General features: G+C 37.6%; 1 protein-coding gene across 2 annotated transcripts; it reads left to right on the top strand.

Annotated features, from left to right (window-relative positions):
* Window positions 1-38,608: 38,608 nt before the first annotated feature.
* Window positions 38,609-101,313, top strand: Emcn (endomucin). Of its 2 annotated transcripts, XM_070022340.1 has the most exons (12): window positions 38,610-38,817; window positions 57,622-57,744; window positions 61,214-61,288; window positions 65,889-65,999; window positions 77,931-77,969; window positions 85,400-85,501; window positions 85,731-85,784; window positions 87,872-87,967; window positions 91,334-91,358; window positions 92,419-92,480; window positions 96,826-96,899; window positions 100,771-101,313. In XM_070022340.1, exons 1-11 carry the CDS (start codon window positions 38,748-38,750, stop codon window positions 96,858-96,860), a joined length of 792 nt encoding a protein of 263 aa, XP_069878441.1. In that variant the 5' UTR covers window positions 38,610-38,747; the 3' UTR covers window positions 96,861-96,899; window positions 100,771-101,313. The 2 variants fall into 2 exon arrangements, with proteins under 2 accessions (XP_069878440.1, XP_069878441.1); XM_070022339.1 differs by lacking the exon at window positions 96,826-96,899 and having other exon boundaries at window positions 38,609-38,817.
* The last annotated feature ends 42,866 nt before the right edge of the window (window positions 101,314-144,179 follow it).

Below are 144,179 nucleotides of genomic sequence, written 5' to 3'. Positions count from 1 at the left end.
CCTGTAATCCTAACTATTTAGGAGGCCGAGATCTGAGGATCACAGTTCAAAGCCAGTCTGGGCAGGAAAGTCCATGAGACTCTTATTTCTAATTAGCCTATAAAAAGCAGAAGTGGAACTGTGTCTCAAATGGAAGAGAACCAGCCTTAAGGGTTAAAGCTGAGGAACAGGTCCCAGTCCCTGAGTTCATGCTTCAGTGCTGGTGGCACACACATACACAAAATAAACTCTTAACTCAAATATACATGTACAGGTACATATGTAAGCGTATATGCATATACAAACATACGTACACGTGTATGTATAATGGATATGCTGGTGTTATGTGCGCATATGTGTATGCATGTATATGCATGTGTATTCATGTTCTTTTACATATATGTGTGCATGTGTTTCATTAAAAATGGTAGGGGTTGTATGAAGTGATAATACTTTTAAATAATGCTTTGAGTCATGTTTAATGGAAAAGAAATAAAGACCAAAGCTATTACTTTAGAGCAGTAAATTCCTCAAGCAGAAGACAACCACAATGACTCTTGGATGTGTCCAACTCTCCAGATATTTTGAACCCATCAAAGGCATTGTCTGGGTTTCTAAGCTGTTCTTACCTGAGTGTTTTAGTGTGTTCTTCGTCCATCTCCATAATAGTGAGATACGTTCTTTTTGAAAATCCTGGGGCAAATAATCTTCTGGGTCTCTTTAGGACATTGGCCATGAAATGCAGTGTCATTTCTGTGATTTATCCTGATGTTGTTAAAGGGAAAATGAATCCTCTGTGAATCAGAAGTGGTTGCAAAATCTTTGAATGTGAAATGATTCATGTCAGCCATTGAGACATGTAACCACAGTGGCAGGTCTCCAATGGCATGTCTTCCTCAGCTCAAAAATGGAAAGAAAGAAAAATAGATTTGTGATCAGTTAAACAATTTATTGGGAGGGTACATTTATGTGAATTCCAATTTTAACCCAAGTTGGAGAAATTAAAATGATCTCATTAATTCAGAATCTAAATAGAGTCAGGGTGGGTTTTACAATTGGTTTAGAGGTAGATAACCTACTGTTTTAAACTAAATTTTGTAGTGTGAATGAAATTTATATCATTATCAACATATTTCTTTGTCCTTTGTTTTCTCATTGCATGGAAAGTTGCTGAGATTTGGAACTACCGGCTGTGGATGAAGCTTCAATGAATGTAAGAAAATGTCAATGGCTAGTTTCTTTAAAAATAACTTTCCCCACTGGGCAGTGGTGGCTTACACCTTTCAACCTAGCTATTTGGGAGGCTGAGATCTAAGGAACCACATTTGAAGCCAGCTCAGGCAGACAAATCCCAGAGACTCTATCTCCAATTCACCAGCAAAAAGCAGGAAGTGGAGGTTATGTGGCTCAAGTGGCTTTTTCCTTGAGCAGAAAAAACTAAGTGAGAGCGTAAGGTCCTGGTACACACACACACACACACACACACACACAAACACACACACACACACACACACACACACACACACACACACACACACACACACACACACGCACTTCCTTCCTTGTAAGGAGTTTATCCTTGCTATCCCAAATCTGCAAGTCTGGGCCATGTACTCCTGAGACTCCTCAAACATTATTTGGATGAGTCTTTGTATCATTTTATGAATATTTATTGAATAGTCATCTAGTCACTCTTGGAAAATCATAGGATAAGTTGAATTAAAAACCAAACCAAACTGAATACTTCTCATATTTATAAAGCCCCTAAGAATTCTAACTTATAACTCAGAAAACGAGCAACTCAAATTTCATATTTTACCACCATGATTATTGCATAATAGCTCACAAATGGACTGAAAGGAAGTGTGTCTATGTTTTTGTGTTGCTCCTTACTCATCCTAAAGTCTTAGAGGGTCATCTGATTCAACCCTCACCGTTTCTCTTTGCCGCTGCCAGAAGGCGTGTTGAGTGCTTGACTCATTTGTGTGGATGATTTTAACTGCATCGTAGTTTCCATCTCGGACCCTTGTTTATTTTGGACCCCATGACAGATGAGCTCACCCAGACCTTAACATGCAGAATTTAAAGTTGTGTCAGACTATAATTTTATGCTAACTTTGTTTATTCCCCTCTTCAATTACTGAAGTTACCACCCTAATCTCTGGAAAATAACTGCAGACAATGTTTGTTGGGTAGCCAATTAGAAGCTGACGTCCTTCCTGACTCCCCCCAAGTGTGACTGTGTATATGCAATTTAATTATTTTGAGACTATGCATTATGGTGTCTAAACTGACTTTGCTTTATGCTCTGAGATTTGCTTCTTGTTTGGCAAAAGCCAGGGAACATGGTAACTATCTTCTAAAAGTGGAAAATTTCAAACCCTAAACTACCAAGAGATAGTGCACATTCATGATATTTACGTAACATCTAATTATTCCTCCTATTCTACCCGGAGAGAGCTGAGAGCAGGAAGAAAGGAAGGTTCAAGTTATTGCTTCTAATTGCATGACAGGAGTGAATGTTCTCAGGCCTGTATTTTTGGACAGTGCAGTAAACCATGATGATGATTGTGGCAGATGAAACATGGGAAGTGTGGAATAAGGTGAGACACACGAACGAAGATAACTCGTTTATGGACTCTGTGGGTTTTATTTTCAGCTTCTCCAAATCCATAGTCCTTTACCAACAGAACAAAGTAGTCAATTTTCACAAGGCCTGTGCTAGCACACTGGTACCAAGGGCTTAGTTTGGGAACAAAGTCATTAAAAATAACTACATACAAATAACTCTATCATAACTCCTCACAGAGGAGCCAAAGACTCCAAGGCTGTTACTTCAATATATTTAAAAAGAATCTTCTTCAGAGTGCCTGGCCTTAAGGATGGAATCTCTGTGCAATTCCTCCGGCTGTCTATTATGTAGCACTGTTTTTCCCCATGGTGCCTTCCTTCCATCTCCTTTCCCCTGCTCCACCGTACCAACCCCTTCCCCCTCCAATAACTTCAGGATTATCAGTCAGCCAGGCAACCAGCTTCAGAATGAGAGAAGGAAAACAAGCAAACAAAAGAATATTTTTTAAAAAAATTCTATGGCTCTTGTGGCTTTTCACAAGACTCTCACGTTAGGTTGTAAGTTTTCTCTGCCTTCTCTCTCATCATTGCTGTCTTTCGAAGTCAGCATTTACCAGATGTCATTAGGATAAGGATGTTTAAGAAATTGACATCACTTGGATTCTAGATGCATACGAGGCCGATAAAAGCCACTTAAAACTCATGTTTCTTCTTTCTCAAATTTTAATTCCGTATAGCCTTCTCTGACTCCTGTCTTTCTCTCATTGTGTCCAACGATGCAGAAAATTTTGTTGTCACATTTACGCCTCATGCTTGTGTATATAATGGCATCTTATCACTTCCACTGACCCAGCCTTTCCAAACTTTCTTGACAATGAACTTTGTGCTTTTTATGGAGAAATACCCTCGCCTTCTAGGAGACTTTCCTGGCATTCTGCCCTTCTCAAATGTAATGAACTCCTCCCTTCCTTAGGCCTCTCCTCCTTGGTCAGCATGGAAAATGCCATGTTTAATTAATTAAGCAGATACACCCACAACTGCCTGTCTTCTCATGCTAGAAGTTGAGAAAGTATTTCTCTTCTTTACTTTGTCTTCCAGTGTTTGGCACTTAAAAGATATTTAAAGGTACTTGAAGGATAGCAGATGCCTGTAGGTACCTGGTAGGTATTTGTAGGAACGTGTGTATTTTATACCAGGTACTTCAAATTGCTTTCATATAGGTCAGGCTACTTCATCCTTAGATAGGCTCCTTCTTTTAACTTACTTTTATAAAAGAAAAAAAGCAGAAGCTTGGAGAATTTAACAGGTCATGACAGGACTCAATCATCTTGAAAGAAGAGTTCTCTGTTGATGGTACTCCAATTTCTTTTCTTTTTTTCTTTTTTTTTTTCGTCAGTCATGGGGTCTGAACTCTGGGCCTGGGCTCTGTCCCTCAGCTCTTCAGCTCAAGGCTAGCGCTCTACCCCTTGAGCCACAGCACCACTTCTGGCTTTTTCTGCTTATGTGGTGCTGAGGAATTGAACCCAGGGCCTCATTCATGCAAGGCAAGCACTGTACCACGGAGCCACCTTCCCAGCCCCTGGTACTCCAATTTCTGTATGCATCAGAATCATCAGGATGTCTAGCTAACTAGAAATGTTAAGACCACGTCCCTTAAGAGGCTCTGATTCAGCAGATCTGGGAGTTAGGATCTCTAACATGATTCCAGATGATGCTGGTGATGGCTGGTCTTAGGAGGACCACAGCCATCCTGGGAGGACCACAACCTTGCAGCATCTATATATACTTATCTATGAATAGCATTATCTTGGGATACTAAGTAGATGCAATTTTAAACAAAGCTTAAAAGCTTATATATCAAGACTTTCAGTGAATTCAGTAGTTTCATCTGTCTGACTGTCGGTATGTCTGTCTAATCTATATGTATCTATATATCTATCCACCTTTCTTATCCATTCATCTAACTGCTTTTTCAAAAAAATTATAGATGCTATTTTGCCTACTCATCTACAAAATCTTTGGAGGTATCATTCAATTATGAAATATTTTTTATTATTATGAGTTTTCTTCTTCTGGCAATATTTGCAGTACAATCACAGTCAGGTAAGAAAAAATATTAACATCATAAAGGGAGCTAATCTGGGGTGACTTAAGGTAGTTTACCTGGTAGCATATGCCTAGTAAATGCAAGACCCAGAATTTAAACCCAGGTTCTACGCATTCTCCAGAAGAAAAGAAAACAGAGTTATTATCAGCTATTACAAACTATGGTTTGAATATCTTCTCCAAAACTCATGCTGAAATTCAATTGCCACTGTGACAATACTGGCAGATGAGAGCCTATGGGGTGAGTAGGTTATGAGCACTTCACGCTCATAAATGGAAACCTGTCATTATCATGGGAGTGGATTAATTATACTGGGAGTGGCTATTCTATCAAATTGAGTTCCCTCTTCCTCTCCTGATTATGTTGTGACACAGCCAGAAGGCTCTCACCCAATGAATTCCTTCTTCTATCTTAGTCTTCTCAGTATTCCTGTGAAAAATAAATTCTTTCCCACTGTACATTGCCCATTTTGTGATGCTTTGTTGTGCAGAAAATAGATTAAAATGTAAGATTGCCATAAAGTTATAGCTCTACAAAGGGGAGAGAAAGACCCAAGGGGGTGGTATGGTATTTATAACCTGACTTACGGAATTGTAACCCCTTTGTATGATTACTTAATGATAATGAAGTATAGCTATTCAGTAAAAAAAAAAAAAAGATGTAGATAAATGCATTTATGGTAACAAAAGGGTGTTTAGAACATCAGATGTTGGAGCAGAGTTGATTTTTTTTTAAATCTATACACATGTTTATAGAATTCCTAGAATTTTCTCAGAAAAGAATACACAAAATGATAGAACTCTGCCTGGGTGGTAGTTTAACTAGATGATGTCATTTTTTTCACTTCTTTGCCTTCTTTATGTCTATATTTAAATTTTTCTTTAATAATTATCTTTTACTTGTTGCTATGGTTTAAATATTTGTGTCCTCACTCCAAAATTGATGTTAAATTTACTCTTTGTTCTTCTGTTCTTCTGTAACAGAATGCCTGAGGCTGGATGATTTATAAAGAACGGGAATTTCCTTCTCAGACTTCTGAGGGCTGGGAAATCTAGGGTGCACGTGCTGTTGTCTGATGTGAGCCTTCTTGCTGTATCATCACATAACAGAAGAGTAAAAAAGAGAAAACTCATACTTGAAAAATAGCTTTTGTGACATGGTTAGTACATTTCTAGATAGCTCCCCAAAAGTTATATCTGACATAGAGATCAAGTTTCTAGCACATAAATTATGGAGGGTATGTTCAGACCATCACAGTCTCTTGTGCAATGGTATAAATGCCTTTTTAGTTGGGTGTGGTGGCTCAAGCCTGCAATTCTAGCTACTTGGGAGAAACAGAAAAGGGGATTGCAATTTGAAGCCAGCCTGGGAAGAAAAAGTTTGTGAAACTCCATTTCAGCCAACAGCAGGGCATGTTATCCTGCTACAGGAGAAGTGTACTGCAGAAAACCTGGTGTGCACCTGGTATTCTCAGTGACCCAAGGAAGCACAAGTAGGAAGATCACCACCAGGGCTGGCCCTGGCATAAAACAAGACCCTATCTTGAAAACAGTGTGAAAGGAGCTGGGGGAATGGCTCAAGCAAATGCCTGCCTGGTAAGTGGAAGACTTTAAATACCATTTTCAGTAACCCCCAGTTTAAAAAAATGCTTTATTAAAAAGCTGGAAGGAACCAATGAAGACTTTTTTTTTTTTGCTCTTGGACACATGCAACAAAGATTCATCTAAGAAGCCCCGAGAATTTTTTCTTGTTAATCCAAATGCTAATGATTTATGCTACATAACTTTAACCTAACCAGATTAGTTACTCAGACTGATTCTTTTCTATTTTATTATTTTTAGATTCTCACTTTGTCTGGTTTTAAAATCTTCTACTTTGACTGTTGTGCTGTCAAATAAACTCTTATCTCTACTCTTTGATTAGCTAAAGAAGAGATCGGAATATTTTTTCTAGTTTGCTTAATATTTCAATTAATATGATTATAGCTATTGCATTTGGATCTGAACTCATAATCTTAAAATGTTTCATTTTTTTGTTCTATGGTGAAATAGATGGAATAATCACTTTTTTTTTCTTCTGTGGCATTTCCAGTCTTGATTGGCCAAATTTTGCTCATTATCAAATTCCTAGGGACAGTAGGGAGAAAATGGGGGAGAAAGATGGAAGGGGGTGACATGGACCAAGAGGCATTATACTCATAACCTGATTTATAGAACTGTAACACCTCTTTATGACTACTTGTTAATAATAATAATTTGAAGAAACAACAGATACGAACAATTTTCTGAATCCTTACATTTGCCATTCCCTTTAAATATATAGATTTAAACATTGTTTTGTTACAAGGATGTCATGATAAATTACATTTCTAAATACTTGTTTTGTCCCCTTTTATTTCAACTGATTTTTCTATAAATTCTTAGTATCTTGTTTTGGTTTGTTTTCAGTGTCTAAAGATAGAGGAAGAGTCTTAGTTTTTGCTTATGTTTTCTTTCTTTATGAAGAATAGAAACTAAAGAGGAAAGTTCAACCATGTGGTGCAAATAAACTTCCTTCTGAGATTGTGGTTAGACATCAGCATGCAATATAACCCAGGGCCTTCATCAGGACTCCCTCGAGTTACAGCAATCCATGCCAGGTGGGTGGTCTGAGATTGCTGATGTGGTATAGGCCATATTTTTGTGGGAGCTTCAAGCAGCAGTTTTGTGCAGAGAATCAAGGCATGGGATAATTGGAAGGGAAACCTGAAGCCTCCCTTCTAAAATTGTGACATTCATCTACAACAGACTAATGCTTACTCTACAGGCTTTAAATTGTAAATGTAACATTACATTCATTCATGTAATTGATATTACATGAAATTGGTTTGCTCTCAAAAGGTATAGACCCTTAACCAGGAAAAGCATCTTGTTGGCCAAAAGTCCATAGTACTACTGGCTTACACCAAGGCCAAGGGCTGGCTCCTGCAAAAGCAACCAACTTGGTCCTGTGCTGGATCCCCATTCTTTGGGTCCTTTTACCATTTGACTTTCAGTTCTAACTATGAGGAGCATTGCTAGTGGTGTATTTGTAACTTACAGACACAGGGACAGGAAAAGGTCTCAGATCCAAGTTCTGCGTGCATGGTAAATAGGAAAAGACTCCAACAGGAAGTGAGTGAAGCCTGTAGTTGACTTACTTCTTGCTGTTCAGTGAGTACATATCTACCATTCCTAACATAGCACACATATTTTCTTGCTTTTGGTGTTTCCTCTTTCCACTATCTGTCTCAGATAGGAGATAACCAAGTATTTCTTCCAGCACATTCTGCAGTCCATTTAACCACTAAGTGCAGATCTTAAAATGAAACAATCTTGACCCTCTCATAGTTGAAGGCATTTTCAATTGTCTGATCGCATTAAAGTGCTCATCGTTTTTCATCCTCACTCCTTTAGTAATTTGTCTTGTGTCTGGACATTTCATTATCTGCTATGTTTTACTATCTATCCATCTCTGCTCTTCGAAATGCCTGCATTAACATGGAGACAACAGACATTAATAGAGCATCCTGACTTGTGGTGGTTAAGAATAAATACTCTGATATCTGATGATTTGGTTCAGATGGATCATACACTTACTTCTCTCTAAGCTTTGAAATCAGGTGTCTTGCCAGCATCTCTACTGTAGAGATGTGATGAGAAGTAATCCATTTATAGGCTTAATGGTATTGTTGAATGCTCCTACAATAAGTGTTATGAAGACTGTAAAGTAAAAGGATAGCCAATGGCTTGGTACCACTTTAGATGAAAAGTGTGTGTGTGTGTGTGTGTGTGTGTATGTGTGTGCGCGCGCATGCGTGCGCGTGCCAGTACTGGAACTAAACTCAGGGCTTAAACACTGTCTCAGCTTTTTTTTTGTTGTTTTTTTGCTCAAGACTGGTGCTTTACTACTTGAGCCATAGCTCCTCTTTGGGCTTTTTGGTGGTAACTGTAGGTAAGTGTCACATGGATTTCTTGCCTAGATTGGCTTCAAACCTTAGTCCTCAGATCTCAGTATCCTGAATAGTTCCTGATTACAAGCGTGAGACACTAGTGCCCTACCTTGTAGATTAGGTTTTCATATATGAAGTTGAGGGGATCAGTAACAATTTGAGAACACAGAAAATTATGAAGCTTTTCTTTTGTTGAAAAGAAATATTATATAAAAGGCAGTCTCCAGAAGCATCTAGATTTTTTCTTTAGCTTCAGAGCTGTTTTAGGAATCATTCTGCGGTCCCATCCACTCACTCATCAAGCATAAAAGCAGCTCTGGAAGTAAACAGGATACCTAGGAGGCATGGAGACTATTCTGCTAATCCGGTTCTTTATGACGATCTCAGAGCCCAGTCCGGTGCATCTCTCACTCAACCCTGCCATACCATTTTGGATGACTCGTCCAACAGTACCATGCAAGACAGCTGGAAATGCTGGCAATCTTGTGGTACATATCAGATGTCCCTTTCTGTGGTTTTGAGCAGGTGGGAAAATTGAGTCTGGGTGGAGACTCTGGAATATCAATTAAAAAATGACTGCTGGGAATGGGCCATCTAGTCATCCTGGCTTCTGAAATTCCATTAAGCATGTTAAGTCAACTTATGGTGCTCCATGGCTACTTCTCATCTTACCAAACCTATGGAAAGAGAAATATCTTAATGTGGTTTCCAAATATCCCAGAAACTTCTCTTTGTACTAATTCCCTAGCTTTGTTTTTTCTTTTCTTTCCTTTTCATTCTCATACCATTTTTCTTTCTTCAAATTTCTTCTCTGTCTCAGCCAGGACAATTACTCTCTGTGATGAGTATTCCAGTCACCATTTTCTTGTCAAACCCAAGGGTCCAAAAAGGGAAACAAACTTATTCTAATTTTACAGATGCTACACAAGAGTAGTAACAGTCCTCAGGTAAAGGAAAAGTAAATGAAATAAGAAAGGAAGTCGTGTGTCACCCAATCCAGGGTATCAATGTTGACTTTTTGGGACCTACGAACATTAGAAAGAAAAGAATATCAGTTTCAATATATTTATAAAAGCATGATAACTGAATGCCAGAATCTGTGCCATAAAAGATTTCATTGGAATATAACAAGCCATTGAAAACTAGAATAGTCACCTGGTCTTCTCTTGTTCTTTCTTTTCCTAAAGGCTGAGATTGAATATTAACAATAATATTCAAAGGTTCTAGACTACAAGTTGTCAAACAAACCTTCCACAAGTTTTAGATCTACATAAATTTAGTGATTCCCTAAAATTAGTATTGTCCTCACACATATTTCTAAGGAGTTCCCCATCTGCCCGTTTGCACCTTTTCTCCAGCTTTCTCTGCACCAGTAGAACACAGCCATCTGCCTTCCACAAAGATACCCAGTTACCTTACAGACAGATTTCTATGAATTTCCAACAAAAAGAAGAGAAATGCAATAGACTTGCAATCTTTCCTAACACCCACCATCTAGTTTCTTCCCTAAGTGTTGTAGGCAGACATTTATTAGTTGCTATATTTCCATTGCAGTATTATTCCAACTAAAACCAGATTCCACGTAGGAATTTACCCCTCCCCTATTTCTCAAAATGTTTTCACAATGATGTCCATACAAATCTTGCTACGTTTATTGACAAGAGCTCACCCCCCCGACAATGGAAACAGTCTAAACGTCTGCTAATACATGAATAGATAACCAAAATGCAGTACATGCATTCAGTAGGAAATGTTTAGGAATGAAAAGAACAAACCAGGGCTGGGAAGGTGGCTCAGTGGTAGAGCGCTTGCCTTGCATGCCTGAGGCCCTGGGTTCGAATCCTCAGCACCACATAAGCAAAAAGAAAAAAGCCAGAAGTGGCGCTGTGGCTCAAGTGGTAGAGCGCTAGCCTTGAGCTGAAGAGCTGAAGGACAGCGCCCAGGCCCAGAGTTCAGGCCCCACGACCAGACCCAAAAAAGAAAAAAGAAAAGAACAAACCAGTCAAAAATGTTACACAGAGAGACTCAAAAAATTGTTTAATAAAAGTTACCAATGAAAAAAATGCATGTGATTATTTTCCTTTTTGTGAAAAGTTCTATGTTTTTATTTTTAACATTTATTATTATTATCTTTAAGTAGTTATACAAAGAAGTTCCCATTCTACAAAACAGTATATGAATACAAAGTATCTGACAACAATGTCACCCATCACTCCTAACCCATCCCTTCTCTTATGTTTGTTTTCTTTAAAAAAAAATGAGATTAGGTGATTACATAAATTTCACATATTTCACAGTATCACAGAATAGTGATACTTAAAGTCACAGACACATTTTAACCTTCACAAAGCAAATTGTCATTATCATGGTCTATCAAGTTTGTGAATTCTCTGAGCTTTGACAATACAATTATTTCTTCCACATCAGGTGATGTTTACATTTCTTTCCTTTTGCCTAGTGTAAGCTGATCCCTCTTTCCCTCGCCTATGATTCTTTTCACTTAAAATTATTTTCTTTTTTCCACTCCTAGGGCTTGAACTCAGAGCCTGGGCAGTGTACCTGAGCTTCTTTTGCTCAAGGCTAGCACCCTACCATGTAAGCCACAGTGCCACTTCTGGCCTTTTCTATTTATGTGGTACTGAGGAATCAAACCCAGGGCTACACACATGCTAGGCAAGCACTCTACCACTAAGCCATTTAAAATTCTATAAAATGCAAGTTCATCGGTGGATAAAGATCATATAAGTCATCTAGGGCTGGGGTTATGGGAGCTACCTGCTTCAGAGGGGCAAGAAGAATCTATGGAAGACTGCAAGAATGTGTGTTTGTTAATGATGTTGGTAGATTCTTTGTGTACAACTCTTTATGTTCATTACATCATGAGCACACTCAAATAAACTGTACTTCAATTAACTAGCTCTCAAAAATAAAAGTAATAAAAATGAATTTGATATTAATCTGGTTTTTATTGTCACACTGAGACAATAATTCTATAGGATTTGTATCGAAGTTCTAAACAAATTCTCCAATTATGTTCTATGTGAAAGTTAGTTCTAAGAATCTCATGTCATGAGATTCTGTTTGTCTCCTGATTCTGTGTGGTTGACAGATGATTTTCTTGAAAGTCACATCTCCACTGAAAAGCGAGACAGGCTGGAACAGGCGGGGTTCACTTTGAGGATTGTTTGTTGTGTGATGTACTGGTAACTGTCCAACAATTGGCTCCTTGAAGGGGGACTTTGATTTCTTGCCCTTACTGACTTACTTGACATTGCTACACCTTTTAGCCTATTCTGAAGTTACTAAGATGATGCCACCGAGCAAGGACTGGGAAGAGGTTGATGCAATAAGCACTTGTGAGCCACATTGCATCAACAAACTACACTGGTCATTTGGGCCCTCTGCTACTTGATTTCTACTTCTTTGTCAGCATCTGCATTTGAATAGGCAGAATCACAGCCAGTAGAAAGTTGAGAAAACAAAACTTTAACCACTTCAATTCATCAATTCTATTTGCAAGTTATTATCTGAAGTTCAAAGAGTTTGATCTTTAGAAACATTCATTTAGAAACATTTCTATTTCTTAAACTATATCAATACAATTAGAATCACTAGTCCTTTTTTATATCTTTTCTATATCTTCTTTAGTCAATTTGTTTCTATTTGGATCTTTATGTCTTCAAGATCAATAAGGGAACATGTTTGCATCTATGTTTCTTTTTTTGAGCTATTATTTATTTAATTTCATATCACTAGAAATTGTTTCATTTTTGTAGTACAGGGATATTAAAAATAATTCACTCCGGGTGCCCAGTATGCTAAAATAAACAAAAAAAAGCCAGGAAATAGGTTCCTTATGCAAGTATGGAACTGCTAGATATAAACCAACACATTATTTTAAAATGAATATGTCAAATGCAAAGTTTACTGTAAGATCAAAAATTGAAAACCAGACTTAGTGCTAGAAATAATTTTTCTGATTTATGCACAGCTTTTTCTACAAAAGCATAAACTGGAAAGAAAGATGTTATTGGCTTCTTATTCACATTGCTATGTGAACTGCTTCAAATTTGTTGTTCAGTTTTTTTTTAATGACTGGATTTAGCTGGGCACTGGGAGCTCACACTTATAATCCAACCCACTCAGCAGGCTGAGATCTGAGGATTATGGTTTAAATCTAGCCAGAGCAGGAAAGTCTGTGAGAATCTCATCTCCAATTAACCACCAAAAAGCTGGTAGTGGAGCCGTGTCTCAAGAGTATAAGCTTTGAGCAGAAAAAGGTCAAGGACAGTACCCAGGCCCTAAGTTCAAGCCTCAGACTGTCATTGAGGAGAAAAAAAAAAGATTGTAGTAGACAATGCCTTTAAGTCTTTTCTAGATTCAACCTTCTAAACTAGAAATGGACATGATCATTTTCTTCATGGCACTGGCAAACTTGTCATCATAAAAGCAAAAGGACTGAGAAGACAGTGTAAAAAAGACAAAATCAGGTTTTATACTTTGGTCTCTATGGAAGCACTAATATTAAACTGACAAAGTCATCTGACCCTTCCAACATTTTCCCCTGAAGTTAAAATGAAACACCCCATGTTTTCAAAACCTTTTTTTTTTCTTCTTGGAATCCAATAACAATAAAGAATGCCCTTTAAGAAGTCAACATGTTAATCACTTTGCTAACAACTTCAGAGATATCACACCATCCATTTTATTTCATTCACAAAGGTCTCCATTTTGCAGATAAGAAAACAGGAGCAGAGAAATCTTAAGTAAAGACATTTGTGGTCACAAGGTTGATAAGTGGAAGTAGAAAAGTAAAACTTGGATCTCTTATTTTAAAGATCATGCTAACACTCATGTTATAATGATGACTAATATAAAACATTGAATGTTAAAGTGCAGAGATAACTTCCATTTCAATTTTGTTTCTGTTTATAAATTCAAAGGCTTCCTGGTAAGAAATTCAAAGGCTTAGAAGTAGAAATTATAATATGAAAAGAGCTTTTGATCTTTGCTATAGTTCCAGTCAAAATTTCTATCCTCCCCCACAAATAGGCCTCTGAACTCAGAACTAAGTGGGTTTATAACTATTGTTACTGTTCCATTTATCTCTCTCCAGGCAATCAGTATGTGGCCATAACTTACCTGAAAATGTCATTACTTTTTAGTGCAACAAACACATCCTTCATAGCCATCAATTCTGAATGCAACACTGCTAAACAGAATCCCAAGTATTTATCAACTCAGTCCAAGAAAGAAAGAAAAGAAACAAAGAAAGAAACGAAAGAAAGAAAGAAAGACAGAAAGACAGAAAGAAGAAAGAGGAAAAAAGAAAGAGAAAAGAAAGAGAGAAAGAAAAAAGAGAAGAAAGAGAAAGAAAAAAGGGAATGAGAGGAAGGAAGGAAGGAATGAACGAACAAACGAACGAAGGGAGGGAGGGAGGGAGGGAGGGAGGGAGGGAGGGAGGGAGACAGGGAAGGAAGGGAGAGAGAGAGAGAGAGAGAGAGAGAGAGAGAGAGAGAGAGAGAGAGAGAGAGAGAGAGAGAGAGAGAGAGAGATTGCAGATAGAATTTTTGACTAGTGCTAGCAGGGACCTTCAAAGTTGAACTGTGTTCCTAATGTTTCACAGGTAGATAATGGAAGGGATGGGGCCGACAGAGAACTGTGCTTCTGTATTGAATTAAATTATGCAAAACTTATGGCTCACACATAATATTTTTATGCATCAAGTCCTTGGACTCAATATGACTTTAGAAAAGAGAAATATGTACAAGGAACATTCCTCTCATTGTATGACAACCCTTCACACAACGAGTGAAATGCTGAGCACCAGTTTTGGTGTTACAGTTTCCCAGCTCGGAGATCCAGGCTCCTCCCTTCACCTCTCTTAGCTTCAGAGTATCATTTAGAAAATGGTGATACTACAGAGCTTTCAGCTTAGTGGTTGGCAAAGCACTGTGCAAACACCAGACATGATCATAGCTCTTATTTGTCTGTTTGCTCCATTCTACGCTCACCTGCCCTTGTTCCCAGGAGGGTGTGCATCTATGCTTAGAGCTGTGTCTTGGTGAGTTCCCTCTGCTCCTCTCCCCTTCAAATGTTGTTTCAATTGATTAGTTCCTTCCGTATGCATTTATTGCATGTCATGTTCTGTTTCTTCATTAAGATACATCTCCTAAGTGCACTTTCTTCCCATTCCATTACTATGGTGGGATCGTTACTGATTGACACATTTGTCTCTTCCACTGTACTTCGGTGGGACTCTGTCCTCTCCATTTTGAGCCTCATTTCTTTAGTGCATTATCTTGTGAATTGATTGTTGAATTGGAGATTCTGCAACAAGGTATGGTTTTAGTTCAAGACTAAACATTGTTAAACATTGTGCGTTAAAGCACTCTGTTAAAGGCTATAGACCGTGTGCTTAGTCGTCAGTGGTCTCAGCACTATGGAGCTGACGGTCTGCCTAGGAAGATGAGTCAGATGGAAAAGTTGCGGGAACCCATGGTTTCCCTCATTTGTGGGGGCTAGAATATGCCTACAAATGTGCAAGTAAACACACTGGATGGGAAGCAAGGGGATACAAATGAATCAGTTGAAGTATAATAGACTCTATGGAGAATACAAATCATATAATTCTTTTAAAAGACTAAGTTAGAGCCCAACAAGGAAAAGTCACAGGAAATGGGTACTTGCTAGGGGATCAGGAGTAGATGAGCAGAGGAAGATGGAGAATGCAGGAAAGAATTCATTTTATATACCACAAAATTAGGAAATAGAAAGGACAGGGTGGGTTGAAGCAGAGGCGAAGGCGTGGAAGGGATGACACAGATCAGGATGCACTGGACACACAAACTGCTTTGTTAAATGGCCCAAAAGTTCCATAGGTAACCTAAAGCAATGAAAGTGAGAGAAGGGGTGGGGTGAAGAGGTGGGGGAGAATATTGAAAGGGGTGACAGTGACCCGGATGCTCTGTCTTCATAAACTGCTTTTGTGAATGGAAACTCTTTTGTACACCTACTTAAAGATAATAACAAATATTCCAAGAAAATACTGTTTATTGAAACGAACATCAGAAAATGGAAACATGACTTTTGTTGTTATTGTTACCGTTGCTGTTGGTGATAGTGTTCATTTTTGGCTCTGGCAGGGGTGCAGAAATGGAGGGAGAAAAGGTGAGCAAATGAAATCATGCCATTCAGTATACATTAGGTGGGAAATGACCCACGTTACCTGTGACAGGGAGGAGAGGGAGAAACTGGTAGGAAGAAAAGGAAGGGGTGACATTGTTCAAAAGAAGCAAATGGATTGATTACCTGACTTCTGACATGGTAACCCCTCTGTACACCATCTCAATAATCACAATAAAAATGGTTTTTTTAATGTTACATGAGATGAGGGCTCATTCACAGGAGGGAGGGGGGAGGGGCCAAGGCAGCCTGCTCTCTCCCAGCTCAGCAACCATCATGGTTCACTGATGATTCAATGTTCTCAACGCTGGCATTCTACTGCTTGTGACTTCCATTTCCACTCTCATCTTTCCTTAGCTCTGAATCTCTTCCCTGAAATTGAAGGCTATTTTCGTTCTCATTTATTTCAGTCATCATCATCCACTGAAAAAGTAGCCTTAAAAAAGAAAAAGTAAGATGGTCTTAAACACTCAACCCAATGTTCTTTAGAAGGGACATTTTAGAGTTAATCATGGAACTCTTCTAAGACTAGTGAACTGAGAAAATAAGAAATTTCACAAGACATTAAAGAAAAAAGAGTCAACCACATTTCTTTTCTATAGAACCAGAAATTTTCCATGAGAAAATTTCAAAGTAGATACCTGTTCAGAATCTCTCTTAAATTGTATAATCTTTTATCATGTTAACACATACAAAAATTGGGACTGAATGCTTGGAAAACTATTATTCCATTTTTAGATACTTCTAAATCTTTTAAAAATTACCTTCAACTACAGAGAACAATTCACATTAACTTCCTCTGGAACTACTAGAAACATCATACCCACCTTTTAATGAATAAGCTTTCTTTTCTATAAAGGCTGTTTCCATTGCCCTGTGAAGTCTTTCGACAAACTTTTCAGCTCTTTAAGCGTATCTCCTGAAATATCTTGTTCATTACTTACTTATTAATTTAACAAATATTTCCTGAGTGTCAGTTTTGTACCTGATCCACAGTTAGATGCTGGTGATATAAGAGTAGTTAAAATATTCCTGATTCTTTAAGTCTTTTGGATGAACATTTAAGCTATTTTTGTGTGTTCACATCAGTGAATAGAAATGAAGCTGCATGAACAGAATTTTATTGTTGTTGCCTGAAATTTGATTTGTACTCACTAAACCTCTCTGTGACTCTTTTACATGAAGAAATGTTAAGACACAAATCCTCCATTTTTTAACATTTCTATTCAGAAATACAAAGTATTAGTTGTTTTTTCTATTGTCTCTGCACTTAAATATTTTTTTCTGTTTAGATTTCTACAGCTTCATTCATGATGTAGTTTAAAATACATGAAAAGAAAGCTATCAGCGAGGTCCTGCAGTATATCAATAAAAAACTTATTCCAATAAACCTTGGGAAATTTTGCAATGAACTGCAACACAGAAGCCCACTTGTATGAGTCACCATTAAATCATTAAAAAGCACTTGTATGAGAATGTGTGTAGTAGGTGATCAAATACATTTTGAATCAGAATTGAAGTTTTTCAAGTTAAAATGGCATGGATTTCTAGAAATTTCATAATCTGCTAACAACTGTACAACCATTACTTATTGGAAGTAGTCTTATATAACAGGCAAAAACTTATGAGTAAATATATATATAGACATATATATATTTCATTTGCTTTATGTAATGGGTATACACACATATCTATTCATCTTTGAATGAAGATGAATGAATGAAAATTCCACAAATCCACTTTCAAAAATGTTCATAGATTTTTAATATACCTGAACTTCTTTTCCTATGAACAACTTCTTTCTGACTTACAGAGAATCCCACATGATAGAAAACAGAAATGCACACTTTTACTCCTAAGCTGGTTTAGGCCACCATCCCAGAGTCAACACTAAATATGCTTTGTGTCCTTGGGCAACTTAATGTCCTTCTTTGAGCCTTAATTTCCTTTTCTGTAAAAGTAGTGCTATTTTCACATTCCTAAGAATATATAATATCTGCATTAAAATTTCACTGGATATAAAAGTTCCTTGAACATAGAGTCTTGTTTCACATTTTTATGGCTATCTACCCAGAGCTTATAAAGCTGCATATAGAAAATGTCCAAAAAGTAATTATTGACTAAATGCACAGAACATATTAAATGCCAGTAAACATTGTTTTGATTGCTCCCTATGGCCTCCTTAATGCTTATTTTTTTTCTTGGCAGTTTTATGCCACACTCTGAAGATCTTGTCTTTCATATGGAAAGTAGAAGTAAAATAAATGTTGACTTATTCTCTTTCTCCCTTTTAGCATCACAGCATCTGGTTTAAGACCAATTCTTCCTTGAAGTCCTTCCATACATATAATAGGAAAAAGAGAGGTTGTTTTTTTTTTCTTTAATCGCCTTAAGAATATTTCAAGCCCCTGTTCATTCTGAGTTTTAGGGTTTTTATCATGAATTCTCTAGGTAAAATATTTCTTTATATTCCTCACATGGATGATGCCTCTTTTTCCTTCATTTCCTGCATTTCAGAAACCTCTGTTGCTAGCTATATGGATTTCTTTAGGTCACCTTCTTTTTCTCCTGTTACAGGATTTTGTTTTATAATTCAATTGTCAGAACTTGTATTCTTAAGGATTCATATCCTCTTCTATTCCAATTGGTTTTTGAATTACCCTCTTAAGTTCCTGAATTTAGGTTATCTATGAATATTCTAACACCGTTTTCCTAAAAACCAGTGACCACATGAGTCTATATCCTGTGTACATCCTTCCTTTGATTTTTATGCCAAGGTTAATACATAGAAAATAAGTTTTTATTTTTGTTCAGTGATGTTCAAAGTAGCAATTCTTATAGTTGCTTTCTAGAAAATGAAGTTTATTAGTGAAGAAAGTTGAACATGGGCTACTTTAAGGGGAATAAGACTTCCAGAAACCATTTTTATATATGAGGACTTCAGTATACTCTTGTGTATTTTATATATTAGTAACACTCTTTACCCCTTTATTTTATTTACATTATCCATATGCACCATGTGATCTATTGTGTGAGCACCTTTGGTCCTTTGGTAGTAACTGCAATTAGTATTCCTCTTTTCTCCCCTTTATTTCCACTCAAATGCCTTCCAAATGAATACTACCACAACAACCTCATGACTTCTCTTGCAGATAAATACTTTGATCACGTAGGTATCTAAATTAACTTACAACTAACCTCACTCCTAGGTTGTAAGCTAACTTATCCAAAATGGCCAAGTGGTCAAATGATGGCTAGGCTATTTGACTGAAGCCATATTGTTATATTAGCATTGATTTGACGAGGTTTTTGACTACATCTTGAGTTTATTCTGGTTTCCCATGTATATATTTCCTGATTTATATTTAAGACATGTTTTTATATTTTGGTTGTTTGATTATTTTTACCAACTAATTTTATAAAAGAGAAAAATATACTGGACAAATTAACACAATAACCTCCATCATAAATTAAAGCTAATGCTAAGAAGAAAGAGTAACTGTGGAGTAAATGCTGAGATTCTCTTGAGATAGCACTTTCCTCACTTTCTGTTGTTATTATCCAGGCTCAAAGCATAAGCTCCCTCCGAACAGAGGGGGGTAAAATGAGATTTGTGCCTGGAAAGGAACAACTGAATTTTTTAGGTTTCTGGAAAATTAAAGACCAACCCAAACACACACTTCTGTTTTGTTTCCTTTGAGACACCCAGGAGTATGAGATAATAATTCCAAGCATCTCAACTATCAGGAGATGCCAAAACTGATGCATTGTTCCCCATTTCGTGAGCTCACAACAGGATGCTCAACCCATAAACCCGTGTAGGGATCTTTATTGGACACAAAATCACTTACACAGCACTGGGAGTCTCCAGTTTTTAATTCCCTTCCAAATTAATTTTTATGACTTCTCAAGGAGCTTTTTCAATTCCCTACACAGATCATGAAATTTTGATTAAACATTTAATGAGGTTCTTTGCACAGATCTGTCTTATTTCCCAGGTCCCTTCAAGCCACCATAGTCTACACAGTAACCCATCTCTAAAATAAACTAAGGAAAGTAACTCATAATCCTTTTATAAAAGTTGGATAACATGTGGAATTTTCATAGCAAGTTTTAAATCTTCATAAATTTAATATGCAGAGCTCACTGTTCACTGTCTCCGATGATAAAGCATAGATAAATAAAAATGTGACAATTCCTTCGAAGAATTTTAGTTTAGTTGGAGACACAAAATATTATTTATAGTGTTTAAGTACATTTGCCATGTTTAAGTGAATTGCTTCTCTATCTTTTGGCTAAGATCAAGTGTGCTTAGTTCAAGGGACACAAAAACAAGTTCCTGTGGAATACTTATTAAAGTGGTCTTTCTTTCACATCATTTTTGTCAGAATGATAAAGTTGTAGATTCCAACACAACTAATAGAAGTATTTTCCTTTAGTGCAAACAATAAAATTAGTGTTATCTGACCTACTATATGCACCTACCAGTATGTATATACTATTTGCAAGTTGCAATAGTTATCATTTAAAAAAACTATAAGGAAGATTCAATGCCAACATTTTTTAGGAAGTAGAACTGGCAATGTATCAACTTTTGCCTATCACTTTGACCTGGATGTAAGAGCTCTGCGAATATCCTTGGATTATTCTTGACAATTTTATAAGATTTGAACTTGCTCATGAACCCCCATCTCTGAACTCTGAACCCCCAACATTTCAACACTGAATTACCTCCCTTGACATTGCAACCCCAGCCTTACCAATATTTGTACTTTTCCAACTTTAATATGTCAGGGTTCTGACTCAGGAGTTCTGGGGTGAGATGTGAGACTCTGCACCTCTAACAAGCTCCTGGGTAAAGCCATAGCTGCTGGTCCATAGGCTGTGATTTGGCTTCGGTGCACACTGATGCCATTTTCCTCTCAAACTCTTATTGTCCTGGGACTCAGGATGGACTCTCTCTTCATTTCCTATGACTCCAGTACAAACTATAGGACACCCCCACCCCAAACCACTTGCTGGGAGGGGTCCATGTTAAATTCAACAGAAGAGCACTGGTTACCACTGTCTAAACCAAAACTATCTTTCTCAATTGACTGTGGAATTAGCTTGTCCACTTTCATTAATTTTCCAAATAAATGGAATTACACTTAAAAATATTCTTGTGCATCTAAAAGTTTATAAAACCCACTGTACTTCCCTGAGATCCTAAACAGAGAATACTAAAAATGATCGAATCTTTCATTATTAACTCAGGAACTTTATTAGTCTGTCACGCAGTACTATCCGATGGAGCTACTGAGATCTGTTTATCCAAACTGAAAGAGGTCCTAGGTTGTAATTTTCCATGCTTTTGTGTGCTTTTGGAAATAGTTTTTGTGTTCTTAATTCCCTGACAGACTCTCGGCTGCTAAGTTCTTATGATTAGAGCTGGCCTCGCTGTCACAGGCATTATTTTCTCTTCTAATTGCAGTGTCAATTCAATTATAAAAATGTTAAATGAGTAACCAAACAAATGTGTCATGCAAATAAAAACTAAAACACTCTGAACAAGCACCTAAATGAACATGCAGGGGTCTTAACACTCCACTTTTACCCATTTGGCAACTTAAGAGGCCCTTGTCACATTCTCTTTTATGACATTGATGTTTGAAGATGTGCTAGTCCATGTTGGATGCATGAACCGTTTACAGCTGTGGTGTTTATTTATTGAGGCTGCTAGGACTGAAGCCCCAGAAATGCAGGTTCATTACACCGGTGGGATTCTGCCTTACAGCCAGTACCTCAGGGACTTTCTGTGCCCGGTATATTTGAAAAGGCATCATTACCATGTAGTACCATTGAGCAGCTGACAATGGATCTGCTCTCTTCAAATTCTCATTGGAATGTGTCTTTCATCTACTGGCTTCAGGAGTATAGCTAAGCCTCACTTTCCACGCTGGACCAGAAGATTTGTTTGTCTCCACAAGGAAACTTCTTATCACTGGATGACTCAATCATTCCCATTTCTTGGGAGTGGAAAATTAGATGGAAATATACAAACTTCCATAGCAGGATTCCCAGTCTGGTGTGTGACCCTCCACACATAAAAAAGCATCTACACTGCAAATTCATCTGTCTGCCAATATAGACAAAGTTTTCCCAAATGAAACTACGTATGTGTGAATGATGTCTCAACTTAAGCTCTCCTTGTTAATATAAGACCAAATCTTTTATCGAAATGATAGATCATAATGTAATTATGAGCAGTTAGTGACTCTAACACTCAATTAGTGACTCCGACCAGAATTTTTACAGGCCCTCTAAGAGTGAAATATCCTTAGCTTTTCTCTGTCTAAAGATTCAGAAAACATAGAGAAGTCCAAAAAGTTATCTATGGTAGAACAAGAGAAAAAAAGGTCATCTTTGAGTCAAATTCCAATGTAAGTAGAAACTCATCCCTTGTTCTGCACCCCAACAATTCAGAACTAGAGCAGAAAAATCATGTGATCATAGCTACCATCCACAATTGGCTGTCATTATTGTCTAGATAAATTTTGGTCAGGTACACATATTTCTACTCATATTCTACAATTCTTCACTTAATAAGTATTTATGAAGTACCTAAAAGCCAAACACGATGCTAGCCTTTAGAAACAATTGTGTTGAAAAATAACAATAAGATGAAAAGATTAAAGTATACAATATGATGAGGAGTTATAAATGATGAGAAAAGAGTAAAGAAGGGAAAAAAGATAAGAATTATTTGTTCTTATGGGATCTTCATAGGGCCAAGACTATAAACTATAAATTATATGTCAGCTTTTTCAACAGATATGGCTGCTTGAAACTGGAAGAAGAAATATTCCCCAGTCATCTTGGGGAAGAAGATAGGTGAGAGACTTGAGTCATGTAATTCCCTCCTACCTCATGTTTTCTCCTGGGTAATGTCCAGTCCTCCAGCAGTTAAGTTTTCTGCTCTTTTGAGTTTTGTGGTGCATAACTTTTAGGGTATCAAATTCCATACTGTCAGGGTGGTGTGTGTTTATAATCCATAGCAGCTCAGAAAAGAAAAAGCTAAAAAGTCTAGTCCATAGGTTACAGCGGGTCACCTGAGCTGCATCAAAGTAGCCAAGAGAAAGACCCAGTGTTTCCAGGGCCAGTTGAGCCCAGACGGTGAACCTGTGTTGACCCAACATGCTTGATTTGTCTCCATTGGAGGCAAGGGTCTGTGAAACAGGGGATGCTTTCTGGGATAGTCACATGGGATAAATGGCTTCAACAACAACACAAAGCTCTCTCAAATTTGCTCCGATCTTCAACTCTTTACAAAGTGTTACCTCTTAAAAACTTGATTTTGTACTCCATTTCCTTCTATTAACTCTTTTTTATTTTGTTTTCACTACTGAGAATTGAACTTAGAGACCCACAAGAGCTAAGCAAGTGTTCTACCATTTGAACTACAGCACTAGTCATTTTAAAATTTTATTTTAATGTAAGACCTCAAAAATTTTCAAGGTCCCCCGCCTCTTCCTCCAGATCAGCTGGCATTACAGACATGTGCCACTACTTAACCCACCTTTCTTCAATATTGGGATTTGGATTTAGGACTTCATACTTATTGGGCAGGTACTCTACATCTTGAGCCATACCCTACCTAGACTTCTTTTGTCTTAGTTGTTTGTATTTCAGGTAGCATATCCTGATTATTTGGTCTAACTGGCCTCAGACTAGGATCCTCTTGACCCATGCTTCCTATTAAACTGGGATTCTAGACAGGCTACATTGCCTGGCCTCCTATTCACTTTACTTAATAAAACCTAGGAAAACATTTCTATTATTATTTCAATCCCTATGTCCATTGATTAGTTCTCAACCTTTGAGTCATACCTCAACCCATTCTACCATTGTTTTTTTCCCACTGGAAGCAGTAGATCTCCATATCTCTAAATTCAGAAAGAATTCTAGGGACTTTGTCTTACTTAGCCCAATTGTTCTTGACACACTCTTCTATGTAAACAGATTTGAGTCTTATCTTCCTGCAAGTTCTGTCTCCATCCACACTCCTTATCATTCACTCAGCAATTGAATGCTGATGTTGTCTTCCAGTCTTTTCTTCCCTAGGCAAGTTCATCCTTGCCTATTACTTTAAAAGACACTGAATACACAAAGGTACATCAATCAAGTTCATGTTTCTTGCTCATGTTTTTCTTTTATTTTCAGATTAAAAAATATGTACATTCCTACTGGCATCTCCACTTAACTATCTCAAGAGAATCAAAAAGTTAACATCGGCAGAATCAGACTTAAGAGCTCCCTCCTGAACCCTTGTGTATTCTTGATGGTTTTCATGTACTCTTGTGTACTCTTTGTTCTTTGAATTTTGTGGGTCAGAAACTTGACAGCATCTCTCGCTCCCTCAATTTTTAATTCCATCCTGCATCAAATGCTCTCAGTATTGACTGCCTGCAAGAATCTCTCTCATTCACTGATTTTTCTCCCTTGGCTATAGTTTCAGTTTTCTATCATCTTAGATCTGGGCATTTTTCATTAATCTCTTTATTACACTATCAGATTTACTCTTGCCTATGACAACTCCATCCTCAGTGTAGCACATAGGTGTTGTTATCCAAATGTAAACCTGTACCGATACTCTTAGGATAAAGGCAAGAGTTTCAAACATAACTGAAAACCCTGACATCACCTATCCCAACTTCTTTTCAGCCCTTTGTTGTTTTACTTACTTTGAATAAGCTCACACACGTTTTGCTTGGCCTGGTCTGATTGTGATCCTTCTATCTGTGTCCAATATAGCTGTAGTTACAGCATGTAACACCTTGCTCCTGTTTGTTGACATACAGACTCACTAACTTTGTGCTCAGGTTGACCTTGAACCAGAGTACCCCTGACCTTACCTCCTTACTAGCTAGGAATATAGATGTGAACCACCTTTCCTCACCCTTATTTAACTCTTAAATGTACTTCAAATTGAAAAATAATTCTAATTTTGCCAGTGAATCCTTGATGTATTTTCTTAACTGGATCACTGCTATGAGAATTTTACTCAACCAAATCCCCAAATGTTTTCTCATAACCTGTCATATAAATAAATGTTAATTTTGACATTTTTGGTACATTTGTGATTAATTCCTAGCTACTACCCTCCCCACAAAATTGTTAGCTTCATGAGAAGAGTGATGCTCACACTCATCATTTTCTCCCTCATACCTATAACAGTATTAAGAGTAGAAAATAGACAATTAATCTGATGATAAATGAAATGAATGCACAGGGCCTATTGCTTAGGACAGTCTCTCCTTTTGAAGATTTATATATGAATGAAAACTTTAAAATATGAGCATCTCTAACGTGCTCCTCACAAATCTTCATGAATGTATCACATTTGTTAAAAGCTGAGCGCCAAAGACATGTCTCCTGGGATTCAGGTTCAGTTTTACTATCAAAGACATGTCAATCCTTGTGTAGGATATTTAACTCTCTAAGCCTCACTTTCTGATAAATGGGGAAATTAGTTGTGCTACTACATCCAGTTCCCATGAGAACTGAAAGGAGAAATGTGTGCAAGTGAGTTAGTCATCACCTGTCACCTACAAAGGTCACTAAACTGAAGCTCTTTTGATTACTGCCTTTATTTCCTCTTTTTCTACCCATGTGTCTTTTCAAGTTACTTAAATTTCCATCTCTTCGGTGAGGTTGATGAAAAATACAGCCTCCAAGCAGCTTTTATTAAAAAAGAAAAATCAGCTAGCACCAAGTTTATTCCAATTCCAGAGGTTTTAGCAAAGATAAGCATTTGTAGACTTACCCACGACCCAAAATAGCTCTTCCTTTGCTCTTAGCCTCATAGTCTCCCTTCTTTGGCTATCAATCTACACTTGATTGTTTTCCCTAGCTCTATGTAACCCACAATCTACCCTCACACAGAAGTCCTTAGAGTTTTCATTCCAATTTTCTTCCAGCAGCATCTATATAGCCTGGTAGTCTTGCCTGGCTTGACTCCTGAAGAGTTAACATTTATGAAAATGCTCTATTTCATATCAGTAATTCCCTCCCTTGCTCAAGATCCTGCTCTATGGTCTCCTGAACCTTACAGTAAAGTCAAAGCAAGTTTTGGCATGAGCTGGCTCCTACTCACTTTTCTATTCTATCTCTCCCTTGCTCAGTTTTTTGTGAATACAAGAGAGTTTTTGTTGTGGTGGTTGGATCTAGATTTAATAGTTCGTACAGTAGAAAATGCTCAATTACTAGAATTAACTTCTCCTGTTCTGTATTTTTATTCTTAATATGTATCTCCTGTGTGACTCTCCTCACAGCTGTACGAAATCATTTGCTAATTAAATCCTTATAATTATATTTTCTATAATTGGCATAAACAGGATTAATTATGTAATAAAAATCAAGGTTTGTTTTCACATCATAAATGCCATCCATGAGGGTAGGTATTATGTCTGTCCTATTCATTGCTTTATATTTAGTCCCCAGACTAGGGATGAATCTATCCTGGGTATTCAGTAAGTATTTTCTGAGTGAATGATCATTGAATCTGTACAGTGTACTATTGCGGGTTTTTTTTTTTCTATGCTACTTTTATATTATTAGAACTCCCAAATCATTCACCAGTCTCACCTCCATGGAGGTCTTAAATCCTGAGTTGACTCTGTGATGTTGAACCTGAATCTATTGCTATTATAATCCCGCTGGCTCTCACTAGGATTGCAGGGGGCACAAGAGTATAATCACAGAAACGCTGGGCTGCAGGCAGCAAGGCTGGTTCAGAGCCTGGTGGTGCCCTTTGTAGTTTCTGAGACTTCAGGATGAGTGTTGAATTAAATGAGGACTTCAGAGGTTTCCTTGAAGGTAAAGTTGTTCCACTGAGTGATCTTGTCTTTGTTTTCACAACTGCATGCAAAAATCCTAGTCACTCAGTCATTGGTTTTATACATTTAATCATATAATCTCTTCATCTGATTAAGGAATCTGTTGTGGTTTCTTGTTTTCACAGAGAGAGAACTGAACATATTTTTCTGTGTGGTTTTGAGTTATTTTTCTAGTTAGCATCTGCAGCATAATCATGGAGAACGGCTCAGGAATATAAAAGAACTTTAGAGATCGCTGTAAGAGACACGACATTAGAGATACCAAAGGTTGAAAAAAAAAATGATGCTCCAAAGTTGATTTGGAATCAAACAGGGGAAGAATTATCTGAACTTTTGTAGAAACAAGAAAACGAAGGCCACTCTAGAATTGTCTTGCTGAAAGTGATAGATCTCATGAAGATTACAAGAATATGGAAAATATCTGTATTACAAAGTATAGAAAATTCCAGAAGGCCTGTGGTGTGTTTGTGTTTGTGTATATGTGGTATGTGTGTGTGTGTGTGTGTGAGAGAGAGAGAGAGAGAGAGCTAGAGAGAGAGAGACAGAGACAGAGAGAGAGAGAGGGAAGAGAGAGAAAGAGAGAGGCAAAAGGGAAAGAGAAAGGGAGAGACAGACTTCAAGAATGAGATACTCTGAAGTGGTTCTGTGGCTCAAGTGGTAGAGTGTTTGCCTTGAACTGAAGAGCTCAGGGACAGCGCCCAGGCCCAGAGTTCAAGCCCCATGACCAACCAAAAAACAAAAACAAAAACAAAAAAACAGAAACAAAAACAAAAGAGTAAGAGTCTTGAAAACTACAGATTCAATTAGTTTCATTCAATTAGTTTCATTAGTTTCATTTCATTATACAGTTTTGAAAAAATTATTTTTAGAACTACATTTTTCAGTTGGTTTTGTTGAAATTTTAGATGTTTTAATACCCCCATTTATTTCTCCCGGGAAGGAGAAAAATAAGATTTTATGGGTCTTGAAGCTTATAAAATTTGATGGTCACTTTTTAAAAAAAAGTTATAGGAATACTATTCATCCAAAATGAGAAAGAGAAGCACAACAAAACACTTTTTGAAAGCCCATAAACATCACAAATATCATAAGAAAGATTCAGTAGTACTTATTTCTGTGTGCTTTGATTTTGTAATATCTCATCACTGCTTCATCTGATAAAACTTTTGTAAAACATCATGTCCTGCAGAGTTAAAAAATAATCAGCTTTCTCAAGCTAAGATTGAACAAAATTTGTGAAAGGTTACGTGTAATTAGGATGTCTAAACGTGTGGCTGAACACACATATGTACTCGCTTTTATGATACTAATTCAAGAAATTCAAGCATAGCAATAAATTCTATTGCCTATGATTTACATCCAGACAGAAACAATTGCACTGTGTTACCTACTTGAATGTCTGGCATTTATTAAGTGCTTCTATGGCAAGGGAGCCACACACTCTGCTTTTAACTCGATATATCTGATGATTAGAAGAGTTCCCCACAAAATAGCTGCTCTCTCCCTACATTTCAACCATTTTCGTTACTTCCACAATCCACAAAATTCCAGTACCAAAAGCCACTAAACACACTCATAGTATGCACATCAATAGTATAACCAATGCAATGAGCAGTAGCTGCTTTAAAAAGCACTGAGCCACTCGAATGACATAAGTATACACCATTCAAATACTAAATTCTCCAGCTCAAATTTTCCTTCCCCACATTCTGAAAATCGATTTCCAAATCTACTCAGCAGGAGAAAGGAGACAATAAGCGAGAGAGAGAGAGAGAGAGAGAGAGAGAGAGAGAGAGAGAGAGAGAGTCAGTCATGTTCAGTGACTTCAGTCTGAATATCTTCTTTTACAAATATCACAGCAAAAACATAAGACTAAATGGATTGTTTGCTAGATTCCACTCAATAAACTTGGGGTAAGCATTTGTAAGTGAAAAACTGAAACTTAAATTTCAATTGCCTTGTTATAATTGGTTCCCAGCTCTGTATCTGGTGAAGTCTTATCCATTAGTCTATGGCAGTATTTTTTCTCCTTTTTGAAGGAAACTGGCAGAGGCCACCAAGGTGGAGGAAAAGTCTGTCCTCTGGCAGATTAGGACTCTCTATGGCTTCTTAAACAGCCTTCAGCCCTCAGCCCCAAATAGTCTTTTAGACATTTGTCTCCTGGAGAGTCAGGGGAAAAAATAAATTCATACCTGAGATATGTAAATTGTATGTAAATACTACTAGTTTACATTATGATCATCACCATGGAGAAAACCAACAAAAGGGACTGACAGACACCGGTCAGTGGCTCATACCTGTAATCCTAACTACTCTGAGGATCATGGTTCAAAGCCAACCTCGACAGGAAAGACTATGAGACTTTTATCTCCAATTAACCACTGAAAAACTGGAAGTAGAAGTATGGCTCATGTGATAGAATGTTAGCCTTGAGCAAGAAAGCTCTGGGACAATGCCCTGCCTTTTAGTTCAAGCACCAGTACCAGCATTTTTTTTTAAAGGGATGATGGGGTAGACTGTAATCTCCCTTTAGGGCCCTGGTTGTACACATTAATAAAATTTAAAAACAAGTTTTCATAGGCTGTGAGTTCTTCTCAGATCCCCAATGAGAGCATATTTCTAATGTTTGTTTCTACTTTATATGTAGTCTTCATCCTACAAAATGTCCCCCAGCATTGTAAGTTCACTCTTTAAGCCAACTGCTCATCTCAGTCATGGGCTTAGCCCGAATCAACTTCCCAGAGCTTATGTTTTACTGCACTGCAGCTCTTCGCTTAACAAAAGAGCAGAGACTGTGGTTTTAGTATACATAAGAACACATTTAGTATTTTAGTACAAATTTAGAACACATTTTAGTATACATAAGAACCATCTAGATGAACCTCTTAAAAATAAATTTTGGGTCCTACTTAGAGAACTTTTGACTTCAAGCTATCATTTTTTATTTTTTTAGCAAATTCCTGATACTGATACACTTAATAGGACACTGATTATATTTTCAAGCTCAAGTTTGACAAACCTGGAGTCTTGGTTAACTCAAATTGAGTTAAAGCTAATCAGTAGTCTTAATATACAAACATTGAATACTGTTTCATGTCTTTCCACCTCTATAAATACATGGTAGGTTTTGTTTCTTTATTTATGATGCAACAACCTACTTTAACACTTCAAAATGTTTACCTAATATTTATTTTTGCATTTTTCATTTTAAAATTCATTCTTTATAGTCTTCCTTTTTTGTTGACTTCTCCTCAGGACAATATAAATTGTCCTTCAAAGACAACACTCAAGAGAAATCAAGCAATCCAGTAAAAACAAAAGCCTCTAGAATCAATTGTGTCTAGCCAACTGTGGAAATTTGGCAGCAATTACAAAAAAAATTTAAATCAATTTTTTTTTAGAGTAAGAGCTGCTTAGTTCAAAATCAATATCAGCAGTGAAGCTTCTGGAATCAGGAATCTGATTCTGGAAATGCAGAAGGAATATGTTGCAAAGATAGATTTCTGGAAGAAATCATGTAAAAAATAGGGTACTGTGTAGGGCCATGGAAACTTTGGGAATGCCATGCTTGTCTTCTGACCTTCCTTACAATGTGTAAACTTCTACAAAGACGTAGTTGTTGATGTTCAAAACAGAATAGGTCAAGTTTTGTTAAACTTCAATACACATCAACATCACCATCACCGTTCATAAAACGATGTGGAAGAACTGTAACAGCTCGCTGAGATCCTTTGTCTCTTTGGTCTTAAAGAATGGTTCAAGGACAAAGACGAAGAAGAAAAATGGCAAAGATTTACTGATTACAAAGTCACGTCGAGGGTACAGAGCAAGGGTACTACCTGGGGTATATTATACAGCAGAGAGATACAAGGTTCTCAAGATCATTCATTGAACAGCCAGTTGGGGCATCCCAGAGCCAATCAGAGGCTCCACACAGCCTGCATGTGCTCTTTCTCCCCTCTGACTGGATGTCTGTCCAGGCACACACCTCTAGGGAGCCGGGGTAGGGGTGTCCAATCAGCTTGTTATTCACATTCAAGTCTCCAGGGTTGATGAACCATGCTGTGATATCCAGAGGCCTGCGTTGCTCAAGGCTATGGTAGGTGCGGTCTGGGAGCCTGCATGAAGGACTGTTCAAGGCCATGGGGAGGGATGCTGAAGGTCTATGGGAGGGTGTCTTTGTCCTGATTACCCAGACAGGCTCCTTTTCTCTTTTCAAAAATAAGAAAACCACATTAGAGAGAAATGTGAACTATTTCTCAACATTCAAGATTCAAGGCTTAGAGAGCCAGCTTTGACATTTAAAATAGTTGTGGGGATGGGGAACAAAGAAGAGAGAGCAAAAGACTCTTTATAGTATAGGCAATAATAAAACTCAGGAAATTCTTATTGTAACAGGAGCAATAACAACACAAACAGGGCTGTGATCCTGTGACAATCAGTCTGGGCTTTCATCAAGTCATAACTTGATTGGGGCTCAATGGACCAAGGGCTGGCATTCACTTGAACAGAAATTCAAACTTATCAAATGTGGAGAATTAAACCAACTTGCTTATGCTCAAAAGAAACTGGCTGAACAGAAACACAAGTGTTAGTTCACTTGTTTAAACTTAAGTCTGCTTGTTCAGGTGTCTCAACACATGCTTTATGAATCAGCACATTATTTTTCCAAGAGGAGAACTGCATTTGGGTGCAAACTTGTAATTAGAAAACTTTAGAAAGCATGAAATAAAACATGGCATAATTAAACACGAGTAGAATGCTATTCTAATGGAAGTGCATTTTATTTCCTATGCCTCAAACATGAATGTTCACAATAACGTCTTAGCCAAACAGAAAGGAAAAGTTTCTAAAACTTTTCTAGAATGGGGGACATTTTATTCTTACTCTAGAAAACAGGATGCAAATAGAATGAAATTTCCATGAACCAGTTTTGTGACCACTGGAAAGAATCAGCACAGGCTTAATTAGCTGTGCATCTGACCATTTAATAATTGGAATTTATATTTTACTTGGAAGTGCTAAAATTTTTGTAAATGTGACTTCTTAAAACGTTTCTGTGTTTACATGAAGAAATGCTCAACCTCTCTGGCCATAAAATAAATGCAAATCAAAACAACATTGAGATACCACCTCACCCCAGTTAGAAAGGCTATAATCAAGAACTCCAATAACAACAGATGCTGGAGGGGATGTGGACAGAAGAGAACCTTACTGCATTGTTGGTAGGAGTGTAAACTTGTTCAACCACTTTGGAAAGCAGTATGGAGGTTCCTCAAAAGACTCCACATAGAGCTCCCCAATGACCCAGCAATCCCACTTTTGGACATTTACCCAAATGATCACAAACAAGACTACACTAAAGCCACCAGCACAACTATATTTATTGCAGCATTATTTACCATAGCTAAGATATGGAACCAACCCAGATGCCCCTCAGTAGATGAATAGATTGAGAAAATGTGGTATATATACACAATGGAATTCTATGCCTCCATCAGAAAGAATGACATTGCCCCATTTGTTAGGAAATGGAAAGACTTGGAAAAAATTATATTAAGTGAAGTAAGCCAGGCCCAAAGAAACATAGGCCCCATGGTTTCCCTTATTTGCCATAACTAGTATATGTCTGAGTCAAGCAGAACAGGTCAGATAAGTTGATGGTAGGGAAATGAACCCCAAGATAAGTATTCAAAGGTTTTTTCTTTCATGAGATTGTTTCTAACATATTTATAAGATGATTACTTTGTTGCTTTGTATGTCCCTCCATCATGGTGTAACCCCTGCTTTCACTGCATTTGATGTTGGTATAATTTGTGAAGGGGAAGGGAAAAAACAAATCATTTAAATAAAGATACAGGTGGACCCATTGCAACAATGAGATGTACAAGTTGTTATGTTGAAAAACGAACTTACAACTTTGGGGGGGAGGGGGGAGGGGGTATGGGAAGGGATAGGAAGGGGAAACAAAGGAGGAGGCAACAATGCTTGATAAGAAATGTACTCATTATCTTGCCCCTGTAATTGTCACCCCTCTGTACAGTATTTTCACAATAAAAAAAGGAAAGAGAGAAAAAAACGTTTGTGTTTAGAATTACAAATATGTTCCTGTTAAGAAGACTTGAGAACTGGATGTGGTATCACATGCCTGTAATACCAGGTGCTTGGGTGATGGAGGTATGAAGATAAAGCAGATGCAAGGGAAAAAATGGAAGGTTCATAGATGAGCATGTTGAAGGGTGACAATGATCAAGATGTCTTGTATTCATAAATTGCTTTGTTAAGTAGCAATTCCTTTGTGCAACTATCAGAGACAATAAAATGAAATAAAAATGCAAGCTGCCAGGCATCAATGACTCACACCTATAAATCTTAGCTACTCAGGAGGCTGAGATCTGAGGATCATAGTTTGAAGCCAACCTGGGCAGGAAAGTCTGTGAGAGTCTTATCTCTAATTAGCTACCAAAACACTGGAAGTGGACATGTAGCTCAAGGGAATTGAAAAGAACAAGAAGAAAAGTCTATCTAAAAATATTTTAAGGCCTAAAGGGATGTGGGTGTGGATTAAGGCTTTAACTGACACTTCAGTAACAAAATAAAATTCAATGAAAGCACATTGTCATTGTCAGAGAACATTTATTCAATCATAACATGAAAGCTTTCTGGGTGCATGCCGGCATAGAAAACCAGGAAATGCAGCTGCTTCCTTTAAAAAGCAGCAAGAACACATTCCAGATATGTTGTAGCATAAACTGCCTTGCTCCATGGCAACTCCTTTGTACTACTACTTAAAGATAATAAAATAATTTTGATCAACTACATAATAATCCAAGTCATTCCTGAGAATAACCATCAGAATTACCAGGGGCCCTGTCTCCACACATATTCCTGGCCTCTGCCTTGTACTTCCTAAATCTCATGGACAAGACTTACATATCAATGTTTGTGAAAGACTCCCTGTGGTGATTGTGGTGTAATAGTTGAGGAGAAGCAGAGGCAAACTTTCTAATGTGATAGCATGAGGCTAGTCCAACACCTCCCAACTCAAAATATTTACATTTTATAGATGTAGCACTGCTCTGCTTGTGAAAGTCATTGTGGTTGTTTCCTCTGACAAAGGCTGGATTGGAAGGATGAGTCTAGTTGGGTTCCAGCTTTGTTGTTCATCCAAGATATTTTTATGTTTAGTTACATATACAGGGTGGGAAAATATTAAACCAGTGCTTGTTTAATGAAGTTGAAAGCATTTGTAAACAATTCTATTTGCTGATGTAATGGAAATGATTTATTTCAAGAGTCTTGGTACAAAAGCTATTTGGAGTTTGCTAAAAGTATTTTCATTCTGGCTCAACAGGGAATTTGATAATGATCATGTTATTAATTATTAACACCTTGGTCCTAAAACTATTTGTATTGCTTTACAACTCATTTCCTTAATTTTTTGAAAGCCTAAACCATATCCTGGGTCTTTTTTACATAGGAAGGCATAGATTTTGAAATGTTGTCACTCAAATCATCTTCAATTTCAAAAATGATACTATGAACTGGATAGTTCTAGAACTAACAATTGTCACTTTACAGATGGGTAAACTGGCATGTAGAGATAAATGTTGTTTTGTTATTTTTATGACAATTAACAGCAAAAGAATGTAAGTTATGATGATGACTTCAAGTAACTAACATATGAATCTCCTGTTTTATTACAGTAGCAGCCAACTATGGTCCAGGAGGTAGTGGTGTTGAGAAACTGTTGTGGAACCTTTAGCCTAAGAAGAGTCTCATGTGTGTTTGACGTCATAAGGTACAAATCTTGGTGGTTCTCCTGTGACCCCTTAGGTTCTCAGAAGAGGAGTGTTATGAGAAACAGCAAGCATGGACCTGCCTCTTCTCTCACTCTCTGTCCTGGCACGTGTTCTGGTTGTTGTCTGCTATAATGTGGCACAGCAGAGAACCACAGCTGATCCCAGCACCAGGCTATGGAACCTCCAAAACTGTGAACTAAGTAACTCTTAGCCTCGGTCAAGTATTCCATTATAGTAATGCAAAACCAATCCAAGTACCATGACAAGAAAAAACCAAGAGAATCCGTTTAACGACTTGTTTCATTACCTATAAAGTCGCAGAGAGAATTATTTGCTCTCAGTCTAATGAGTGCATCTGTGTGAATCATGGAGACCACCTGGAACCGCTCTGCTTTCTCCCCATCTCCTTGATCACAGCAAGTCTATGTTGAGGACCAGAACCCAGCTGAGGTCCTGGGATTCCACGTCAGCGCAGAAACTGAGACCATGCTGGCAGACTCTGAATGTGTGGGTAACCTAAGGCTTCAAGCAAAAGAATAACCATTGAACCTTCATTTGGATTCCTGGGGTTTCAATTGGATTCTGTTGCTGAAGGCCAAATGGGAAAGATGAAGGGAAGGGGAAAAGTCTAATTTTAAAATCTTCCCCCAAAAGTCAATTTAGTTGACAAAAACAATTATTCTGTGGCAGATACTGTGGGGATACATGAAAACACTTTTTCAGTCTAGTACAGGAGGTAAATTATATGCAACCAAATCAATCCTAATTCCATCAAATTAGGATTTTCAAGCAAAAGTAAGAGGATCCTCTACCAGCCAGGGTCGGGTACATTAGGGTTCAGTTACAAAATAAACTTGAAATGTTGCTGGTTTAATGCAACAAATTTTTGTGCCATGCTTGTGCAAACTTAAAGCAGATCCATGCTGCTGTGGTTACATACATACTCATGCAGAGACCCAAACCATACTGTTGGGAATAGATATTTTTAAAGACCACATAGAAGCAAAATATAAAGCAACTGACAGGGCTGGGAAGGTGTCTCCGTGGTAGAGCGCTTGCCTTGCATGCATGAGACCCTGGGTTCCATTCCTCAGAACCACATAGCAGAAAAAGCCAGAAGTGGCGCTGTGGCTCAAATGGTAGAATGCTAATATTGAGCTGAAGAGCTGAGGGACAGCACCCAGGCCCAGAGTTCAGGCCCCATGACCGACCAAAAAAAAAAAAAAAGGTAACTGACTAGCAAGGCTTTGAGTGCAAAGTGATAGTATTACGAAAGAGAGACAGACAGAGACAGAAAGGTTTATGTAGGTTTAGAATCACTATGAGGTGATCTCTATGTTTGAGTATAATTTAAATGGATATTAGGGGATGTGAAAGAAAAGGCCCTTGGAAAACCAAGAACCAGTTTGCCATTTGACCAAAAAAGGACTTTTTGTACAAATTAGCCTAGAATTTCAATACTCTTGATCTCAACCCCCTCATTAGACAATACTATGGGTGTGAGCCTCCAAGTCTGGCTTGGCTTACTTTTTATATTTAAATCTAACATATAAGAAATTAATATTTGTATTTGGGGCAATATAGAGACATTAAATATTTTACATAATTAATATGTCAAATAAAACAGTTATTAAATATACACTGTATTTACCACATTTACTGTATGTAAAATTCACTTATGTCTAGTCTCTCTATATACACATGCACACACATAACCCTGCATGTGTGTGCAAACATTTCTATATGTATATATAAACTGTGTTTGGACTTTCTATTCTATTTTGTGACATTGATTTCTCCGCCTTCTCTAGCTATCATCACATTTTAATTTACTAACCTAAAAACAACTTCCTGATCCAGTACAGAAAAGCTGCCCATCCTTTATCACTCCTGGTTTTTGTTGGTTATTTAGCTACTTCCTTTATTTATTTTTTATCTTTATTTTATTTTTTTGTCGGTCATGGGGCTTGAACTCTTGGCCTGGGCGCTGCCCCTTAGCTCTTCAGCTCAAGGCTAGTGCTCTACCACTTGAACCACAGCACTACTTCTGGCTTTTTCAATCTTATGTGGTGCTGAGGAACCGAACCCAGGGCCTCATGCATGCAAGGCAAGCACTCTACCACTGAGCCACCTTCCCAGCCCCCTTCCTTTATTTTCATGTTTCTGCTTTCTTTTTCATCTATGGGTCCTCTGTTATTTGTTTGTTTGTTTGCGTGCAACAGGCCTTGAACTCAGGGCCTGACATTTAGTCAGTGTTCTTGTACATCAGTGACACTTTACCTTTAATTTTTTGCCCAGGCTGGCTTTGAAATGAGATCTTCCCACTCTCTGCTTCCAAAATATGTAGAAGTGCAGGCCTAGCTAATGATTTCTTTTGGTGGAGGAGGGAAGGGGTCCAATGCAGTGACTGAATGTCTGCTTGTGTACACTTGGTTTTTAGTTCATGGCTGGCATTCTACCATTTGAGCCACACTTCTAGCCCTTCTGTCTTTTAAATAGCCTAAGCGTCTATGATTAAGCAATCTTAGGACAGATATTTTGTATACTGCATGAAAATGTGGAAGAATTAGGACTGAGGTACCCAAAAGCTGAGTCCCCATAGAATTTGTTGTGTTCAGCCTTAGTGGGCAGCCTGTGTGTCCAGTGCTCCAGGGTCAAGTATGGTAAGAAGCAGGAAGTGAGGCATTGTGCTTTCTTGAAAGTGCCTATGACATCTATTTGCATATGTTGCTATTTCTGTATTTTCCAGGATATGACAAGTAAATCAATTAGAAATGAAGGTTAAAATTAATCTTGCTATGCCTAAAACATAGTTCCTCTAAGCTTCAGCAGAACTTCAGAATGAAGCAAGCTATATTTTTAGGTGTTTCAAGACCTTGACTCACCCTGGCCCTTCATGAAAGGAATCTTGTTCTGAATGGTGGACAGAGATGTGTGCCATCCTGATTCATAGGTCATGGGATAATAATTTTAGGAGTTTTGTGGTAGGAAACATATGCATCAACACTCCTGTCCAGTACACATCATGCCTAATGGTACAGGAAGAGTCATTGGCTAAGTTTCAATGTGAAGTCTATGTCTGGGAATTTGTAGAGTTCCTTGTCACACACAGGGATTGTATCCAAGACTGAGCAATGTTCCCAGCATGATTTCTTCAGTTATCACTAATTACAGCGAGACCATGATACACAGACTAACCTGTCTGGTTGACATTTTGGTCCAGCAGAATTTATCTGTCTCTATCTTACGGTTTCACTCTCATCACATTCCACTCAAGACCATTCCAATTCTATTCACATGGAACATTATGAGAAAATATGTCCTTGGTCTTCATCAAAAGCCATCAATTCAAACCAAGAACTGGGGATGGAGGTCAGTGGAAAGAGTTCTTGCCTAGCAGGCACAAGACCCTGGGATCCCCAGTACTACAAGAATAGCAACAGACACACACACACACACACACACACACACACACACACACACACACACACACATGTATGTGAATATATATATATATATATATATATATATATATATAGACACAGACACACACACGCCCTTAAAAGTCAGGAATATATAATGGATATCTACATACCTTTGCTTAGTTATCTAAGCAATATCTTTCAAAATCTCCCTAGATATTCTTCACAAGGCTTTGCTTTCTCAAGAGCAGATGGTGATCTATTTAATAAGATTTTTTTTCTCTCTCTCTAGAAGCTGTCTACACTAGCCTGGCTTTAAAATTGAGAAGAGAGGAGAAAAGTTGTTGTCTGTGGCTTTGTTGTAAAGACGTAGCCCTTGGGAAGTGGAAGGCTTTTTTATCCCAACCAAGTCATGCCTAAGGAGGTCCATTTATGACTACTTCCAAAATGTGCTTTCAAAACAAAAGGAGAAAGCCTGCTAGTCCATTCTGTAGATGGATCTGATTCTGTTCAAAACTCATCCTGACCTTTTTGTGGAAGAAGAACAAAATAATGTAGCAACAAAAACACAAGTGGCTGCCAAAGGAAGAGAGAGGAAAAAAAAGAGTTCCTGTAGGGACTGAAACAATAAATCTCCTCTCTGCTGAACTCCCCAAGGGAGTGTGTGTATTTCCTCCTGTTCTTTATCAGAGCCCCCAAAATAAGTAGGAATGGGCAGTGGCAGCTTACACTCGACATACCTTTCCCTTGGCTAATAAGACCCTACCAGTCTGGGAAGAAGGTTTCCCAGCCTTATTCTGGAGAAAGAAGCCACTGAAACAATCCATAGGCACCATGCGATTTCTTCAGGTGACTACCACTTTTCTTCTGCTGTCCAGTCTTTGCAGCAGCCAAGTCAGTGCAGGTACTGTTTTCTCTTATTCTTCTGTTGGTCTATGTATTAGGGATGACTGCTAGAGGGCTCAGCTTTAGTTTACTAGGAAGAAGCTTTCCCCTGAAACATGAATGCAGCAGTCTCTTTGCTCAGTGGAGTGTTTGGACATGGACTTGCAGCTCAAGGAATCTGGTTCACAACAGGGAAAATATTTGCTTTCACTAAAGAGAAATGCTTGCTGGTGCAATAGCCGATGTGTATTGAGTGAAATCACAGAGGTTAATATATAAAAATCTGGTAGAAGCGAGTAAAACTGAAATAGTAGCTAAAAATATTGATATTTCTTTAAATATGTATTCCTTTCAGAGATAAGTCCAGAAATAATAAAACTTGTCACATATGGGCAATGAAAGGTTACACTTGGCAATGCCAACCTGAACTATTCTCAAACACTTTTCAGCTCAACTAGAACAAAGATGCTTAGGGAATGAACCTTAATTCACTATTAAGTGAATCGTAGTTATTTTTAAGTGAATGAGGGAGATGAAAGTTCAGAGACTTTTGTTACAAAACTATTCACCTATCTAAACATACCTGAAAAACATTTCATGTAACATTTCAGGAATTTATACACATAAAAACACTCAAATGGAGGATGTATGCTGACTACATTAATGACTGGTTTTTAAAATGTTGGACACTTAACCCTTCCTGAGTAATTCAAGATAAAAAGTTAAGTTTAATCAGTATTTATTAGGATTCTACCTGTCTTGGGCAGTGCAAACAATATAAAAATGAGAAAAATGACCTTGCATAGTGGCAAAGGCACTCTTGGGAAAAACAAACAAGTAGTTCTAATATAAGAAAGATTTAGTAATTTGTGAAAGGTGAAATGCAAACTATCATTAAAAAAAAACAAGAGAGATTGATTTTGATCCTCAGAAGACTTGGGTGAATTTCTTTGAAAGGTCAGTTATAATTTTATTTTGCTTGTGCTCTTTTCAAAAGTTTTCGGCCTATAAAATTCTAATTTTATAGTATACTTCTTGAGCAACGTTTTTATCAGTAATTTTTCAAAATATCTGCATATTTAGAACAAATTTCAAAGCACTTCAAAATCATCTATTTGCTTACTTTGCATCTTGGAAGTTCCAGTTAAGTTGCAGCAAATATCAAAGCCAGGAAATTTAACTTCCAAGGGTTACTAAGACTTTTACTTTTTAAAATAAAGAATATTTGTGAGGTGTCACAGAAATCAATGCATTAACTTATAAGGAACTGTTTGTTATGCATGAGAAAAATTGATACGAATTCCAACTCCTTGAAACACATTGCTCATAAATATATACCTGGTTAATATAAATTCAGAAAGTCTAGGTTAGGCTGTTAGGTTTCCAGGTCTATAATCTTTAGTTAGGACACTACTCTGCTTGCATTGTTCAACACAGAACGGATTCTATGTCTTTCTGAAAACAATATGGAAAATTATCAATAGAATAAGCTCCGATCCATGTCCATATAGAAAACTCAAAGGCAGAGAATGGCTTGGCAGATTTTTCTATGGTCCATATTGAGAAAACACCAACCTCTTTTAGCAAATTAGCAATGAACTCACCTTTTCTTTAACCCATGTAAAATCAGATCTCATTTGAAACATGATACCAGTTACCTAGTAACTTCAACTATCGACTTCAACTTCAAAAACAAGCTCAGATCGACCATTTGAGTTGACTTTGAAGGAAGTGGACTACATTTTCGTATCTCTGTGTATGACTTTGTTCCATTTGACTCTGCCTGGTTTATGTTTTCTCAGCAGATCAAGCACCGGAAATGAAGCATTGCCTAAGCAAATCCAGTAGCTTCTTTCCTAACTCCCTGTATCAAAAACACAAGGATTTAAGAACTTTCCTTGTCAACCAAACTTAGAATAATTAACACATTTTATCAGCAGAGTTGATGGTTTCAGGAAAGAGGCATTTCATCTGCCTGAAATTCACAAATTGTCAAGCAGATGCCGACTTTTTACATAGTAATTTACTTCTGAATAATAATTGTTTAGCAAAATTGACTGTTTTTCTTTTCCTTTCTGATTTTTTTAAGTCTCAGCTTTAAGTAAATACAAGCTTTTGTAGTTTTTTTTTGTCAAAAATCAAGGGAATCTTTTTACAGGGCATTGAGTGGCTTTTCTTACTTGGTTGGTGGTATAATATTTTACAATGTCCAATTTGGAAGGCTGTTCTTGTGAAATATGTATGGGAGGTTCCGGGAAGGAAACAGCCATTCTTTCTTAAGTTTTCTAAATTGTATTTAAAACAGAACAGACCCCTGCAGTGGCTTTTAAACTCCTTTGACTTTTAGGTCTTGATCGATGAGCTTTTTGACTGTTGGAACTCAGAAATTAAAAGAAAGATTTCAAGAAAAGGGAGACCTTGGGAACAAGATGTACTTCCTTCTCAAATGTCATATACTGTTAAAACTTTATATGAACTTAGGAGAGATTACCATGTTTTATAAATTTATAGCAAAGAAGAAATGCCACTTTATTTGAATCTAAAGGACTTAACTCCTAAAAGAAATTGGGGGGCAGGGGTGTGGGAGATGGGAAGGGATGGGAAGGGGAAACAGAGGAGGCAGCAATGCTTGATAAGAAATGTACTCATTATCTTGCCCATGTAATTGTAACCCCTCTGTATGGTATTTTCACAATAAAAAAAGGAAAGAAATTCATCTGTTAGTGACATAATGTTTCAGAAAACAAAAATTGGTTAAAAGCATTGTAAGCAGATACTATACTAAGCACTGAAGGCTTACGGAGATCAATATCACACATCTAGGACTGGAAAGGGAGAAGAGTCTCCCCAGAAATTTTAAGTTTGATTGATTTAAGATGTAAGTTTGGTTTAACTGTAAGTTTGATTATTTAAGAGATAAATAAAGAATGGAAAATAGAAAAGTGATAAACTCACAAAATTGGCCTGAGGTGTAGAGACATCACATAAGTTCATATATAAATTTGTAGATTATGAGAAGCTTTGAAAGCTTGAAGATCAGGAGGGTTCAGATGAATAAAATTTCTTGAGTAGGAACATTGAATCATATTCTGGTCTAAAAATGAAAGGAAATCACCTGTTGGCCATAGTTAAAGATTAGAAAATAAGGTTGAAACTATGGTATCAGTAAATACTAAATATCAGGACAGGAAGTACTGACATACATTACTAGCAGCCCAGTGGTAGAGTACAGGCTGAAGAAAAGGAAGGACTTGAGTTCAACTTCTAGTGACACCAGAAAAACAAATAACATACTGACTCCCATGGTTAATTACTTTAAAGCCTATAACTGTGTTTTAGAATAGGAGGTACATGATTAGAGCTCTTAACTTGCGAAAATTAATCTGAATTAACTTGCAGACTATTGATCAGATGTTATTAGAATCCGGAGAAATAAAGGTTAAATTAGTTCAAATCTAATTGTCTTTCAATTAATTGAAAAGATGAGTCATACTTTAAGGAAGTTGAAAGTTTGTGATTTTACACACTATACTGGCAATGCAATGGACGGTTGAAGCATGTAAGAGGTTATTTGAATTCTAAATGTGGGCAAATGGTTTGGCAGCCAAGATGATGAAAGAGAAAAGGGGATAATTCAGAGATAAAAATGGTTTCTGATTTCAGACAGGGTAATTTTGAAACCCTGATAAGATATTCAAGTTTATCTGTCCAAAGGCAAATTAAAGTTGCTTCTTGGGTAGTATGAATACAGTTAGACCTAGAGATGATGGGAGGGGCCAAGAATTCTGCATGCAAAGATGTCTTACTCTAGCCCATTGCAACATTAATAACATCTCTATATTACCAATTTACCTCCCTCCTAGATGCCCAATGTTTTAACTCTTTTATGAAACTTACTTTCTAATTCTACAATTTTCAGGTATTTATTCTGCTAAAACCACTGCAGAAGAAAGAGCTAGATTTAGTACAGTTTATCTATAAGCAAGAGTACTAAACATATAATATTGAGGTAGTTGTATGAATGAATGCATACATAAAATCATGCCCTCTTTATTATTGTCATCTTTAGTTTCTTTCTATGCCAATCATTTACCAGCCTACCACCTTGTCTCTGAAGGAGATTGTGAGCTGATGTGAGTGGTATAACACAACAAAGATAGGAGTGGATTATAGCCATCAGGGAAAAAGGATAAACAGAATTGGTTTAATTCCTCCTTTTTTGGTTATCAGATATTTATAGTTTCTTAGTATTAGAAATGTTTAAGCAGATACCCTATGAGCAACCAGCTTCCCAGAAATACAAAACAATTTTAAAAATAAAGAGAATTTGGGGGCTGGGAAGGTGGCTCAGTGGTAGAGTGTTTGCCTGGCATGCATGAGGTCCTGGGTTTGATTCCTTAGTACCACATAAGCAGAAAAAGCCGGAAGTGGTGCTGTGACTCAAATGGTAGAGGGCTAGCCTTGTGCTGAAGAGCTGAGGGTCATCACCCAGAGTTCAAGCTCCACAACTGACAAAAAACAAACAAAAAGAGAGAGAATTTGGAATAAAAGTTAATATTCCAAATTTTTACCTTATCTTTCATTTTAAGTAAACCAAGTTACTTCAAAGTAGATCATTTAAGCTAATACTTTGTATTTACTTAATAGTTTAATTTGCATTTAGCTGATATGGGTGATCTGTTACAGGAGTAGTAACCTAGTGTGGAAAAAATCCAATGGGAAAGCCATTCCCAAAACAATTTCAAGAGAATTCCTCACTAACGCCTTTAAAAATAGTCCCCACCCAAAAATAGAAATGATCATTGTAGAATTTCTATTTTCAGAAGATTCATAATGGTTGCCAGAAACAAATTCCCTGGCAATTTTTATCTTAAGGATTGTAATTACTCAGAAGACTGAGGAAAATACTCATGTTTGAAGGTTTCAGAATGCTTTTCATTGGCTAGGTAACTGACCTTTTCCTCTTCATTGGTGAGGACACATTCTAAACTCAGATAAAGATTTGAACTTAGAATGATCTAATCCCTGTTACATAGATTCTTTTTTTTAGTAACTCTTTGCCAATTTCCTCTTCATCATTAAGAACATTTGAGATGCACTTTTTTTATTAATAAGTTTTTTTATTGTGAAAATACCATACAGAGTGGTTACAATTACATGAGCAAGGTAATGAGTACATTTCTTATCAAACATTGCTACCTCCTCCTTTCTTTCCCCTTCCTATCCCTTCCCATCTCCTTTCCCCCTTCCTCGCCCCCCACTCCCTGCCAAAGTTGTAAAGTTCGTTTTTCGACATAAAGTCTTGTACATCTCTGTTGCAATGGGTCTACCTGTATGCACATTTCTTACCATTGAATTTCCAAAGAGAAATTTACCATAAAAGATATTCATTCCTGTGCTGTCTACTTCCATGCATCTGAGTCTCCTGGGTCATTATAGTGCTCTTGGTTTAAGACTAAGAAAGCCTGTTGAGGGTTACAAGTTCTCTCAGGAGAGAGGTATTTGTAAAATCAGTTACATTGACAAAGTTACATCTATAGGACTCCTAAGTGTTGGGCAACCAGATGAAAAGTGTTTTGCTAAACTTGAATAGAGGTTTCAGGTCTTGAAGAATGATCTATCAGTAGAGTTATTCCTAACTGTTCTCTAAATAGAAGCAGTTACCATATGGTGTCACAGACACCTGCTGTGTCTTTCCCTACATCTTTTCTGGTCATGGATATTCCAGCCATTGCTGTGACAACTCTCTATGCACAGGTGTACCAGCCAGCACCTGCCTTCACTTCAATGCATAGATTCTGCTTTCTTGTTAGTGCTATTCTGATACCAACATATGTTCCCCAGTCCCACCTGGCACTGTTAGATCCTTGAGCTAGAAGCTCAAGGAATGTTAGCATTCCTAGGATAGCTCTTGACCAAGGTGGGAGATGAATAAATGCTGTCCTCACTGACCCACTCTGTCTCCTTCCCCTGGTATGACATCCTTTCATAAGCTAAACTGTGAATGCATCCATCCTTCACTCATGCTTTGCTTTCTGAGGAACTCTGGGATTTATTTTTCTAGATGGAAATCTTTGAGTTTGGAGGAGAGTGTACACCCAGATATAGATTCCAATTTCTCTGACATGTTTAATTAATAGGTGCTAGCATTCTTCCTCTTTACTTAAACCAACTAAAATGTGTTAATCAATCTTTGGTTAAAGAAGCTAAGCAATATTCTCAGTGGGACCTGTTCTAATGCAATCATTCTTCAGTTTGCAGAGTCTCGGTAATGAATTATACTGTGAGGTTAGTAGTCAAGAAAAGGCCAATGTGGTTGCTTTTTACTGAAATTAGAAAGGGTTTTCGATCTGTTTCATCAGTCATTCTGGCTGAAACCTGAATTAATTATAGCAAAGACTGGAGAACGGTGATCACAATTGGATGTGGACCAAGTTAACCTGAAGATATATGGTGCCATCTGCAAACATCTCCCAACTATGCCAGGCACTTTACATGCACTGCTTTCCTCACCACATTTCACGTCCATCTGGATTAATCCTGTTTAAGAAATGGAGGCTTAGCTGGGCGCTGATGGCTCACGCCTATAATCATAGCTACTAAGGAGGCTGAGATCTGTGGATCTCAGTTTGAAGCCAGTCTGGATGGAAAAGTCCCTGTGAGACTCTTATCTCCAATTAACCACTCAAAACCCAGTAGTGAAGCTGTGGCTCAAAGTGGTAGAGTGCTAGCCTTGAGCTCAGGACAAGGGTCCAAGTTCTGAGTTCAAGTCCCATGACTGACAAAAAGGAAAGAAAATCAAAGAAAAGGAAAAGAAAAGAAAAGAAATGAGGCTTAGGAACAGTACAAAGTTAAGCTATACTAGGATTGTATGGCTTACAACCAAAAGCAAGGGTGATTGATGCTCTTCAAACTTTTCCCAGAGTGAGGGAACACAAAACATTGTATGAAAGGAAATGTACTCATTACCTGACTCATGTAATTGTAATCCCTCTATACATCACCTCTAATAACAGTAAATTATAACAAATCAAAAACAAAGATGCATTCATTTGCAAAACAAAAACAAACAAACAATAACAACAACAACAAAAACCCTTCCTGTGGCTGGCTACATTGAGCTCTTTCGTTAAAAAGAATTGGGTTAGCTGGGGCAGAAGAAACCCTGTGATTCTTATCTCCAATTAACTAGCAAGAAGTCTGAAGTAGAGGTGTTGTCTAATTGTAGAGTACCAGCTTTAAGTGAAAAAGCTAAGTAAGATTACAAGCTTCTGAGTTCATGCCCAAGTACTAACACACACACACACACACACACACACACACACACACACACACACACACACATACACACACATACACACACACACACACAGGGTTAGAGACCTACCAGTTGCACAATTTGGAAAGAAACTAAAAAGAAATACTCATTACTGAACTAATCAGTGTCACATTTACAATATCCTAGAGTCTCACTGTCTGGGCTCAAATTCCAGCTTTGGCACTTACCAGATGTGTGAACTTGAGCAAGTTACTTAACTTTCACTGTTATAAGCTGTGGGTATGCATAGTCCTCACAGGTATTTGAATAATTGCACTAGGTAATATGCATAAAACACCTAGAACAGAGTAGGCATGCGGCAAACACACATCTTGCTGAATTTTGAAAGTCAGAGTCGGATCATTTATTATATTCCATCCTTAAATAAATTCCAAGTCAATTTCAATTAGAATCAGCAAATATTTAAGTAAGAATAATGTTAATTTTGACAGGCTAAAATATATGCACGTGCAAAATGTTCACAAGAGAATTAATATAGGATTCTAGAAAGATGTTTTCCAAGAATATATTTAATCACAATATATGCAGGTATAATCTGATAGATGCAAATTTATGGGCTGGCTAGAATGGCTTACAGATTTGCAAGTCATATAACGTACTCTGTGACTTAAGTATTCAAATTATTGAGCAAAATAGTGTTAATGTTTGATGAGAACTGTAGTTTTTTAGTCTGAAAAAGTCAAGATCCTCAAATACTTTTTCCTCTCACAAAATATTGAGCATTGTTTAATCTGAGAGGTGGAAGATATTAATGTAAGAAAATATAATCTTGATGTGAAAACTAAGTTTATATTTAACTTATTTTATGTCAATCCTCTTTTGCTTCATTTTCTAGATCTAAAAGTGAGAAGAAATGTGTTGATATAACATTGGTTCTGCACAACAAAGAGAAAATCATTCTCTTTTTAAATTTTTATTTATTTTTTATTGTGAAAATACTGTACAGAGGGGTTACAATTACATGGGCAAGATAATGAGTACATGAGAAAATCATTCTTAAAACACCTTTAAGTCATAAATTCCTATTAAAACATTAATCATTATCATATTAATGAATCCTTACATCTCAGAATCAACTGATAAAAGGAAAGGCATGAGCATTCTCCTGGGAAAGCTTGACCTCTGGGTATCTTTATATACACTGCCTCTCTTTTAGTCACAATCCCTTTCCATATTTTTCCTAGCCCTTTCACATCTAAATGGCCATGTGTTGAAATAATGCTTGAGTTACTTAAACACACACATGCACATACACATGCACACAAAGCACAGAAAAACATTTGATCACACACTGAATTCATTTTTAACTGTAGAGAAAAAGAAATGGCTTTTTGTGGTACAGACTGTGAAGTTGCCATTTGAGGGTGTTGGCCAAGTATAAGGTCACAGACACAATGCTCTTAGACAAGGCCCCTCCTGCCATTCATCATCTCAGAGCCACCAGTGTCACCCTGGCCAACCACAAGAACTCTCCACTGGGAGAGTCTCTCTACAAACCTAGTTTTAAAGATGAGACTCACCATAAAGCACAGAATTAACAGATTTCAATATTTATGAATAGCAATGGCGCTATTGAGATAATACTATTGCGAACAGAATACTTAGTATAAATCAATGAGTTTTTTATTCTTCTTATATTCTCCTTCCCCTATCATTTTTCTGACAACTTCGTGTATGTGGTCCAAGTTTTGAATCAATTAAGGTTTTTAAATTGTATAAGTAAACAAAATGACGCCAAAGTGACCATACTGACATCCATTTGCCAAACCAAGTTGCCATCTGGCTTTGTGTAAGTAGCCAGGGAGCAAGAACCAAACCCAAATGATCTTTTCCAAGGAGAAGAAAAAACATGGAGGATGGGCACATGACAGAGGTTTAGTCATTAATCTTTGTGTTAATGTGTAAAACTGTATTTCTTCAAATGTCACCAGAGTTGAAAAACACCTAAGGTATTTCTGGATATGAGGGCAATGTTTATTTTCATTTTTAGCCTAGGTCGCGGGGAGGCTGTGAGAGCCATTTAGGAATACATGCGCATTGGTTGAGCTTATTTGACTAGCTCTATGAAGATGACCTGCCATCTTGTTTTGTATAAATAGTAGGAAGACCTACCTCTGGATTATAATGTTTGTCCCCATTACACCATAATACCCTGGCTATCTGAATGCAAGTGTTGAATCACTGTCACTAGAAGAAAAAGTTGTCATCTTCTAGTTCTATTTCTTGTAATCATTTACCAGTTCATTCCAAACCATTTTGACACAATTAGTCCCAACTTCACTAGAACAGAATGTAAGTTTTTTAATTCAATGGGAAATACACACATATTTTACAATTTGCACCTCTAATGCTAACCTGTATTGCTACATTATATTTAGTCCTGTATGAAAGTAAAAGTATCAGATACTACAGTTGTTCTCATGTTTTACAATGTTCATTGACCAGCAAAAAAGAAAAAAATATTATTTATTCTACTGATATAAAAGTAACCAGTTTGTTCTTTGCAACAATATACTATTTATTTGAATATTGCATTAAATAGGAACTTTACCTTTAAAAATTATGTATTTGGTGATATAATAATATCCTTAAACTTTTTCTCACTAGGCCGTGGCTTATATCGGAGCCAGCATCATACAGTGTGTGTGTGTGTGTGTGTGTGTGTGTGTGTGTGTGTGTGTGTGTGTGTGTGTGTGTGTGTGTGTGTCTGTGTGTCTGTGTGTCTGTGTGTCTGTGTGTCTGTGTGTCTGGGGGGGGTCTGTGTGTTTGTACATGTGTGTCTGCATATGTGCATGTGTATGCATGCCAGGAGCTCTTAATCCTCATTACCAGAGGCCACGAGTTTGCTGTGTGACTGATGTAACAGAGTTCTTATTCTCTCCAGATTTTATCTTCCACATCTGTAAAGCAAGTATGGTTTGATTATATCAAGGTTTCTTCCAGACTAACAACTTTATGTTCTTAGTATACCAAACTGTTTCTATACATTTTGCCCTGAGTTATTTTGCCTAAGTTATCATCCTCATTCTGGAGCGCAATGTTATCGGCCAAAGGCCAATTCTCATCCATCAGACACAGTGTATGTGAACAGTCTTTCTTCCATTTTCTCTGATGATACTATATGGACGCAATTTGGAGAGATGTATAGGATGGGGGCTACCAAAAAATAAATAAAAGACTTGGAGAGAAAGGAGGAAATGACTGAGGTAAGAGAGAGAAACAGAGAGAGACACACAGACAGAATTTTTTTAATTATTCAAAACAAATCCAGAGGACAAATGAGGTTACAAAAGTGACAAGACTGACAGAAGGAGCTTGTCAGAGAGGCCTGGGAGGGAGAGATGGGAAGATCCTCTCATTGCTCTGATGGCTTGAAAAGATCCTGTGTACTGGTCTCTGGCCTCCCTTATATTGACCGTGGGATTGCTTCTCACCATTACAGCTCTTTCCAGTCCTTCTCTGCATCCACTCCCTCCTTGCCCATTCTCACAAGATGAGATAAGCAGAGGTGTTTGCTTTGCAAGGAAATGATTAGTCTCCTTCATTCAGGGAAATTTTTGACAGGAATTCAATGTAATCTCAATTATTTTTGCTTGTACTAGTTGAAGATAATAGGAAACTAGATTTGGCCAAGACAAATATTATTTGGACTACTGAAATCTCCCTAGGCCAAAGCTTACATTCCAGTTTTGTTTGGCAGCTCCTCTACCCCCTCTTCCTTATAAAAGCTTGTTGATGGCTTTTATTTCTACCATTAATCTCTCTCTTGCTTCCATTTACACTGACAGACCCTGGGCCTTGAGAAAATTAACCACATTTAATAACAATTGGATTAAGAAAATAGCTATAATATTCCCTTCAAAGTTTCAGGTGGGGTCAGCATATGTTAGCTAACCCATATAGAAAAATGTCTTGTTCTCAAGGAATAGTTAGAAGTTAGAAGAGTTTGAGAAGATGTAAGGCATTTGATGACTAGCATTAATACCTTGTAAGCCCAAAAAGAAATTGAGAACCTGAGATTATTGTTGGATGTGCATAAAAATGTCCAGTATTTGAAAATTGAACATTGAAGTTTGTCAGCTGGCTCATTACTCTGCCATTACTTCATAAATAGGGATAAGATAGAGATAGAGCTTGATTTTCTCACTTCTAGAATACAAAATCTAGCCACCTGTATGTGTAACTGCCAGATGTGTGTTCTTTGGTCACACAGTATTATAACTATAGGAGAATTTTTGTTTTAAAATCCATCTAACAACATTAACCACAAAGCAAGCAAGCAAGAAGAAAAGAAGGAAGGAAGAAAGAGAGAGGAAAAGGAAGGAAGAAAGAAAGAGAGGAAGGAAGGAAGAGAGAAAGGAAGGAAGGAAGGTAGGAAAGAAGGAAGGAAGGAAGGAAGGAAGGAAGGAAGGAGGGAAGGAAGGAAGGACGGAAGAAAGAAAGAAAGGGAGAGAGGGAGGGAGGGAGGGAGAGAAGGAGGGAGGGAGGAAAGGGTCTGAGTGGTGATGCAATCATCTTTAAATGGGAGAATGGCCTTTCTCCTACAAACACACAATGCACCATGCCCTACCTGATCCAACCCTCTCACTTGATCTCTACCAAATATACACCTTGTAAAGATGTCAGTTTCATCCCTAAACAATGACTTCTTTAGATAAGTCAACATTTTTATTGTGGAAAGGAGCATGAAGGAAATCAAGAGTGAAAGGAATTTTTTCCCCAGTCAATTCCAGTAGCTGTCAAACCTTACAGCAATCACCATGAGCAATGGGGAAATGTGTTCCCTTGAGACCGGAAACAACACAGTCTTGCCCCAATTGTTACCTTCATAAACCATTGTACTAAATATCTTAACTAGTGCTAAAAGAAGAAAAAATGTACTACAAGAACCATAAAGGGAAAAATACAACTGGTATTATTTGTAGATGGTATGATAGGATCATATAAGTAGAAAATATGTAAGATGTTGCCGACAAATTATGAGACTTAAAGAGTCCATCCAGAATTCTAGATATTTAAAAAATCATACAAAACCAACTTTATTTTACAGATGCAACAGATAGCAAAAAGAAAATTGAATAACATTTAAACAACACCAACAGTCAGATAATAATAAATAATTCTAGTAAAAGATATGCATAGTTCCTATGAGAAGAATCATATAACTTTATTAAGCAACATCTATCCAAATTTTTTTTAATTCCATGTTCATTGATTAGAAAACCCAGTGTGTGGAATAAAAAATGTCGTATTTCTACTAGCAATGCTTGAAAGTAAAAAAATTAAAACAACCAAATCAAACAAAAGCTGGTAGACATTGAGATTTCACTTTTGCACAAGAATAAAAATACAAATACATACAAAGAAATTTTTAGACTAGTAAAAAATAGAACAATTTTAGACAAATAAAACACTATTATCCTCACTCCTACATTATTTGTGGCTTTTGTATTTCCCCACATCTAGAATGAAATCCCAATGCATACAGAATAGACACTGTATACTCTTCAACTTTCAATCAGCCACTATTGATTTTCTTTCAATCCCTTTCTGTTATTCTTGTTAAATGTTACTCATTGAGGGTCAGAAACCTTCCACGTAAGCCTTACCTCTGCTCAGGTTTGCTGCCATTTAGTGGATGGCTTTCTATAAGGTGTCACTGCCTCCCATTCTATTTAATGAGTCAGAGAGCAGCTAGTATGTCTAGTTTCTCCCTAGACTGAAGGCTGATTCTGATTTGTGCCCTTCAGATCCCTAGTCTCCAGGGACGCCTAGGAGATGTTGATGAAGTGCAAATTCAAACTTTCTACTGATGCTTTCTGGTGCTGAAGGCAGAATATTATTAGCTGGAACAATGTTTAAATTCTTCAGAGAACTATTTAATTCGATTTAAAAGTTTCCCCAACCCTTTCCTAAGAACTCATAAAGCAGTTATTTAAAGCACTTCTAGGCAAAGCCATATGTTTTATTTTCTAGTGAATCATTTCAATATAGAAGCATAGTATATAAGTATTCAATATGGAAGTATTCTACATTCAATATAGAAGCATAATATATAAATGTAGACATGTATTAATTTATAATTAATAACAGCACTTCTATAGTTGTTCATCAGTTTGAGAATTTATCATCTTTTCTTCTTTATCTCTACAACCTCTCAAAGGCCAATGTGTTATGTGTTAACTGTTTTCAATGTATAATAAAATTTTAAGTATTTAAAAATTCAGTAAATATATAAATGAGACTAAATGTTAAAGGGTGCTGAAAGTGACTGCTAGTTTTTATTAACAAATTAAACTCTACATCGCATCTATATAAGAGGTTGGACTTGCAAGGAAGGTAAATGAAAATGAATATTCTTGAAGCAGATTGAATATATGAAAACAATGAAACTTGTTGAAAGTGTTTTAGAAAGGAGAGAGAGAGAAGGAAGGGAGAGTGATAAGTTAAGTTTATTGGAATAATCCCCCCATATAACTAATATATGTTAATAAAAATTAAATTAAACAAACAGACGAAAATTGAACTTGCAGGGTTAGAGAAATAACTCTTTTATTCTGTCACTTAAAAATTGAATATTGATTTCCAAAGTCTAATTAACAGTTGGAAAAAAATACTCTTCACCAAAATGTACTCTGAAAGACATAAGGAAACTCCTAGAGAATACACTTACAAAATGTAGTCATAAATTAGCAATAAGTAATGCATCTATTTACATTATTTTAACTAGTAGTAAATAATGTAGTAGATATTATCAGCACAATTGTAAGATATCTAGTCAAAATATATTCACAGGAGAAATGAGTAGTGGATGCTTCTGTCCAGTACCAAATGCAGTAGGATTTCAATACTGAATTCAGGAAAACGACTACCCAGCATGCAATTGTACAAGGTGGGAACTACACAGATTGAGCCAGAAGAGGTTCAGGATGGAACTTGTAAGGGACGCCTCCTACAGGCTGCAAAATTTGAGTTTTAAGGAAAGAAATTATTCTTCCTATTCTCTTACATTTTTCTTGCATAAGAAGAGGAACAACACTAGAGGAGCAACAGAAATAAAAATGCCACAGTCAAGAAAGAGCAATGAAGAAAAAAACCACTTATGTCCCTATCTTTCTAACGTATTTATAAGGAACCATGTGATTTTTTGTTGTTGTTGTTGTTGCTTTGTATGTTCCTCTCCATGGTATAATGCCTGTTTTCACTGTATTTGGGGAGGGGAAGGGAAAAAACAAAATGTGTTAAGTAGGGATACAGGAGGATCCATTGTAACAATGAGGTGCACACTATGTTGAAAAATGAACTTATAATTTAGATGTTGGGGGAGTGTAGTTATGGAAGTGGGAGGGAAGGGTTGGTAGGGGAAAAACAAAGGAGGAGGCAACAATGCTTGATAAGACATGTACTCATTACCTTGCTCATGTAACTGTAACCCCTCTGCACAGTATTTTCACAATAAGAAACATATTAAGAAAAAAAGAAAGAAAGAGCAAGGAAAGCAGCCTGTCTGTGGGAAAGTAATGATAAATTAAAGGGAATAGATTTCAAGTCATAAATAAAACGTATTTCTAGGATCGAAGGATTTGTTTGTAGTGGTCGTTTCTCTCCTTGGGTGAGCCTTGAGATTGCATGTGGCAGTGATTAACTCCTATGTCCATGTAAAAAAGCAATGGCCATTAAAATAGCATGATAATGTCATAAAAATAGACTTAGCAATGGATAGAGCAGGATATAGAGTGTATGTGTAGTGTTTACACATATGCAATGTTGGATGGTTAAACATAGAACATGAATCAAGCTAAGAGATTACACAGGAGAAAGAGAGGGAAGAATGGAAAAATAAAGAAGATGAAAAATTGACACATCTCAAGTCTATGAGAGCAGCATAGAGAAACTCAACAAAAGAGGATGACCAATAACAGAGTGCTAGAGAAGAGAGACTCTTGGGTAGGTGGGTGGGGACTAGGAAAAGGGGGCTGTGTCTGGGAGGGCAGGATAAAGAAGACTGAAGAGTGTTGAAATCAATTGCTTACAACTAGAAAATTGAACAAGGAAGCCTGTTAAGGGATGCTATTTCTTAGAGGGAAGGGCGCAAGGCCTGTGATAGAGATAGTGAAATCAGAGCCAACTCTCCATCTTCCCAACCCAAACACCTTCCAAGACCGCAGGTCCATTTGCAGATACTGCTGTGTTCTGTTTAACAAACTCAGCAAGGTAATGCTGCCTTCCTGTCCTCCCTCCCCTACTCCCTGGTGGGGCCAGGTGGCTGAGACACCTGTCCACGCTCGGAGCCTGCCAGGCTTGGCACCCCCACCCACCTCACAGATGGCCGGAAACTTGAAGAGATTCCTCTTTCCACTTATCTGAATCAAGATTTTCCTGTTACTTAATCCACTGAAATCAGTCCACATGAGAAATGAAAGCTTTCTCCCAACTTTTGTCTTTCCTGTAGTATTTTATATATGATTGGAAATGCACTTTTAAATTCCTCCTTTGTAAGAATTACACTTACTTGGCTATTTTATTTAAAATGGGATTTTTTCCCCCTGTCTCCTTCCCCTAAAAGGCTATGTGTGTGGCTTAAGACCTTCAGGCCTCCTGTTATCTGGACCCTATTTAGGCTACAGATTGTATTACTTTTGTTTGATTTAGAACTAAGAAATCTCCCCTTCAGTTTGAATATGAAATGCATTTTCCTTATGATGTTTCCATATATGATTGCTCTTGAAGTCTCTCCCTCCAAGAAAATTATTCTGATGATATGAACCTGCTTTGGTTTCTTTTAACATTAGGTAGAGTCAATTGTGCATAGTAATTATTACTTTTGTACCTGTGTGTGTGTCAGTACTGAAGCTTGAAATTAAGGCCTGGGCACTGTCCCTTAGCGTTTTCACTTAAGGATGGCACTCTACCACTTGAGCCTCAGCTTCACTTCTGGTTTCTGGTGGCTAATTCTCCAATTAAGAGTCTCATGGATTTTCCTGCCCAGGATGGCTTTGAACCATGATCCTCAGATCTCAGGCCCCTAAATAGCTGGGATTACAGTGGTGCAATTATAAGCCTAGGATTACGGCTGCTTTTGATATGTCTAATCGTATCAGCATAAACTCTAAGTTTCTTTTAAAATAACCCACATATTTTTTTACTTGGTTTAGCATCTGCTTGAATAGTGCTTAATAAATGTTGATCAAGGTAAATAATTTATAAAGTTGTAACAAGACGTCATTAGATGTTGGAGTCAATGCAAAATGAAAAAAACTTTTGGCTGTGTCATCTCATGATCATTGTTTTCTTTTGATCAGAAAATCAGCAGCATAGAATTTAGTTGGCAGTGAACCAAAATGACTGAACTTATATCAGAAAGAAACACCACTAGGGTAAAAATGTGTGCATATGGAACTAATGATCAGGAGGTCAAGTGGCATGTCTTTCATGAAGGTTCTGTTTGATGGGAATACAGAAAATGATACCTTATTTCATTTGCATGTATTCAATATATTTATATATTAATGTCAGTTTTTTACATTATATATGTTTTATATATAGTATATATAAATATTTATATGTCAGAGAAAGTTGAAGTCCTCAGCTTGTACTTCACTGATGGTAATTTACTAAGGTGTACAATATTTATCAGCTAAACAGCAAGAATTATGGTAGCAAATACTGACAAATTACTATAAAGACCAACTGTCTCATCAGTTATATGAGAATTTACATAATGCCATTACATGCAAATATAGGAGTTGGATCTATGATAAAGCTGTTAGGGCTGGGAATGGGTATCAAGTGGTAGTGTCTGGCCTGTGTTGTTCAAGCCCTAATTACACACACACACACACACACACACACACACACACACACACACACACACATACACACAGAGTATTGAATCTGTGTACATTGTATATCATAATCAATAAGGGACAAGCACCTGCAAAATCATAATTAAAAATTGATTGGAAATTACTTTATTTCAAGACTAAATTATTTGTGAGCATTTAAAGGGCTGAGGAGTCAGGAATGTGTAGAAGGTAATACTGCATAATACAATATGAATTTGTAAAAATAATTCCTGTGAAGATATTTGGAATTATTATTGTCTGACCATCAATTCTATAGACCAGTTGCTCTAGGTTATGAAGTTCTTACCAATAATGGTACATTGGAGAATTTATAAGACTGTATGGTGCCTAGCATTTTCTATGTTCCATAATTAAGTATTTTGAAGAACTCTTTGCTTTCTTCCAAAGTTTGAGCCCTCTTTTGAAATTCTGATTTTTGTTTTTGTTTTTGTTTTTGTTTTTTGTCGGTTGTGGGGCCTGAACTCTGGGTCTGGGCACTGTTCCTCAGCTCTTCAGCTCAAGACTAGCACTCTACCACTTGAGCCACAGCACCACTTTTTCTGCATATGTGGTGCTGTGGAATCAAACCTAGGGCCTCATGCATGCAAGGCAAGTACTCTACCACTGAGCCACTTTCCCAGCCCCTGAAATGCTGTTTTTATGTAAGCTAGCAAAGGAAGTATTTTCTCAGAGAGACTACAGAGGATAAATACATTTCATATGTCCAAATAGTAGTGCTAGAAACAAAGGCAAAATTCCCCTAAATCATATAATCAAGATTAATAAAGTAGAAGGTAAACAGACTTTGCTACAAATTGATGCTATGATCTTTTGAAATTACCTCCAACTCATTTTGTGTGTGAGAGAGAGGGGTGAGAGAGAGAAAGAGAGAGAGAATACTAATGCTTGAGTCTTAGGCCTGCAGCTTGAAACTTAGGTCTCAAACTCTCTCTTGACTTTTACATTTTCAGCTAGAGCTCTACCACTTGAGCCACACCTCTACTTCTGGCTTTTTTACTGGATTATTGGACTTGAGTCTCAAGGATTTATCTGACCAAGATGACTTCAAACTGGGAATTTCCAGTTGCAGCCTACTGAGTAGCTAAGATTATAGATATGAAACACTAGTGCCTGTCTTAAATTCATTTTTTAAGCAAGAAAAGTTCAAGATTTTGTAATGGTAGAATATCTGAAAATTTATTTTTGAGCTTCTAAAAGGATTGCTGTCTGAGGCCAGTAAAAGCCATGAGATGCTATCTGAAAAATAACTAAAGCAAAAAAAAGCTATAGCCATGGCTCCGTGACAAAAAGCCCTGCCTAACAAAGGCTCTGGGTTCAAAACCTGGATGCAAAAACACACATATACATCTGTTGAGTTAAATTTGAATTTACACATTTATTCATCACAAGCTTTCTTAGAGACTATGTAGTTCCAACAGAACAGACTTTCCTTGTCTATCATCCTTAAAACTTCACATCAGTATGAGACACATATGGCACTAGTGAGTGAAAGTTTGTTACAACCAGAAAGTCAGCTCCAAATCCATGCTCTACTCTCTGGGCTATTAGCATCATACATGCAGTTTCATGGCAAAATAATGTAAAGGCAACAATATTAACATAATTTAATTTTTTTCAGATGTTGACAACGTATCTCCAACCTCATCCTCACCAACAAATTCTGCAACAAAAGAATCTTCACTAACACCAGACACAAAGCCAACAACAGAGTCTATCCATCCAACACCTGAAATATCTATAGGTATGATGACTTCTCAGTAAAAGAAAAAAATACTATATATATAGTTTGAAGAGCAAAATTAGTAAAGCCTATACATTAACATACATAAAAATGACCTGCTCTTTTGCATTCAAGTATTATAAAAATCTGTGCTCATTCACTATTTTGAAATCTTTGTGTGTATGTGTGTGTGTGTGTGTGTGTGTGTGCACGCATGTGAGAGAGATAGAGAGAGAGAGTTGATTTGCATACTGAAACCTGACTTCTCAGTTGGCTTTTCTGTTGATCGTGTCTTGTTTGATCATGAACCTATTGTGAGTGTTACATACACACAGTTTTCTTTCAGAGAAAATACCAATTACCTTGCCTAAGTCACAAAGTGATCTTCCCAAATTCTGGAGAATTCCAGTTCTCCACTTAGGTAGCCCAGTCCCCAAGGTGAAGCTATGTGAATTACAGGCTGATTTTGTTGATTGGGCCATGCTGAGAACAGATTTAATTGTAACTTTCAATACTAGTGTCATTGGTTTTTGTTGCTGCATTCAGTGGCAGCAACTATATCACTATTTGAGGGACAGTTAGTAAAGGGAATCTACCCACCCCTCCATCTTCCCTAAAAATATTAAAAGCCATTGAGCATCAATTGAAAAGTCAATGTGAGCAACAGAAGTGCTACGATGGGGGGAGGCTGACAGAGTTCTCCAACAGCTGGATGACAGGAGAGAAACATGGATGAAGAGCGCTGGAGAAGGAAGCCAGAAAGGAGCTGGCAGGGGTTCTGTTGCCTAGTTACGCCCTTGTGTATTAAGGCATAGTCGAGTTGAGCTATGTATAGAATACATAGTAGTATCTAGATACATAGATAGGTAGATAGGTAGGTAGATAGATAGATAGATAGATAGATAGATAGATAGATAGATAGATAGATAGATAGATAGATAGATAGATAGATAGATGAATGGATGAAGGTGACTATGTTACCTTCCCCTAAAGATAATACAATTAATTAATTATGATGAAGATGATAGATGATTGTCTTCAGAAATCACACTCTTGGTTGTAAACTAGTATATCTAGCTTCTTCATCTCAGGACTGTGGAGAGCTTAAATTTGAGTACATTTGATAAAAACTCTCTCACTTTCCAAAAAATAATCCAATGTTAACTTCTACAACCATAGAAAAAGTATCCTTGCAGTGAAACCCTTTTTTTTTTTTCTCCTTTACTTGTGGCCAATATCTTCTTAGCTACACAAGAGTTTTTCCTCCCCAAAATAGGACCTAGAGAAGCTTATTTATTTTCATTTCAAGGCTTCCCAATAGGATTTTCTTTGTTTAAAGGTCAGAAGACAGTTGGTTTCATAGTACTTATGTCTATCTGAAGCACATAAATGTGTTTTCACTTGCCCGTGGCAGAAATTCTATCATCTGAAAAGTTTTTTTTAAAAAAAGAAGTGCAACAGAGATGAGAATTTTCACAGTAACACAGTGACAGAATGATGGGGGGAAAGGACGTTGGGTCTAAGCAGTGCTGGCCTTGAGCAGAGATTTGCCACTTACAGAGATGGGGTTAGGCTCTTCTTAGCTGGGCATCCAGCAATGACAAACTTTGTGGAAAGGTCAAGTAGACGGAATTTTAAAAAACAACATTTGGTAGACACTGCATCTTACCACTCTAAAATGAACTTCTAGGATTATGAAATTTGACTTGCAATTTTGTTTTTCAGCTTTGTTATTCAGCTGGACCATAGGAAAGTCACATATGCTTAATGAGTGGAATTACACTGAAGGAATAAGAATTTCTGAGCATGGTTCTTAAGTTTTGTGGTACTAAATAGGTATCCAGTTTCTTCTGAGATTAGTAGAAGAGCCAGGTATTTGGGGCCATCTGCTTCACAGAAAGTGTTAGATTTGGCAGTTATTAAATTGCATGTCTGATATGGAGAAAAAGGGAAAGATGAACCTATAAAGAACAGACTTTTGAAGAACATGCTTGGAAATGTTTTGTATGACTAGTGGCCATGAAGGTGGGATTTTTCTCCATTGTCTTTCTCTCCTACTCATTACCTTTCCATCGGGAAGCCTGAATGGGAAAATGAACAACTGGGAAAATGAACAACTGGAAATATCTCTTGTAGATGATTCTTTCATTTGTCCTTTGCACAGAATTTTGATGCGGTGAAATTGACATTTTTAAGTTTAATCCTCACAAAATATGTTTACCAATTATTTTCTTGAAAACTTTATGACCTAAATGGGATTCAACACAGCCTGTAAAGTTGACAAAGCAATTTCATAGAACAGAATTATGATAGTCTAATGACTTAGCTTAGCCTTTGTTGACTTAAAATTAAATACTAGCCTTTACAGTGCATAGCTATAGTTTTCCCTTATTTGTGCTGACTTCAGTCCATTTGTCTGATCAACTTCTTAAAAGTTCTTCGTCATTACTCATACACTGAAAATGAACAGTATCACAGTTATTGGTTACTGAGATACTCATGATGGTGATACACAAATATGTTCCAGAACTGCAGCATATATGCCGAATATGAAAAATGAACTACAACTTATATGAAACTGCTTACTAGTGTTTGAAGTGACTATTCATCAATACATGATAAATCTGAAATAGTATTACTCTTACTCCAAAAATTAACTAAGGGGTGGGGGATTAGCTCAAGTGGTAAAATGCCTGCTTAGCAAATAAAAGGCTTCTAGTTCAAATCCACCTAAAAGAAATTGCACTGAAAGAAGAGATGATGAGCTGTTGACAAGGAGAAATTTTGTGCTTTGTTGTTTCTCTTCTCTCAGGGCCATTTATTTGAATTATTTCCTTATTCTTACTATTACTCAGATTTAAAAGGTACTAAGAGTCCAGGACTCTGGAAGAGGAACAAAGCAGAATTCAAAGAATATTTCATGAAATTTTCATGAAGTTTTCAAGCTCCTTTATGACTTATATTTAACTTAGAATTTTCTTCACTCCAAGTTAACAAAGTAAAATGTAATTCTGAAAAATAAATTGTGATATTCCTAGATCCCACTGGTCCAGTCATAGTTTGGAGGAGATATTTTTTTGTGGTGGGAGGAGTAGAGGGAAGACAGGAAGAAAATAAAATCATTTTAAATTTCTGCAATTTAGATGTTTTGCAATACTTTTCGCATACTTAATGATATTCATCTAACAATCTGCAGTAGAAATTTGCTACTTGGATCTTCATATAAAACCACATGTGTTTTTGTGTATACCTCTATGTGTCTCTCAAGCATACACAACTATATTCCTCTTGAGACCCAAGGAGTTAGAAAATGGAAAAAATAGAGATAAAAAAGATAAAGTTAGTGGGAAATACAAAAATTACAAGGAAAAAATTAAAGGTTTATCCAGCACATCTTCAAAGGGCTTCCATTTCACTTCCAAATTCAGCTTTTATTTATTCTGGTGGGATAAGATTCTGAATAATAATGTCATCTGTCTTATCAAACTAGGAACAACCAGCAAAGACTCATCAAAAACATCACTTACGCCAGAAATTACTTCACTAACAACTGCTAAAACTACAGGTAAGTATTAATTTATTTTGCCAGCTTTAAATACACACACACACACACACACACACACACACACACACACACACACACACACACACACACACACACACACACACACACACACACAATTCTTCCTACTCAGGAGGCTGAGATTTGAAGATCACAGTTTTGAAGCCAACCTGAGCAGGAAAGTCTGTGAAACTCTTATCTATAATTAATCAGCAAAAGTCAAGAAGTGGAGGTGTAGCTCAAGTGGTGGTATACTAACCTTGAGCAAAAAAGCTCAGGGACAGTCTTGAGTTCAAGCCTCAGAAACAGCACTAAAAAACAAAAAACAAAAGCAAGCAAACAAACAAACAAACAAAAAACCCTGTAATTGTTACCCTTATAAAATGTACATCAGTGACTTTTAGTACATTCATAGGTGTGCTATCTTCCCATCTCTGACCATGATATTCCTTAATTTCACTGATATTCAGAACTTTCAGTGTGGAAAGATTGTACTTTTTGTTCAACTTATTACTTATGGTATCCAAGTTTTTGCTTTTGTAACTTGTTTTTCTATCAATGTTGCATTGTTCAGATTCTACTATATAGAAATACAATTTACTTTCACATATTATTATATCCTGATACTTTGTTGAATTCATTTATTAGTTTTGATCTCTGTGTATCTTCATATGTATTCTTGTGTGTTTATTAGAATTTTCTAGATTCACTATAATTTCATCTGAAAATATAACTTCCTTTCCAATGTACATACCTTTTGAATTTTTACTTATTTTTATTGCCTAATTATCTTGGCCATACCACCCAATACAATGTTAAACAAATAGTAACAAGGGATATCTATATTGTTTCTAATTATAAGAGAATGTTGCCCGTATTTTGCCACTAAGTATTATAATATGACATTCTCTTGTTTTCTTGTTTTTTGGTCTTTTGGTTGGTTGTGGGGCTTGAACTCTGGGCTTGGGTGCTGTCTCTCAGCTCTTCAGCTCAATGCAAGCACTCTACCGCCTGAGCCACAACACCACTTCCAGTTTTTTTTTTCTAGTGGTTTATTGAAGAGTCTCACGGACTTTCCTGCCCGGGCTGGCTTTGAACTGTGATCCTTAGATGTCAGCCTCCTGAGTAGCTAAGATTACAGGCTTGGGCCACTGGTTCCTGGCCCTCTTGTTTTCTTAATATGATATATAGTACTGATTTTTATGTAGAATCATCCATGCCTGTAATAAATTTAACTAAGCCATGATGTATAATTATTTTTAAAGGAAACGTGTTTGGTTTATTTTGCTATTTTCCTGTCTATATTCATAAAAGATAAAGGGTTGTAGCTTTCTTTCCTTGTCATGTTTTTGTCTGGTTTTAGAAGTAGGTAATAATTAGGTAATAACCTCTAGAATGATATGGAATGTATTTCTTCCTCTACTAATTTTGGGGTGGGGGGAAAATGATGCTCTTCTTACTCTGAGAGAGGACTGGTAAGATGAACATGGTAGAAAACCCACTAGCAATTTAGACCACTCCTCTGTTCTTTTGAATCAATGAAAATAATTCTACATTTTAAAAAAATCTTAGGAAAAAGACCCAAATGCCAATAACTTAACCAGACAGGAGTTAAACGGCAGAATCGCTGCATGTCAGGAGCAAGGTAGACATACACATTTTTCTTTTACAACCAAATAGAGGTCTGGAGGATTTCCTGACAAGCTTGGTATAAACAGGACTTCATGGATACAGTTAAAAGGACTGGAATAAAGTACTTTTTAACCTCATTCATAGTAAGACAAGAAATTAATGTACATTTTTAAACCAGAACAACCAACAAAGCACTCTTTTTTAGCCACCACCTGGCCCAGGAGTGACCTCATGAGAATGTTTGTGTACTGAAGTGTTCAAAAGGGACAGCTCAAATGTTCTAGAAGACGTAAGCCCTCCATAAACACTGCTACTATTGATTCACTGATTTGTAAGACCACATGAGTAAATAGGGTCACTCTATCTGAAAAAATATAGAAGAAATCTTACATTTACTCCAACTCCAAGAAATATTGTTGAAAATAGACTTTAGGGAAGACAGGGACCAATATCTACATATTACATTAAGTGTCTAATTAAGATCAGATAGATTCTTCTTTTTTAAGTTTTACTACCGTTTTAATAACATCATGGTGGGCTCTTCATCCTGCTGGCAGATAGAAACCTAGCTGCAAAAGTCATGCATAAGAATACAAAATTCAATTACTAATGTATCAAATGAAGGAAATAGAGCATAAGATTAGAACTATATATATATACCCTTTAGAAGTAGAAAAATTATGTGTTCTTAAAAAATTATCTTTATATAGTTGTACACAGCTTGCATATAGTCAAAAAGTCAGCTTCTAAGTTCAAGGTATCTTCCATCATTCTCCTCCATCTTTCCCAACCTCATCATCTCCTGAAGGTACCTCATTCCACTTTTACATATGTGTATCAAGGAGGATGACTATCTCCAAGCACTGCTCCTCTCTCCATTCTTGACCCTCTCCTTCTTAACTCCCATCCCTCTCAGACAAAATGTCTTAGCTTCCTAAATTTTATTTTCTTAAACTGTTCATTGTTCAAAAGGGATAAACCATCAAAATCCATCCCTTCATATGCCCTTGAGTCAGTTGGATGGTGCAATTACACTGATGGCCATGTATGGGGTTTACCTATATGTTTCTATTTTAGATCTAATATATAAAGAAAACAGGAGCCCTTTGCCTCTCTGATACTGATTTACTTCACACAAAATAATTTTTCCAGGTCCATCTATTTCCCTGCAGATGAGATGATGTAATATTATTCTTTCTGATGGCTGAATTAAATTCATACACACACACACACACACACACACACACACACACACACACACACACATCCATGCCACAATTTCTGGATCCATTTGTTGGTATCTAGGCTGTTTCTACAACTTGGCTAAACCATATGCTGCTAAAACACAGATTCACACCACTGCCAGAGGGATTATTGTTAAATCCCAAATTCTGGATCCTTCTGATACCATGAAATTATCCCAATTTATTTGATCTCTGAACTTTGTATACAAGAGGCCATTCTAAATATAAGCATAATGATAGTCCTAGCCTGGGGTTAGTACCAAATCCCTGTAGGGAGCTACCTGGCAAATAGGTTGAGGAAAAGAATACATCAGGAGGTAGCCAATTGCTCACTTAGCCAAGGTCTAAACAAGAGAGGACTCAGAGATGTCTGTTCTTTGGGTTTAAACTAGGTCCTTTCAAGTCTTGCAACAGCAAGAACATTGCTACACATGTAATTCCATAGGGGTCTTCCTGCCTACCTTAGCCAACATGTAAATGCTACAAAAAAAAAAGCTTTTTTAAAAGTTTAATACTCACATAGAAATACAGCTTTCTCTCTCTTTTGTTCCACCACTAAAACTTCAGATCCCACTCATCTTCATTTTCCCAACACTGTTCTTTCATTCTCTCAGTGTTCCTTGAGCCTCCCTGGTGCCTGACTCTCTGGTTCCATCATCTGAGCTTCTCCTCCCTAGGTGTAAGTACTGGAGGAGATGAAGTCAGTTTGGAATGCATGCCTTCACATCTATTTCCCCTTCTTGGACTCAACACATATTTATTTACAACCTGGGCTACTTATTTTCACCCTAAGCAGAGACACCAAAAGAATCTGAGGAAAATCTTTGCCAATTTCCTGCCACACTCTTTGCTAATGCTTAGAAATATTTCGCTAAGACCAATAGTACAGACATTGAGGCAAGTAACAGTCTTACCAGAAGAAACTCTTATCCTTTAAGTTATTGCAATGAATCAAGACATTAATTAAGTTTCTGCCAAACCACCTACCTCCCTATCACAGGGACAGAGTTTCTATGAAGCACTTACTCACAATAGTCCTTGAAAATGGAGGTCCTTTGGCAAGTGCTTTTAAAAAAATGTTAACCTCCTAGGATTTCACAATAACACATTTAAAAAAAAATTATCAGTCCTAATATAAAGAAATCTATGAAAGTTTTAAAAGCTGTGAAGTTCTAACTTAGTTTGGCAATTAGAAAACAACTTTAATAAAAAAAAAACAATAAATGTTATTTTGTGTAGTTAAGGAATACAATGTGGTGCTTTGAGATTTAGAGAGAGCTGAATGGTTATTCTCAGAGCAAAACAAATCCACATATCCAGCCTTTCACAGTTACCCAACTTTTGTGGCAAAAAAAAGCTACAACCTATTTTCTAGTGGAAATCCCTGATAGAGCACAATGCTGACTGTGAGTCTCACGCTGTATTTGTCTTTCCTACACAGCTGCTACTTCTCTCTCCCCCCACCTCTGAGTCACAGGTTGTTTCCTTTATAAATCTATGATAACAATGTAATAAAAATACTAATACAATGTCCTTAGTACAACCCTGTATCCTCTGAGCTCTTCAGGTCCTCCATCACCCCAAAATATAAAACTTAAAATATTGATTTCTGTAAGACTTTCACCAATGAATCCTCAAGTTGTAATTAGATGTTAATGTGAATATTAATAAGACTAGCTAGTGATTTGTGGTATGCCTAATGGATGCTCCTTTTCCCACATGATTAGACAGCACAACCCTTGGTGTCACCACAAAAGAGCTCATCGCTACAAACAAAACAGGAACAACTCTCCCACTCTCAGATGCTGCTTCAACATTCCAAAGTTTCCAGCACACATGTGAGTAAGAAGATTTGAACTGATATGTTCAACTAGTGTATTGCATGGGACTAACCTAAGAATGTGTTCTACCTCATCCTACCTACATCCTCTTCTAGTCCCCAGCAACCAAGATAATAATTTGGTGTTTTTTTTTTTTTAACAATAATGTATTATCCCAGAGCTACAAATGGTGGGTACCAAGGCAGAAGAATATAAAGCTGGGCATTAATACATGATAAATCATCTGGCAACAAGAGACAGTTTGGCCAACAAAGTAGGCAATTTTGATAAAATGAGAAAATTATCCTGTAGTTACCAGTAATTGTATTATTGTGAAATACAGCAGAACTTTGTTTTCTTATTGGTAACTGCATGCACTTTGGTCAGCCTCTCTCCTTCTCTTCCTTACTTCTGTCCTTCCCAGCACCTAGTAAGCACCATTTTTAGGTTTTATGATATCCATACCTTTGTATTCCACATATGTGCATGCTCATGATACATCTCTTTTTAGGGGACTGGCCTAATTGACATAGGATCCCTAATTCCATCCATGTTATAACAAATGACAGGATTTCACTGTTTTATAACTCAATACTATTCCACTGTGTATATATGCCACATTTTCTTCAGTCATTCATCAATTAATAAGCAGGGAGGCTGTTTTCCAAATTTTTACTATTGTCAAGTAGGCTGCAATGAACATGCAGGTGTTTCTTGACCTGCTAATTTTACTTCCTTTGTATATGTACCCAGAAGTAAAATGGCTGGATCAGATGGTCCTTCTATTTTTAATTATTTGAGGAATCTCTGTGAGACTTTCTATAATAAGTATATTCATTTACAACAAAGTAATAAGGGTGCCTTTTTCCATAGCCTCAGCAACACTTTTAATCTTCTGTCATTTGGTAAACCATTCTTATAGAAGTGAGACTATCACTCACTGGGATTTTTATTTATATTACTCTGATATTAGTGATGTTGAACAGCTCTTTTGAAAAAGAACAAAAGGATATGACTTTTAAGAAAGGTTGTCTTTGGTCTATTGCCCATTTTTAAGTCTAATTATTTATAGAAACATTCTTTTAGAAGAACAAAAGCAAGTGATATATGCAGCTAGAAATTGAATGAAATCAACGAAAAAATTCAAGGAAGTTTTTCATGTTGATGAAAATGTTCTACAACTGGATTAGAGTGCTTCATAACACTGTAATCTTACAAAAATTATTTGTTCCATAGTTAAAGTGATACATTTAGATATTATTCAGTAAGTAAACAATGTATTTTAAAGCTTTATTCAAAAAAAATTGTTGACCATGACCAATTACATTTCCTTCTTACATAATCCGAACCAAAAAATCCAAGCAAACAAACAAAAAGAATTCACCATCGGAAATACATTGGCAAAATATCAGTATTAAAATGAGTCTGAGAACATCTTGGTGACTCACGGGCATATTTGTGATATAAAGAGGCAAATGTCATAAATAACTGAAATTGGCAAGAGGATGGGCAGAATGTGGTGGTGGTGTAGAAAGACTCCATGAACTCGCTTAAATTCCTCATGAGACAAAGAGAATGCTAGTTAATTTCTGATTTCTGGTTTCAGTCCACATGTATCCTTACAATAAGCATTTCTGGCCTATGTATTCCATGTAATCTATACATATAATCCGAATATCCTCACCAGCATAATTAGCAACCTATCAAAATAGCTTTACTTAAAACCTTGTAATTCATGCATGTGTTTTGGGCATAGTCACAACATAAGAACCAATTAAAGGCGTCTCATCATGTCTAAGTCTCTGGTTAGAGATCTCTAAGGTTAGAGGAAATGGTCAGTAGGCATGATGGATGAGCAAAAACACACCAGGAGGATACCATAATTGTCAACTACTAATTATATTTAAGGGTAATACTATCCCTTAGAAAATGGGAAGAGTAGTACCTTTTCTTATATGCACCACATTTTTCTATCATACTGTCTCGGCTGTGATAAACAGCATCTATTTTGTAGGAAAATGTGTGTATGAAATGAATCTTCTGCAACTTATTCACAACTTATCTACATATAATACATTGATCCTTAATACAAACAAAAACAAAGCTATATTTGAGTCATCAAAGGTCATAGCATGTTCTGGAGATTAACTGCTTTATACTCTGAACTGAATATTCACCCATTCGTGACTGATGACCAACAAAGTAATATCCAGAGACTATGGCTTCTTGAAATTATGACCCACACAGAAGTACATCATGAGTCACCAAAGACACTTAATTTTACTTTGATTCACAAAATAATATTCCCTGTGCATCTAAGTTCTGGGTACCATTGTACTTCTTAGTTTCTAGACACAGTAGGGAATGGCTTTTTCCAAGTTGTCTTTTTCCAAGTTGTTAAAAATACATAAAAGCCATTTCTTGAAAAATGAAACATATGGAAAGCAAGATAATGAAAGAAGGGCACTTACTGTTGCTCTTTGTTACGTAACCATATATATATATGTATATGTATATGTATATGTATATGCATATGTATATATATATATATATATAAATATGCACTTGAGGCATTTGTTATAAATACCTAACAAATTCCTGGGACATCCATTATTCCATGGATCTCCCTATTCTGAATGCTAAGCTGTCCTGAAGCGTCCTCTACCACATTAATTACTAAATTACTTTTCCGTGAAGCCTCACTCCAAAGGAGTAGTACATGGATGAAACACAGACAGATTCTTTGACAGCTTGTGTCTCTAAACTTTTCCTATTTCTCCCACAAACCACTTGTAAAAGAACAAAAGCCACAGTCAAGTTTAATCACTGCAATGATCCTATTCCTCTCTCTACATTTTAGTATTTGTTACTTTTGCATGGTATTGACCAAAATACTTAGAAAAAAAACTTAAAGAGAGAGAAAGATTGATTTTGGCACGTGGTTTTAGAGATTTCAAACTGTAAGCCTGATTACGGGTCTGAATATCATGGCAATGAGGGTTTATGGAGGAGAAAGCAGTTCATCTCATGGTGGACAGGAAGCAGAGGGGAGGGGAGGAGCAAGAGACAAGATATACCCAAGGCATGTTCTCAGTGACCCACTTTCTCCAATTAGGTTATATGGATTTCACTACAAAATGAACAATTTCATAGTAACACAGAAACCAACGCAGTTTACTTAAAATATTCTGTTGTATGACAGGGTCTATAATCTAGTTCATGCAATATTAGAGAGAAACAAATACTGGTTCAAGGTTATTGGTACAACCATCTCAAGAAGTTAGGAGAAAAATAATAAACCCAGAGAAAGGAAAAAGAAGAAAATAATAAAAATAAGAGGGGATATTAATAAATGACAATCACACATATTTCAAAGTAGGCCAACAAAATTAAAGTTTTGTGGTTTAGGACATGAAGACATAGAAATAGAAATTATTTTACAAATGTAAGTCTATAAGAAGAAAAGCTGAAAAAAATAACACTCAACAAGGTATTAGCACAAAGGGTTCAAATATACATGGTTGAAGTTCCAGGAAAAAGAGTAAGAGGGGGGCTTAAAAGTAGTTTTTAAAATATTTACCAACTTGATTTTTTTAATAAAAGCTATCAACCCATAGATGCAGCAAATTCAATAAGCCCAAACTAGAGAAACAGAAAGGAAATCACATCAAAGCGCAACATCATCAAATCCTAGAAAAATCAGAGGTAAAGTCAAAAAAAAATTGTAAAAATGACAACAGAGTTTCATCAGGAGCAATACATGACAGAAAACAATGAAGTGACATCTTTCTACTGGAAGGGAATAAAAGTATCACCCTATTTATATTCTATAAATATTTTTTGGACATAAAACATCAATAAAAATCTGGCAAGAAGGGGAAAATATCACCAGATGGAACTTTGGATCTAAATAAATGCAGGAAGAGATTTGACCTTAGTAAATATATGAGGAGATATAAAAGTTTTTTTTACCTATTTTAGTCTTATCCAAAGATTGTTGAAAGATTGTTGTGATTGTTGAAAGAAAAGGTAACAACAGTGTATCAAATGTTTAAGATATCTATATCTTACAATCACAGAAGAATAAATGCCAAGATTGAAATATAATTGCTGGAATACAATCATTAAATATACTCAAGTCAACTTGGATCCCAGTGGTTCACTGGGCACCAGTAGTTCTAATCCTATCTGGGAGATGAGGATCCAACCCAGCCTGCTCAGGAAAGTCCCTGAGATTGTTATCTCCAATTAGCCACCAAAAAGCCCAAAGTAGAGCTATGACTGACAGAGAACCAGCCTTGCGAGGGAAAAAAAAAAGGCTTCCTGACAATGCCCAAGCCCTGTGTTCAAGCCCCTAGGATCGCCACCAAAATAAAATCGAAATATTCAGTCCAAAAAAGGACAATAAATAGAGAGAAAAAGAAACTAAAAACAGATAAAAACTTAAAATCAAATAAAGATCAGGATAATATGATTATATCCAAAACACAAAAAACCAGGATAGTTTGAACTCCATTACAAAGATGAGACTGTGAGACTGGAACAAATATATGGCCCAAATGCAGTACTAAAAAAATCATTTAAAATATAAACTGATTTGAAGCAAAAGATGGGAAAAGTATGTTTTGCTAAAAATAAAACTGCAATGGCTATAATAATATTAGCCAAAAAAGTTTCAGAGTAAGGAATTCACCAGGGATAGTAAAGTTGCCTTAATCCATTGTGAAATAATGTAAGACTTTGAATCTTTAAATACTATGTTATAGAAGGAACTAAATCTTGACATCTTTGATGATGCTATCACTCTAAATACATTCTGTAAAACAGAGACAGAGAGAGAGAGAGGAAAAGAGAGAAGGGGGAAGGTGAGGAGGGAGGGAGAGATTAGGGAAAGAATACAATGACTTCTATATTTGAGACCAATCAGAATAGAAATCACACCGAATCTCAATGATATATATCAGTCGGATCACTTAGCAATACTAAGAAGCAAGGATCACCTACTGTGGATCACTTATCAATACCACAAAATCTTGACATTATTTTTATGATTACTCCATTTTTAGATGATCATCCCTCAAAGAGTTTGTGTTGTGTGAAATAAACCCTAAAGCTCTTCTCAGTTTAAACATTCCATTTGCAAATCCAAGATGTATATTGGAACAAGGTACAGTTTGAGTAGATTTTATTGTATACAGAGTCCCCAACTTTCAACATCTAAGTTCCTTACCTGCAGAAGCCCACAAGCTTATTAAGAAATGCCAGATGGCCGGGCTCACACCTGTAGTCCCAGCAACTCAGGAGGCTGAGATCTGAGGATCACAGTTCAAAGCCATCCAGAACAACAAACCTCATAAGACTCTTATCTCCAATTAACCAGAAAACTGGAAATGGAACAATGCCTCTAGGTGGTACAGTGCTAGCCTTGAGCAAGCTCAGGGACTGAGCCCAGGGTCTGAGCTCAAGCCCCACAACCACAAGCAAGTAAGCAAGCCAGCAATCGAGCAAGTGAGCAAGGAAAGAGAAGGAAGGAAGGAAGGAAGGAAGGAAGGAAGGAAGGAAGGAAGGAAGGAAGGAAGGAAGGAAGGAAGGAAGGAAGGAAGGAAGGAAGAAAGGAAGAAGGGAGGGAGGGAGGGAGGGAGGGAAGGAAGGGAGGGAGGGAGGGAGGGAAGGAAGGAAGGAAGGGAGGAAGGGAGGAAGGGAGGAAGGGAGGAAGGAAGGAAGGGAGGAAGGGAGGAAGGGAGGAAGGGAGGAAGGGAGGGAGAGAGGGAGGGGGGAAAGGGGGAGGGAGGAAGGCAGGCAGGCAGGCAGGGAGGGAGGGAAAGAAAAAAAGAAATGCCAAACATCCACAAACAATATCAAAATTGCAATATTGCCTACAAAAGATCCATGAGTATGCAAAACAGAAAAACATGAATAAATATGCCAAGTTGGAAAAATGACTGTAAATGAATTTGTGTTCAGAGAGACTTAAAAAGTGAACAGTGAGACTAATGCACTATATTACACAAATGAAAAGCTACTCAGCTTTTGATAGCTAGTGACAATGAATCCACATGATGTCACAAATACTTTGTAACATCCAAATCAATAAAAGTATTTGTTGGGTACAAATTAGACTTACTGTACTGCTTTCAAAAATAAAACCATTCATTGTAAACTATGCCTATAAACAATACGTTTCCCTGCTTTCTTCATTCATTAGGCTGAGGAAACATGTTGATTCTTCCTACCCATGAAGAAAATGTGTGTTCTCAGCTCTAGTAAAATAGTTCAAAACTCTTAGCTCTGTGAGAAAAGAGGTTCACAGCATGCCACAGATGATGAACCTGTATTAGTTTTCTGGAGCTACGATAGTAAAGTACCCACAATCAAATAGTTTAAACCACAAAACTTTAGTCTCATAGTTCTAATGGCGGTAGTCTGAAATCGAGGTATTTGCAGTATAGTTTCTGCATGCAATCCAAAGAACCCATCCTAAGCCTTTCTTCTAGCGTCCAGAGAGGGCTGCCCATCCTCGGTGTTCCTTGGCATTTCAAATGATGCATGTATCACTTTAAATTCAGTCTTAATGAATGGAGAGAGAGGAAGTGGAGCTAAATACAAGTCATAATATTCAAAATAGCTATGTGAAAATGGAATAAGGTATCTTGAGAGGATAGGTGAGCCATCTCAAAAAGTTGAGCTTAATCATCTGTACAAAGACCTTTTTTAAATTTTTTCATAAATCTTGGGGAGGTGGCCGTAATGAAACGCACTATCGGCCATCCACATGAATTAAGCCTCACTACACCTATGTTTGTTCTTCATGCATTTGTTATGGTGTATATGCAGATCTAAATTTCTGGGCCTTTATGGGGGATTCCAAAGAAATGTCAATCACAAGATTGACATTTACGGACAAGATGGGTCTAAAACTATTCATCTTCTCTTCTTGAGTTTCTAATTTGGGGCCAGTGTCTTGAAAACATAACCTCTTTTGTGCCTCATTTTTTATTTCCTGTGCTATTGTGGTTTGGATTTTATATGTACTCCCAAAATTCATGATCCCTAAGGAAGCAGTGTTTACAGGTAGGAACTTCAGGAGGGAATGGATCCTTAGAGATCTGACCTCATGAACGGATTAATGGACTCAGGGATTCATAGCTCAGTGTGTTTGGAGAGAGGGTCTTCAATATAAAAGCTACTCTGAGGGAGCAGTTGTTCCATTAAGCCCCACCAGTATGTCTGCTTTTACTCTAGACATCATGTGACCACAGACTAAAATACTCTGAAATCATGAGCTAAAATAAACCATGATCCTTTTTAAGTTGATTTACCTTAGGTATCTTGTTACTGTAACAGAAAGATGACTAACACGTTCTGCTGGGTTTTTTTTTTTTATTGTGATTAAGTGATTACATAATTTCCCAAATTTCACAGTATTGTGGATAGTGATGCTCAGTTAAAGTCACAAACACATTCTAACTTTCCTGGAGCAAATTGTCTATCACAATCTATCACATTTACAAGTTCTATGAGCTTTGCGATACAGTTATTTCTTCCGCATTGGGTGGGTTCTGCTGGTTTTGTAGAAGGAAAGAGGAAGCTATGGAAGGGAGAGAGGTACACAGTATAGGATACATCAAGTGTCTATAGCCATTAGAAAGGAGGCATCTTGTTAGAAAATTAACAGAAAAGGAGAAACTGTTGCTCCCTTTCTCCCTCCCTCTAGTAAATTCTGAGTTGCCTTAGGAAAGAATGCACAATAACATTATAGACCAATAACAAGTTGAGATGGGGCAGAACTTACTACCGAACTATGGGATGGCAAATAGGTACATACCTCTAAGAGTTTTGGCAGGACACAGCTTCTCTGGTAGCATAATACAATATTACAGACCTGAAATATGAAGAGAAAAGTCTGACTTTTGTTAAGTAGAAAGAAAAGTATTTATAAGTAGACTGTAGGTTATCAAATAGTTCATAACATTTATATGTAATAAATAGGTTATGAAATACATTTCCTTCTGGCATAGTTGACACTAGTTTAAGGTGCAGTTTGCTTTCTCTCTCCCACACACACAGATATAATTTCATAATAACTGTGCAGACAGTTTTAGATATACTATTGGCTGGATTAGAGAATGGCCTACACCCAAGTCTTTCCTCCTCAACATGCCACAACCCTCTTAAAATAAATATCAGTATCTGTGGTCATGCCAAGGGGAAGTTGGCTCATGAGTTATATATAATGATTCTCAATTTAGATTGTCAAGGTTCAAAAAATGTAGCACAGTAATTTGTTACTTCCATGTCCAACAGCTCAACATCTTAACATCAGTTTGTCCATCTGTAAAATAACCGTAATAAGATTACAGCTCCAGGAAGGAGGAAGGGTAAGCAGATAGAGTCATTATATTCAACGTATATTGCATAAAAGTTGAACTCCATAACTTGACCGTATAGATGGGATGAGAAAGATGGCAGAGAAAAAATGGAAAGAGTAACATTGACCAAGAAGCATTGTACTCATAACTGGACTTGGGGAATCAAAACCCCTTTGTACAATACTTAGTAAGAATAAGTTTGTCAATGTCACTTACTTGAGGACATGACCCAACTTTTTCTTATATGCTATTTGATTATTTGTATATCCTTTCCCATGGGTAGATATGAAAATTTTCCTTTGCAGTATAAAGTCAGTTACATATTCTGTCTTAATCACATGAGAAATAATCTTATGTCCCATGACCTAGTCAATGTTACATGAGAGAATAATAAAAACAAATAAATAACTGAGTTGTTCATAATATATTACTTTACAAGTGAACAATAAGAGAATTATGCATAGGCATGTTGTACATAGGTCTGTATCATTCCTCCTGCATTTTATGATAATGTTATTCTATTCTATTTGCAGTTGCAGTTTACTAGCTGGAAACGCAACATACTTTGTCAGATAAGAGGATTTAACCAAGTCCATTGTATTGCAATTAAAGTTTCTGAGTTAAAAGATAACTTTGAGGACAATTTTGCTTTGGATTAGTATGAGCAACATTTTGAAATTTACTTGTACTTTGTAAGAAAATCAAATTCTACACACACATCTTAAGTTGCCAACCACCCTGACTAGATAGACATTTTGATCTTTACTGAACATCTAACTTGGAGAATGATCTATCCATTTGCTATTTAGGTTTCCTTATTTCCTCTATTGATCAGAGACTGGTCTTTTCTCACAACACGTATGTATCATGAACAAAAACAAGGGATAATTACAAGTATCTTCACTTTTTCCTCCAATATCACATTACATTACATCTCTCATCTCAGTACAGCATGCATCTGTACTATACTTTCATAGTTTTCAAACTAAGCTTACATTTGAAACTTGTATTCATATGAAAACACTTATTCAATTTTTATATGGAGATATTTTGTATTTTCTTCCCTTCTTTTCTTCCTTCCTTCCTTTCTTTCCTCCCATCTTTCTCTGTGCCTCTTTGCTTTTTTTTATGTGGCCTGGATTAAGCCCGAAGTTCAGTGTATGCTAGGTGAATGCTCAACCATGGAGCTTACATCCTCAACCCTTGTTTGTTTTGTTTTTGTTTAGCTAAAATTTTTTGAGACAGGGTCTCAATATGTAGCTGAAAGCTGGTCTCAAGCTGATGCTTCTCTTGTCTCTGCCTTCAGAAGTTGCTGGGATTTCATATACCCTATGCCCAACTACATTCCACTATATTCCATTCATATGTTTAACGTTCATGTAACCTTAAATTACATTTATATTTCTTGGGTATTTTATGTTCCTTTATAAAATTACCCATTTTGAAGGCTACACCAATTTCAGATAAAGTATATTTAAAAGGTTTTTGTTTGATACAAGTGTAAATTTTCATTCCTGTCTTTCAGAAAGAAAGGTTGTGACCCGATATTAATAAGAACAAAGGATTTTGATTTTCTTTCTATTCTAATCCTCTAAATGCTAATAAATATTTTAACTGCATCTCCCAAATGCAGCATTATACCACGTTCAAAAGCATTTTAATTAGTTATCAAAGTAGGAATTAATTTTATAAACTTTTATTTGCAAAAGTTTAGTGGAAGGAAAAGCCAACTATTTTCATGAAAGAAGATGGATTTGGAATGAAAAGACCTGAATTATAATCCCGTCTCCACCTACAATGAAGTAATTTCATGTCTTTCAGCAACTATTTATAGATTTGCCAAATGAGAATAATCGGTCTCTTATAGACATCATCAAATAATACGTGGAACCAATCACAAAAAGATGTTTCAAATGGTAGTTATCATTATCCAAGTAGCAATTTTAAATAAAGTATCAATTTTCTTTTAAAATTTGAATTCAGGTAGGTAGATAGGATTACTCTTATTATCATATGGAAACAATATGAAAATATAGGATAATATAATAACATAACAATATAATAACATTTTATTATATATAATATAAAAACATTTTATTATGTATAATATAATATAAAGTGTCATTATATTATCCTATATTTTCATATTATTTCCAATCTACCAGGGACCTGCTCTGCAACATCCTGGTGGTTGGCACTATAATCACAGCTCTAAGGAAAACAGGAAATCTATCACCATAGAGTTCTCTTGTAGGAAACAACAAACACTTCTGTGAAGAAGAAAAACAAATGCCCTAGGGTAAGGAAGGTGCTTTGGGACCAATGAAGGGGGATAAATGGGCTCCTTTGAAAGGGAGGGGCAGCTAATTTAGGTATGGTAGTAGAATCGACCTCTCTGAACACACATTTGAGTAGAAATTGAAAGCAAGGCATCAGGGCATGCATAAGAGAACACTGAGATCCAGAGATGAGAGCTGGGCTCAGGGAGAGCACTGTGCCTTTTATCTATGGTGAGTAGCTTGGATTACAGGCAAGAGCCACCAGTGCCTGGCTGATCTATGGTTATAAAGACACAACCTAGAGGGAGGTCAAACAAGAAGCTGAATGGTTGGAGTAGAATTCAGGAGCAAGGGAAAACTCACATTCTGTTAAGACTGCCCAGCCACAAGAAGGAACAGAGAGCCACTGAAGCAGGCAAGTTTTTACTTGAAGAGCTTTGTACGGAGCTTTGCAAGTAGTAAACGGAGATATTTGAGTATGGTGTGAATAGTAACAGAGCCAATGATCAGACATGATGGAATCTAGAGTGCATTTTGAAGCTAAAGCTCATAGAAATCGGCAGTCAAGTGACCACACAAAGGAAGCAAATCGCTATTTCTAAGTAACATTTTAAAGGTTCTATTTATTTTCCTTTTTTTAATTTTTCACACAGCAAATCCTAACATTTTATATATTCAAGGTTGGTACAGGGATCTTTGATTATGATTCCCTAAAGTTACTCTCTTGGCAGAAAGCTCTCCTAGACTCAATGTTTCATAGATGCATCACCCTGTGTTTCCCAAATGACCTTTCTGTCCCTTCCCCACTCACTGAGTTACATCCTGTCTTAGCAAAAATTCCACACAGGGCAGACAGCGCTGTGCAGGAAGCAGCTGTTAAAGTATCTTCCATTCACTGTGCTCCACATGTGGGGTTATGCTAAATGCCCTAAAGCAGGATGGAGCAAATGGTGTCCCACAAAACCAATCTAGCCTCTTATTTTTCTCAATAAAGTTTTTTTGAAACACAGCATGCCCATTTTGCAGATATATAGGGCTGCACTCATCCTTAAAGGTAGGATTGAGCAATTACAACAGACCTTCTGTCCCCGAAAGCCTAAAATACTTGTCCCTTCAAGAAAAAAAAAATTGATTGACTCCTGTTCTCAAGTGTCCTCTAACCACGAAGTCTCATGGTTCTATGAGCTGAGGAAAAAAGAGTCTGAAACCGTCTAAGACCTATATCCACTTTAAAATAAGTGTAAAATCTGTTCTTTTAGGAACACTTCAATGTTTAGTAATTTTCTTTTCTTTCTTTAAAGCTGAGAATCAGAGTTCAATCAAAATGACCACAGTGACAGGTAAGTTTACTATTTTCTGAGTATCTTCATGAGTAAAATCCCAAGAATGAGACAAAGCAGTACCAAAGGGTATGGAGGAAAACAATATGCAGCATCAGAAAGGTTAGGCAACCTTCAATTTAAAAAACAATGCAGTCCAGGAGAACTTCCAGGGAGGGCTGGAGTGCTTTGTGGCCAAGGACAGTAGCTAAACAAAGCCTGCTGAACTGTCCTCTGATTGAGTCTAATTGTTCTTGGTCTATAGAAAGTACACCCTCTCCCCAAAGTACAGTATCTTATTACATGTTGGGGGCAAATTCTGATCCTTCCAAAAATCAACAACACCTGGCAGATCCCATCACAATCATGCTTGGCTACATTTCTGGGTGTACTGTGATCTAGTCCAGTGGCTACATAAAGTCAACCATCATCGCAACATTCCCAGTGTCCAGGACACTTTTGAAATATCTCATTGCCCCTCTCCTTTCTTTCATATGTCTTGGCTAAGTTTTAGAGCCTTAACTATTTGGCAGACAGCAACTTCAGTAGAAAAATAGAAGCAAGACCAGTCATGGCATGTCTTGCCATGTCTCACCTCTAGCCAAATTCCAAAGGAGAATGGACCATCCTGTCTGAGCTCATTCATTGTGCCCACACTTTCTTGCAGTTGGTGGCCAACCTTTCGAGCAAGGTATATAACGTGCAGCATGATTGCAGCATGATTTATTCCCTGCAGGAACTTGTCAATCTTGTTTTTCTACCTTTTTTGTTGTTGTTTTGGTGATACTGGAAAACATTTTCTCTCTTTTTTTAATACGTTTTTTATTGTAAAAATACCATATAGAGGGGTTACAGTTACATGAGCAGGGCAATGAGTACATTTCCTATTAAGCATTGTTACCTCCTCCTTTGTTTTTCCCCTGCCATCCCTTCCCTCCCACCTCTATAACTATACTCCTATATTCTCCCCTTTCCCCCCTCCACCTTAATTGTAAAGTTCCTTTTTCAACATAGTGTCTTGTGTATCTCATTGTTACAATGGGTCAACCTGTATCCCTATTGAAGTATTTTGTTTTCTCCCTTCCCCTCCCCAAGTTATAGAAGGGTATATACAAGATGCAGGGCATTGTCAATTGAACTCAGAACCTTGTGCTTGCTGGGCAAATGCTCTTCCACTTGAGCCATGCTCCGGCCCTTTTGTATTTGGTTTGCATTCAGTTGAGTCTTGATCACTTTTGCCACTGCTGACTTGAAACTGTGATCCTCCTATTTTTACCTTGGAAGTGGCTAGATTACAGGTGTGTGTCACCATGCCAGACAGTTCTTTCAGTGGCACAATCTTGGTATTATTGTTCACATTGGATTTTATAAGCTAGACATATGACTAAATCAAACTAAAATCTAGAGCCTTTTAAGATTTTCAAGATCTTTTTGATGCTTAAACTATTAACTTTCTCTGAAAAAATGAATCACCTGGTTTTAGTTAACTGATCAAAAGTTTACAAGAAAGAATTGACTCTACAGCGTACATTAAAATGCTGCCTCTGCCAGCTCCTTGCTGTGTGATCTTGGACCAGTCACTTACTCTTCCTTGGCTTCAGTTGCCAATTGGTAAAAATGCACATTGTAATGCAATAACTGAATTAATATGTGTAAACAATTAGAATGATACCTGCTATCTATTGTCCCATTGGGTTTCAAAATAAAGTCCTTCTTTAATATTTATGTTCATATTTTCATTGGGGGAGAAAGAGCATGCTAAACCTTTCAGCACATTAAGAACAATTTCACTGATCTCACTGATAATTATAAGCAATTAGATTATTATAAAATCTATTGCCTATGGAAAGGCAATGGAAAGGATTTTGAGTCACATTGACTTATTCTTTAAGCCCTTCCATTTACTGTCGACAGGTTACAGTATCTCCCTGGCCCATGGTATCATAATCTTTAAACAAAAGATTAAGGCAGGTACAGTGGCTCATGCCTATAATCCTAGCTACTTCAGAGGTAAAGATTGGGAGGATCATGGTCCAAGGGCAACCTAGGAAATTTGTGAGATCCCTTTTTCTAAAATGATTTTTTTTTAAAGAAAGAAAAAGCTAAGTGTGGTGGTGAATGCCTGTCATCCTAGCTACTCAGAAAGTGTATCTGGCCCAGTATGGCCAGAGTAAAATCTGATAACCTATTTTTTTAAATAATAAAAACAAAAAGAGTTAGAGGCATGACTCAAGTGGTAGAGCACCTTCCTAGAAATCTCAGAGCCCTAAGTTCAAATTCTAGTACTGCAAATATATATATACATATATGTGTGTATATATATATGTATATTGAAAATGGTCTATTAACTTGTAAAGGCAGAAAATTCAATTCTATCTGGAAAAAAATATGTTTGGTTGTTTCAGAGATGTGTTTTATTTGCTTCTTTGCCTTCTTCTTTTCTTCTGTGTATTTTTATGTTAGAAATTTTGCAAAAGTTACATAACCTAACATTGACTGGATGTTTCCACTTTCTAGGGGCTTAATCATAATATAATTTTATTTAATTTCATGTAATAAATAATCATATAGTATATATGTATTACCATCAATCTTATCACCATTTCTTTTGTAGGTAATTTATATTACTTTTATTCATTTAATCTTTCCAACAATAATATGATGTATAATTCTAGGACTCCCATTTACATATGTGAAAAGTCAGCTCCAAAGAGTTTAAACATCTTACCAAAAAAACCATAGGAAATAAGTTCCGCAATCAGATTCAACTCCAGTACTTTATCTTCAGAATTTCCCTTAAGTGCTGCTCTATACTTTTGTATACCTTCCCTGACAATTATCTTGATAGTAATGTAGGATATTACAATCTCACCAAACACATAGAAATCATCAGACCACACCATAAATCCCTCAATCACAGAAAGAATAACAGTGGTCTCATAAATTGTGAATCCAGCCCAGTATTATAATCTCAACCATAAATCATAACTTATACTGTTTAAGTAGAATAGGAAAGAAAATGCCAGACGGCATTTACACACATGGAGATAAATTTTGTGTAAGTTTTGGGTTCCGTTTTTTAAAAATTTTAGAAATTTCTGTCCCAAGAGTCATTAAATTCTACCTATACAAGATGCTCAGCAGTGTCACTAGCCCTGGACAGCCCACATGCTATGACTAGAAAAGCTTCGGTTTTCATCTGTATTCAACAAATTAGATTAGCCTCAGCCTGAGGCTGCCACATAGCCTGCCCTTAGCAACCTAAGATACGTAGTCTTAGAGATAAACCATTGGGGAAGTGATGCTGTGACTCAAAGTAAAAGAGCACTGGCCTTGAGCAGAAGAGCTCAGGGACTGTTCCCAGGCCCTGAGTTCAAGCCCTGTGACAGACAAAAAAGAAAGAAAAATAAACCATTAGGAAATCATAGGAAGATGGAGACTGCTGGTTATTTAACCAGCCCTTATCCTCTAACACAACTGAAAGAGTAGTTCATCATCATAAACAGCATTAGAAAAGCACCTCAAAAATACCAAGGTTTCAGATAGTTCCCAGTCTTCACTTTACTATCCCCTTTTCTGCCTGCTTGGTGCACTGGTCTGACATTTTGCTTTGTTTTAGGAGTATATATCTAGCTTCCTCCCACAGATCTTGTACATGGCAAGAACAGTACACACTCTGAAGCTTGTTCTTATCCACAGATGTCAGAAAAGCATGAGCCCATAGTACATGCTGGGCTGTGGGTGGCAAAGAAGGAAAGCCAAGATGGTTTCTTTGATGCAGTTAGACAGGGCCTCAATCCTTCTAAGGGGTCCCAATCCTAAGATGCCTCTTAGTGTAATCAACAAGTCAGCTGCTTGCAATATCATGCCTGCAGTAGCAAGAGTGCCCCATGGGGTTTGGTGAGAATTTCTACCTTTTGTCCTCCACAGACTTGCTGTTCTGTGGGCAGACAAGGCCAATAGGCATCATTCAAGGAGAATATTTCACACCACAGTGGAGGAAGAACTGATTTTCAAAACATTCTCTTTAAGAACTAATTTTTATTTCTAATTCGCAGTAATATCAGCTTATCACACAGCTATTTGTATTTCCTTTAACGTTATTGGGATATTACTTTGTACATGCAAAGAATTATAAGTTATTCTTAAAAATAATGAAATAATTCTTATAAATAATTCTTTGTTTCTGTTTTGAGGCTGGTGCTGGGGTTTCAACTCAGGGACTTGGCATTATCCTTTAGCTTTTTTGCTCAAAGCTGGTGCTCTATCATTTGAGTAATAGTTCCACTTCTAGCTTTTTGCTGGTTAATTAGAGATAAGAATCTCACAGACTTTCATGACTGGGCTGTCTTTGAACCAGGATCCTCAGGTCTCAGTATGCTTCCGAGTTAGGATTACAGGAGCCAATGCTACTTAGCCATAAATAATTCTTATGGATACTTTCTATTTGTTTCTTCAGATTGAAGGTAACCAGTGATAATTAAGTAAACTAATAAAGATTAAATTTTAATAAGATGGTCCTTGGATAAAAGGGCAGAGACTAAATCGGAAACAAAAACAGAGTGCTTTTAAAAAGGTTAGGGTTGCAATACTGCCAAAGGTTATCTACAAATTCAGTGTGATACCTATCAATATCCTAACCTCATTCTTCAATGAAATAGAAGAAGCAATCCAAAAATTCATATGGAACAATAAAAGACCCCGAATAGCAAAAACAATCCTTAGCAGAAGGAACAATGCTGGAGGAATATCAATACCAAATTTCAAACTCTACTACAAAGCCATAGTAATCAAAATAGCTTGGTACTGGCACAAAAACAGACCTCAGGATCAGTGGAATAGAACTGAAGACCCAGAAATGAACCCACAGACCTATAGCCACCTAATCTTCAACAAGGGAGCTAAAAAAAATAGAATGGAAGAAAGACAGCATCTTCAGTAAATGGTGCTAACAAAATTGGTTAAACACCTGTAGAAAACTAAAGTTAGATCCTTATATATCACCCTCAAAGTAAAAGCAGACACCCTGAGAACATTACAGGAAGGAATAAGAGAAACTATAAGGCTCATTGGCACAGGCCAAAATTTTCTTAATAGAGACGCAGAAACACAACAAATCAAAGAAAGGTTGGACAAATGGGATTACATGAAGCTGCAAAACTTCTGCATGGCAAAAGACGTAGCTAGCAAGATCAATAGAAAGCCCACAGATTGGGAGAAGATCTTTTTTTTTTTTTAAATTTTATTTTATTTTATTTGAGAACATACTGTACAGAGGGGCTACAATTACATGGGCAGGATAATGCATACATTTCTTACCAAGCATTGCAGCCTCCTCCTTTGTTTACCCTTCACCTCCCTTCCCAGCCTCCCCCCTCCACCCACCCAATTATACCCCCCTCCCCCCCCACACCGACATTGTAAAGCTGGTTTTGATTTGACATTTTGTACTTCTCATTGTTGCAACAGGTCCACCTGAATCCTTAAACGACTTGTTTGTTCCCATATCCTCCACATGTTATACTGACATCAAATATAGTGAAAGCAGGGGTTACACTGTGGGGGAGGGACATACAAAGCAACAAAGAAATAATCTTATAAATGCGTTAGAAACACATGCATGAAAGAAACGAAAACATTAAAATACATATTTAAGGGTTCATTTTCCTAACATCACATTATCTGACCTTTTCCACTTGACTCATACCTATACTAGATATTATGGGAGAAGATCTTCACTAACCATATAACAGAAAAGGGTCTCATATCTAAAATATACTTGGAACTCAAAAAGTTAAATCCCCCAACAACAAATCCTCAAAGACACAACTGCCCAATAAATAAGTGGGCTAAAGACTTAAAGAGAAACTTCTCTGAAGAGGAAATAAGAATGGCCAATAGGCACATGAAGAAATGCTCATCTTCTCTGGCCTTCAAACAAATGCAAATCAAAACAACATTGAGATTCCACCTCACCCCAGTTAGAATGGCTATAATCAAGAACTCTAATAACAACAGATGCTGGAGGGGATGTGGACAGAAGGGAACCCTACTGCATTGTTGGTGAGAGTGTAAACTTGTTCAACCACTTTGGAAAGTAGTATGGAGGTTCCTCAAAAGACTCCACATAGAGCTCCCCTATGACCCAGCAATCCCACTTTTGGGCATTTACCCAAATGATCACAAACAAGACTACACTAAAGCCACTAGCACAACTATATTTATTGCAGCATTATTTACCATAGCTAAGATATGGAACCAACCTAGATGCCCCTCAGTAGATGAATGGATCAAGAAAACATGGTATATATACATAATGGAATTCTATGTCTCCATCAGAAAGAATGACACTGCCCCTTTGTTAGGAAAACTGCAAGACTTGGAAAAAATTATACTAAGTGAAGTAAGCCAGGCCCAAAGAAACATATGTCCCATGGTTTCCCTTATTTGCAATAACTAGTATATGTCTAGGTTGATCTTACCAGACAAGTAGAAAAGATCAAAAGCTATAAACATATGACCATATAAACTGATGCTAAGTGAAATGCACCCCAAGATAGGGACACAAAAGATTTTACCTTTCTTGCTATCCTTTTTAATGTACTTATAATGTACTATGTGATTTTTTTTCTTTTTATGGTCTTCCCCCATGGTATAACCTCTATTGTCAGAAAGGGAGATAACAAAATGCTGAACCAGAGATACAGGTTGCCCCATTGTAACAATGAGATGTACAAAACACTATGTTGAAAATGAACTTTACAACTTGGGGAGGGGGAGGAGTTGGGGAGGTGTGGAGGGAAGGGATGGTAGGAGAAAATAGAGGAGGAGGTAACAATGCTCAATAGGAAATGTACTCATTACCTTACCCCTCTGTACAATATCTTTACAATAAATATATATATATTTAAAAACTTATGGTTAAAACCACTGAAATAAGGAATGAAAATGAAGGTGCCTTTGATTTCCTCCCAGGTCTTCTCACTCAAGTCTTAACCACTATCTTTTCTTTACAACTACTGAGGAATACTATGAGATTAATGTCCTGTGTATTCATACCCATTCTAAGTATGTGTGATGGAGAAAATCATTTTCTTTTAAAGTTGTAATATCTGAAATTTAAATAATGCTTCGGTATAGATTTGAATCTCACAAAAATCTCATCTAGTATTGGCTCTACAGCCTTTTGCTGAGGGTAAAGAGACTTAATTCGTGAAGCCAATTCATGAAGATAGAATATTGATACTTAGGTTGTGTGGTTTCAAGTTTGAACTTCTTTCCAAGAAAATAGATGAATGTATGGTCTAAAGTTACCATGGTATATATCTTATTATTCAGCAATAAATGATTTTCCCAGATCTCCAGAATTTCAAACTGATAGAATCTGCAAAGAAACCCAATCAGAAGATTCAATACTATTGTCTGACTGTGGATTTGTGATTTACCTGCAGCTAATACTCAACAATCAGGTGCATCACCTTCTAAACCCACTGTGCTCTCCTTCCTGCCCTCGACATCAGTGACACCTCCAAGAAATATCTCACAGTTCCAAGGTAGGATGTGTGTCCTGCTGTGTTCAATCCCTCCTCACCAAGTAGACCCCACCAGTCTTCTCTCTTTCCTCAAAACAAAGCTTTTTCAAAATGTCAAAAATGCTGCCTGGCAAAACAACGCCCACAGATCATAGATATTTCCTTAAATGAGTATGATGAGCGGGATATTTGGATTGACACACACTAATCAAAGATCACTCACATGCTCTTTTTTCTTGCTTAATGATAGGTACTGAAGATGTAGAAAATGCAACCTCTCCACCAACCATCCCATCTTATTCCAGTGAGTAACACATACCTCTGTGTATGGCAGTAAGATGTGCAGAATGCGACATTAGAGTGTAAGCAATTAGGGAGATGACTTTGCAGGGAGACATCCTAGGGAACAAATGGCTGCTCTGCAAATGTCCTGATTAACTAGCACCCTTGGCAAGTGTTTCTTATTGTTATACCAAGCAGTTATCACCAAGGCCCAAAGATGACTCAATGAGACTAGTTCCTGATAAGCCAAAGGACACAGCTTGAAGTCTCAAATCATCATGCTTTATGCCTTGACTATAGTCTAGATTTATTCATCAATTCATAAATTAAACAATTTAAGTAAATTACAAAAATGATTTTTGACAGAACTTTAAAGTTTAATATGGCATTTAAGATACATTCCATGTTAACTAAAATGTATATTTGCCTTATAACATATTGTATGTATGATAAGACAGAATGCAGAATATTCAATAGTTTCTTTAAAGTAAGAATCAAGCCAGGCACTGATACCTCCATGCTGTAATCCTAGCTACTAAGGAGGCTGAGATCTAGGATTGTGGTTTGAAGCCAGCCTGAGCAGGAAAGACTATGACACTCTTATCTCTAATTAACCACCAAAAGTGCCAGAAGTAGCGCTGTGGCTCAAGTGGTAGAGTTGTGCTAGCCTTGAACAAAAGAGTTCAGGTACAGAGCCCAGCCCCTAAACCAAACCTCCAAGACTGGGAAAGAAAGAAAGAGAGAAAGAGAAAAAAGAGAAAGAAAGAAAGAAAGAAAGAAAGAAAGAAAGAAAGAAAGAAAGAAAGAAAGAAAGAAAGAAAGAAAGAAAGAAAGAAAGAAAGAAGGAAGGAAGGAAGGAAGGAAGGAAGGAAGGAAGGAAGGAAGGAAGGAAGGAAGGAAGGAAGGAAGGGAGGGAGGGAAAGAAAAAAGAGGAAGGAAGGAATGAAAAATGAACAAAATAAAGAAGGAAAGAAACAAAGAAAGGAAAGAAGGGAGAATGAAAGAGAAAGTGAAAGAAAAAAGGGGAAGGAAGAAAGAAACCGAGAAAAGAAAAATGAGGAAGGAAGCAAGGAACGAATGAACAAAAGAAAGAAGGAAAGGAAGGAAGGAAGGGAAACATAAAAAGAAAGGAAGGAAGGAAATCAGCAGCATAGTACACTTAAAAGTATTTCCTCCTAACAGTAGAAGGGTAGCTCACTCTGTTCTTGGATTGAAGAACTACCCTCACCCCTGGGAGGGGCCCGAGTAGCACACATGTTCCCGGGTGGGATGCAGGGGTGGGGTTCCTGACTAACCAAGCACATCTCATTTGACTTCCAGACTAGCCACTAGCTCCATGCATACAGCAGCTTGCTGGCCTTCTGCTCTGTATTCTTAACCAAATAAACAACTATCTGCAGGGGAACAAAAGGCAAAAACTCTAAAACCTTCCTAATAATTAAAAAATAAATAAACTCACCCTAAGTTAGCACAACAGACACCCAACAGACACCCAATTATGTGCACACAGATACACAATTTTCTTGAACCATAGTGCACAGGTTTTAAAAACATATATATATATATATATATATATATATATATATATATATATATATATATATATATATATATTATAGCCATTATGACATGCCATTTGTACATTTTCAAATTTTAAGACAATATGGTAGAATATTTATGAGGGATTTTTAAGTCAACATTAGGACTTCAGTACTCCCAAATGGGCTATATTTTTGTCAAGTAACTTCATTATAAAGCACTAAGAAATATTAATGAGTGAATGATTTTTGCTAGGCTCTAGAATCAATCTTTCTGGTCTTCCATTTTCCCCACTTCCCAGTCTCCAGGAAGAAGGGGAAAAGAGCTGTCTGGTGATTTGAAGTGTTTCAGCAAGGCTACAAGACTGACATCCAGTGGATTTGTTAGAAACGACAAGGAGAGCAAAAGCCTAATCAGATAAATCTTATCAGCCTGAAATATATTCATTGTTATAGACTTAAAGATTACAGCAGAAATAAAGCATGCATGTGTTTAATCAGCTACTGGCCTATCTATATGAAATTCAGTAGCCACTCTAGTTGACAACGTCCCCTGTATTTTGTTTTTTAGGTATCATTTTGCCAGTGGTTATTACTTTGATTGTCATAACACTCTCAGTATTTGTTCTGGTGGGTTTGTATCGGATGTGCTGGAAGAAAGATCCGGGTAGGTAATGTGCTTTATCTTTGTTTAGTTTTCCTGAAAAGGAGAATAAATATTTTCTCAGTGGATAGAAAAGGTACACACAGAGAAAAGAAGTAGACATAAAGAAAATACCATATTGCATGGTCACAAAAACTGAAGGGGGAGAAATACAGGAACGTGTTGAATGCTAGTGACTATACAGAGTGACAGTTGACTACTATTGGCAAGTATTAAATATGGATAAATCCTCATTAATAAACTAGCCCCAACTTTGTAGGTGGCCGAGGGGTGATGTCAGAAAGAAAAACATGAAATATGCCATTGATCTCCAGTCAAAATTTTCCCCTTTACACGTACAGAATAAAAACACTCCAGAATAAAATGATACAGTGATGTAACAGAATAAGAGGAACAACATTTTGCATGTATACTGGTACTACAGCTTGAATTCAAAGCCTCACATTCTTGCTTAGCTTTTTTTTTTCTCATGGCTTGTGCTATTCCATTTGAGCCAAGCCATCACTTTTAGCTTTTTTTTTCCTGATTAGTTGGAGATAAGAATTTCTTGGATGTATCTGCCTGGACTGGCTCTGAACTAGGATCCTCAGATGTTGGCCTTCTGGAGTAGCTAGGATTACAGGTGTGAGCCACCAGTGCCCGGCCAGAAGTCTATAATATTGAGAGTAGTGTTCCTTCCTTTCCAGTGAAGGTTTCTTCTATGACTGTTACATTTTCTGTTGCTGGTTTCAATAAAGTTTGTCTCTTAGAATCCATTGAATGCACAGATAATTTATCAAAATAAACATTAGCATATATCTACATCTGGTTTTCCTTTTTAATAAGTGCTATGTTAGTATAGTATATGTGCCACAATTGCTGCACCAATCTTGAAAATGATTATTAAACTCTCTACTGTACTGATACTTCCATTGTTTTTATTTCATTTTTCTGCTCTACGGCTGAGCTCTCTTCACCTCCATGACTAAGCTCTCCTCTGTGCTACTGTACTCTAATCTATTGTCTGTTCCAGATCCTGGTTGTATTCCGTAGCATCACATACCTGTGCTTGTGTCCCAAATATACAATAGACCCTTACTCCCTGAATGTAGAGTTTCATTTTTAATATCCAGTTAAAATAGAATCCTCTCTTTCCCCATTTTGATTCTAAATATTTCACTAACAAAATCCTACCAAAGTCTTATAAACCGTAGAAAGGTAAAGGCAGTTATTTTTCTGGGGTGTATAAGCTTCCCTATTCCTTGCTTGCTCCATGGACTGTGTGTCCCCAGGACACTAGTGAATGTTGGTCAGTTCAATGACTGATCAGGCATCCCACAGACAGTAGGGGTGTGATCTGGAGAGTGTAAGGAAAAGTTAGGAGACCCAGGCAGCAGAGTTCATTTTATCTCTGAGTGGGAAAGAGCAAAACAAATCAAATGTCTTTTCCTTCAGGAGCAAAGTGGATGAACTTTCTAATCACATCTGAAGCATTGTCCTGTGTCATTTTTAGAACCAAAGCAGCATTTTTATAAATCAGTTTTATTTTCTGTAAGTTTTTATGCCACCCACATTGTTTGGTAGGAAGTGAGCCATCCGGGTATACAGTATAAAGGAGAGGTAAAACTTAGTATGCTATATCTATTTGTGAAAAAAGACTGTGGTGAACAACTGCTTACATAAGAAGATCTGACAATATATTTTTTGAAAAGATGGCATTTTTCTATTCTTATGGGTGTACACAATTCCTAGCACAATGGAGAGTTTCTCTGACGACACATAGGACTGTCTGAAACTGTATTTGGCAATTATGGAATTAGTCCATCTGTTTGGTTATGGTTTAACTTTGTTTTCCAAACAGAATTTAGAGCATTGTGTTATCACTAAATTAGCACCATTAGACACCACAGTTAATCCCTCTTCAAGTATGTGGGTGGGATTTCATTAAGTTCAGAAAATTAGGAAACCCACTGTGTTCTCTGGAAGATCTGTGAGTCAGAGATTTGACATGAGGCTTCTCTGGCTAATAATATTGACAAGTAGGCTAAGCTTCAACTCATGTAAGAAGGTGTATACTCAAGTTATCTCTTAACAGGTGTCTGTGGGCTCACTAACCTCTATCAAAAGTATTCTGACCATCATACAAAAATTGTTGATTCATTTTGATTAGCACTGTGTGCATTGTGAACGATACTCCATATGACACAGGATTTTTTTGATGCCATTAAAACCCTACTTAAGAGGAAAGAGGAAATCAGACCTCATGAATAATCAGCGCAAGATGTTATGGATCAAACCCCAGGGATTAAGAATTGTGATTAAATGACTCAGCTATGAACCCAGCTACTTTAAGAGGCAGAGAGTAAGTGGATCACAGTTCAAGGTCAGCCTGGGAAAAAAATCAGCAAGACTCCTTCTCAACTAATAAGCCAAGTATTCTAGAGTGCTCCTTTGAGCCCATGATATAAGAAGCCATAAGTAAGAAGATCACAATTGGAGGCTGGCCCAGATTCTACCTGAAAAATAACTGGATCAAAAATATGACAGAAAGTATGGCTCAAGTAATAGAATGCCTTCCTAGAAACTTCAAGGCCCTGAGTTCAAACCCACGAACAACAAAATTTAAAAAAGTAAACAGAAGCAGCTAGGCAGAGTATTAATTTCAATTAGCACCCTCAGTGAGAATTTACAGGGCACTTTTAAGAGGCTAAATAAGTAGATTTAAGATGCAATTAGAAACAATATCTACACTGTAGCTCACCACAAAATGTAGGAATTTCTGTCCCCCAAAAAGAGCAATGTAGAAAGGAAATTAGAAAATTCAATTTTCTGGGATGAAAAGGTAATTACTTTGAGGAGAAGTTTCTTTGAGATATTATTAAATAAATGGAGATTTTCTAGTGTATCTGGGATGTGATAGAGTATAGGACTTTCTCAAAGTCATATAAATTATAAGATCAAAACTAACCCAAAACCAGACATTGATGGCTTATGCCTCTAATCCTAACTACTCAGAAAGCTGAGATATAAAGATCAATGATCAAAGCCAGCTGGAACAGAGAAGTCCATGAGAATCTTATCTCCAATTAAACATCTAAAAGATAAAAGTGGAACTGTGGCTCAGGTAGTAGAGTGCTAACCTTGAGCATAAAATCTTAGAGACAGTGCCTATGCCCTGAGTTCAAGCCCTAGGACCAGCACACACAAACAAAATTTAACCCAGAGCTACATTCAATAAAGCTGATCTAATTGGGACTATCTTATAAACATCAAGATGAGTGCTAACCATACTTTAGCAAATACTTCTGGAGGGATAACATTTCTTTAGAAAAAAGTTTTAGAAGAGCAGCAAAGGGTCTCAAATTTAATAACAACTGTCTCCTCTCCTAGGTACACCAGAAAATGGAAATGATCAGTAAGTAAGACCATGTCACAGTTTTGCCTTAGAACTTATCACCATATCATTTATAGGGGTGAACAAGTCTATATTACACTTTCTGGGATTGTTTTCATTAGAAGAAAACAATGTAGAAAGTACCACATATGGGATTTTTTGGAAATAGCCAGAGCTATTTCCCAACTTTCTGTCTTCAACACAGATAAAATGATAAAGTAGAAAATGGCTAAGTAGAAGATCAAGAAGAAATACCCCAGGAATTGCAGCTACAGTTTTAACATCATTTAGCCAGTACATTTTTCAGTGTATTTATCAGCTATGGAGAATTATACCTCTGATCTGAGCAGTGTCTGATGGGCTTTTCTTTAACAGCAGATGCTCATCTACTTTGACTTCATCCAGACAAAGCAGCTGTTGGCAGTCCAATCAATTGTTGTCACCAAGGTGCTGCAAGTAGACATGACAAGTTGTTTTCTGGTCAAGAAATAATTCGGTTGCCTTTGTTGGCCTGAATTTGTAGCCTGCATTTCATTTTGTATTTCATTAGGTTATAGACATTGGAAATAATGTCTCTAGGTCACATACCTGTCTGGATTAAAAATAGAAGGATGAGGGTTTGAATCTATTTGAGATCTGGAAAGGAATGAGTGAGAATGTTTGATGGAAGTGGACAGTGCCATATGAGTACTATAGTGTCTCAGGCCCCCATGAGAAAGGGTATCCTCAGAGTCCAGCAGCTGCTCATAAGTTTGGAAACACTTCTGGTTGGTCTGTCCTGTAGTCCAGAAACATATTGTAGACCTTGTGAGATGTCCCCACACATCCAATGGACAGGTACTTCAGCTGGTGATCTCGACTATAACATAGTAATGAGGATTTGCTGGCTTGATTCCAGGAGAACTAGGAAGTGATAGATAGAAAGACACCAAGTCTTTATGAAAACACACAAGTATAGCCCTAGAAGTACATAAAACACATCTGTGCACGTGTTTCTTCATTCTGTGTGCGTGGCATATGTGTCCTTTCATAGTCACTTTGTGATCACTGAGGTGCTGACAGTCTTCTCTGTTTCCAATAGACCTCAGTCTGATAAAGAAAGTGTGAAGCTGCTCACGGTTAAGACAATTTCTCACGAGTCTGGTAAGTTCCCAATTGGCAGATGAAAACGGGCAAGGTTGAAATCTAACTATATCCTTGGATGTGGTTCATCTGGGACATAACCAAACAAGCAACAACAACAACAATAAAACACAGATTTTCTAGATGTCACCAAGTAGTAACTCTCAATAAATCTGACTTTCCTAGAAACTTTATTTTTATAAGATTATTGGACTTTGAGACTTTAAGGTTTGGTTTCTGCGTGTGCTCTAATGGCCATGTGATGAAGGCTAGCCACACTGCTTACTCTACAAGGGTGCCAGAGATGACATTAACTTTGTTGACAGGGCTTTTAAATAATTATTGCTGTTGTTTTGTGTCACTTTTGGCAATGACTATATGTAGTCATTGGAACCAATTAAAATGACATTAATGTTCCATATCATGTTAAATGGTTTTAATTGAATTTCTCAATAAAGATAAATTTCTGGTTAGTAAAATCTACTTTATTTCTAATTTCTTAGTTATGTTTATTTGATTTAGGATGTAAGTCTTTCAGAATACCATGTGACTGGTACAAGTGACATTTGTATCAAGAACAATAGAAAATGAGATGCTAGATAGCTTTTAAAAACAAAAGGCACAGGCATTTTTTCATTTTTTTTTCTTGTTTTGAGTAGACCAGACATTTAAAACAGCTATCACAAAACAGATAAGTTAAAAACCAATTATAAGTTTCTCAAAACGATTCTTGTAACTCTAATGTAAATATACATTAAGATGTTTGCAATAGACAGTCCCCCAAATTTTACTTTGACAGCATGGTCTGGAAATATGTGGATTATTATACCATGAAAGCTTAAGAATGATAAACTATATTATAAATATAGAAAGTATTCAACAACAGTTTTGTAATACGAGATGCTATAAATATGGTCTCAAATCAATAACAAGCTATCCTAAACTGAACGTGAATCCAAATTCATACTGGCCATTACAACTAGAAGAGAGGATAGCAGAGAGAATAAAAGTTCCCAACACTGGTATAAATAGGTTCTACCCCTTGTGTGACCCATTTTCTCCTGAGAAAGATCCCTTGAGCTGTTGTATCTCTTACATTCTTTGAGGCAAACATTTCCTTCACACCCACCCTATTTGTTACATTAGGAATAGTGCGTGCGCACACACGCACACACGCACACACACACACACACACACACACACACACACACACACACGGCAAAGGAGCAAAATCACATTCAAAGAATAGTTAGAATCCACTCCTACATATTCTCTGGCTATTCACCAGACTTGACTTAAGCACCAGCCACTAGTTGAGAGAGAAAGGAAGGGAATTAGTGAAATCGTTTAGATGTGATGACTCTTGAGCCAGCTTGATCATGATGTCATTGCTCAGGAAAGGTTACCACACCCAGCGTGTGGTTTATAAGTGAGCATCACAAGATTTCCATTTGCTATGTCACTCTTCTTAGGAATTCAACCAAATGCTCTGCCATCTCCTGAGCTCTTAGAGCTGTGATCTGGCACTCTCTGTTTCTCTGTCTCTTGTGTGTGTGTGTGTGTGTGTGTGTGTGTGTGTGTGTGTGTGTGTGTGTGTGTGTGTGTGTGTGTGTGTGTGTGTGTGTGTAGGAGTCAGGATCAGGATAACATACAGCTTTCAACCACCCATTCTAGAGAAATGGTACCTAACAGCAAAATCATGGTTTTCTGGTAGGAAAATCCAAAGAACATTTCCTGTTTTATAATGCACACAGACAGCAGGCTCTTCTTTAACACCCAAAGAAAAGTCCACCTCTGCTCACTCCCACAGTGGCAGTGTCTGTAGCAGTGAGTGGAACAGACCTTGCAGATAATCAAGAAGACCTTTCACTCTACACGCTTCCTGTATTTCCTAAAAGACTTGCATTGTCACAGCTCTTATGAGGAAATATTACTATAAAAATAATAAGGTATTATCTAGTTGGGTTTTTGTTTTTTTGTTGTTATTTTTAGCTGTCAGTCATGGGGCTTGAACTCAGGACCTGGGCATTGTCCCAGGTTTGCTCTAGGTTAGCACTCTATCACTTTCAACCACAGCTACACTTCTGGTTTTCTGGTGGTTGATTGGAGATAAGAGTCTCATGGACTTGTCTGCCCTGGGTTGGTTTCAAACCATGATCTTCAGATCTCAGGACCCTGAGCACCTAGGATTGAAGGCATGAGCCACTGGCACCCAGCTATCTGGCACTTTTAATTCTGTCTAGTTCTATTTAGGAATTAACAAAATAATTTCCCAAAGGTCAACCCAGCTCATTGCTATGCAAAATAGATAGTGGTAGGGCAAGACATCTTCAAGATTTTAAATACAAAAACTAGTTGGACAGGATAGTCATCTGACCACTCACCAATCAGAACTGATGACTATTACAATGTCTCCTATTTGGTTCAAGGTCTAAGAAATCTTAGTATCAATGGATGTTATAAGTGGGTTTTGCAATAAAATCTGTGCCTCAATGCCCTTTGGACTTTTATCTCAAAATGAATATGTCATTGTAGAGGCCAGTAAGCAATGTTTCCAAGGAAACAGACCTTTGCCGCAGTCTGTCTGCCAGTAGATGCTAAATATTCCAGGTTTCTACAATCTTTGATGAGCCATGGTTAGACTTCTAACCCTTTCTCTGAGGAAGAAATTTCCTTACCTCAAATCCTCCTCCTCACATTAAGTGCTAGTGTTCATCCATCTGTACTTCCTGATTCCACTAAATAGGTCCTCTCCCAAGCAAGGTTTTCTGCTGGAAGAGTTTAAATGTGGAGCATCCTTTCATATAAAGGAGATAGTCTACTTTGAAGCAACTAAGGTTGACTACAGAAATACACACACGACACTACACATTTTAAACATGATTCTCACAATTGGTCTCAGTTAAAATAACACTGCTCCACTTTGGTATGTGTAACTGTAAGAATTATAACAAAAACTGCCTGAACTAGTTAAACAATACCTAGCTACACAAAAGAAAAGAAAACGTTAAATCATTGAACCTAGTTCCAGAACATTGGTTTTGAACCACTAGAAGTGATGCAACAGCAATCTGAATTCACATAATATTCCTCTGCTTAGAGCATGCTAATCAGTTCTCACTAAGATTACACTTAAAGCCCTTAACACATCGACAAGGCCGTCTATAACGTGTCAGCCTCTTTCACTTAATTAAACCACTTGATACATATTCTCCAGTTTTCCATCTCCTTCTTTCCCAACTAGACCTAGACCTCTCTGTCTTGGAAAGAAGGAAAAGTATAATCTTTCACTCTCCTTTCTTCTTCTCATTTCCCCCTCCTGAATATTGTGGTAATTACTCAGTATTAATGCATCAGTAATATATTGGTACTGATTAGCATACCATGAAAATTGCTCATTTCTATGCATAGTCACATTTTTCCATTTTCACATATTTATTGTCACTAGTTGAGGAATAAACAATAGTGAACCAAGGATTAAGGGAGATAAAGGCTGGAAGGGCACATGAAGAGAGGTTCCCCACTCTACTCTCCCCCGCCCCAGGCCTCTGGCACTGTTTATTATAGCCATGATCACACAAGTAACTAAAACCATCTACAGAGAACACTGAAGGCAGCTTGGCTGTTTTCACCATAGCAGAGAAAAGCTGGAGCAAAACCATGACATTTACTCTAAAAGCTGGAGAGTCTCCTATGTCACTCCTATACAGTTTGACTGATGATATTTTATTCTACCTGAAGGATGCGGGTAATGTGAAATAGATTGGCCAGGAACTCAGTTTCATGTAAAAAGTGCTTAGGATCTCTCAGCTTCCCATCATCCTAGGCTAAGACATTTGTCTTTATATTGGATGGTGGAGAGTCCATTGGATTTTTGATGAATGTCATCTGTACTGTCCTGAATGCCAACAATGTATTCGTGTTGGCTGATAAATTCAGATCCCCAAAACTCTCACTGAATTATTTAAACAGAAGGACTAAAGTACACCTGCCTTATAAAATGGCACTTGAAACATATGATATGGGTTTGTGGAGGCAGACCTAGCTCATGAAGCAAGCAGGAATCAATAATTCAGTCCCCGGGGTGTCTCTGTTGTTTATGGCTCAGCTTCCTCCCTCCCTTTCAGCCCCATCTCCAGCAAGTTAACTCCTTTAGGGTGACATGGAGGATGGCTGAAGAAAGCTCATAAATCTTAATGCATAATTTCCAGGCAATACCAAGAGGCAAATATGACTTTAATGACAAATTTTGCAGGAAAATTGAGCTTCCCTTGGAGAAAAAAATAAAAGGTCAATACAAGAAACTTTATTTTCATCCTTAGTGGCTCTCTGAGCTTGTAGATCAAAACCTATCTTCTGTTCTCAGGTGAGCACTCTGCACAAGGTAAAACCAAGAACTGACAGCTTGATGAATTCTCCCCACACCTGGGCAATGACTGTGTAAGTTTCCTAATTCCATTCACTGAGATACTCATTAATACCTGGTTTCCATCACCTGCTGCCTCTTAGATGATTTTAAATCTTGAAAAGTTAATGACTGGTGTCCATGAAACCATGATTGTTGGTTTGTCTAAAAACAAACTGTAAGAAAAGCTGCCAGAGAAATGAATGTGGTTGATGGATACAGAAGATTTCTTCCCAGATTGCCCTGCCTATCTAAGGAATGGCACAATTCACTCTTCCTGCCTTATCAATGCACTCTGTCTTTTCCTGGGTCAGTAAACACCCACTAGCAGTGACAATTAGACAAGACTCGGCAATCTTGATGACAGAGTCTTGGCTCTCAAGACCTACGTGACAACGCTGGCAAATCTGCAGCTTATTGTTCTCAGCCTCCCAAACAGCAATGTAGCTACCATTCCGGGCATGAACTTGATGTTAATTGAATTGTTATGAGAAGCACCAATCAAGTGCTCTTACAATCGATGGGATGCTTTGTAGAACCTACAGAATAATCTGTCCCCTTTAGATCAAACAATAAAAAGCAAAAGAACCAATAAATATTACCTGTGCAGAACTGGTGTGACCACAATGTTCCTCACTCTGGGTAGTGTCTCCAGTAAGGAATATCATTATTCTGTTCACTGTCTTTGTCTACTGCCCTGCTACTAATCCAGTGCTGCCATATACATTCAGAATGTGCTTGTTGACTAAATGGTGTTCATCATGTTTATCTGGCAATTCGCAGAAGGTAGAGGTAGAGACACAGAGAGAGACATCCAGCAATGTGTGTCAATATCAGAATTTCATCTCTCTCTCTAGCCAAAAATTCAGGGGCAATTACAATAGAAAGCAGCTGAGAATTTGTTCTTCCCCTCTTAATGGACATTTTCAAGTATTGAATTTGAGAAGCTGGGTGAGGAGATATGTGGACCAGCCTTAGCTAATAGATGTAGAATTTCTTTACCAACTGGCTATGGTTTCTTCACAACTCAGCTGTAGAAGAAGAGTGCTTTCTACAGGACCAAAATGCTCCAAGGGAGGACCCACTAAGCCAATGAAAGCACTTTCATCTGTTCATTTGGGAAAAAAAGAAATGGTAGGGAACACTGTGCTGGAAGGAAACAGCGATTCCTTCTCATTCCTGTATACTGTAAAAATATATATATTTCTAGCCTCTGGTTTGTGCACTGCAGAGATACCATTCTTTTGGTGTTTTTCTGTGTAATTTTTTAGATCCATACTATGTTCTAAAAGGAAAAGATCAGAAAGTAATAGAAAGATACAAGCTTGACATTCGTTAATTCTATAGCCAATCTTCCTAGCTTTTTTTCTTTTCACTTACATATTTCTGTCGTTGTCCTGGGAATTACTCACTATACCAGTGAGTAATTGCTTTCTTGGTTGCCAAATAAATTCAGGTATCAATTCAGACACTCTAGCCCAATAACAATATTTTTGTCAGATCTCGAAGATTTAAGGAGAGAAGTTAAGACGTTTTTGAATCTCTGTACAACAGCAAGCTATAACATAGAAATAATCACTTGCATTTAGAATCTCCAGGCTGAGGTTGTAGCTGGGTGGTAGAGCACCTGCCTAATATCCAGGTTTTATCTCCAACACTGAAATAAATAAATAGATAGATAAATCCTACCTCAAAATTCGATTCTAGATGTATTAATGCTTTTTGTTTAACACATTGACCTATTTTGAGCAGATAATTATATTTAATGTGATTTGACAGAGCAGATAGAAATTCCAAAATGCTTATGAGCTATGATTCTTGTCTTCTGCCAAGTTGTCTACTGAGAGCATAACATTATGCACAAAATAATAAAACAATGTGAGAGAAAAAACAAACAGCTAAGAAAGCATGATTGATGCAAACTCATGAATTCAAATGCATCCTAAACATCTCTGCAGTTTTTAGATCAACAATAGGAAAGCTGAGGGAGGTTTCAAAAAACACTACCCTGGCACTGAACGTTTATTGCTGCATTTAGGTACCATAATGTTTTTAGAATAAGAAAAGGATTGTTTTAGCTTAAATTTTCTCTGTGCAATTTTCTTTGATACCAGCTATACAAACAAAAGTGCTTCATCCCTCAAAATATTTGCTACTACCTTGAGTTATACTATACGTGTAGCATACAAAACGATTTTCTTTGTCAGTATAACTTTTGAAAAAATTAAAAGAAAATCTCAACTAAGTGAATAGGTTATATTTATTTTGGAGAGTCTTAATTCACAACTTTTTATCAGGAGTAGTGAGGAAATTCTAGAGTTTTATGTTACCTTTCCTGTTTCTTTATCTCCAAATTCTTATTCACAGCCTTGCTCATTTACTGCTATCTCCCTCTTTGTATAAACTTCTTTGTATATCGAAGACCTTAATGTGATCTTACGTTTACATGTGTATCTTCTCACAAACTTACTTGAGAAGTAGCACAGGGCACTAGATCACGGAAAGACTTACATCCCAGCATAAGCCATAATGATTTGATAGGCTAGAATGAAGTGCTAACTTTCCTTGTTTGTTAATATCACTAACGAGTCATTTAGTCACTTTGAAGGCTGGCCCTTACAACCTAGCATACAAAACATACCCAGAATTTCCACCTACTATTTGAGCAGCCTGGTCTGAAACCATCCCTGTAATCACAGTTCTCCTTGCACCACACTGTGCTCCTATACGCTGGACCATCTTCCAGCCACACTTGCTGTGGGAGGATGCCAAAGTTATCCTGCCCTTGCACTGTGGTCCCTTCCCCCAGGCTATGACTGCCTCGCTCAGGACATGGAAGTCAGTACCCAGCATTCCCTCAGCACCTAGGCAACAGTGTAACCACCCCGATCAAAGGACCTGCCAACCAAGCCATGGAAAAGCAGGATACAGGTCTCCACCACTGGTGCCACTGCATCTCAAATGCACAGCATAAGCTACAGCTCTGTCTCTTCACAGACTCCAACAAACCATTAACAACACCCAGCTCAGACTCCTGTTCCTTTCTCACTTAGGATAGAGAAGTCTCCAGACATTGCTTTTGGGGTTTTTTGTGATTTTTTTTTGTTACCAACACAAATGTTTCTTTACTGAAAACTCTGAAGAACACGCTCAAATACTAAACTTTCTTCGGAAGTGCCGAGTTGCCTGCTAATTCATCTCTCTGATGACTGTACACTCCCAAAGCATGCATTTCCTAATGAGTCACAGTGTTTCTTTATGCACCAGTCTTGAACCATACCCTCTTAATGATAGGGTACAGAAGGGACAGAAGGGTGATCAAGTACAGAAAGGGACTTTGGTTAGAAGAGGGATATATGAGCCCTGTGCCTGATCAACACCACTGTAAGCTTGATGTGGAAGAGGACCAAAGGTAGAAACAGCGAAATTGGAAGCTATTGCAATATCCCATTGGAAAATGATAAGGACCTAAATTCCCTAGTTGAAACTCCTTCAGCTATAAGAGGGATGTAGAAGAAGAAGGAAAACAGAGAACTGGGTAGAAGATAAAAAAAATTGAAACACAATGACTGATTGGACATGAGCAGTAGGAAATGAGGAAGAATGTGACTATACCCACACTTTCAACCTGAGTGCGAAGTTCAATCATGGAGGTAGGAACAAAGATTAGGATTGTAGGTTGGAAAGAGGTAGATCTGAGGCAATACATTTGGCTCAGAGAATGCTCAGTTCGGAATGTATGAGACATACAAGGGACTGCTGTGTGTGGAAAAATGCAGCTAGTCACTGAATTTTTGCTTTTTGTTTTTGTTTTTGTTTTTAACCAAGAGCTGGTCTGCTTCCACTTTCTCTGTGTCTTCTTCACCTTCTTGGAACCTGACCTTTTCTTGTTCTTATTGTTCACAGGTTTAAACTTCAGCAACTGCATTCCAGGAATGGAAATGGAGGAAGTATGGCCCAACCAGTCCTGAATCTCAAGCTTGAGCACCAGTCTGCATGAATTACCTTTCTGACTCAAGTAGCGATCTCCACACCACAAGGCATATAATTCGAAGCCCCAAAAAGAATTCTTGGCTTCCCCTTGTCCTTTGAGATACAGAAAGAAAAGCATATTACCACAGTTTGTAGAGACATTCTTAAGACAGCACAATTTAGGAAGGGAGTTTTGAGCAATGAACCTGAAACCCAAGCAGGTGGGTTGAGGATAGAATCGATCCATAGCTTTACAGTTTCCATGGCTGACAGTTTTGATCCAGGGAAACTTTCCTACTTTCTTGTTGTTATTATTGGGGTTGTATTTATTGTTTTCCACTATGTTAATGTAGAGAAAGTTTGCAAGTACGTTTTTAAATATTAAGTACAAATCATACCGTGCTTTGTACATAGATGTATTTTGTTCATGTTTGCATATGTTTAGTTTTAATAAATAATTGTGTTCCATGTGCTAAATCTTTTTTTTTTTTTTTTTGGTCAGTCGTGGGGCTTGATCTCTGGGCCTGTGCGCTGTTGCTCAGCTCTTCAGCTCAAGGCTACCACTTTGAGCCACAGTGCCACTTGCGGCTTTTTCTGTTTATGTGGTGCTGAGGAATTGAACCCAGGGCCTCATACATGCGAGGCAAGCACAATACCACAGAACCATCTTCCCAGACCCAAATGCTAAATCTTAAAACTTGGCTTAAAACTTGTTTTTCCATAGTTATGGGCATGTTTGAATGGAGTTTTAGAGTATGTAGTAAGCAAGAAAGACACAGCACCTTCATGCATCAGTGCAATGATGATTTGCCATTCCTTTGGTCTTTGTTTTTGTGATTCACACCTTGTGTAAAGGCAAGGCATTTCTGACACCCTGTGCTTTATTCCTTAAGAAGATAACAGGATTTGTTGGCGATATGCGGATTTATTGGAGATTTTTCATTAACTCATTTGGTTGATACCAGCTCTGTATTTTTTATTTATTTTAGAAATGTAATTATTTGTTCTATCAGTCATTGCTAAAACTCGAATTTCTAGAAAATTAGTATTTCATCAGTACATAATTGGGATATTATTTTCCAGAATCTTCCTAAACATTGCATAAGTATAGCTATGACAGGAGAATTCATCTGCTCAAACCTGACTGATCAACCTTGACCACTTCTCCACAGGGGAGGGGGGGTGCAACAAGGAGATCAAAATGAAGGCTGGTTGAGGTTGAGCAGAAAGCTCTGGAACCCGCAGCTCTTTACCTCCTATGATTTCATATATATATATATATATATATATATATATATATATATATATAATTTTTATTGTAAGAATACCATACAGAGGAGTTACAATTACATGGGCAAGATAACGAGTACATTTTTTATCAAGCATTGTTGCCTCCTCGTTGTTTCCCCTTCCCCTCCCTTCCCTCCTATGATTTCTTTTTTTTTTTTTGGGTCCGGTCGTGGGGCCTGAACTCTGGGCCTGGGCGCTGTCCCTCAGCTCTTCAGCTCAAGGCTAGCACTCTACCACTTGAGCCACAGCACCACTTCCGGCTTTTTTCTTTTTGCTTATGTGGTGCTGAGGAACCGAACCCAGGGCCTGATGCATGCAGGGCAAGCGCTCTACCACTGAGCCACCTTCCCAGCCCCCTCCTATGATTTCTTAAGCTGATTTTAATGCTCTATTATCTTCCCAATGTGAGTCAGTATGGTGGACATGCAATGATATTTACAACTGCCTTAACTATTTTTTTCTTTTATTGCAATGCATTTGAAAGCTTTCCACTTTCAGGGTTGAACTGTCATTTTGGTTTTATTTTCCTGTATACTGTTTCTAATCAAAGACACCAAGCAGCACGCCAGTCAGTAATTCTGATGTGTGTCTTTATGTTTCTCTGAGAAGGATGGGGAAATAGGAGAGAAAGAATGAGAGAGAGAGAGAGAGAGAGAGAGAGAGAGAGAGAGAGAGAGAGAGAGAGAGAGAGAGAGAGAGAGAGAGAGAGAGGAGAGAAAAGAAAGAGAGGAGGAGGGAAGAAAGGGGAAGGGAGGAAGGAAGGAAGGAAGGAAGGAAGGAAGGAAGGAAGGAAGGAAGGAAGGAAGGAAGGATGGATCTTTACCACATCTGCACTGGCATCAGAGCTGTTTCCCTCGTACTTAATGCTAGTTTAGAAGTCTCTAACTAGGTGAGGCAGGAGCTGGCGCAGAGGACTTGTTTTCAGAAAGCAAAGATCCCAGTACCCCAGTCTGCGCCAATGAGCTCCTCAGCCAAAGCTTGTTACACAGATGCATTGCAAAAAATACAATGAAATAAAGAAAGCAAACTCTTCTGTTTTCTAAATTACTGCAAGTACTCTATTTTCCAGGGGGAAAAAAATCCTCTGGCTTTCATAAGCATTGTTGGAAAAGAATTTACAGGAATCTGGAAGAGAGAAAGCTTTTTCAGAAGTTGTAAAAGATTGCAATGTATTCTAGTTCAAAAACTGGACATGATGAATATTTTATACTAACTGCAAAAGTATTAAATCTTTAAAAAGGTCAAAGTGCTAAAAGGATTGAGGAACTTATAGATATTTGTGTAATTCTGCAGTAATCTCTAATATCTGTATTTTGAAACTTTTATTGAGATTGAGGGTATTTTGTTTTCAAGGCAAAATTGTCATTAATTGTTTAGAATTAGATGATCTGCTTTTAATGTCTGACCTATTATAACCTTTTACTCTGAGTTACAGTTCAAATGTCACTGCAACTAGGAAAGCCCACATCTACATCCAAGGCGAAGCTTTCTTCATGTTTGCTCCTCATGGCAATATGAACATAGTTTAAGTCTACCAAATAGTCCAAACAGAAACAAGAGCTAATTAACTGGCACTGTTGTCAGCTGAGAATAAGTAGATATTGTTGGCTGACACACTAGATATGATCAGGCAGCAGAAAAAGACTTTCAAAACTCCTTTTGCAGAGCTGAAGTATTTCATTACATATGGCTGACCAATCAGGGGTTTTTTCCTTGTCTATCTGTCATATTTACATTTGAGGGAATCAACTTAGGATGTAGTTGAACCTGCTGTGATGAATGTGATTTTTCTCTGTTGACCTCTGCTTGTTCTCATTAAGATTGTATAGGATTCTGGGTTTAGGCTACATCTCAGTGAAAGAATGCTTGCCTAACAGGCATGAGGCCCAGGACTAGATCCCCAGAACCAGCAGATGGGAAGGGAATAATGAGGCTATAAGATAAAAACTAAACATGTTTTTAAGATCATGTGCTTACAGCTATCAATACGCCTTATGGAAACCACTCATCTTCCCATCAATATGACAGTCTTGAAGTTGTAGTCAGAAACTCTGCCCAAGTCCAGGTCACAAGGTCGTGGAGGTTAAAAAGGACATGTTTTCCACTTAGAAATAAACTTAAAATATGTAAATATTTTGTCATGCTGTTTTTTCTTTTAAAAAAAAGAGAAAATAGGGTTAATCAAACTAAAATATAATTACTATATACATGTGCGAAATACTATTGTGAAACCTCTTTGTACAATTAATGCACAGCAAAATAAATGACAGGGACATAAAACAGGCTCTTCAGAGAGAGAAGGGAAGAGAACAAATGGAGGGCAAATGAGGCCATAAGGGTGAGACCTAATCCAATTAAGAAGATGAAATTAGAACATACATGCATACATGTACACATGAGTGAGTTTTTACTAACACACACACACACACACACACACACACACACACACACACACACACACACACACACACACACACACGCAAGACCATCAGAAGACATTGGTAGAGGAATATGTAAACCAATGCCAAGATCAGGGGCCTCAATCTGAAGCCCACTCTGCTGAAAACTTGACCTTCAATTCTGAGGAATTACATTTCTATCCTTTAAGCCACTCTACCTGTTGGACTTCACGAGCATTTCTACTGGCAAACTAATACACATTCCTTCAGCTATTAAGACCATGAAGTGGGACAATGAATATTAGAGACAACTAAAGATCTGCATCTCATTTTCTTCGTTTTCCTAGTGGCTAGAAAACCCTTGATTGAAGATTGTCAAGTCTGAAATTCCTATTGAAGAACTGGAAAGTGTTCTAAGCTTTTTTTTAACCACTAGATCAAATCTATCTGCATTTCTAAGCATCAAAATTCCAGTACTATCTATTAATATAAATGAGCTTTGAAAAATGTTGACATTTGTCAAATAGCCTGTTAAAATATTGAAATGCTCTGATACAGAATAACACAGAAATGTACCCACAGTGACTTACACCAAAGTGACCTGCCGCACAATCCCTCAAGACTTCTTCATGACCTGGCAGGTAAAGGGTTTATGCCTGTTGCAAGTGAAGGTCTACGTTCTGATTAGTCAAATGAATGTACCGCTCTTGTGATTCATATTCATATTCCGGTGCTTTTTGGGGGGATGTGTTTTTAAAATGAAGAAGACAATAAGGGTGACTCATCTGAGAAAACCTTTTTTATTGTAGGTATGTTTAATTTGTAGAAAATGTTCATTTTATTTGCCAAAGGTAAACCCATATGAACTCAATTTAAATGTACTTAATACAGGATAATATTTACAATGCTTTCAAGTTCAAAATCTCATCTATGCACCCACACTTAAGCTCAGGTATTGATTGTCCTCCAATGGTAACTATTTGTGGATATCAGTCTTTTGAGCCCCTTGCTCACAAATGTTAGCCAAAGTGTGTGTGTGTGTGTGTGTGTGTGTGTGTGTGTGTGTGTGTGTGTGTGTGTGTGTGTGGTGTGTGTTACAATAAGGAACAGGGCTCCTGAGTGCACTGGCAATATGTTATCAGAAGACTATTCCTGCTGATTCTGCAGAACAGAATAATAACGCTGTGCACATTTAAATTATAAATATAAGCACCCTGCAGGATTTATAGCGTTTGACTTGGAACCAAATATAAAACAAATCACAGAATTTTAAACAAAGCTATCAGCTACTGCACTGCCAACCGCACTGCAATGCTACTGAATCTCCTCAAGTGGCTTGGATGATCTGACAGATGTGGAGGAGGTATCCATAGGTTTGTTCCAGCTTCCCAACAAATCCCACTTATCTTCTGAGCTCAGTACCACTTTCTAGGATAGAGGTCGGTGCCACATTTACTCGATATACTATTATGTGAGAATTATGATGCCTAAGTGTATTGAAGTTCACTTTGGCATCCAAGGAAGATGTGCCCGATCTCAACTCCATCCTGCTATTATGATATAGCCAATTCCTTAGAGTTGGCATGACTTTTTATTTCAAAATAACAGTGATTCTGCAGTTCTGATAGCCAAGCTTCTCATTCTGTGGACTCTGCAATATGGAACGGAAGTCAAATTATCTGGAAAGAAAAATGGGAGATGATTTCTAAGGTTGACGTTTAAGAAGTGTGCATAGGAAAAGAAGCAGAAATTCAAATCATCGCTACATGAAATACCGATAATGCCTACATCATTCATCATCTCTTTCATCATAATTATCACCATCATCATCACTATCATCATGATTGTCATCTTTATCATCAGTTTGATTACCTCCAAGTACTTAAAGACATTTTTATGTACAGGGATGGAAAAAAACATATAAGAAATCATTTATTCCAAAAGCTCATTGTCTGTAAAGACAATAAAGGAAATAGATTAAGAAGGAGAGTTCATACGGTGCTAGTATGATATGGAAAGATGATGGAAAACTCAGTTATGTGGTGTTGCTCATACTCTAGAATACATAAAGCCAAGTGAACAGAAGTGGAGTAAATGAAGAGTTCTCATCCACTAGATATCAATTCAGTCTAGGTTCCATCCATTATCTTCCCATTGCTAAAATGGCTTTATTAAAGTTTGGAGAACATAATACATGTAAATCATTTAGTACAATATCTAGCATATAAACACTGCACGAAAACTAACAATTTCAAAGTAGCTAGGTAACTAAGTACAAAAACTCAGAACCTAAATAATAGTCACATCCTGGCAAAGTGTAGGGTTTTTTCCTGACAATATTGAAGAGACTCCAAATATATTTCATCTTGGTAGTGTCCTAGATTAGAGAGAAACAGAAGAGGATACAGCACAAGTTTTTTGTTTGTTTTTCTTTTTCTCTTATGATGCCAAAGGGAAGACAAAATACAGTCAAGAAAATGAAATGGAAACCTTGGGACTTTCTCCAAATTAGATGATATTTTAGGTAAGAAAGAAAGCACTAGGAATATAGAAAAACAGAAATATTTTCTAGTACCTTCTATCATAATGGAATAAAACTAAAACTAAACAGCAAGAGAAAACACAGAAATTATAGAAGAGCTTTTATATCTGTGTGTATATGGTTACAATGGTCCACCATGAAGGAAAAACCACACCTGCTCAGGAAGTATAGAGTTTTCCAGTACTAGACATACACACATGATCTACTTCTGGAAAGCAAAAAAAAACCATTGTTTTACAAAAGCAGAATAATGCAAAGGAAAATAGCTTTATCTTTTTCAGCCTTCCTGTCCACTCAGAGGATATGAACTGACTAAAACATCAAACAAAAACTGCTCTGTTGAATGGTAACTCCTTTATACAACTATCTCAAGAAAATGAAAATCTATTTTAAAAAATAAAAATAGAACATCAATTGTAAATTCTCTTGTTGTGTAGATTTTATGTATTGAAGCAATCAAGTTCCCCCATCACCCTCCCCGCCCCCTCCCCCAGCATCCTATCTCTTTCTTTTTTTTTAAATTTTAATTTAATTTTATTTTTTTTTTTGTGAACATACTGTACAGAGGGGTTACAATTACATGGGCAGGATAATGCGTACATTTCTTACCAAGCATTGCAGCCTCCTCCTTTGTTTACCCTTCACATCCCTTCCCTACCTCCCCCCTATCCCCCTACCACCCAATCCTCCCCCCTCCCTACTCCCCCCCCAACGTTGTAAAGCTCGTTTTCGACATGACCTTGTACTTCTCATTGTTGCATCAGGTCCACCTGTATCCTTAAACGACTTGTTTTTCCCCATCTCCTCCACAAGTTATACTGACATCAAATATAGTGAAAGCAGGGGTTATACTGTGGGGGAGGGACATACAAAGCAACAAAAAGATAATCTTATAAATGTGTTATAAACAAATGCATGAAAGAAAAAAAAACATTAAAATACCTATCTAAGGGTTCATTTTCCTAACATCACATTATCTGACCTTGTCCGCTTGCATCCTATCTCTTTCTATATCTACATAGAGACTGCAGTACTCAAACATCAACTAGTCAAGAGAAAGAAACACGTTTTCCAAAGCCCTGGAACTAGAATATCCCAAGGACTACTTTTTGTTCCCTTTCCTTCATTGATGATGCAAATTGTGACAGATGGATGGGGAAATCTTAAGAAGAGGATGCCATCAAACTGAATAGGATTGCATTCAGTAAAAGCCTTCCAGGCTTCACAAACCAAAATAGAAATTGGAGCATTAATTTGCTCTTAGGTCATGTCATGACAATTGAACAAAGAAGACCTGCAAGTGGATAGTGAGTGCGATCACAGGGGATCTATATGCTCTGGGTATTAACACCAGTTTCAGATCCAGTAGCCTGGAGATAAGAGTTCTAGAGTTCCAGGGAGGGTTTTGTTTCTCCAGAACTCCTCGAGCAGTACTTCCTACTTAGCCAACACATCTGTAGGTGATGGACAACACTCAAGTTCACTCTTCCTTCTTTTGTATTTATCTTCCTAAGTTCAATGCCTAAGTCCAATGTGATAGCAATTCACTTGAGCTGTCAGAGCAATAGACCACAGACCAGGTGGCTTCAACAATAGAAATTCAATTTCTTACACTTCTGGAATCTGACTATCCAAGATCTGACTCCTTTCTCCCAGGGTTACAGGTGGCCGCCCCACTATGGCCCGCGATGTGTCTTCAAGTGTATGCACCCTTGGGATCCATTCCTGATCTTCTCTTCCTGCCCAGGTGGGATTAGACCCACTTGAACTTAATAGTTTTGAAAGGCTCCACCTTCACATTCAGTTAGATTCTGAGGTACTTTTAGAATGTCAGCACATGAATTTTGGAACAACAGAGTTTAATCCACAACAGATGGTTTGACACGTTGTGAATTATAGTTGTCCAAGTGTCTGAAAGTGAGGACAACTCAGGCTAGTTGGTAGAGCAAAGAGAAAGTCCAAACAAAGATGGAGAGAAAATACCAGGAGAGGCAGGCCAGAGGGCCCTTCCCACATCCCAGGTCCTGGGTCAGTGTATTCATAGTGGCAGTTGGAGGACAGCTAGGTACAATATTTGCAGCTTTGCCAAGTTGCAGGAATTCCCTCTGGGTCTTTTTGTAGTAAGTTATCTGTGATGTGTCACAACTTGCCCTCACATACAGAGGCACTCTGTGTTGCAAAAATGCTGACTTAATTTTAGAAGCCTTCTGCCCAATTAATGCACTGAAATTCCAACACTGAAGGAATGGCCCACCATTGCATACATCAGTTGACTTTGAGCCTACTGTCCTCTCAGGCAACTTCCTAACTTCCTTGAGACGTACGGGGCCTGAAACACCCATATCTCTGCAAGAAATGTCCATAAACTGTAGTTGAAATTATTATCTAGCTATCCAGATTAGTCTCTCAATAATATTGGTGCTCTTCTTTTTTTTTTTTTACCATTTAACAAAGCAGTTTATTCACACACTACTATATCTTGATCAATGTCACCTCCTTCAACATTATCAATTGCTGCTCTTCTTGAACTGTAAAACATTATGTACTTCATTAGTATTATCCATTCACACTACATTTCAATGTTAACTAATTAATCTATTTGCATAAATTTCTATTGCACACTAGAAGATAATGCTATAACAACAAAACAATTGTGATTACTAATTGAAAGGGAGACCTGAATAAATCTCAGGTATACACGTTTACAAGGGTTAAGAGGATGGGTCCCATTATCTCCATTTTCAAATAAATAGAAAATGAAGCTTCTTTTATTTCCTTTGCAACTCTGTATAGTTAATCCTTCTACTTATTCCATTAGATAGACCAGAGAGGTTCGTTTCCCACACAAAGAAGCAGAAGCAGGCTAGGCATCCATGGATCATGACTATAATCCTAACTACTCAAGTAACTGAGATCACAGTTCAAAGCCAGCCCGGACAGTAAACTGTGACTCTTATCTCCATTTAACCACCAGAAAACCAAAGTGGCACTGTGGTTCAATGTGGTAGAGCACTAGACTTGGGTGGGAAAAGCTAAGGGTCAGGCCAAGAGTTGAAGCCCTATGATCGACTCCTCCCTCCAAAAAAAGGCAGAAGCAGAATTCAAATCCTTAACATGTGGTCCCAGATTCCCTACCCCCCACCATAGTGATCTCAGAGGCCAAAAGGCTAAGCAGCAGTTTAAGCCTTATAAATGATCGGCTTTATGACCTTGACAGAATTAGCTATTTGGAAGTAAATGCTGAGCCCAAATTTGCCCCAGGGAAGTGAACACCCAGATGAGATGATACACATATTTTCACTATTATTTTACAGCCATTGTGATCATCTGTCATCCACTCTTCCCAGCTATTAGCACCACTAGTGATTCACGCTACATTGTCATTAATTTGATGGATAATGTTCACAGTACAAGTGCTACACATTGTCACCATTTTGTGCCATTTGGCTTTGCTTCAGTCTTCAATAAGAACAAAGACCAAGGGCTAGAGGTGTATCTCAACACAAGGCCCTGAGTTCAAATCCCAGTACCTTCACAAACAACAAGGAGAAAGAGAAGAACAAATATAAGTAGTGTGGGTTGGCTTGGAAATCCAGTCTGAGTCACAAAGTCCCTTTCATGAAGTAGAGCTTGAAGGTTGAAGTCACTACCATCCTGCACTGATGTCAAAGAATTGAGGTCATTTTCTTTCACTCTGCCTTTGGAGCAACGAGGGCTAAAGGGAATCCACATAGGTTCCGGGCCTTTCCCTGAACTATTGAGCTGGAGAATGGCACAACTGAAATCCAGTATCCAAATAAGATATAAAAGACAGCAACAGCAAAGAAGATAAGACAGTAAATACAGAGAAAATATGATCCCCTCTGCCCCCCACACCCCTGCGCCAAATTAATTTCAATTAGAGCAGCATAACTTTCCCATTTCACCTGCATATTTGGCCACTGACAGATTTGCCTCCTGCTTAGGTTGGTTTTCAAGCTAGGGGACCTTCAAGAGCTCTGATTTTTTTTCCCTCAACCCTGATGCTTCTGGGAAAACTTCAGGGTATGCTTCTGCCTACAAGTCAAAACTCTCAATTGGCTGCCTGCATCATTTTCCCCTCTCTCCTCAGTTCCCATTTCAAAATGCTTTAATCCCCCCAAAAGTAAGTTGCCATGGTGACTATTATTGTCGTTGCTAGAAGCTTTGGAAAGAGGCAGCTATCCTCTTGTTATAGTTCAGTTTTTAGATATTTTTTCCCAGCAACAGGGCAAATGAAACTTCTGTTTGTTAGCCTGGGACGTGGGGTGTAGATCCATGTGTCAGCAGCGTGAAAGGGAGTTGGCAGCGGGCATTGGGGATACTCAGAAGGCCTCTGGGAAAGGGAATGTGGGGTGCTGATTGCAAGATAAGCCACCCTGAAAACACCAGCACAGACTTTCTCTCTGGTTTAGTTTACACAGTCTTAGTAACCAGGAACATACAAGAATTCACTAAGTCAGCCAAAGGAAACGTAAACCTGCAAACCAACTAAGCTCCGTCACCTGGTTTAAAAAAAAAAAGTTTTGTCAGAACATAGTAGTGTCCACTCATTTGGGGGTTGCCTAAATATACATTGGGGGTTGCCTAAATATACCCGTGTGTGACAAGCAGAAAGATGAGTTGTTTTAGGAAACACCATATTGCCCACAGGTTTTTTGTTTTTGTTTTTATCTTATTGTTCCTTACAGTGAAAAAAAAATTTCTCGAGAGCTAGGTAAAGGCAGGTAAGTTGAAGCCAAAAAACGTAGGATTCCATTTGGATATGTTTTCTTGGTTCTTTGGTTTTCTTCAAGGTATTATTCCTATTTACATTTAGAGCTGTATTTAAGCCATGGAAGAAAGCCTACTACCTTCCTGCATAAAATTAGGCTCTCTGAGAAGCAGATGCCCTGAAGTAGCATTAGACCTGCAAGAGATTAACTGGAGAAAACCTCTACAAGGGACAGAGCTGAGGCAGGGAGCTACCAGGAGCCGGGAAGAATTCAGGGGGCCAGACAAGTCTGCTCCAAGGAAGGAAGGAAGGAAGGAAGGAAGGAAGGAAGGAAGGAAGGAAGGAACGAACGAACGAACGAACGAACGAACGAAGGAACAAAGGAACGAAGGAAGGAAGGAAGGAAGGAAGGAGAAGGGAAGGAAGGAGAGGAAAGGAGGGAGGGAAGGAGGAAGGGAAGGAGGGAGGGAGGGAGGGAGAGAAGAAGGGAGGGAGGGAAGGAGAAAGGAAGGAGGGAGGGAGGGAGGGAAGGAGGGAAGGAAGAAGGGGGAGGGCGGAAGGAAGGAGGAAGGAAGGAAGGAAGGAATGTCAGTGAAGTTCAGCTCTAATAAAACTTGGCCCAGCCTCAGAGTCTGCAGACCACTCACCATCAGAGCAACGCTGCCCCTCTATCAGATGTAGATTCTATAAAACAAACAAACAAACTTCACATCAGTGGGTTCAGAAGATAGTTGTGAGATCAACTGTTCTCCAGTAGCAGATCTAAGGGATACTTTATTCACAACCCACCCTCCATACTCCTAATTCACTTATCGTATGTGCAAACTGCCTTGATGGTTGAAAAGCATATTGAACACTAGCAAAGTCTTGTGGTAAGAAGGAGAGAAGTATGTTATAAAAAAATATTACCCGGTTTAAAGCAGAATGACTATAACTTTGGAATCAGTAACCAACCAAAAATAATCTCTGATTATTTTTTCCCTTGCAATGGTTACTATTTATTTTCAAGACTACTGGCTGAGAGTCAAACTTTTAGGGCACATATATACCTGAAACCTACTTCTTAACTTCATTCTAGCTGTCTGACTAGGTAGACCACAAAATGAATGGCCTCAATTTTATCAGTTCCCACTCCCTGCCCATGGGCTTCTTTTCTTCTCTGCTGTCCCACAGGAATGTACAATGGGGAGCAGAAAGATGCTGCAGCCCCACAGTGAATGCATGCAAACTGCCCTGAAGTCTCTGGTTATTACTCTGCTTTACAGTAGAAACAGGCAGAGGTGAGGAAGGGACTTCAAAAAAGAGAAATCTGTATAATGTTTCTCACGATGTACATTGTCCAGAATTCTTCCCTCCTTTTCTTTTGTCCTCTTCCCAACCTCCTTTGGTTAAAATCTGAAGGTGTCACTGTGGGTACTAACAGAACAATGAAAACAATGTGAGTTTGAATCACCCCAATCACTGCCAAAGCAGTCGAATCAATGAGGGACTGAATTATGCATTTTTATTCTTGGTTCAAATTACTTAAAATGATGGTGGTGATGGTTTTAGAAAGGAGTGTCCCTTTAATACATGCTGTAGTTACAGTGAAAGAACATAAGCAGTTCCACTGTTTTCATTGACTTTGAGCTGAAATTCGGGAGATCATATTAACAGACCCAGTACTGGTCTATCTTGAGCTCATGTCTCCTGTATGTAAGTTGCCTAGCTGCCATTACAGGATGCTTTCCAATCTTTGGTCCTCTCTTCTAATTCTAAATGGAATTAGAAGAAGACAGAGCCAAGAACAAATCACCTTCTGTTACACAAAAGGTAAAAGCTAATAGCTTCCAAGGAGATCTCACATTCTGCTCTTCGATTTTCTTACCTTAGTCATACCTAACGTTATAGACTATGGTTTGCTGGTAGGTATTCTTGCAAATTCTATAACAGAAAGAGTTACAATGTCCAGACTTTAATATGCAAGCCATGATGCAGAAAATAGAAAAAAAACTATGTTAGTGAGATTTGTAATTGCAAATATGGATTTTAAGGACACACTTTTATACCTTATGTAAGACCCAGAAGTGAGAGATGATACTAATTTCGTTTTTAAAAAAGCACTCTGAAGTTGAGCCTCCCACAATCTCGCCACCCACAGTACCCATCCCAGGAAGAACACAAATGTAGAATTCAGACTTACTGAAGGCAAACGAGACAGGCAACATTTCCAATGGCCATAATGAAAATTAATCAGCCCAATATATTTAGGTCTGTGTCCTTTATGCATTTGCTCTTCTTCTCCAATATTTTAGGGCAACATGCATATCTGTTCAATTATATGCAAATGTGTTATTATTAAGAAAGAATTCACTGATGAAAAAGCAATCAGATGTTGCTCCTATGCTCCATGCTTTAAGTCAGTAGTTTCCAAACATTTACCTGTTAAATGAATTTTAACTATTTTATTCCAATGGTACTAATGTGACTAAACTTAATGAAGTAGAAATTCATTTTTCTCATTTTTTATTCATGTAATGGTTCATTGGAACTTCTAAATGGAGAGTTCATATGATTTTAACATGAAGACAAGAGTCAAGATGTTAGCCAGCAGCTGCAGAAGTTTTGTTTTCAGTAGATATCTAGGTTCCATGAGGTTGTTTCTAAAAATAATGAGCATTTCCTGCAGGTCTCTATTACTAACTTCATGAATCCCCAAAGATCTGGGACATGGTTGAGAAATACTGCTCCAAGACAGTAGAGCTATGTTTTCAACTTTTTTTTCACCTCAATATCTAGGACATACATACAACCCACCCTTATAAGTAGCAATTGGTCACAGTGGCAGAATCCATCCAACCCCTCCCCTGCATCCTGAGCAAGAATGTGTTAGAATCTTGGGAAGAAAGCAGAGTCTATTGAGAAGAGAGAATACAAGATTTGAAAAAGTGTCACAAGTGATTCAAAAATACCCTTCCTTTCAACCACCTTAGCCAAACATAACTGCTGCAAGTTACATAATTCCTGACTAGAAAGGGAATTCATTTATTTACTTATGAAAATCAAACTTGTTTTCTATGATCTTGAGATGTAGCTGGGATCTGGAACATTTCCATTAATTTTTTTGTGTTCTGGAACAGCATCTTCAGTCACTTTTGAAATCCAATCATTCTGAAAAGCACAGAGCTCCTCAAGAATTCCTGAAGTTCCTTTTTGGTAGGTAGAGCATCTGTCTCACTAGTGAACCATGCCACTATCTCAACTCTTTGAAAAGTACAGCAGGGGTCTTCCAGGACCTGTGGTGAGATTGTACCACAAATTCCTCCACATACTCATTTCATTTCAGCTCCTGGGTGGCCTTTTGCTTTTCAGGAAGATACTTTGAATTTCAGATGCTAAGATAAAACAACACAAAGAGCCACACTGAATGTGGGAGGCAAAACGTATTGTCCTCTTTTCCATGATGATGAAAAATACCTCCCACATCACCAAGTTAACATTCCAAAGGAACCATAGGCCTGAAATCCACTCATCTATTTTGGAAATAGTAGTCTTGGGTGTGCATGAAGCTGATTTGGTTGAACTTGGATAATGTGCCAAAGTCTTCCTCATGTGTTTTAGGGAGCTTTTTATTTTTTAATTCAAAGTACATGGACACCTTGAATGTATTAATGTAATCCCCATAACTTTATCTTTCAAATGATTTTGAGCTAGAATTTTGGCTAATTTTATTTTCTAGTAGACATCCAATCCAGCTAACGATCCAAACCTGGAAGCATTCCCAAAACCAAGCTTATTTGTTTAAAATGAATTATCTTTCACCATAGCATTTTGCCAAACATAGGACTGTGTACATTTTAACCATATAGTTCATGGAGTAAGTTTTGGTAGTTGATCATGTATAATTAAGAGAAAGAGAAGCATAACATAGCACAAAAAATAAAAGCTTAAAGAATAAATAGAAGATGCCATAACAAAATTGATTCCTTCCTTCCTTTTCTTTTTCTTTCTCTTCCTTCCTTCTTTCCTTTCTTTCTGTCTCTCTCTGTCTCTGTCTCTGTCTCTGTCTCTCTCTCTTTCTCTTTCTTTCTTTCCTTCTTTCCTTCTTTCTTTCCTTCTTTCTTTCCTTCTTTCCTTCTTTCTTTTTCTTTCTTTCTTTCTTTCTTTCTTTCTTTCTTTCTTTCTTTCTTTCTTTCTTTCTTTCTTCCTTTCTTCCTTTCTTCCTTTCTTCTTTCTTTTGTGCTGGTAGTAGATCTGGAGCTCGAAATGTAGGCTTGACTTTTTTTTTTAATTGTATTTTATTTTATTTGGGAACATACTGTACAGAGGGGCTACAATTACATGGGCAGGATAATGCATACTTTTCTTACCAAGCATTGCAGGTAGGCTTGACTTTTTAGCTCAAGGCTGGCCATAGCTCTACTTCTGGCTTTTTGGTAGTTAATTGGAGGTTAGAGTGGGCTGGCTTTCAGTTGTGCTCCTATTTATCAGACAAAGCTCTTAAGTGCAGGAGAAAACTTGGAACTAATTTAAATGAATTGTTAATAATTATGTATAATGATGAGGCTCAATAGAGCCAGAGTACTGAGCATCAGGTGACTACTAAAGGACTAACTGGTACAGAAGGCTGTGGAGTAAATTGGCACTATTGGGCTCACTGTGTGCTGCTGTTCTGGCCAGCTGGAGCAGAGTAGGGAGAGCGCCCTTTAAACAATTCTGATTTTTTAAAGTTCCTTTTTGGTATATGGTTACATTGTAGAAATGGACTAATATTTCCTTAAGCTAGTTGCATTTATTCACAAATAACAAAAAATTCCAACGTCAGTATAACTGTAAGTTTCTAACCATCCCCTAATAAGTGAAGCTTCATTAAGCTAAGAACAGATGTTGCTCATGAAAGACCAAAAAGTAACCTCGATAAAACTTCTAGCCTGCTTCCAACAGAGTAGTTCATGTTACATTGTGTTGAACTTGGACTGTATTAGAAAGTATGCTCTCTGAATTCCCTAAGGCCCTAATGAGATCTTACCATCACAGTTCAGAGTTCACCTCAACAGTATTGGATCCCCAACAATGCTTTAGATCCAATTTTACTGAATAGAATGCTGTTTGCTAAATTTCTAAGTTCAGAGGGCTGTGCATCCTGTGCCCTCAATGCAATAATCATCCCCAACATAAATCTAAGGATGGCAGGAGAAGGTGGCCATTAATCTGAAGACAGCGATGGTTCATGCAAAGGAAAGAGGTAGAACTGCCCACCCATTGCTTAAGTACAGAGATGACTTTGAGACATAGCTTTGCAGATATCCAAGGCATTTCTGAGTCTCCCTGGCAGGCTGGTAGGGTCAGACTAATCCTTATTGAATATTGGATTACTGCATTTATGAGAAAAATACCTCCTTGTATGTAGAGCTAGTACATCGTGGTGGTTTTGCTTTTGTAGAAGCCACTGAGCCTGATACAGACCACTAATATCACTGTCTACTAATTATTTTCACAAAAATCCACAATGAATGTTTGTCTGCTGCTGAGCACATGATACTGATAAAAGTTTCCAGCTTGTCACTCAGGAGTTGCAAGGTAGCTTCTGAACTCACGGAATGCAACGGCATTTGCTACATTTGGTTGAATAAATTATCAAAGCGACTGGGTTCGCTTTTCTGCTGGTGGCAGACCTTTGAAGTGTTTGCTCCAGTCTTTAGAAAAGCATCATTATTTTCCTCCTCAATCCAGCACAGGGAGACATATTCTTTCCCCTTTCTCTCTTCCTCCTCCATAAGCCAGCTACACCTACTCTGATACTCTTAATACTTACAGAGAATTGTTTTCTAACCAAATAACTTAATGCTCAGCTATAGTTTTTGTACTCATCAAGTCAGCCTTTTCCTTTCTTTAAAAAAAAAAGGATCCTGAGGAATTACTGGAATTGAAGAAGTAAAGATTAGCTTGGATGTTATTTACGAGTGTGCCACATGTTCCACTGCATTTAAAACACAGGAAATTCAGAGCTGTCACTGATGTCACCTATCAGAAAATATCACTGTGGTGTTGATCATTTAATGAGACAGTAAGTAGGCGTCTTTGGGAAGCCGAAGGAACTCTTTTATGTTATAAAGATGTACAAATCAAATTTCCTTTGTACATATTCAGCACAAGTTCAGATTTATGCCTTTAATAAAGCACAGCAATGATCGGGCTGCATATCTGAATGCTAGCAAAGTGCAGAATTTTCCCTATGGGTGCTATTTGCCTGCAAGCCGTAAGAGCAGAAGGCTGCATGGTCCCAATACAGAAAAAGAAAACACTTCCCAAAACCCTTCTGGGTAAGTCAACAATAAAATGGACTTCTAATGAAGAACTGAGTTGTTGGAAATTATTATCACATAGTGATCCTCTCTACCTGCAAACAATAACAATTGCTTCTGATTTTTATCTTCTAGCCAGGCACAGTAGCTTAAACCTGTAATCCTAGATATTTGGGAGTCAGAGGTGGAGAGATCACAGTTCAAAGCCAACCCAGGCAAAAGCAAGTTTGCAAGATTCCATCTCAACTGATGGCTGGGAATAGTGGCAAATGCCTCTTATTTCAATCCCTCAGCTCCGTGATTCACGCCTGTCATCTCCAACATAAGTAGGAAAATCACAGGCCAGGCCAACATAAACATAAATCAATACTCTACTTCAAAATTAACCAGTGAAAAAAGGACTGGAGTCATGGCTCAAATAGTAGAATAACTACCTTATAAGGAAAAGGCCCTAAATTCAATCCGCAATACCACCAAAAGAGAAAAGAGAGAAATGATTATACCTTTACCATTTGAATGAACTCTGTTCCCCTTATATTTTTCAATTCCATCGAGCAAAGTGTTTCCACCTCAATTGTCTATCCGTGTTACTATTCCTAACACCTAGAGCTACAATGATCCTGGTGGGATCTAAAGCCAACCTTTTCATGATAGATGGATATGAAGACTCTTTGTGATCTACTCCAAAGGGATGATTCCAGCTCAGTCTCACACCTCTCCCTAGCTATCACTCCACGCTAACACGCATACATACCATCAGCCATATGAACTGCTGGCACTTACTGTACTTTATATGTACTTGTTCTCAGGTTAAGTATCATTTGTTCCAAAACACCTTCTCTCCAAGGTTAAATTCCCTGAGAAGTGTATACTAGCAGAGGATTTCTAGAGAGACCTTGTAGGATCAGTATCCACGGGAGCAAAAGGAAGGTTGGGAAAAGGAGAAGTGGAGCTGTGAGGAAATGTGAATAGAAGAGTCAGCTGACCCCACAGGGAGCTGTGAATCTGATGCCTCAGCACTGCTCCAAGTTGAACAGAAAGAGAGAGCAATTCATATTCCATGTCAATCAGAAATACCATGCACAGCATCAGATAAAGGAATCTCAGCAGCCATCCTCTCAGACAGCAGAGAAGGGTTCCCATTCTAAGGATTCATGTCAAGAGAATATTTGGTGGCTAAGGAAAGAGCCTCCCTTCTGCAAGATGCCCACCATTCACTCCAACCCATCCTTTGCTCTACGCAGAATCCACTTCTTCGTAGATACTGAAGGTATTTCATGTAAAAAACAATGTATGAAACATATAGAGAAAAATATATATTCTTTGATGAAAGAGCTTAGCAACCTATCATCAAAAGTTAGATGGTAAATAATTCCAAAGAAAGATTAATTCACAAAATGAGGGGAAACTATCGAATTGTCAGAAATTTGAGAAACAAAACTTCACAGCAGCTGAGTATGGCAGCTCATGCCTGGAATCTCAGGAACTGGGGAAACAGAGCTTGGAAGATCATCAGCCCAGGAAAGAAGCTAGCATGACCCTGCCTCAACAAATAGTTTGGCAAGATAGTACAAGCCTGTAAGCCCAGCCACACAAGAGATACACGTAGGAGAATCAGAGTTTGGTCCTAGGTCCTCTAAAAAAAAAAAACGTGAAAAGAAAAGCAGACTAGGGCATGGATCAGAGTGGTAAAACACCAGCGTTAGAAGTGCAAGACCCTACATTCAAGAGCCATCTAAAAAAGTTAATAAATAAAAAATTTTGAAAATGTTTATAGAAATCGATAGCAGACATATAAATCATACTTTCTAAGCCAGCTGGAATAAATACTGATCTTAAAATAGGGACAACCTGCTTTTAAATCCAAGAGGATGGAAAAGGTGAAGGAGGCAAAAGCTTTAGGTGGAAAAAACAAAGAAAGAAGAAGGAAACACAAAAGACTTTAGAAGTAACTCCAAATATGTCAGTAATAGTTATACCTACAGGTGAATTAGTGCCTTGGGAAAAACAGCTTGTCAAATCAGAAACACTGATAAATCAAGGAGTCTTAGCTACGTAAGCATATTATTTAAAGATATAGAAGTAACAATAATGAGCAGAGCTGTTTTGTTCTCCATGGGCCTCCATCCTGATGTCCTACCTTATCACAAGCCTAAACCAACCATTCAGCATCTGAATCCTCCCAAATAAGAAGCCAGAATGAACATTGTTCACTTTATGAATCTGATTATCTCTGAAAGCTGATGGGACACAATTATTTTAAACAGAAATAAAGAACAAATACATACTACTTGTGATATCTCACATTGTCTACTCCAAGGGACTATGTGTATATATCTATATCTAGATATAGATATAGATATAGATATAGATTCATTGGTTTCAATCTTAGCATTTATGGCTTTAATTTCACAAATTGTTTTGCACAGGATAGGATGGCTGAAAAGCTTGTATTCTGGATGTTTTCCATTGCTGTTATTCAAAGCAGGAAACATTTATCTCATGTCAATAATGTTATCTCATTACGGTAAGAAAGTAATGTTATGGAAAGTTAGGAAAGTAGATTCCTCCATTTTGATATAACCACTGACAATCGTTTGTTTCCTTCCTATGTGGTATTATATTACAGTATGCGTTATGGACCTGAATTTCATAAATTAAACTAGACTTACAACTCATTTTTCATGTTTCTGTAGAATCTTAATAGTAATTCAAGGTTAGGAGCGTCTGGATACTATTCAGTTCTGAAAATGGAACAATTCATTTAATTGCTTTGATGAGGCATTGTATTTTCTAACTTTGTTATTTGGGGACAGAGGCTGCAACCATTTTTTGGGGGGGTTGAATGTGTATGTTACCCTATCCTCAACCTCTTCAGGAACACAATTTTGACCATTCTGAAATGTATACAGAATGGAATGACTGGATACTTGTGAGTTTATAATCGACTTTACTTCTTGCAAACACCTAAAATGTTTTTTTTTCCTTTGTAAACATGTGTGTTACTAAGTAGTTAGTCTTTAACATCAATCACAAACCACATTCTGCATTTCAAGTTCTCCCTTGTAAAACAGGTCACTGGCTGCTGCCCAGCAGCTCTGTATGGGGTAATAGATTAGAAGACCCAATCGGTAACCTCATTAAAAATCATTAATCTTCCTTTCCTGTATACCACAATGATGCTCTCAGGTTTCTTTATTTGGCACACAGGCTTTTAATACAGAATACATTTTCTGCCAGCAGGGTAGAGTTCCTTTGTTTTGCCAGAGGAAGATTAAAACTGATGATTTTAATTGTTTCAAGTAGATTCTGTGGAGAGGTTTCCTAGCCACAGCTGGATCAAGCAAAGCCACCATGGAACTACATCCATTTTAATTGTATTTGCTCTGCCCGGAAAGCTAAAGCTCCCAAAAGCTAGGCATTTGAACTAATTCTTTTTAATGTACTGAATTACTGAACCATCACAAGCCCTTTTACATAATAAACAACTTGTTGGCTCTGGTTCTAGGATTCTGTGAAATGATAGAGAGGACTGCTCTGTGTGTGTGTGTGTGTGTGTGTGTGTGTGTGTGTGTGTGTGTGTGTGTGTGTGTGTGGACTGCTCTGTGTGTGTGTGTGTGTGTGTGTGTGTGTGTGTGGTGTCAGTCCTGAGGCTTGAACTCAGGGCCCTTGGTGCTATCCATTAGCTTTTCCACTCACAGCCAGCACTTTGCTACTTGGAGCACAGCCACTTCCAGCTTTTTATGGTTAAACGGAGTGAAGTATCTCAGGGACTTTCCTGCCTGGGCTAGCTTCAAATCATGATCCTCAGATCTTGCCTCCCGAGTAGCTAGGATTATAGGAGTGAGCCACTTGATCCAGCTAAAAAGACAATTATAATACTGGAAAGAAACTTAAGAATACCTATCTTGTCCAACCCTGTATTTTATACATTAGCAAAATTAGACCCAGGGAGTTTGAAATGCCCTTCTAACTGTATTCCCCCTCCTGCTTCCTCTTGAATAAGATTTCAGAATTACTGTTAAGGAATTCTGGGAAGACTTGTCTAGAGAGAAAGAAGGCACTTCTGCCACAGGAATAAGGTCTATCTTATATCAAAAATATGTATTATTAATGGCAAATTTCAGGAAAGGAGAAAAGGTATATTACTAAATTCTGTTGGTGGGCCGTGGTTGTCTATGGCCAAATTCACATGGTCAGGTTAATTTATGTCATGCAACATGTGGTCACTATCACCTAGTAGATAATAGGTAGTCATTAATTGGCCTTTCTTAAATACTTAAGAGGCAAAATTAAGCTGTTTCAAAAAATAATTATGTCCCAAAAGGAGTAATTTATTAATGTAGATATATGGTAAACCTAAAAGTATTGAAATCTCTGTATGCTATTGTCTGTATGCTAGTCTGAGAGCTGAGAAGCTATATCGTCACTATGGGACAGAAATACTGACTGTACTGACTAATAAAATCAGCTCCACCTAGGAGCTTGTTAAATTACAAAGTTCAGTTCCACCTAGGTCTAGCTGCAAGAAGATCCCAAGAATCCAGATTTTAACAAGCTCTCCAGGTAATTCTTATGTATGCCAAAGTCTGAGAACATTGTTCTAATAGAGAGCTTGTCTATTTTTTTGTGGTTGTGCACTTGGGATCATATAAGGAACTTCTTAAAATGCTAACGGCTGAGTTCCAACGGAGATTCCTATTATTTAATTACTATGCAGTTCAGCCTAAACAGCGTCATGGTTGTGAATATCACTTTCGACCATTCATTTGGTGCATTTGATCTAGCATTTTATATATGAAATTATTGAAAATAGAACTCATCCTACCGAGTTCCCCAAAGATTTAGAAGAACTGTCTGCAAAGTAGGAGGATATGGATATAATCCAATGGGATGCAGGTATAAAATAATACAATTTCTATTTTCACTTATTTTCTTTTTTCACTTTTATGAATTTACTATTATCTTCAAGTAGCTGTACAAAGGAATTGCTATTTAAGCAAGCAGTTTATGAATACACTATTATCTTCATCATTGTCAAGCCCTTTCAACATTGACTTACTTTCAACTTCAACACTGTAAAAGTTATTTTTGCCTCTGTCTATGATCCCTGTTAACACACACAAAAGGTAAAATACGAATACACATGTAATTTTTTTATCAATATTACTCTAAGTAGAGAGGATGCATGCTAAATCTCTTTCTCAATCTTCATCATGTAGAATGAGGGTTTTTCCAATTTAAGGGCCTAAAGAATTACTGGGTAAGTATCAGAAAAATATGGATTCCTGGACCCATATACATGAGATGAATTTGAATAGCCCAGGAATCTATTTCTACGAACATATTCCAAATGATTGCTATGCTTAAATGCTCCAGAGAAACTGGTTTAGAACCAGACTACTTTAGTTACAGCAACAGAGTAACTGAGAGGGGAGAACATCTTTTCAAGGTCTCAAATGACAGTAGTACCTCAGTAGGACAGGCATAAATCTCAGAACTCAGAACACCAGCATACACAAAGGGATTTGTTTTTGGTAAAACACCAGCTACAAGGACAGCTGTATAATGAGGAATACCATAACAGGCATTGCAATAAGAAACCTCACCTTTATAACTTCTAGAGCAGTTTTGTTTTTGATGCACCCTTGCACTGAAGAAAACCTCATTGGGTGAGATAGCAAATTACAACCAAAGATTTGTTTCTTTAGCCTGGAATCAGGTAAGAGGAAATAATTATAATTTAGAGTTACACTAATTTCTGCCTTCAAAGTATGATAGGTGATACACTGCCAAGAGGAGAGAGAGAAAAAGTGGGCTGCTTTTTAAAAAGTTATCTTTAAGTAGTTGTATAAAGATGTTTCAGTTCAACATGTCGATTTATATAAGTACAATGATTCTTGATCGATATGACCCCTAAGTTAAAAATAACTTACATAAACATACAGATTAAAATGCAAGATTTCCACATCATATCTAAGCAAAAACAGCTCTACATTTCCAATAAGAAATTCATTTACAAAGAGGTTAAAATTAAAATGATGCAAGAAAATGTGCTGTGTTAACACCAATCATAAGAAAGCTGAACTGAAAATGGAAGTGTGGCTAAAATGGTACAGCGTCTCTCGTGAATGAAAAGCCAAGCAAGAGTCCAAGCCCTAGCAATACACACACACACACACACACACACACACACACACACACACACACACACACACACACACACACACACAACACATACATACACAAATTCTACAGTACTATGTAAGAAAGCGAACAAGGTATATTTCAGAGCAAAACATACTTCCAAAGATAAAGAGCGTTGCTTTAAAATGACAATGGGGTGAATTATTCAAGAAGACCTAGAGACTTTAAACATTTAAGCATCTGCCAACAGAATTTACATTGAGAGAGAGTAAAAACTGATGCACTTGCAAGAGACAGATATCTCCACAGTTAAAATCAAAACAAAAGATGCAAGATCGCCGTGCCTGGAACGAGTGGAATTGGTACTCTAAACACAAAGCTGAATTTCAGACATTACACTGAATGAAGAAAGAAATCAGTGCAAAAAGAATTACCTATTATATTATTATGTACATACAGTATTCTAGAAAATAGAACCTAATTGATAGGAATGGATGAGGTTAGAACAGGAGGAGATGATGGAAATGTTCATTATTTGTTGGTGCTTATGATCTTATAAGCTATGCTTGTAATCAAAATGTGCACATTTTGCAGTTTAAACATATCAGTTACCTGCATATTAAGACTCAAAAATTCTGTTAGAGAAAAGTCATTCTTGACCTACCAATCCATCCTAATTGCCTCTACACAAGGGATCAGTACAGACTGGTTTTAGAAGCCGATAATATCCTATCCAGGTCAATAAAGTCCCAGTGAGTGTGTTACTAATCAGTTGCAGTGGAAAAGAGCTGTTTTTGATGAAAATGTACATGTAAACAGTGAGTTCCACTAAACAGACTCCACGTTCTCAATGCTTCCATTCCTGGAATGATCTAATATCCTCATTCATCCTGAATGATTTATATTACTATGCTGCATAAATTTGCTGTTGATTTAAGCTAAACAATCTTTAATCCAAAGAATTCAACATTTTAAATTTCAGGCAAGAAAAGTAATAAGAGATTAGTGAAACTCCTTGTTCTATAGTAAGAGATAAAACCCTGAGGGGCATGGGAAAGAAGCACCAAAATAAGAAGATAAAGCAATTCTGAGAACGGAGAACCAGCTGGACCGATTCTTATGATTCTCATTCTAATCAGCCATACCCGAGATCATGATACAAGGGAAACCATAATAGCAGCATTAAATAAGCTCCAGTAAAAAAGCTGTTTTGGACTCACTTCAACGGAGTTTAAAAGCAAGCTTTTAAAATGCACCTCAACCAGGTAAACGTGAGAGAATGGATGGAACTGGGAGAGATGTGGGAGGATGAGGGGAGAGATGACACAGATCAAGATGCATTGTACAAAATTATATTAAGTGAAGCAAGCCCAACCCAGAGAAACAAAGGTTGCTTGACTTTCCTCGTTTGTGGTAGCTAGAATGTGCCTATAAATCTACAGGTAGAAATACTCGATGAGAAGCAAGGGGTTAGAAAAGAAATAACTGAAGTGCAATAGACTGTCTGAAGAGTGCAGATAGTGTAATTCCTTTAAAAGATTAAGTCAAAGCCCAACAAAATAAGTACCAGGTAATGGGTATTTGCAAAGGGGAGGGTGGGGCTCGAGAGAGAGGGTAGAAGATTGAAGGGGGAAAGGGAGATCATGCAGGCAAGAATTCATTGTATATACCACAGAATCGAGAAATAAAAGAGAATGGGTGGGTCGAAGGGGATGAAGATGTGGAAGTGATGACAAAGAATTAGGTGCACTGTACACATCAACTGCTCTGTGGAATGGTAAAAAGTTCAATACATGACCTAAAACTAAGGTAAGTAAGGGATGGGCTGGGTTGGGAGAGGTGGGTGATAAGGTTGGAAGGGGTGGCATTGATCAAAGTGTATTTGTGAACTGCGTTGGTGAGTGGCAACTCCTTTGTACAACCACTTAAAGATGATACAAAACGTTTTAAAACAATTGTACTCACAAATGAACATGTTGAACTGAAACCCCTTTGCATGATTACAGATCATTTAAAAAAGTTAAGATAAAATAATGTTTATTTTTTATAGAAGAGCAATTTTCTATTTATCTTCCCCAACAAAAATGTGATTTCCAAACTAATAAAAAATAAAATTAAAAAGTATTTAAAATGCCCTTATTATTAATGGTATTCTTGACTGATTTCTAAACAATCTCACAATCCTTAAAAGAACATAACAAAGTCTTGTACTCAATATTTACACTATTCAATGCCCAAAGGAACCAGAAAATATAAAGTACAACCAAGAAAAATTCAACCCGTAGAAACAGGCTCAGAAATGAGAGACTGTAGAATAATAATAAGGTTACTAAATTTTCCCCAGTGACCAAGAAAGTAAAAGGAATCATGGGCAGATTGATTTGAAAAATACATACTTTTTAAATAAAAGTGCTAGAGACAAAATATTCAATATCTTCAATGAAATGTGTACTGGCTGAGACAAATACAAATGAGATACCACAGAAGAAAAGATCAATGATTTTGGGCAAATGAAGAAATGATCAGTATGTTAGTGGTAGAATAAGGTATTTGAAAATAAAACATATGTAAAATTTGAGTTAAGGAAGGCTAGATTGGAAGGATGGCTAGCTTGCTTTCTTGTGGCTCAAGTGGTGGAGTGCCTGCCCAGCAAGCATGGGAAGAAAAGTTTTAAATCACAGAACTTGATTCTAAAACCACAGACTAAAAGTCATACAAATTGATGGTGGTTACCATTTATGCTCACATGTTCACTGGGCTTTTAAAAATGAATTTTATCAATGAGAATGAGAACGTAGTTAAAATAGAAATTAAAAATAAATCCAAGACAATACGTTGGAAATGAACTTTCCAGCTTGGGGGTAAGCATAGTTAGGGGGAGAGAAAATGGGAGAAAAGCAGGGTGGTGGTACCAATGTTTGACAAGAAATGAACCCATTACCTTACATATGTAACTGTAACCCCTCTGTACATCACCTTGACAATAAAATCAAATTTTTTAAAAAAGTAAAGACTTATAAATTATATTTATCCACCTGTTTCCTTCCACAATATAATAGTCACAATCAAAATAAATAAATAAATCCATAAACTAGGTTGTTTTGATTTGAATAAAAATCTCACATATACAAACACGTTTACACATACATGTACAATCATTTCAGCTGCCCCATATGGATTGTGGCATTTAAAAATTCAACAAGTAGAAGCTTCATTAATATGGTTAGGGAGGAAAAGACCCTAGTTACACCAAGCTGTAATACCTGACAAATTTACAGCTACCTGCTGAGCAACATAATGATTAGAAGTTCGTTGTTATGCACAGCAAAATGCTCTAAGTTGATTAGTACTTAGACATTATATCAATATGATCTTTCTTTGTCTAGCCTAGTCTAGCCTAGTTTGCAAAAATTGGATATTCCTAGCCATGTTTTAGAAGCTCAATAAATCATTCTACAATAAATACACACCAAGAATAACTGATAGAAGCAAGTTGGCCGGTGGGGGGGAGGGGTAGATACCTTGTTGCTAAGACAAAACAGCACAATGTCCAGCTCTGACCTTACTGGCACCTCTGGTACTTAATTAATTAATACCACTCTGGTAATTAGTTAATTAATTAACTACCATTGGTAATGTGAAAACAGTGATTATCATGATAAAATAACTGGCTCTACACCAGCAACTTAAACTGGTAGCAAAATGAGGTGAAGTACAGATCTGAAGTTGCATAAACATTAAATTCAAAATGAACGTATTGCACTACTAAATGTGTATAGAAAGCAGTCTGCAGTGGAAACTAGAAATTTTTCAAACTCCAGCTAGATTCTAAATTTCAGTAGATGCGACCTATGACCTCTTGGGTACAGGGTGTGAGCCACATTGACAGACTAAATAAACAAAATCTTTTGACTTCAAACTTGCAGAATAACATCAAGCCACAAAGAAATTCCAACACTTTTTTCCCCAACTAGGCTAAAAAAGGTATGGGAATGTAATGTGCTCAGTTCATTCAAGTGTGGTAGGAAAGAGAGGGAATAACATCATAGTTACCAACTAATTATTGGTAGAATGCTTAGCAGGTAATTAACTGATTAAGGAATTGGAAATGCTCACCCAATGATTCTTGTGAGGTCTACTTTCTGTGCATTATCTACCTTACTAGCTATAACAATGTCACCAGGTAGGAATCCTGTCCTATGACATGCAGTTATTTGACCAAAAACACAAAGCTACTAAATGACAGAGTATGTATTCAAAATCTATCTTGACTGACACCAAAATCCACAACTTTTCCCCTATTTTATGATGGTACCTTTCATAATAAGTAATAGATATGCAATGATAATAAAACAATAATAATTTAAGCTGAGTACAGGTGGCTCACACTTATAATCCTAATTATTCATGAGGCCAAGATATGAGGATCGCAGTTCAAAGCCAGCCTGGGAAAATAGAAGTCCATAAGACTCTTATCTCAATTAGCTACCAAAAGAAGCCAGAAGTGGAGCTGTGGCTCAAATGATAGAGAATGCTAACCTTGAGCATAAAAGCTCATGGAAAGAGCCCACGCCCTAACTTTGAGCCCCAGGACTGGCACAAAAAGAAGAAAGAGGAGGAGGAGGAGGAGGAGGAGGAGGAGGAGGAGGAGGAGGAGGAGGAGGAGGAGGAGGAGGAGGAGGAGGAGGAGGAGGAGGAGGAGGAGGAGGAGGAGGAGGAGGAGGAGGAGGAGGAGGAGGAGGAGGAGGAGGAGGAGGAGGAGGAGGCGGCAAAAGAAAAAGAAAAGTAATTTAACAAGCATCACCTGTGGAAAGCATGTCAAAAGTTCCAGCCATGAGATGTCTTCATTCTTGAAAGAAGCAACATGGATTCTATGTACTTAGATTCTTGATGTGGTATATACAAACAATAATTTAAAAGCAAGTGAGTTCTGTCCATTATTTCCTAGTAGATCCTTTGTTTTCAACAAAAAAGTAATTCCTTTACTTCCCAGAAAAGTGAATTCCTTGTCTAGACCTCGGCGCTTCCCTCCAGTCCCCCCACCCCATGGCCAAGCTATTTTCCACCTGCCACCTCCGCCATATGCTTCAATGTGAAATCCCTAAGGGTCCCCAGTGCTGTAATTACATAACTGTGGGTACTTCCCTGCAGGAGCTCGCTGCCACACCTGTCTGCTCCTTCCAGCTGTTTTATATATTGTATATTATAGAGGATAAACTACACCCTCCACCCTAGACAAGCTGGCTCCATTACATTCTTTTCTCTCAAAGCTTCATGCAAACTGCTCCAAGACATTTGCCGAACCAGCTGCCAAGGAAGAAATGCAAGGTTGGCAAAGGCCTTTCTTGACTTTTATGAAGTCTGCTGAACAGATCTGCTTCTCTCTTCACCCTCTCTTATTATTGAGTTTGACAATTAACAGTGACATTGACAGGTCATCTCAAAAGAATTTGCCAAGTCAGCTTTTCATGTAAAGTGGACAAATGAGACACTTTATTCTAGCAAGAGGAGCATTCCAGTGACAATAGTAGCTGGCCTTTCCTTTGCCCTTCTTCACTACTACCAATATTCTCCCTGGTGTTCATATTATGCTTCCAAAAGTAAGAGTTTTGACTGAGGCCTGCTCTCAGCCAGGCAATTTTCTCTTCCCAGTCACTCCTTGGCCAAAGTGCAGAGCATTTTTTCATTTACGCTGTGTGGCTGTTAATGTGACATCCAAGAAGGCAAGCTCAGCTATGCTCAGCAGTTTACCAGAGACTCCCATTACGATGTGTTAGAACGCTTCAAGTGTCTCTCATTCTCTCTTCTCTGGGACTGCACTGCGAGGTAGCAGCTGCCTGTGACCATTTTTTTCTCACTTGCTGAAAAGGACTTGCCTGGAAAAGAAGGCAAGACAAAGCAGAGCTCACAGAAGAAGAGAAGCCTGCCAGCATCAGATGTGAGCACTTGAATTCAGCCATGTCTGAAGACAGAAACCATCCCTCGGACTTTTTAGTGATGCAGGCCCATAAATCCATGCTTTTTTTTTTTTTTTAGCTTAAGCAAAGGGAGTTGAATGTTTTTTTATCAGTTGCTATTCCATGGGGTTTGAAATCATCAACAGTGAGTGGTTAAAAGATGGCTGTGCATTCTGCATTGTTAAAATTAGGGTTATGTTTACAAAGGTGTAGTAAGCTGGGTGGACTGGAACCACAATTATACATTACCTCAGGGTTGGTTGGAATAGTATTATCATCGTCGTTACCATGAGTCTTGGAACAACAAGCGAAGGGAGCAGTTACCAAAAGGAAAGACTCAAATTTAAAAATAATCTTGAAGCCAGGCACCAGTGGCTGATGCCTGTAACCCTAGCTACTCAGGAGGCTGAGATCTAAGAATGACAGTTCAAAGCCAGCCCAGGAAGAAGAGTCCCTGTGAGGCTCTTATCTCCAGTTAACCACTCAAAAATTAACCACTGGAAATAGATCTGTGGCTCAAAGTGATAGAGTACTAGCATTAAGCAAAAGAGCTCAGGGACAGCATCCAGGCCCTGAGTTCAAGCCCCATGATTGACCAAAAAAAAAAAAAAAGTGATGTCCAATGAAGGTAAACAGCAAGCTTAAAATGAACTCACCAGAAGAGAGACAGAGGAATACACACACACACACACACACACACACACACACACACACACACACACACACGTTGCAGTCTCCTACCTAGATCTCCACTGGCCATACCTCGGCTGAAATTCAGAGAAGTTTATGATGTAATCCATATCAGTCTCTCTCTGGGAGCTGATATCCAGGGTCAGAAGGATGAAAGTGGATCTATAACTTCAAGTGAAAGACATCCACCGCAGGCTGCATGCTTTGCCCTTTACTTTTGTTCTTCATCTACTTGGAAAGCGCATGTTCACATTTCAAGGGAGCTGTGAAGTCCTGGCAGCTTTTGTAGTGTCATAGAGTAATGACTGCTGCACCCTACTGTCCTCCAGTTTTCAAGGTCAACACCCATAGTTGGTGCACAGTAGCTGTACTTCAGCTGGGTTCAGCAAAGCATGGCCACTTATGCCTAAGTCAGGCCTATGCTTTTGTCTCCATACTGCTGGCCATTATGAATGCCCCCAGGAAGTCAGCGCTGTGAACAAGGGGAAAAAAGATGACAAAGCTGTAGAAGCAAGTATCACCTGAATCTGGATCTCTGGGTCCGATACTTAATGAAGATACTCAGGACTGAACTTGTGTATAATCGGAAAATTTTATAGTACAATATTGTTGTTTGCATTCAATTTCAAGTTCTGTGGATCCGATAATATTCCATAGATAATGGAGAGCTCAAGTTACATTGTGGCTTTACATCTCATGGTCTAGTGTTTAGTATTTCCCAGAGCTCAGTTGCAACCCACTAGGCTGCTTTTCAAATAGAAAGTAAATGTCAGTAAAGAAGGGCAGGGGCTTGATTCCAGAACCCTGGGTATCTGTGCTATGATTTCCCAATTGAGTTTGTCAGAAACTTGAAGCGCATCTATGTCTGCCACAGACAATTCTTTTATTACTAAGTATTCCATGTCATGAGATGCAGACAGCAGGGCGGTTAGCAGTGCCAGCCTATACTTGCTGCAAAACCCATTCTTTCTATAGTTTAAAACATTTAATGTTATGAATTATTAATAAGCAAGACACAGAATAGACTCAAAGCATACATTATCTACAAATCCTAACTGATTAAGATGTGTACCTTTTTTATTGTAGAAGGTATAGTAACTCTGAGAGGAGATCATATTATACCCAGAGGCGTACTTATGTTTCTGATCTTAAATTTTTACTTTGTTCTTCCCTCTATGATGTAAGTAATTTGGAATCCTTGCTACTTTCTACTTACCAGATAGTGGAATATAATCATTATGTTGTAGAGAATGAGGTGTTTTTGTGATATAACAAAATGATCAGGGTCCGTTTAGATTATAGGATGATGCAGAATGAGTTGACATAACCCTTGGGCAAAACTAGTCATGTCCTGTAGTCTCTGCCAGGTAAAGGCAAACTGGTTCTGATTTTCCTCCCTGATTAAAAGAAATGACACCACAACTCTATACATAACCACTACTTGACTAAGTTATAACTATTCCCTAAAGCACACGTAGTTTTTCCATAAGGCAATTATATCGTACATGTAACTACATCCACCCTTTTGTTTCTCAGCTTTGATAGTGAAACAAATCTCTGCACAACCCCCCAGAATGGGACCTGTTCATCATTTTACTAGGGAGCAGTCCTGAGTGTTTCAATTCACCTTTTCTATCGCAACACCCTCTACTTCATCAGTCAGAACAGCTATTTAGAGGACATAGGGAAAGTAATGATTGTACCTCCCTCCACCAGAGACAGTAGCTGTCTTATCATTTGTCCCCCAGTTAAACTATGAAAGCCACCACAGCCTTGAAGGTTTGGAGTCAGAATGTACATGCAATCCCCATCACCAGGGGATGACATTCCAGGGGACAGAGGGGATTTGCACAGTGAGCCCTAACTCAAACTTACATTCTGACTTGCTTGTTGAAAACATTTAAGTTTGTTTTTCGCTTTTTTGGGGTGGGGGGGTGGGGAATGTGTGCTATCACAGAGCTTCGTGTCAATCCTATTCTGGCCTCACTCTACTCCACTTTTGCTCTAGGAGATAGTAAAGTATGGATGGACAGTCAAGGACTCAGCACAAGTCACAAAGCAAGGAGGAGATTGGTTGTTCTGATCCCAGCATTAGATTCATTTACAGTGGGGTTATTTGTTTACTTCAACAATAACAGCAAAAAAGAAGTCACTGGAAACTGCACACAGTTACCACCACATGTCAGCTTCATAAACATTAATAAAACTAGAAGCAGTTTGGAAGCCAGTATTATGTCAAACCCTTTTTCCAGGTGGTCCTTTAGGCTTCAAATTTGGAATATTATTTTCCACTTTTGAAAGATAATGGAGAAAGAGGATAGAAGTAAACCTTAGATGCATCCTAGTATGTCAAGTAATATACAACTGTGAACTCCTTTCCTGGAGAATTGTCAGGCCACGTCATATATTATTCATGGCCATCTAGAAGGAATCATTTTTATTTTGCCAACCTAGTTAGTTCTGTTTACCTCAAAGAAGTACAGACAGCACTGAATCAGGCAACAGATCAACTTCTGGGCTTGGAATTCCTCCTGGAGGGCTTGTGTATTATATCATCAAAATTCAGGTTCCTCGCTGGAAGATCTGGTCTACTACATGTGTTCTCTATGCCTTATGAGAGAATGAGAAAATCAGGCAAGGTATTCCATATTATACAAGCAGTAATAAAATAACAGTCAGCGTAATAACTGACCACATTAAATAGTACCTTGGACTACGTACTATTCGAAATACTTGATCCTGCAGTCTTCATAACAGCCACAGGACACATCCAACTATCATCCTGATATTAGCTATTTCATAACTAATAGGTACTAGTGACAGTAATGCATACTGCTCGATATTTTTCTTACAAGGATATTTAAAACTGAATCATAGCCAAGCACTAGTGAATCACACTGTAATCCTAGTTGCTCAGGAGGCTGAGATCTGAGGATCACAGTTCAAAGCTAGCTCACACAGGAAAGTTCATGAGATTCTCATCTCCAATTAACCATCAAAAGACCAGAAGCAGATCAAGTGATAGAAAACTTGCCTTGAGCACAATGCTCAGGGAAAGTGCGCAGGCCCTGAGTACAAGTTCCAGGACTCACACAAAAATTGAATTATAAAGTACTATCTCAACCACCTATTACATTGACCTTGCTAAGTATTGAGCCAGAAAATGCTTCTCAGTCTCATCTCCAAAGTGAGTTGTGACAACTCTGGAAGACTAAATTCCACAAGAAATTTGGCTTAAAAGTAGGACTATGACTAAAGTTAAGAAAAAAAGTGAAATGGTTAGTAAATTGGTTTGATACTGTGTTTTCATAGCAATCATCCCACATTTGTAGCTAATAAATAATGCATGTAAATATATGCAGTGTATTTAAATAGATACAATGCATACATAATATAGAATACAAATAATTCCTAGCCCTATTTTCTTTTTTTATTTTTGCATTTGATAGATTTTTTTATTAATAAGTTATTTTAATGTGAAAATACCGTACAGAGGGGCTACAATTATATGAGCAAGGTAATGAGTACATTTCTTTTTTTTTAAATAAGCTTTTTATTGTGAAAATACTGTACAGAGGGGTTACAGGTACATGCGCAAGGTAATGAGTAAATTTCTTTTTTTTTAGGAAAAAAAAAACAAATATATTTTTATTAAAATATTTTTAATTTTTATTTATTTTTTATTCTGAAAATACTGTACAGAGGGGTTACAATCACATGGGCAAGACAATGAGTACATTTCTTATCAAGCATTGTTGTCTCCTCCTTTGTTTCCCCTTACCATCCCTGCCCTCCCATCTCCCCCACACACATCCCCCCCCAAAGTTGTAAAGTTTGTTTTTTGACATAGCATCTTGTACATTTCATTGTTGTAATGAGTCTACCTGTATCCCTATTGAAACAATTTGTTTTTTCCCTTCCCCTCCCCTAATTATACCAACATCAAATACAGTGAAAACAGGGGTTATACCATGGGGGAGGGACATACAAAGCAACAAAAAAAAATCACCTTATAAATATCTTAGAAACAATAACAAGAAAGAAAAAAACCACTTGTGTCCTTATCTTAGGTTCATTTTGTCTAACATCAACTATCTGACCTTTTCTGCTTGACTCATATATATACTAGTTATTGCAAATAAGGGAAACCATGGGACCTATGTTTCTTTGGGCCTGGCTTACTTCACTTAATATAATTTTTTCCAAGTCTTTCCATTTCCTAACAAATGCTAGCCCCATTTTCTTTAAATGCTTTTCTTCTCTGAAAAAGATAAGAAAGGGATGTGTGCAGTAGGATGTGTGCTTCGGAGATGAAAACTTATAGTAATTTAGGGAGATTTACTAGGAACTCCACCCACCTGTTTGCAGACCATTCCATGTGAATTTTCAGGCAGGTGGGATACAGACATGAACTTCAGAGTTCCCATTGCTGACTTTGCTTTCTCCTTTCTAGTCATGTTTATCTTCTACCTTCCCCTCTCTCTCATACTTTCTCTCCTTTCACTCTTCCCCTTTTCTCAGCTCTTTCTTCTCTCATATCTAGCCTCTCTTTTCTCTACCCTCTTATGCCTTTCTACCTATTTTCCTCTTTCCTCTATTCCCATTTTCACCTCACTTCCTTTATTGTTATTTGGGCACCTGCTTCAACCTGAAAGCCAAGTCAATCATTTCTTACTAAGGGGTGGACCTTTCTTCCCACTCCACCTGAACGTTTTCAGAATATTTTCTACTCCCCAAAACTGCTTGGCTTCCTTTTAATAAAGGACTGTTTTATTGTAGCCACAATACCAAAACTGCTTCCCAGATTCTGACTTTGTTGCCCTTAGCTTATTAAACTGCTTGCTTCCAGTATTGTCATCAGCCACCTCTGTCCTCTCTGTGTCTCTGGGGTGCCAAACACTAGCCACCCTCAAAGCCTCTGGGATCCTAGACTCTCACAGTTCTCTAACTCGGTTTGTTTCTGACCTTGTCTTGCTATTACCCACCAGCAGCCCCAGTCATGTGTGTTACTGAGTTTCTTACATGCTCTGAACTCAGTCCTGCCTACATGAAAACAACCATTCTTGAGAAATATACACTTGTGTGAGGCAACCTAAGGATTTACATAGAAACTAGAAACACAGAGGAAAATAAAGGCCAATGCAGACCAGAAACCAAAAGGAAAACTACGTGGAAGGGATGAATAAGGACTTGGGTGCTCAGAGACACTTCACAGAGAAGATAGAATATAAAATAAAATTTGAATGTCTGGAAGAGGTGGGTGAGGATGTTGGAAAAGGTGACATTGATCAAGATACATTGTATTCATAAACTGTTGTGTAAAATGGCAATTCCTTTGGACAACTACTTAAAGATCATAATTTTTAAATTTTTTGAATAGCTATCATGAAGCAGAGGGGTTACAATTTTTTCATATAAATAATCTGCATGCTGCTATTAGGTGAGTTTTGAAGGAAGAAATCAAGGAAGATCATGAAGTCAACTCTTGGATGACTTTGAATGCTCTGATAAGAAAGAGCACAATGTGAATACCTGGAAAAATAAGTTGAGTGGAAAGGCTTAGGATAGCCTGAGTCTTGCAGGAAACTATAGGACAGATTCATAGTAGGGCAAGAAGAAACAGGTGTCTGTGAATGTGTTGGCACCCAGGGGTTATACCCTGGCACTCAAGTCTCAGAAAAGAATATTTCCTATTCTGGAAGACAAAGGTCCTTATATACCTGCCAAACTTGATGCATATTGGTGCAGTGCAAGGTTCACTCTGAGACTGAAGCATTCACTACCTGCCACTCGACTGAATTCGAGCATGCAGAAAGTAACTTATACCTTATAGGCTATAAAAGACATTTTGTGCAGCAGAAAACAAGAATAGACCTAGAGGTGATGCCCAGATTGTGATAAATCTTGGATGGGGCTTCAATGTTTATATACTTTTCCTATGGGCAAATAGAAGCTCATTTTTCCACTGACATTTCAATAAAAGCTAGGACAAAGAGTTCCGTACTGAAGTTTCTGCTGATAATTTTAGTCCAAGAATGTTTTAGTTCCAAGCACATTTTATTTCCTTCTCCTAAATGTATAACAGGATGAATTTTTAATAAGAAATAAATAGAAAGAGTATGTGTTGCAACCATCAGCACTGTATGATTTCTTTACTTTATAAGACTACCATCCTCTGCTCGATTCACATACATCCATTAGGGGCCTGAAAGTACTCATTGTTCATATCTCTTAATTCAGGAGATAGGAAGACAACCATTTATGCCTTAAAGCTCACAGTTGTTTTAAATTAAAGGCAATAAAATACCCAAAGTACCTCGAATTCATCAATAGAAATGTGCTACATGAGTGTGTTGAGACCATACATTTTAAGAGTGTCTTCTTTTCTATAGCCTAACAGCAAGTCTGAGAAGAGAAAATGATTGATTTCTGACTCAAGTCAGGACCACTTTGTGATCATCTGACTGGAAGTTTTCAAAACTCCTTGGTAAGAGTAAAAATGAAGAATTGCTATGCTAACGTAGATGTGGGTGTAATAGAGAGACAGCTATGGGAATTTTGCTGGGCTACTGCAGGAGTGTGCAGGAATGCTGAGTGGCAAAACATAATGGGATTAGTGTGGATTCCTCAGAAAAGTAGAACCAATAACTATGGCTTTTTAACTAAGTTTTTATTGTGAAAATATTGTACAGAGGGGTTACAGTTACATGAGCAAGGTACTGAGTACATTTCTTATCAAGCATTGTGGCCTCCTCCTTTGTTTTTCCCCAGCATCCCTTCCCTCCCACCTCCACAAATACACTCCCCCCCCCAAATCCCCCCCCACCTAAATTGTAAAGTTCATTTTTCAACACAGTGTCTTGTACATCTCATTGTTACAATGGGTCTACCTGTATCCCTATTGAAACAATTTGTTTTTTCCCTTCCCTTCCCCAAATTATACCAACATCAAATACAGTGAAAACAGGGGTTATACGTGGGAGAGGGACATACAAAGCAACAAAAAAAAATCACATGGTACCGAATAAATATGTTAGAAACAATAGCAAGAAAGAAAATAAACCACTTGTGTTCCTATCTTGGGGTTCATTTCACTTAACATCATCTTATCTGACCTTTTCTGCTTGTCCCAGATATATACTAGTTATTGCAAATAAGGGAAACCATGGGACCTATGTTTCTTTGGGCCTGGCTTACTTCACTTAATATAATTTTTTCCAAGTCTTTCCATTTCCTAACAAATGGGGCAATGTCATTCTTTCTGATGGAGGCATAGAATTACATTGTGTATATATACCACATTTTCTTGATCCATTCATCTACTGAGGGGCATCTGAGTTGGTTCCATATCTTAGCTATGGTAAATAATGCTGTAATAAACATAGTCGTGCTGGTAGCTTTACTATGCTCTTGTTTGTGATCATTTGGGGAAATGCCCAAAAGTGGGATTGCTGGGTCATAGGGGAGCTCTATGTGGAGTCTTTTGAGGAAACTCCATACTGCTTTCCAAAGTGGTTGAACAAGTTTACACTCCCACCAACAATGCAGTAAGGTTCCCTTCTGTCCACATCCCCTCCAGCATCTGTTGTGATTAGAGTTCTTGATTTTAGCCATTCTAACTGGGGTGAGGTGGTATCTCAATGTTGTTTTGATTTGCATTTCTTTTATGGCTAGAGAGGTTGAGCATTTCTTCATGTGTCTATTGGCCATTCTTCTTTCCTCTTCAGAGAAGTTCTCTTTAAGTCTTTAGCCCATTTATTTATTGGGCAGTTGTGTCTTTGAGGATTTGTTGTTGGGGGATTTAATTTTTTGAGTTCCAAGTATATTTTAGATATGAGACCCTTGTCTGTTGTATGGCTAGTGAAGATCTTCTCCCAATCGTGGGCTTTCTATTGATCTTGCTAGCTATGTCCTTTGCCATGCAGAAGCTCTGCAGCTTCATATAAGCCATAGTAATCAAAACAGGTTGCTACTGGCACAAGAACAGACCTCAGGACCAATGGAAAAGAATTGAAAACCCAGAAATGAACCCACAGACCTATAGCCACCTAATCTTTGATAAGGGAGCTAAAAAAATAGAATGGAAGAAAGACAGCCTCTTCAATAAATAGTGCTGGAAAAAAATGTTTAATCACCTGTAGAAAACTACAGCTAGATCCTAATATATCACCCTGCACCGGAATCAACTCCAAATGGATCAAAGACCATTTGGTGTCAAAGCAGACACCCTAAAAACATTACAGGATGGAATAGGAGAAACCCTAGGTCTCCTTGGCATAGGTCTAAATTTTCTTAATAGAGATCCAGAAACATAACTGTGGCTTTTTAGACTGTCCCTAACACATTAATTTTTAAAGTTCCCTGGAGCAATAACTATTCAGGTTGCTACAGATCTGAAGCTACAGGGATACAGTACTTGAGCCTAATACTAGAGCTATTTGATCTCTCTCTCTCTCTCTCTCTCTCTCTCTCTCTCTCTCTCTCTCTCTCTCTCTCTCTCTCTCTCTCTCTCTCTCTCTCTCTCTCTCTCTCTCTCTCTCTCTCTCTCCTTTTCTCCCTTTCTCTCTCTGGCTCTCTGGGTCTCCTTTCTCTTTCTCTTTCTCTCTGATACCTTTTATGTGCTAGAGAAAGGGATATTGTCTTCTTTTATGTTGAAACAGGCTTGAGCTATATTTTAGGAAAATGTCTGCCTTCCAAAGAAATTTATGTTCACTCAATTTTCTGACTTTCCCCTCCTACAGTCCAATGTCAGTCTTGGCAAAGGATTTTTATTGGTCCACCATAGCTCATAAATCTCCCCACTGACAACATCAAGGTGGCCCAGGTGTGAGGTATCAGAATGGCCCCAAAGTAGGTCAAATTTCTATCACTATGACAAGAAGGAAGCTGCAGGAGTGGGGTGGGGGGTCATTTAGAGACCAGATACGTTGAAGAAAAGGATCTCAAGGGAACAAAATGCAATGTGTCTTTTGCTGGGCACATTGCAGACAGCTGGAAACGGTGCAGTGTAAATCTTTACAACAGGATTCAAAGTAACCAGGTGTATTCACCAAAACAAGCATGGTGACAAAGACGGCCACACAATTGAAAGAACATGGAAGAACAAGAACATGGAGGTTGGATTTGGCCTCTCCTGTGTTCGATGGTGAGTTCAAATAAGTAGCTTAGTGTCCTTCCACTTGTTTCTGCATTACAATGACAGTTATGTTTATCTCCCAGGATTTTAGTCAAGGTGTAAGGATTCATAGAGAATGTCCTAGCAAAGGTACAGTGAGTGCTTAGGTAATACTGCTTTGTGTCCAGCTTTTAGACATCTGTGCACCAAGTCCTTTCCCTCCATCACTGTGGAAAACATGGCCATAGTGATCCTCAATATATACTCTCTCCCAGGAGAGTAGGGAGGGAGGGAGGGAGAGAGGGAGAGAGGAAGGAAGGAAGAAAGGAAGGAAGAAAGGAAGGAAGGAAGGAAGGAAGGAAGGAAGGAAGGAAGGAAGGAAGGAAGGAAGGAAGGAAGGAAGGAAGGAAAGAAGGAAGGAAGGGAGGGAGGGAGGGAGGGAGGGAGGGAGGGAGGGAGGGAGGGAGGGAGGGAGGGAGGGAAGGGAGGGAGGGAAGGGAAGGGAAGGAAGGAAGGAAGGAAGGAGAGGAGAGGAGAGGAGAGGAGAGGAGAGGAGAGGAGAGGAGAGGAGAGGAGGAAGGCAAGCAACAAGCAGGAAGGAAGAGAAATGTTCTCAATTCATGTCAAGAAAACCATCGGAGAAACAAAATAGTGTGTAATGGAGCCATATTTTTCTAAAAGTATGGCTTGTCTGTGGAATCATTGACTTGCTGTGCTGACAGTTTAATTTTTAAGATGAGTGAGGTTAGGATCAAAGTCTGGCTTTAGATATGAAGAAAATAATCAGTAGATATCATTTAAGAGTGGATTTATTAAAGTAAGTAATAGCCAATTATACAACTGTACTAAGTCTTATTTCAGCTCTGAAAGAGAAATCGAGGTGGTACTTCGTGGCTAAGGTATTGAAATCTCTCATCTCTTAGTAGAAAATCATCCTAAGATCATTTGCTTAGTATCCATGGGAGGCAAGAAGGTATTTAGTTCTTATTCTGGAAAGTAATTACTATTACCACATATGAAAAACCCTCAAGCCAAAGAGGAGACGTGACATGTCTGAGGTCAGAGATAAGGGCACGCTGAGATTTAAGCTCCAATCTCCTCATTTAAGGATCACATGGCCCCCTTATGAAATATATAGGTACATTGCTTCTATGAAATATTAAGATTGTTCCCTCAAATCTATAAACCACCTTATGAAATATTAAAAGCCAAAAGAGCCATATAAGAACTTTACCAAGCCTCAGTACATAGCATTATTGAAAAGTGTCTTTTTAAATGAAATGCTTTCATTTTAATCCTGTTTCTAATGGACTTCTATTATAACATTCAATGTTCATTGCCATCACAAAATGGAGCTCAGGGTATAATAGAAACATTCTTACTCAAACAGAACTCTTTAAAAAATCATGTTCCAGATAAAGTTAATGTACAGTGATGAAATATTCATGTAGACAAAGCATAGAATTGAAACAAAGCATACAAGTCTGACGATATGTGATCGTCTAAAACAGAAAGCAAAGGGCAGAACATCACTGACTTAAAGTTACTCATTCTGTAAAATCTTCACCCAAGATTCTATGTAGTGCTCTCTACGACTGGTACAGCTTTGTTTCTAAGTACATGTACAAGCTGCTGGCTTCCAGAAATAAATAAATTGAGCTTGGCTGCCATGAGAAAAAAAAAAAAACAAAAAAAAAAGTTCAAGAGCAGAATTTCAAAATAAGTTGAAAGAAGCTTAATGGGGAAATTGATTTCCAGAAACACACAGCCAACAGCATCTGAAATCTAACTCCTGGGAATCCTCCAGCCATATGCCAAATTTTCTTTTTATTGTATAAGTTTGTAGAAATGTTGCATTTTAATGCCCAAAAGCCAATAGAAGCTTCCACTCCTGATTTTTTTTATTCATGCAAAGGATCTGGAGGAAGGAAGGAACTCATCCAGTATAGCACTGCTAATTTGAAAGAAAGACTCTTATGCCATTTTCTCCAAGGAAGCATCTCTTTATAGGCTTTACTTTCCAAACTTAAAACTTTATTTCAAACAATTAAACATAGCTTGTAATGTTAAGGAATAAGCAAAGCCTTATAGATTCTGCAAACATTTTCTTTGGTCAAATTATTGAAAGGAAATGTTAATCTACTAAAAACAAATTTTTTAAAGAAATCCTGAATTCTTTACAATAAAAATAAATACATGGTGAATATAAATGTAAACTAGTTGAAGTTAAAGCTAAAATAGTCCAGTTTGTACTGGAAAAATTTAACAGTAAACTTTAGAGTTTAGAGCAGTCAACTTTAGATCTAGATAGGATAAAAGAGGTTGGGAGGATGATTCAAACAGCCAAGATATTATTAGCAGAATACTTCTTAAACAGAAATGTGCCAATTGGCATAGGAAACACAGGGACCAATTTGGATTGGAAACTGAGAAAGGATCAAAGTCCCACGGAAAATAGGAGAGAATGAGAAGGAGTTGAGAGATGAATCTGAACAGCATAACTCATTTTCCTGCCCTGGCAGCAATTCAAGTCTTGCAGAACACCGTCTGTCAGTAGATGTGTCCAGCAAGGGTTTAAAAAAAAATAAAACACTTCTACAACCCTGCCAAGCTACATTAAAAAAAAAAATCAAAACCACACTGACAATACTCTTGGGGAAGTGAGGTTCCAAGTGTTAGGAAAGTACCAATCTGAGATCCTACTTCAGCCTTTTATCCCTTTGCTGTGAGCCCTACCCAGCCCACTCACACAGATATGGCAAAGGAATTGCAGAGGGAATTATTATGAGTTTGCAGAGTGAACTGTTATGGGTTACACCATGTTCCTTACATTCTGAACCTTAAAACAAAAAAGAAATCATTGAAAGTATTTTTTTATTACTTTAATCGTGCCATTTCATGTTGGCATCTGACGTGAACCTAGTTTCCATTTTTGTTGCCAGTAATAGAGCTTGGTTGGCTGCCACCCTGAGCTAGCTCTGCACTCCTTTTCTTCACTATCTATAAATGTGACCCAGTTGTGGTGAGAAAAGAGAGTTCATGTGCCTTAATTACAGCTGCCGGGGAAAGGTCTTTACCAAGTTTTTGACCCTTGTGGAAAACTCACATAGAGTATGTTTAGTCTTTGGCCTTAAGAAACAGAATGTTGGAAATAGGGGGAAGTTTCTTTTTGGAGGTTCAATGAAAGGTGTGACTCAGTGGTAGAGCACCAGCCTAACCGGTATATGGCCTGAGTTCAAAACCCCACTACTGCCTAACAACAACAACCATCATCATCATCATCATCATCATCATCATCATCATCATCATAGGAGAACATTTTTTGTTTACCATGTCACCAGAAAGGGGCTCTGTACACAGCCAGACTTTGGACACAGAGATCATATTGAGGCCCAGCAACACCAATCACTCACTGTGAATATGAGTTAATCTCCCTGAGCCTTGATCGTAGCATCTATGCATATGAATATAGAAGAACAGTTTTAAGACTATTGTTTAATAGGAAAATGTCTATGGAAAAGCCCTTTGTGAACTCAGTATGATATAAAGAGATTTGCTATTAATGTTACCAAGAAAAGTCATTCCCTTTACTAAGATACATACATTGTAAACAGAGTAATATGATTTACTTTGTTACTTTATTGTATTTTGATCTCTGTACTTCATGGAACTTTAAGTATTCATGTATTAGTGTTATAAAGTCTACCAATTTTATAAGAATTGAAATGAGTTTCTTCTTTAATGACAGTAATTGAAGTCTCTCTTCATTGGGTCTAATGGAGAAGCCATCGTGGATTATATTCTATTATTGTTATATATGCTATTAGATTATATTATATAATTTCATTAAGTTGTAACAGAATAAGAAATGGAAAGTAGGTGGAAAAGCAATTTTGGAAGTCTATGTAATTTCCATAATCCATCTAAGAGGAGAACATATACATAAAATGAATACACAGAACAATGCCATATATATGAGGTACAAAGAACAGCTAAAATCATGAAAATAAACTGTTGAAAGTCATTATCAGAAAGTAAGAAGTTCTATCTAATGGGTAAAGCATTTCAGTTTGGGAAGATGGAAAGTTCAAGAGAGGAATGATATGCCAAAAAAAAAGTCTGCTTCACTTAATGTAATTTTTTCCAAGTCTTTCCATTTCCTAACAAATGGGGCAATGTCATTCTTT

Source organism: Dipodomys merriami, unplaced genomic scaffold (genome assembly GCF_024711535.1).
Source record: "Dipodomys merriami isolate MVZ:Mamm:240054 unplaced genomic scaffold, mDipMer1.0.p SCAF_15, whole genome shotgun sequence".
In the NCBI taxonomy this organism is placed as follows: domain Eukaryota; kingdom Metazoa; phylum Chordata; class Mammalia; order Rodentia; family Heteromyidae; genus Dipodomys; species Dipodomys merriami.
The sequence above is the reverse complement of the archived record's forward strand: the minus strand, read 5'-3'. Positions and strand labels throughout refer to the sequence as shown.

Coding starts and splice junctions, on each gene's coding strand:
- Emcn (XM_070022339.1), top strand. CDS start 38,748: ATGCGATTTCTTCAGGTGACTACCACTTTTCTTCTGCTGTCCAGTCTT. Junction 61,289..65,888: donor AACAACTGCTAAAACTACAG/GTAAGTATTAAT, acceptor CCACATGATTAG/ACAGCACAACCCTTGGTGTC. Junction 91,359..92,418: donor CCAGAAAATGGAAATGATCA/GTAAGTAAGACC, acceptor TGTTTCCAATAG/ACCTCAGTCTGATAAAGAAA.